This window comes from Eubalaena glacialis, chromosome 11 (assembly GCF_028564815.1).
Source record: "Eubalaena glacialis isolate mEubGla1 chromosome 11, mEubGla1.1.hap2.+ XY, whole genome shotgun sequence".
Lineage (NCBI taxonomy): Eukaryota > Metazoa > Chordata > Mammalia > Artiodactyla > Balaenidae > Eubalaena > Eubalaena glacialis.
Window position 1 is genome coordinate 104,870,168 of NC_083726.1, and position 132,696 is coordinate 105,002,863.

The 132,696-nt window shown below is 39.3% G+C and overlaps 6 protein-coding genes and 1 non-coding gene across 7 annotated transcripts; 5 read left to right on the forward strand and 2 right to left on the reverse strand.

The window, feature by feature from the left end:
• Positions 1 to 449: 449 nt before the first annotated feature.
• ARHGDIB (Rho GDP dissociation inhibitor beta) lies at positions 450 to 19,098 on the forward strand. The gene is made up of 6 exons (XM_061204704.1): positions 450 to 557; positions 10,205 to 10,388; positions 11,083 to 11,166; positions 13,069 to 13,145; positions 16,322 to 16,385; positions 18,414 to 19,098. Exons 2-6 carry the CDS (start codon positions 10,211 to 10,213, stop codon positions 18,611 to 18,613), a joined length of 603 nt encoding a protein of 200 aa, XP_061060687.1. The 5' UTR covers positions 450 to 557; positions 10,205 to 10,210; the 3' UTR covers positions 18,614 to 19,098.
• Positions 19,099 to 19,958: 860 nt separating this feature from the next.
• Positions 19,959 to 45,966, forward strand: ERP27 (endoplasmic reticulum protein 27). Its single transcript, XM_061205673.1, has 8 exons — positions 19,959 to 20,231; positions 20,607 to 20,704; positions 22,418 to 22,555; positions 34,344 to 34,460; positions 38,029 to 38,154; positions 39,287 to 39,484; positions 40,288 to 40,365; positions 45,934 to 45,966. Exons 1-7 carry the CDS (start codon positions 20,138 to 20,140, stop codon positions 40,333 to 40,335), a joined length of 819 nt encoding a protein of 272 aa, XP_061061656.1. The 5' UTR covers positions 19,959 to 20,137; the 3' UTR covers positions 40,336 to 40,365; positions 45,934 to 45,966.
• TRNAA-AGC (transfer RNA alanine (anticodon AGC)) lies at positions 43,069 to 43,143 on the reverse strand. The gene has a single exon. It is a non-coding gene; the product is annotated as a tRNA-Ala (tRNA).
• A 20,277-nt stretch (positions 45,967 to 66,243) lies between the features above and the next one.
• Positions 66,244 to 66,651, forward strand: LOC133101258 (mitochondrial intermembrane space import and assembly protein 40-like). Its single transcript, XM_061205916.1, has one exon. It carries the CDS (start codon positions 66,244 to 66,246, stop codon positions 66,649 to 66,651), a length of 408 nt encoding a protein of 135 aa, XP_061061899.1.
• An 11,118-nt stretch (positions 66,652 to 77,769) lies between these two features.
• Positions 77,770 to 80,978, forward strand: MGP (matrix Gla protein). The gene is made up of 4 exons (XM_061205265.1): positions 77,770 to 77,893; positions 79,344 to 79,376; positions 80,117 to 80,192; positions 80,602 to 80,978. The coding sequence occupies exons 1-4, from the start codon at positions 77,833 to 77,835 to the stop codon at positions 80,741 to 80,743; spliced, it is 312 nt and encodes a 103-aa protein (XP_061061248.1). The 5' UTR covers positions 77,770 to 77,832; the 3' UTR covers positions 80,744 to 80,978.
• Positions 80,979 to 113,773: 32,795 nt separating this feature from the next.
• On the forward strand, positions 113,774 to 124,333 carry ART4 (ADP-ribosyltransferase 4 (inactive) (Dombrock blood group)). The gene is made up of 3 exons (XM_061205412.1): positions 113,774 to 113,944; positions 116,355 to 117,063; positions 124,242 to 124,333. The coding sequence occupies exons 1-3, from the start codon at positions 113,774 to 113,776 to the stop codon at positions 124,331 to 124,333; spliced, it is 972 nt and encodes a 323-aa protein (XP_061061395.1).
• Positions 124,334 to 127,697: 3,364 nt separating this feature from the next.
• C11H12orf60 (chromosome 11 C12orf60 homolog) lies at positions 127,698 to 128,742 on the reverse strand. Its single transcript, XM_061206679.1, is given in 2 exon segments — positions 127,698 to 127,796; positions 128,104 to 128,742. Coding segments are annotated over 2 exon segments (738 nt in total).
• Between the last annotated feature and the right edge of the window lie 3,954 nt (positions 128,743 to 132,696).

Genomic DNA, 132,696 nt, shown 5'->3' on the forward strand with positions numbered 1-132,696 from the left:
TTTGAGGACAAATTTTAAGATTTAGGGCTAAATACATGTAGTTAAAATTCATAATTTCTTAGCACCCTGCATTCACTGCCAGCTAACTTTCAAAATATCTGGCTGATAAGGAAGCTGGCAGAGACCCCAAAGGAACAGAAGTTAGTGATACAAAGTAAGGCCTATGCGAATTTTCTGCTACTGGTTTTAGATTACTTGCCTCAGAAGCGTATGCACTGAAATGACTTGATTTTTAGACATATCCACACAATTATTCATAGGACGCACAGTTATAAGTTCCAGACCCTTGTCTGCACACTCAGGTATATCCGTGTTCACATGGGTGGCCGTGCTCTCACATGTGCCATGAATTGTCAGGAATGCTGTTCAGAGTTGGCTGATCAAGAGATACACAGCGCAGAGGAACAGGATTTGAGACAGCCCAGGGTTTCCTCTTCAAGTAGGTTTAAAACTTTTTTTTTTTTTTCTCACAACTTCCTTCCTGTTCTAACTGCCAGTGCTCAGAAGTCAGCCTTGAGAGACAGAGGCACCCAGGACGGAGACGTGAACCCCTGAATGTAAGTTGAAATACCTTCAGGGTAGGGGAGGCTACAGGTGAGCACAGACAAATGGAGGAATCTCTACACCAGACTACAGTCGTCTACGGTTTATTTTTTTGAGAGGGGCTGTGCCTCTTTAAAACAAACTTTATGAAAAGAAAGTACTAAGGAGGCTACAGAGAAGGGGAAGTCAGAGCAGGGAGTGGCAGCAGTGACTCAGGGGAGGCACCTCGGTGAGGGAGGGTGAGTGCTGCAGCCCAGGAGATAAATTCTGGATGTCTTGGAAAAGGGCTCTGAGTGTAACCACTGGGTGTGCCTGGCCAGGTTCCTACAAGGTTGGAGCCGGCATCTGGCCAAACTCAGAAGCAAAAAGACTGTAGATCCAAACTGATACGGAACGCGTTGGTAGATGGTGGGTTGGTGCTGGGGTGGAGATGTGTGGTTTCCTGTTTATAGGCAGACTTTAAAGAGACTGGTTGAAAAGAAAAAAAAAATGGTTCAAAGCTGTCAAATATTAAGCTCTTTTCCACTGAAGAATTTTCTGAGGATATAAGAGAAATGCATAATGAAAGCCTCCCCTAGGGTACAGTGGGATTTAATTATCCAGGGGGGAGCATGTCTATTTACTCATCACTCTATAGTGATAGCATTTCTACCACTAGCAAAAGCCAATGAGATGGGCAAAAAGATAAGTGCTGTTGTTGCCAAAGACCAGCTCTTTACCTCTGAGAGAACTAAAAGCAAACACAGAAGACACCAAACAATTTATTAAGAGATACATTCTAGAAAAATCCAAGTGGGCTCAGAGAGGACCCCCAGTCAGTGGGCCTTCAAAATGTTAGGGTCTGAATTTGGCAGCCATGAGAAGTGCTTTAGGTGTGACCTGAAATACTTTCTTCCTTTTTAGAGGATGTCCTAGGCAGCATGTTTCAGAAAGTGGTCTGTAATTAAACTCTGGACCTAGGGTCACTTGTGGCATGGGTCTGATAAACTCTGAGCTGTTCTGCTCAGGGTGGAGGAAAGCAGATTGCTCCTACATGGAGGGCCCATACTCGCCCCTTCACGTAGAGACCAAGAACCACTGAATTCAGGGTTAGCATGTTGGAGCCTCAGTGCAGGAATGATCAAGCAAAGGAAATCAAGCGGTCTGTGCTGGCCCCAGAGAGTTCAGTCATAGGCAACCATCATTCACCTTCGCCATTGCTTTGTTTCATTACATTTATAAGGAAAGATCCCTCCCAAATCCAGATATGACACAGGCATAGTAAGATCATCTTATTATTTCCTGAGATGCGTGGACTTCTGAGAGAATAGTTCATTCCCCATCCATACCGCACAGATCCAGCACACGTGGAATAACCAGGTTATAGCCGAACAAAGGCTGGCATCTTCCAGGCATTGGAATTTGGTCCTTATTTGGGAGACCGTGAGTTTGTCCCTCAGGAAGTATCCTCTGAGCAATGTCAAGGTTCTGTTTTCAGTGGAAGCTCAGAACAGCAGAGTCAATCTGATGGAGAGATGAGGGCCCCGACCAATTCATGGGAGCACAATAAATTCCAGACTTCAGCTGGCAGGAAGAGAGATGCCTTGGGGGGAGTAAAAATTAAGCAGATAGAGAAAGAGAAACAACTTACGTGGAGGGCCTTCTACGTGTCAGGTCTGGTATGAGAAATTTATAAATCTGAACTCTGAGAGGACACAGTGAGGGCAGGGAGGCTCAGAAGTGTTCAGTGACTTGGCTAAGGTCACACACTGGTGCAAAAAAGAACCAGTAGCTACAATGCCTCAGAGGGACATTTTAGGAAATGCCCATGGAAGAAACATTCTTTAATCCCACATTCTGAGCATCCTTGTTCCTGGGTCAGTGTCACTGTCACCCAGGATCTTGCATTAGAGTCCGTACTGGCACCCCCAGAGATGGGTCTCATGTTACTCCTGAAGCTTCGACATTTATCCATTCAATGAAGAATCACTGAGTCCCTCCCTGCTGGTTTGCACACACTCTGGTTTCCACAGCCAGAGCTGGTAAAAATTCACTTGGGTTTTCTTAGAGGGGCTGATATTCACCATTTGTGCTTATAAAAATTGTCTCTACTTCTGTCTAACTTTTCATGCTTAATTTACAACCTCTGTGAATGGATCGAGTAATTGCAGTGTAGTCTTTTGCCCAATAATAGCTGCCTTAATGCAATTTTCTTTGAGGATTATTTAAAATGAATGTTTGTGGAAGTAGGGTGACTTCACACAGTAGAGGCTCAGGAAAGTTGAATGCATCCGCTGAGTTCTCTCTCCTTTTGCATATGAATGTGGGTGTCCACGGGGCATTGGTGCTAGGACCACCCGCCTTCTTCCTTGATACTAAAATCCATGGATGCTCTGAGTCCTGTGCCCTCAGTATCAGCAGAGGACCAACTGTACTATGAATGTCCAGGAAGGAAGGATGTATTATTTCTTGGGAAATAATTATTTCAAGGGAAATGCTAAAGAATTCTGCTTCTAGGAATCTGTACCCTCCTCTGATTGATCTTAATGTTTATTGTATGTAACAAGACACTGTCCTCTCAGGCATTGGGTTGGTTCCTCTTATCCAGCACTGCAGTATCAGATGTTCTTGGTGGGGCGGAGGTGGTAGAGAGCAGCTCTGAGAAGCCCTGGAAGCACCAATTCCTCTAGGTCACTAGGGAATAGTGACACACCAGAAAGGAATCCAGAACCAAGACAGCTTCTGGTGTCCCGAAGGATAAACTTGGATTCCCCAAATGAGCCAAATTACCACATAGGCAGCAAAGCAGACCCAAATTCTCCTCAACTAGCTCTGAGATGGTCCAGCTCTCCATGACCCGCTGTAAAGCTACAATCCCAGATATGGGGAAAGTGGGCATATCCTGGACATCGGGAAGTGAAGATGACAGGGATGAAAGGGAATGCTGATGCTTACATAGGTACTTCTCTGATGGAAATCCCCTACTTCTGTTACTTCCACATTTCTCTCTCTCTCTCCCTCAACTTTACTCTTTTATCTAATACTCCCGGCCTGTGCATCTAGAAGCATGATCTGGCAACTTTGGGGCATGAGTTAAGTCTCCACTGTACTTTGCTCCAGAGCCAGAGGGAATTCTCTCCATTAGCCGTGCCTGTGTCTCCTGTCATTTCCCATCATTCACAGAGTGACCCCTGGCTTCACTTATGAAAGAGAGCAATAAATAGAATCTAAAATTAAATTGCTTTTTAAATAAATATAATAGTGACAGTCCCATTTTACGGCTGACTCAGTTCATAAACAATCCTTGCAATTCCCAGAACTTCTTGTCTCTTTCGTACTCCTCAAAGAGACAAAATCTATTTTTAAGAAGGAAGGAGAGGACCTTGTCAACACTGCAGATCCAAAAGAAAGCATTGGTGTCTGGCAGTCAGTTACCTTGCTGAAGCTGAAACTGTAGCAAAACAGACAGCTTCACCAGGAAGGGAGGAGACAAAGGGAACAGAGTGTTACTGAGTATCTACTATTGACCAGGACAGTCCAAGAACTTTTCATGTTTTCTCCCACTCTTCAAACCTGTAAAGAAAGATTATTATTCCCACTTTACTGGTGGAAAAACTTGGGCGCAATGAGGTTAATAACTGGCCTAAGTCCCATAAAAAGTCAATCGTGGATACACATTTTGAATTTCTGGTCCATCGGTCTCGAAGCTCAAGTTCCAGGAGACATAACAGGGTCATTTTCTATGAATTAACCAGGTGATTTGTTGCATCTAAACTCAAGAGTTTTACGTTTTCTTGCCCTCCACTTATTTAGAACTGCATTAATGGACCAGAAGAGTGTGCTCCATCCTGGAGGCTGGTAAATTCTTAAGTGCATTTCACTTTCAGTGTCTTGGAAATTTCACTGAATTTGTAAGCAAAAACACCGATTTGTGCTATGTTATACCCATGCCATGAGTACCCACCCTAATTTAATTTGGCATTTTAATTGAGCCTGAGAGGATTAAGTTCCTGCCTCAGCCCATCTAAAGCTTGGCACTGTTTCACTGAATACTAAACATAGGTGTGTGAGGGTTTGCTGTGAAAATTCACACGTGTAGGCATCTGTGAAGCAGGAAATAGATAACTAGAGTGGTGAGCACATTAAAAAAAAAAAAAGCGTGTGTGCTTTGGGGCCTTATGAAATATAAAATTGATAATTCTCCATTTCACTTCTACTGTGTAAAGAACCAAAGTCAAAAACAACCTACAAAGAAACAAACAAACAAAACAACCCTGCTCTTTGTGGAACAGGGGGTGAGCTGCAGAGGGAGGGGAGCCGACCCCAACGAGAACGTTCTATGCTCATGGGCTGGGTTCTCCCCAACCTCACCTCCGCTTCCTCTTTCCCTTTCTTGTTTTACAGGCTTCTTTAACTTAAGGAGCATTAGGGTCATTGAATTATGAAGGGGTCTCAGAGATCTTTTAACGCAACGATTTCATTTTGCAGAGGCCAAAACTGGAGGAGAGGTTCAGTGACTTGCGCAAGGGGACACGGAGCCTAGTTGCACCGAAACCCTCTTTATGTGACACTTCCCTGACTTGCTAAAGTCACCCTGCAGAGTTTTGCAAAGCAGCACTTACCTCTGCCTGTGTACCCCCCGGGGAGATTCCCACAATGACCAACGAGCTCTCCAGAGCGCTCCAGTTTCATTATTACTTTTTTTTTTTTTAAACATCTTTATTGAAGTATAATTGCTTTACAATGGTGTGTTAGTTTCTGCTTTATAACAAAGTGAATCAGCTATACATATACATATGTTCCCATATCTCTTCCCTCTTGCATCTCCCTCCCTCCCACCCTCCCTATCCCACCCCTCTAGGTGGTCACAAAGCACCGAGCTGATCTCCCTGTGCTATGCGGCTGCTTCCCACTAGCTATCTATTTTACATTTGGTAGTGTATATATGTCCATGCCACTCTCTCACCCTGTCACATCTCACCCCTCCCCTTCCCCATATCCTCAAGTCCATTCTCTAGTAGGTCTGTGTCTTTATTCCCGTCTTGCCACTAGGTTCTTCATGACCATTTTTTTTCCCTTAGATTCCATATACATGTGTTAGCATACTGTATTTGTTTTTCTCTTTCTGACTTACATCACTTTGTATGACAGACTCTAACTCCATCCACCTCATTACAAATACCTCCATTTCATTTCTTTTTATGGCTGAGTAATATTCCATTGTATATATGTGCCACATCTTCTTTATCCATTCATCCAATGATGGACACCTAGGTTGCTTCCATGTCCTGGCTATTGTAAACAGAGCTGCAATGAACATTTTGGTACATGACTCTTTCTGAATTATGGTTTTCTCAGCGTATATGCCCAGTAGTGAGATTGCTGGGTTGTATGGTAGTTCTATTTTTAGTTTTTTAAGGAACCTCCATACTGTTCTCCATAGTGGCTGTATCAATTTACATTCCCACCAACAGTGCAAGAGGGTTCCTTTCTTAATAAAGACAGCTGGAGCGACAGAGCGTAGAGCCTCAGGTCAGACCACCCGGGCTCAGATATTCATTCTGCCGCTTACACAACAAGTCTTCTTGGGCAAGTTACTTACCTCACCTTTAGTTTCCTGATCTGTAGAAGGGAATGATGATAACGGCCGTCCTTAGAGTTGTGGTGAGGACTAAATGAGATAATCCTCAAGACAGCATTTAGCACTATGTGTGATAACTGTTAGAATTATTATCATCAATTACAAAACCAGCTGTTCTTTAGATGATGAGATTAGAAAAAAGTCTGGAATTTCCATAAAATTCCTATTCTCACTTCAGCAGCACCCATAAAATGGAAAAGAGAAAAATGAGGGAGTTCCCTGGTGGCCTAGTGGTTAGGATTCCGGGCTTTCACTGCCATGGTCCAGGTTCAACCCCTGGTCAGGGAACTGAGATCCTGCAAGCTGCACGGTGCGGCCAAAAAAAAAAAAACAGTAAAAATTATAAAAAAAAAAAATAAGGAAAATTGTATTTGTAGTTCAATATACACACACAGGTAGTCTGGGAAACCATTGTCAAGATATATAAACCAGTTGGGGCTTTGGGAGAATCTGAAGTTCCCCGGAAATGAACTGTGAAATTGAAAACGTAGGAACTTTGGGGAATTCACATAAATTTGAAATAGTAAAACAGAGGTAGGTAGTCTCTTATATACACCGGTGAAATAAGGTAACTGAATGGCAATTTAGCTGACACTTGACTACAGGTAAAGGCCTTAGAAAAGGAAAGCACCTAGAGATGGTCTGCCCTAACCCTTCACTTCCCAAGATGAGGAAAGGAAGATCACAGCAGTTGGAACATTTGCTCACAGGGTTACAGCTAGTTAGTGGCAAAGCCAGAATGAAAACTCATGCATGATGAGGCCTAGTTCAGTGAGGGAATAATTATCCAAAATCAAATAGATTGACCCAGAACTCTTCCCTAAAACTGCCCCCTGTGCACCGTCGCTCTTCTGCTGGGCTTGTGGTCAGATCCAGATGTTACCTGGTATCTTCTCCTGCTTCTGAGGGCCAACGTTTCAGGTTCACAGACAGGATCCTTGGCTTGAGGCTGAGCTGTGTCATTGGTCTGGCCAGGCTTCAGAGACAAGCAAGCTTCCCCTTTAACACTCAATGCTCTGCTTCATTGTTTCCAAAAGTTACAGTTTCAAGGTCATGTTCTTAATCATGGACTTCAGTAGAATCTACAAAGGACTTTAGGAGTCCATGAACCCCTGTACTGCATGCACAATTTCATGGACTTTTTCCTTTTTTCCTTTTATAAGGACCATGACCCTTACCCGATTTTTAAAGAGCTTTGTAATCTCCAAAAAGATTAAGAACCATCAGTCAAAAGAGCTGGGCTTTTTTGATATGGCTAGATTGCTCTTCCTCCAACATTTTCTCCACTTTGGAGAATAACTTAAATATCAGTATGTGCTAAAGTACAGTGTCTTATAAATACTAGATGCTCATCAAATATTTGTGACCTTAATTTTGCTTTTAAAAAGCCTTTCCCTGAGAAGTGGTTTCCAGTCCTTTATTTGCCATATTATGACATTTTCATCTTTTCTTCCAATCAGCTCTCCAGAGTGAACTGGTTTGGGGTCATCTGACTTCATATCTCTTTTTTTATGCTATATAATTAGACCAAATTATTTTCATGTAGTCCCGAATTTCCTCCTTTTGACTTCCACAATTTCATATAGTAATCCCACATTATCCTCTGATCTTCAATGTCTTTAAATAAATTTTTGGCTCATTTTTATAGAGCAACTATTGTATCTGCAATGAATCAAGGAAATTTAAAAGTGACACAAGCCTCAGATTCACTAATGAAAAGATCAAGCTCTAGATGACAGATATATTGACTTGTCAATGATTACACTGCGAGAAGTTAGCAAATGCTGTCCTAGACCAGATCTTTCTCTCTCTCTGTCTCTGTCTCTATCTCTCTCTCTCTCCTTTCAAAATTGAGATTGGAGGGTGCAGAATTACAATTCCCTAGGTTATTAAAGTCACTTTGATCTACTGTGATGTCATCATCTCATGGTCAAACTTCAAGCACATGACTTGTTAGAACCAAGCGATATATTCCAGAAAGTCCTGCCTATGGGGGCTGAGATGCTTTCATCTGTAGATAGCTTTCCTGAGGCTCTGTCTGCAGGTTTCTTATGTGACCTCTACCCTGGATATCTGGTCAGGCTCCAGAGGAGAACCTGTCTCATCTGATTAGTCTCCTCTGGGTTGCTCTTTATGTGTGGCTTAATGGTTGTCCTTAAACTACCCACAACCTACGACCTCCACCCACTGCATCCTTCATTGTTTTTCCAACCAGTTCATTCACTTTCCCTGAGTGTTGTTTGTAACATGAGTTGAGTTAGTCACTCTGTTTATTGTGATCTTCTCTAGAGGCTCAACTCTGAGTGGAGCTGGTTCTGTAGCTGAAGCAAGAGTTACCATAGGAACAGGCCTACATGCTTCCTTCCTACACAGGAAGTGGACCTGGGCATTGCAATACTGTTTTCAGAGTTGATCAGGAGTCACAGTGTTTGGCTTGTTATTTTGCTGGAAGAGGATTGATGAGCCAGGAGATATGATTTCTTTTCCTTTCCTTTTTTTATTCTGTTAAAACTGCTTTTGTTTGGCTTCACTTCCAAATTATTTTTCTTCCTGTTGCCAGTAATAGTGACATTGAGACTCGAAACCATAACTGATTTTGGCCAGACACAGCTTCACTCTCAGGGGACTTTATAGAGATTTGAAGAGTCACTCAGGATGAGATGTGATATGTATTTTCTTAGTGTTCTGCCACTTCCAAGCACTAAAGCCTTTACCCAAGACAGGGAAGAGAGTTACCCTCAGAGCAGAACAAAAGGAAATCAGGACATTATCTCCTTCTCCAAATATCTCCCTTGTTTCCCCAAATAGCTCCATTGCTGCCAGCCATGGGGCCTGAAATTCTTCCAGTAGAGATTTCTTCCTCTTTATTAAGACATGGCATCTCACCCAGCTATGTGAACTTGGGCAATTCTCTTAACCTCTGGGTTTCAAGGTTCTCAATGATTAAATTAGTGTTTGGAATATATTACCTCTAAGGTTCATTTCAGCTCTGAAAATCTCTGACTATACATGCCCTAAGAGGAATAATTTTTAAATTTATTATTCATTCATCAGCACTTAAGTGTGAATAATTTTACTAGATCTTCCCTCAATGTTTTAACACAAAACAAGTAAATATAAATGATGATGGAAGAAGACAGACCCCAGAGTATGCCCAGGTGAGGTCTTAGAGCATAAGGTCAGGGGAAATCTCGAGAGGGTAGAGAGGTACTAAAAGGGAAGTGGAAATGGATAGAAGGTACTAAAGACACAGTTACAATTTGTCTGGAGGAATTTAGAGTCCTTTGTTATTTTGTGTCCTTTCAAAAGAACAGAAGATCTTTATATAGAGAACCTATTAAGTCAATGAATGAACGCTTATAAAATGGCTGAACTATTCCAGTGTCTTGGGAGATTCAAGAGAAACACAACACTTAGTACCTGCCCTCAAGGAATTATTAGCAGTGTTGGGTGAAAAGCAATCAGACACTCAGGCAGGTATCACAGGGACCTACAACTTCTCATGAGTTACCTTTGAGCTCTTGCAGGAGTTCAGGGAAAGATTCAATGAATGGGAAAGAGCTAACTTTTTTTAGCATGTACTTGAAACCATCATAACTGGGATTGTACACTGAGCACTTTGACACTGGCAAGGCTGGCTGGATTTGGAGGACTGTGATAATTTCTATAAGTATATGAACTAGGGCCACTCATTATTGCCCGGGACAGCTTGTGCTATGTTGTTTCACTTGTTTTACAGAATTCCCAAAGAGTTACTTATTTTCTGTCAGTTTCATTCAGTGAACGGGAGGGACTCATCACAGTGTGGTAACATTCAGGCATGTCAAAGGAAAGCCTGGAATGCATTATATTCGTATTTTGTGAAATAGAATGAAGCTGAATTAGTGGAAAATCTGGAAAATCACTGACAATTACACAAGTTCATTCGGGCAAAAATAATGCTAAGAACAGCCCCACAAACACCGTTCATATCCACTGACTTTTGGCTAATAGACCGTCATCTCTCTCTCTCTTTCTTTCTCTCCCTCCCTCTCTCTGTAGATCAAAATGACTGAAAAGGCCCCAGAACCACACCTGGAGGAGGAGGAGGAGGAGCTGGATGGCAAGCTCAATTACAAGCCTCCACCACAGAAGTCCCTGAAGGAACTGCAGGAGATGGACAAAGATGATGAAAGTCTAACTAAGTACAAGAAAACGCTCCTGGGGGACGGTCCTGTGGTAGCAGGTGTGTGTGTGCAGAGATGGGGGGCAGGTGGAGGGACACTGACAAGGCAGACATTTCAGCTACTCAGGAGCAGTTGCAAAGGAAAGTGTACCAAGTGCTTCCAGGGTTAAGTGAGTGAGGTGCAATCTCTATGTGCCGAATCAAGTTATGGACCAGATACTTAAGTTTTCTTTGGAGATAAGGTGCAAGTTGACATTGAAATAGATAAAAATAACACATATGGAGGGTTTAGAAGGAATTTCAGACTACCGTTCAGAATTGTATTTTCTCCACGATTGCTCACATTCTGTCTTTTTCTTCTCTTTCTCCTTCTCACTCCTTACCTAAATAACCATCTGTTCCACATACACATACGCAATGGCGGACTAAGACATGGCCCAAAGATATGGATGGGCCGTGACTAACCAGCAGAGTACCCATAGCCACTCAGGAAATGTCTGCTATTGATGATTGAGATGGACCTACAAGTACCTGAAGCAGAAATAGCATCACTAGAATTTATAAGGCCACTAAGACCAAGCATGGTGAATCTGCCACTTCCATTTCTATTTCTCCTCCAGATGGAGATATCCCTTTTCTTTTTTATCTTCTCTCTCTCCTACTTGAAATGCACACACACACAGACACACACACACACACACACAGTACATAAATACCTCTTCTCTGTGCTTACATTCCCTTTTGAATCCTGCAGACCCAACAGCCCCCAATGTCACTGTCACCCGTCTTACCCTGGTTTGTGAAAGTGCCCCAGGACCAATCACCATGGACCTCACTGGTAAGTGGACACATCTTTTCTGTTCAGTGGGGCCTAATGGCATCACTGGGTAAACTGGTTTTTGTCCTCTGCCCCAGCAAAAAAAAAGAAAAATCCTAGTAAAGTGAATTCTAGTAAGGTATGCTGAGACCAGTTCACAAATCATAGTTTTCACAGTATTTACTGTGCTTAATGAAAAGCCCAATCTCTGTCTCTAATTGAAAAGGGGTCAGGTGTAAGTACTGGATATATCTACCTATATCATATTTATTTCAGATTTTTATCTCCACATGCTAGCAGGAGAATTACTATTTGTGTAAAAAGACTGCTGATGGAAATGTTAAGAAGCAAGCTGTATGCTTCTGAAATGGTAATATTTATACAATCTAAACATCAGAGAAAATATTGACCTTACATCAGCTACAGAACTTACCTGAAGACAGGAAGCAATCTAAGACCTCCTGAATAATGCTAGGAATTCCACTGTTAAATACACATTATTTAACTTAAAGCTCTGATTCTTTTAAAGAAGCAACTTCCCCCACTAAAGGTGTACAAATTAACATGTTATTTTCTTTCACTTTATTGTGACAAGGGTCAAGTCCTTTCCTGAGACTTAGGTCTGGAGGAAATGAGGAGAGATGGGGAAGGTGGGTGATTTGGGGGAAATTGGCAACTGGGAGGAATGAGGAAAGGGCCACTGAGCTAGGGGTTGGGGGCATGAAAGGCAGGTCTTTAGTAAAAAACAAAAAATCATTACCAGATTCAAAAAATGGACTCATGAGGCAGAATAAAGCATGAGTCTAGAACAGTAGGCTTAGCAGCAAGGTGGTTCCCCTCACACAGGATACATCCACTCTTTACCTTATATGGGCTTTTTGTCAGAGAGAGGAAATTGGAGGCTAAGACACACTTCCTATTCAACCGAAATCATTAGAGCACACATTCAACTACCTCCATGTTCTAGCATCTCTCCAAGAGAGAAACTGTCTCTCTCTCTCTCTTCGGACCTCAGACCTCTTCCTGTGCGAAATTGCGTAAAGTTACCAGGTACAACCGTCATTTTGCAAGATAAGGTCTGAATTAGCGCTAAGGAAACCTGCTCTGTTCAGAAAGGCTTGATGATATTGCAGGGAAAACTTGGTCTCTGTCCTCTTTTCCCAGCAGCAAGAAAACCAGATTCAGTTTTCTGTCACAAAAAAGCTATGGAGGTGAATCCCAGATGTATACATAGGATGCTGGTACCAACTCTGTACATGAAGCAGCTGCACAGAACTGTGCAAAACATACAAACACACACACACACACACAGTCACCCCGAATGTCAAATTATACAGGATCACATTGGGAGAGGAGCAGAGAAAGATCACCTCTCTAACCAGGGTACAGGAATTAGGGGCAGATCTCAGTTTTATGGAGCCTGAAGCTTTTATAACTTAAGTGATGTTTCCTTTTCCTTAAGAAAAATAATATGAAATTGCAAATGCAAAAGCAAAATTAAGTACAAAAGTGAATTTTGTAATGAGTACAAAATGAGTACATTTTTTAAAGCTAGAAAACACCACAAATGCTAACAAATCTCCAAAAACAAATAGCTGGCACTCATATAATATTTTTCTCCTATTTCTTTATTTGAGGGGTGGGGGCAGAGTCTTTAACCATAATGTCTTGCATATTCTTAAGGTTGCAGTCAAACCTGGGGAAAAGCTCTATCACATTTCTTTCACATCTGGCTGCAAGATTTCAGGCATTTCAAATGTGTGTTTGTGCAGCAACTAATCTCAGACATTCTTTGACTTGAGGACCATGTGGATCATGTTGCTCTGAGGAGCCCAGCAAATGGCTCTGGAGCTTCAACTTCATTCATCTCCTTGTGAATGTCCTTCCGAGGAGAATTAACTGTTTCAAAATCCACTTCTACAGGGGATCTGGAAGCCCTCAAAAAAGAAACCTTTGTGCTAAAGGAAGGTGTTGAATATAGAGTCAAAATTAACTTCAAAGTAAGTATCTGGTTTTGTATGTTTTAATAAAGTTTAAATCCTTCCTATAATCAGAGGAAGAAAAAATCAAATTTCATGCGTTATCACGTTTGCATACTTTTTGTTTATTTCTCTTTTTTCCCTAGACTGTCCTCTCCCCAATCCTGGGCTCTACCTGTTAAAGGTGCACCTTTGCTTCATGCCTTTTTCCAGTCAGGACCCTTCCCTTGGACTCTCCCTTGATCACTGAAGCCAATGGGATCCCTCTCCTGGGACCTTCTAATACTCCCATCCACAAGACACACATTACTCTGTTTTATACCATTTGTATCATTTCTCCCCTATGCAGCCTAAACACCTTGAGAGAGGGAGAGACTATCTATCCCTTCTTTGCAATATTTCAAGTAAAACTTTGTAAATGGTAGATATTTCATGACTATTTATTGAGAAATAGATAAATGAATGAATCAATTAATAGGAAAAGAAAACAGAACAGCTAGAGCCTCAGCTCTAATTGCTCAAGGATATATAAATCCAGGGGATGTGGTCCTTGGTAAATAACTGGAAATTACAACTTAGTTGTAGAGCAGGTAAACAAGTAAGAGCAAAACTAAATAGGAGATAAACTGACATAGAATGAATAGGCCCATATCCCAGTGAGCAGCCAAAATCAAGGAGAAAAGTAACCTTGACTTTGAAAACAAATGAGTTAGAAATTCACTGTTTGCATTTAATTACTTATATGTGCCTTGGTTGCCCCTCACTCCCACTTGGTCACTTCCTCCAGGGCTTGGGCTCCACCAACAAAGACCCCATCTGCCCTCTCTATTTGCACACCAGCCCTTCTTTCTCCAAGGTTCAGGATATGATTCAGGGTCCATGGACAATCATTCCCCACCACATACAAATATGTCTCAAAATAATTTCCTTCTGAAAATATTTGTTGATGCCTACTCTATAATAGACACTCTATAATAGTCACTTACTTGTTTCCTGTATTTATTACTAAAGCACCTGAGAGTTTAGTAAGGCATTGTATCCAAATATGCTTCAAATGGGTTTCACATCAGTCTAATTTCGAATCATTAATGCTACTGCCTTAATTTTCAATTTAATAAGCAGTTGGGATTGACACATATACACTAATATGTATAAGACAGATAACTAATAGGAACCTGCTGTATAAAAATAAATAAATAAAATTCAAAAAGAAAATGTTGATGTGAATAAGATGAGAAGGAAAGGTCTGGTGCATGGGCTTCTGCCATGGGTGGGAAGGCTGGGGTTGGGTCCTCGGCAGTCAGGGTTACCCATGAAGGCGATGAAGGAGGTGGGCACAGAAAGCAGTTTTCAAGTCCCATCTACTTCAGAGATTTGGCCTTGTCTCTAACAGGGAAAGATCACTCTCTATGTGTAACCCACATAAAGTCGAACTGCCCTGTGGCCTGTCCCAGCGTGGATCGAGGAAGAAACATCAGTTCAAAACCGAAAATATGTAATTGGAAAGTGATTTAAATCTTTACTGATGTCTCTTGAAAAATGTCCAAGAAAGTTTGCATTCATAACACCAGCAACACATCCTAGAATCCTCTTTCACTATCTCTCTTAGTTGCTCTCAAAGTTCTTCTCTTTCTTCCTCAAAACTTAAAAACACTCTCCAAAAACTGGGATGGTTCTTTTAGTTTCTCCCCCTTTTCCTTCTGCCTCCCAAGGAGATGTGGTATATGTGATTTCCATGGCTCTCACTTTTATTCATGCCTCCAGTAAACTGTCTTTTCCTGGGGTGGAAAAGACAATTGGGAGGGATGTGCAGGCAGAGGAAGAGAATAGCTAGGAATATTTATACTTTTCTTTTGTCTGTCTCAACCGTATTTATATTAAATGAACACTCTATGCAGCATTAGAAAAACAGGAGTCTCTTTATTTTGAAGCCCTTATTTACTACTCTGCCACCATTCCCGTGTTTTGGTCTTTTAACCACCAGACCACATCTTCTACTAGGCCCAGAAGACCAGCTTAGAGACTTCTAGAAAGATGCATTCATTTTTCCTATTTCTATGAGTCACATGTGGAAGTCAGAGGAATTAGAAAGTTTGGGTTTCATTTCATCACAGTTTCTTCAATGAAGCTGTTTTCATTCTGTCTGCTTTTCGTAGGTTTATGCTACAGATTTTACCGAGTGACAGTTTCAAACCTCAGCTGGCAGTATTCACTGCTATGCTACCTCATTGTCAACAAAACAAAATGTAGCACTGACAGATTGCTTTAACTATTCTGTCCAAAACAAAAAGGGAGTCCTACCTATTGTTGAGGAGAAACTATTTTTAAGATGCTTTAATTCTTACATCGGTGGACAATTAACCAAGCCATCCAGCTAATGCTGCCATGCCCACTTTAATTTGTTTGTATAAACATGACCACTGTATAAAATTAACAGAGAGACCAGTTCAGTCCTAGGTAGAATGAATTATGGAAAAACAAAGTGCTTGGGCTGTCTATATTTTCATTCTGCTTTAGTAAATTTTCTTTGAAAGGCTTGGGAAAGTGGCAAGATCTCAGACAACGTCTGAAAATGACAGCCATCCAAAACACTTGCCAGATGCAAATGGATTTCACCTGTTATTTACATATAAGGGGGATGTTTTCCTGTGACCCATCTCCTCATCTCTAGACTCCAATCACAGTTACATTACAGGCAAAATCATCTTCTAGACCTGATTTTCCATTACGACTTTTCTCTTTGTTTTTCATATGCTAGGTGGATCATTTCTGAAGTTAGGATTTTTCAGATATTTACACAGTAGTTCCCATTAGTACCTTTGTAACCTAAAACAAGGGTGGTCTTCTGGCCAGTAATATCAGGGAGGGGGAGATCAAGACCATTCTCTGGACCGTTGAGGAAGGAGAAATGTAATGAAGAATATTGAGACCATGTTGTAATTAACTATCCCCTCCCCAACACCAAAAATCACAGTATTAGACAGTTACAACCAGATTGGTAACGTTGACTCTTGTGACCTCCTCTCTCCAATGTCTGCCTCATCACCATGCTAAAAGACAGTAGTAACTTATTCTGAACCAAATCTTCAGTCCTTTCGTCCTCAGAGAAGCCTCAGCTAGGTAGGATCAGCATAAAAGATGAGGAAAAATGAAAGACCCTCTCTAATCTGAATCGCTTGGATCCTTCCCATCTACAGGTGAACAAGGATATTGTGTCAGGACTGAAATATGTTCAACACACCTACCGGACTGGGGTGAAAGGTAAAGTATCCACACTTTCCATTGTCCCAAACTCTGCTTCTCACTGACACTTAAACTTCAGGTTATTAGCAATTTTCAGTCCTAGACTCATTTAAGAATCTGATGACAGCTGTGGACACTCACCCTATGAGAGGCACACATATACTTCTGACCTACATATTAATGGCAAGTTCTATATTCAGGAAACTTAGTTAAGACTGGGTCAGCCACTAACCTTCAGCATTCAGCTTCTGGAATTCAACTTAATTACTTATAAAGGGGAAGAGTAACCAAGATAAATTTGAATCAAGGTACATAAATGTACTCTTAAAATTAAAAAAAAAAAAAAAAAAGCAGTTCACAAGTATAAAACCTGGGTGTCAGAGAAATCCAAGATAGGAAAGACCTATCCAATGGGAGGTGGTAGCAGCATATGGGGGGCAGGTGGCGGGGCAGAGGGGTGGGAATAGTGCTCAATTTCATAAACAAAGAAATAGAAAAAAGTACTCTTTCTAGAACTGAGAAAAGCTTTGTAACTGGAACAAATAATATCACATTACTTAACGTGCAGTTTTCTTAACAAGTTGTACCTAAGGGTACATGCCGTGGGAACCTGTCTTCAGTTGTCTTCCATTAATATGGGCAGGGAGAAGTGAAAGGTGGAAGGCTGATGGAAGCACTTGTAAAGTTCCCTTTTACCTGAAGGTGTCAAACAGCATCCCCCAGAAGTGTGAAACAATAATGTGTAGGTCAGTTCCTCCAAATCAATCAATGAGGGCTAGGGAAGACATTGATCAATTTGCATGACATAGAGAACCACTCAGTGACTCAAATGCCACAGAAGATTGTTAACCTGAAAGATCTTGGTTGATCTTTCCAATACCTAGTCTCATGAAAAAATAGTTCAGTTTCCTATTTTCCTTTGGGCGTAAAGACTGTGGTGCTTCACTCGGGCAAGAGGTCGATGACGTGTCTGTAGCTATTCCTCCAAGCTTATTCAAAACAACAGCCAACTAAATGTCACCTGCCTGCCTACCTACCTTTACTTATACTTTCTAATCCGTACTATTCTTAATATATATCCCAGTTACCTATTAATAACTTTGGTTGGCTATTTTTACCATCTGTCCCAGTCTGGCACTATTTTTTTTTTTACCAAATTATTGGTTTTTCCTTTTCATTTAATTATTCCATCCATGAATTCTGTTCATTCTGATCCCCAGCTGTTACCTTATCTCCTCCAACTGTTCATAGAATGATAGTTTGTAGATAGAAGACCCTTGAAGTTCATTATATAGAAAAGAAAGAGAGGTTCCAAAGTGTTAGGTAGTTGCAGAGCTGAAGCCAGAACTCAGGTCTCGACTGGTTTGAGATATTTTTTATGGAGATATAATTGACATATAACATTGTATTATTTTGAGGCTTATAGCATAATGATCTGATATATGTATATATTGCAAAATGATTACCAAAAGTTTAGTTAATACCCATCACCACACAGAGTTACAATGCTTTTTTCTTGTGTAGAACTTTCAATATCAACTCTCTCAGCAACTTTCAAATATACACTAGAGTACTGGTAACTATGGTCACCATGCTGTACATTACATCCCCAGGGCTTACTTATCTTATAACTGGAAGTTTGTACCTTTTGACCACCTGGGATTTTTTTTATGGTATAATCTGCTACATCTCCATAAAAAGAGTCTTGATCCCCATGGATTTAGGGCACTGATTCCCCACCTTCCTGAATCTCAAAATCAGCTGTGATGTGTTTTAAAGACACTGATTCTTGGGACCCCCAGCAGATCACTAACCTTTGCGAGTGGGTCAAAGAATAGTGTATTATTAAAAAGAACTCCAATTTAAAAAAAAATGTTTTTAAGAGAAAAAAAAAAGTTGCCCCAGGTAAATCTGGTGTTTAGCCAGGATTGGAAACCATTGCTCTTGGCTTTGATCACAGTGAACTGTGCTCCAAATTCTCCAGTGTGCAGTGTTTGTTTTCCCTCCACCAGGCTTTCACCTTAATGAACTTTTCTTTCTTCCCAGTGGATAAAGCAACATTCATGGTTGGCAGCTACGGGCCTCGGCCAGAGGAGTATGAGTTTCTGACTCCAACTGAAGAGGCCCCCAAGGGCATGCTGGCTCGAGGCACTTACCACAACAAATCCTTCTTCACGGATGATGACAAGCACGACCACCTTACCTGGGAGTGGAGCCTGTCCATCAAGAAGGACTGGACAGAATGAGCGCCTCTGCCCGTCCCTTTCCCTACCTTTGCCGCCCAGAAGAGCCCCATCCCTCCTCCCTGATCACAGCTGAGCCCCTTCTCCAGCAACCTCCACCTTCTCTCATCGCTGCGTCCTCTCCCACACTGTCTCTCACAGTGGTTCCCCGAACAAGATGCTTAAAACCCAGGCTTTAATCCTGCCCCACCCTTCTGATCCCCTCTCATAGCCAGATCTCCCCAGTTCTCCATCCCAACAGACAATCATTTAATATTCCCTCTTTTATTCCCATTCGAGCAACTAGAGGCCAGGAAATGGGCAAACTAGCACTAACAGTCCTTTTGCCTTGGGTCCCTGTATCTCCTTCCCATCCCTGGATTCTCCTGTGGTTGCTGCTCGTTCACTGAAGGTCCCTAATCACATTCCCTGCCAACTGGGGTTCTTCTTTACTGGGAGACACTGTAAACAGCACAAGAGTACAAGAATAAAACAGTTGTATGATCAGATTGAGACCCTCATTTCTTTGCTTTCTTCCTTCAAACAAATATGGTAACCGGATGGTTCCCATTCATGAGTTTCCTCAGAGGAACTGGGGCATAGCACAGTACACGTGGTGTTACATCATTGGGAGCAGTTTCGTTCCCCTGTTCCAGTGCAATGGGCAATGAGCTTTCAGGATAGGAATCGTAGGAAATCTCAATTTATTTTATTTTATAGTATGATCATATAGAAGTTTCTACTAAGCTTGAGACTTATATATCCCTCTGCCTGTGAGAATCTCTCGAATTTCCACAGGCACCTGGGCCACATCAGGCACTGTTTCTCTCCTGCTTAAGATCTTTCAGTGGCTTCCCATCACCTACGAAATAAGACAAGCTCCTACACTTAGAATATAAAGCCCCCTGCGATCTGGTCCCAGCGTGCCTTTCTGCCTGGATTTATCATTCCCTTTTCTGGTAATACTAAATTACTAATAATTATCTCTCACACCACGTTTACATCTCTGTGCTTTGGCTCTTTACATGAAACTCCCTTTCCACCTTCGTTGCTTCGTAAAATTTTATTTACCCAGGACTCTGTTTAGGCATCCCCAGCAGGAAGAAAGCCTTCACTGGACCCCACCAGTGTTTAAAATGTCCTTAGTTCATCCTCTCCTAGCACCCTATGAGTTTCCCAATTTTATAATCACTTTCCATTTTATATTTAAACGATCTGTTCATTTGCCCATTTTTCACATAAACAATCTAGGCCGGGAGAGGTGATCAGGTGACAGGTATCATTGTATCTCTAGTGCATAGCTCAATACCCGGCATAGAATATTTTATTTAAATGAACTGACCTGACTTTCTTCTAGCTGGTTTTGTTCTGAGGCCCTGTCACTGAACTCCATCTCTTATCTCAGAAGTTGAAGGTCCCCCATCCCAGAGCCAGCTGCAAAGTTCCCAGAGCTTGAATAACACCACAGTCAACTGAAGAGTGGGCTGCCCTGAATCAGCAGCTTCAGACACCACGGCCGGGGCTTGGAGCAGGACCAGGAGCAGGAAAATGGGAGCCATGCCGTCCAGATGCCTGTATCTGTTATGTCTCTTCACATGCAAACTATCCCCGGAAGTTGCTGCAGAAGTTCAGGAATCCTCAGGTAAAAGAAAAGAGCACCATGGGGTGAAAGTGTTGTTGGAAGAAGGGAAAGAAACACGATAAGGCTCTGGGTATTTGTCTTCCAAACCTAGGAAACTTCCCAGGAGATGCTGAACAAAGATCTGCCTCGCCTAGTCTGGCATTCTCCTTCAGAAATAGGCTATCTTGTGTGGACACCCCCTCCCCATGTTAGTAAAAAATAAATAAATAAAGCCTTGGAATGATAACTGCACTCCTAAATCTCATTGGCCTTAGTATGAAGAGAAAAAGTAGAGATGCCCCTATGATTTAGAGCTGCTTCTTCTCCACTCAGGACGCCCAAACCTTCTGTCTCTCTCTCACTCTCCCCCCACCACCCTCCTCTGTCTCTGTCTAGATGGTCCCGGCGCCCGGGAACCCGTGCGGCTCACAGATGTCCAAGCCGCCATGGAATTCGTCGCTGCTGCTGAGGTGGCTGTCATAGGCTTCTTCCAGGTTTGTCCAGATACCCCCAGCTGTCATCCCTCCAAAGAACCAGAAATATTCTACCTTAAGGGAGCCGCGTTAGTCACCTGCTGGCCAGATGACACTGCCTTAGCAGCCAAAGGGTACAGAGTCTGCTTTTAGCTTGTCCATCAAGATCTCTCAATTTCTAGACATTCCCAGTCTCTGAATTATGTCTTCCTCACACTTGCTTCAAGAGTTTTGAGACTGCCGACTGTGTCTCCCCATCTGTGGATGCTTTGAAGCTTCGGACAGTATCTGAATTTCTGAGGCAGGGGCCAGAGTAACCCAACTTCTATCATCCAGGCAACGCATTTGTCAATAGTTGCCTCCAGTCTAGAGCCTCTTACCAAATAAGTAGTCCCCCATGCTTCTCTCTCTTTGTTTGCTCTGAAATGTTGAATAAGGATGGCATTTTATATATTGAAGGTGTTAGCCTCCATCTTCCAGATTGGCTTCCTGGCTAAGAAAAGCAGCCATAAAGGAGAAGGCATCATTCCATCATTTTTCTCTTTCTCTGGAGGTAACATCTGGAGATTCTCACAGCTGATCAAGCGCCTGCTCTCTCCTGGCAGACCTTCTTGTCTTCTTTCCATTCATTAATTCCAACTCATCATCACCCTGTCTATTCTGTGTACACAGCTGGAAATAGCCTTGATGACATGTAAGTCGGGTAGGAAGACCAGGGAGCAAATTTTTCAGTGATGAGAGATCTGAACTGTAGACAAAAACAGCCACCCTCAGACAGGCAGGAGTGCCAAGTGGAGTTGGGTGCAATAACTTAAATGACCACCGGGTGTCGTTGTTTGATTCACGAGCAATTCCATTCTAAGGAGCAGAATAAAAAAAGAGGAAGCCTTGATGAACAATCGTTCATAACCTCGAATGAACTCCACACACCCTTTTGGATGAGCAAGGTGCCAACTCCCTCTGCTTGACCCCAGATGCAAGGCTAACCATGATCTTTTCTCTTAGCACATCTACTTCTCTAGCTAGAGAGATGTCAGGGACAAATACATTCACTCTATAGTTTATTGCCTGGAGCTGCTGAGGACAAAGGTCCCATGACAGCAGGGAAACAATGCCAGCTTGCTATAGAAGGACTGGAATCATCACTCAGAATAGGCTTCCCTGCTCTGTCCTGCAGGCCTGGGTTCTAGAATTGGACCAACGCATGAACAGTATCTTCATGGCTTACACACAGTGGAAAGAGGATTGTTCCTCTACATCCTACACAAGCCTTTGTTAATAAACCTAAGCTTCCACTTTAATTTCTCTTATTTTTATTATTTTCTTTTTTGGCCCTTTTGACAGCACCTATTTCTGATTTTTGCATTTCTTTTTTCTTCCACAAATTATTCCCCAAACATTTGCCCCCTCTGGTATATCAATGATAGTGCAGCCCAACTCTGCAGGTCTCTATGATTTTGAGACCCCTCTCAGCTACTAATAAACTGCAAGTTCTATGGTAAAGCCAGACAGGAGTCCCAGGCTTAGCCACAATGTTATAGTTACCTATTAACCCACCCAGCCTGGAAAATTCAACAATGTGGCTGCAAATCCAGCCTGCATTTTTAGAGGTCAATGTTGTCTCACTGGACACTATGATTTCTGATATGAGTGAACACATTTCTACTCCCTAGTCTGTTTCTCTGTCTCTCTCCTCCAAAAACAACCTGTGGGGTTTTTTCTTCTCGTTTTTAGGATTTAGAAGTACCAGCAGTGTCCCTATTCCACAGTGTGGTGAAAAATTTCCAAGATGTGTCATTTGGAATCAGCACTGCCTCCGAGGTTCTGGCCCACTACAGTGTTACTGGGAACACCATTTCCCTCTTTCGTCTGGTAAGTCAGGTGGGCAGCTCCAGCCTTCTACCAGTTTTTCCTTGGGTTGTGGATGTACAGACTTCTGAGACCAGGAAGGAGTCTAGGTCTTGAACACTAATGGTGCTGCCTGAGTCAGGGACCATGATGACAAGGACGATGGCTCAACTCAAGCTTCCTAAACAGGTGGTGTCACGAAATGGGAAGAAGCCTGGACTGAGGGTCAGGACATAAGATTTGGAGCACTGCTTTGTCACCGACCAGCCATGTGACTTGGGCAGGTCACTGAACATTTTTTGGCTTCAGTTCTTTCATCTATAAAATAAAAGGGTTTGACCATATCATCAGTAAGGTCATTGTGAGCTCTAAAATTTTATATTTTCATACCTTTGAGAGTTCGCTTACATTCATCAAACATGTGGTAACAACTACTCTGTGTGCTATGCAAGATAATGATAATAAAAACACATTGAGTATATTCTCCCCTCTCATAGATCTTACAAATATAGTAGAGATTGTAAACATAATATGCACGTATCTATAATACAAAGAGCATCACCATGGATAAAATATTACAAGGGTTCAAATGATAAAGGCAGGGTAGGAATTCTGACCAAAATAAATTATGAAGGAGACAACTGAACTGGGATTAAAGAACAGATAAAATTTGGACAAAATAGAGGAGAATTCATGGCCAACATGGGGGAAAAAAAAATAAACTTGGGAAACAGTGATCAGGCCAACTTGACTGGATCTCAGGGAACATGTTTTGGGCAAATGAATAAGAGACAGAGAAGCTTGATTGGAACCATATTGTGAGGAAATCTGAATAGCAGCAAATGGGTTTGCACTTAAGTTGCTTGGCACTAGGCAGCCCCTCAAGCCTTTAGATCAGGGGAATAATATGAACAGAAATGTGTTTGCAAAATTATTTTGGCAGCAATGAGTCAGATGGATTGTTAGGCAAAAAGACAAGAGTAGAGAGAACTTTTATTAGGCTGACAAAATAGATCATGTACTAAGGATCTGTAGCAAAGAGGTAGCAGTAGAAAGTGAAGAAAAGGCAGGTCCTGCAAGGATTAGATATCAAAATTATGGAAAGGAGGCGAGGTTTAAAGCCAGGGTACCTAGGAATAGTGAGGGCATAACAGAAATAGGGATTTCTGATGCTTTATTTTGTTGTTGAGTTTACATTGTTGGTGGAACACCAAGGTGAAAATCACCAGAGTCCACTGGAAATGAGAAACTGAGCAAAAGTTAAAGTTTCAAGATTTCTGGACTGAAGGTCCATTCTGCTCTCACCTCCATCCTATCTATCTCATATTCCTCATCCAACTGTCTTTTAAATGTATTTTCTACTTAGTGTCTCCAACTTTCTTTAAGCCCTTAAACTACCTAGTTTATGTACCACTCCATTAAAACTGCTTTCATCCAGTTCAGGGTAGCTTCCATATTTCCAAATCCAATGAATACTGTTTAAGTCTTATTTTACTGAACATTTCTGCCATATTTGACATTGTTGGCCTCTCTTTTCTCTTTAATATTCTCTCTTTCCTTGACCTAGGAGCCTCCTTCTCCTGGTCCACCTCTTCTTTTCGTCTCCCTGGGATATTCTCTTCCTCCACCCATACTACTGCCTGACCCAATGCTCTTCCCAATCTAGGTTATATAATCCATGCTCCATGGAGGCAAAGGCTGTCTTGTTCATTACTTCAACCACCAAGCATTTAAAAGTGCCTGTCATGTAGCAGGTACTCATAAATGTTTGGCGAATAGATGAATATGTGAATGAATAATTTTTTTTTTTTACTTTTTGAAAAAGTATTTACTTGGAGTAGTTTTAGGTTCAGAGCAAAATTAAGAGAAAGATATAGAGATTCCTATTATCTCCTGCCCCATACATACATGACCTCCCCCATTATCAACATCCCCCTCCAGAGTGGTACCTTTGTCACAATTGATGAAACTACCCTGAAACATCATAATCACCCAAATGCCATAGTTTACTTCATGGTTCACTCTTGGTGTTCTGTAGTCTATGGTTTTGGACAAATATATAATGACATGAATTTATCATTACTGTATCCCAGTATTTTCACTGCCTTAAATTCCTCTGTACTCTGCCTGTGAACGAATCAATTACTGAATGAATGTGTAATCCTTCAGTGATATAATTCTTTCTCATGTTTGACGATTATGCATTTGTTGAGGATTTGGAATGTTTTACCACTAGCCTGGACCTCCCCTGTGATTCAAATGCTTGTTGGATATAACTGTTTGAATATCCTCATAGGCACTGCAGTCTTCACTTTATCAAAACTGAATTTGTCATCTGCACCTGCTGAATCATTCTTCCCACTAAAACACTGTCTTACTGAATGGCTGTGTTCATTCAGTATCTAATCTTTGCCAATCATACCTCCTACCCTACTGAGCCTATGCTCTCCTCCACTCTTTCCATTTCACTCCTTGCTTAGATTCTTAGCATCTTTGGCATAAATATTTTCAATACCTTCTTAATAGATCTCCCCTTACTACTTCTTAAAGTTTCCAGGTTGGTATCACAATGATGGATATAAAATGGAAATTTGACGATGACACGTCTTTCTTAAAAACTCTTCAATATACCCCATATCTTAGGAGAGCAAATTCAAGATATTTAAACATGTAGTTTTTATGTGGCACTACCTACTTCTCCATTCCCTTTTCTAGCACATTCCCACCCTGGGCTCTACCCTCTCAATACCCAACTATTCACAGTGTAGTTCTACCACGTCACACAGGCTATTTCTCTGCTCAGAATGCCAGCTCCCAGCAGGGCCCCTGTCACAACCTCACCCTCATATTCCAGTGAATCCGTTCAAGCAGCTTATCCTTCAGAAAGCCTCCCTGGAATCTCCAAATTGGCCTAACTATTCCTCTAAACGTCCATGTCTCTGTTTTCATTTACCACTTTTTATAAGGCATGTCATGTATTTCTGTGTCTGTCTCACCTTTTACCCCACTAGACCATGAGCTATTCAAGGGCAGGAACCATGACTTATTCATCTTTGTATTCCAAGGTCTACAGTATGTCTCTGGTACCTAGAAGACACTCAGAAAGTGTTTCAGGAACTTACTCACTCCCAAAAAATATGTCTGAAGGTGACTGAGTCCCTTCAGCAATTCTTCCCCCACCTGGACAGCAGTTGCAGCTTTGCACTGTAAAATAGGATGAAATCAAACTCTTCTGTGAAGAGCTTTGGTGAGAAAGATACAGACTATATATAAAATAGATAACCAACAAGGGCTTACTGTATAACACAGGGAACTATATACAATATCCTGTAATAAACCATAATGGAAAAGAATATGAAAATATACATATATAAAACTGAATCAATTTGCTATACACCAGAAACTAACACAACATTGTAAATCAACTATACTTCAGTAAAAAAATTTTTTAAAAAAAGATATGGAAGGTTACACTAATGCAATTCATTGTACTGTTGAACTATTTGTAGCAACCTATCAGTACAAAAATTCTAATTAGCTACAGATCCACAAGTACTTCTTTCCCAGTTTGTTGTTTATAGATCTTATGAAAGCCTGATTTAAAGTCCTAGTACCACCAAGATACGCATGTGGGGAAGAAAAACAAGTGCTGTTGCTTCCAATGTCTCTGCAGGCTTTACAACCTCTAATGGCTGCACTACTTTTGTTTACAATTTATTCTTTACAAAGCCCTGTTGATGACTTCCCAGAGCTGCTTGCTCTCCTTTAGAATCTGTTTGTTGTTTCCCACTAGTGACAGACCTACTCCGAATGAACTCTTGGAACCTCTGGGGACAAGATTATTTATGTCCCATACCAAAAACAAGCACCCCGGTTTCTGCCCTACTCCATTGGCAGGTCTGGGACAGGTTCAGCTTCTGTGGTGACAGCTTTTAGATAAACATTTTTTTTCTCAGTTTACACTTTCAAAAACTCAGTCCAAATTTTACTAGGATTATTGTTCAGGAGTTTGGAATAACTTTTTTTTTTAAAGAACATCAACCAAGACTATTCTTTTTTGGGGGGGGGGGTTTAAAATTGTGGTGTATTTCAAATTTTTGCATTGAAAAAACTTTTTTTTTTTAACATCTTTATTGGAGTATAATTGCTTTACAATGGTGTGTTAGTTTCTGCTTTTAACACGTTCAAAAAACATCACACAATGCGATCGTGCCCTTCAGAAGATGATCCTAGTGTTTAGAAACAACGGTCAATTCCTGAGTCCTGCAGGGGTGGTCTGGGAGCTAATGGATGTCCTTACATGATGGACATGGTCTTTATTGATTCCTGCCAGTTGGTCTCTGTGGACTCTATGTAGGCCCATGAGGCATGTATGTAGACGCCATGTAGGCGTCTGCAGTTAAGACTCTTCTTTTTGACATTGGGAAACATGAGCCAGTTGCAATCTTCTGGTACCTACTTTCATCTAAGGTCTAGAAATTCATCTGTTTGTTTTTCTGCCTAATTTACAATAGGCGCTCTGCCAGGTGTTCCCCAAGGTTCTACCATTGAATTCTCACAAGGCTCTGATGAAATTATTATTATCATCCTTGCATGATCAATAAGGAAACTAAAGTTGCATGAGATTGATTCCAGTATCTAGACTCGCACAACTAAAGAGTCACAGACACCTGATTCATCCCCAGCATGGCCGACTCCAAAGCTACCATTTCTACCATATTATAGTGACTTTCTACAGTACTTAACCCTGAAGAAAACCAATGTTTTTACTCCTAGATTCTATTTACTCTAATGCCCCTCATTCTAGAGACTTAAAAAAAAGAAGAAAAGAAAAGAAACACACTTTCTCCTAAACCATTTCTCTATCTCCATGGCACTATTTAATCAAACTCCAGGATTATTTCTCAAGAGCTAATCTAGGCATGGCATATTTTGACAAAGAAATTGCAGAATTTGTCCCTACAGTAAATTTCCATTGTAAGAACGTGTTTAGAAATAAGCTGAAATAATAAGTGGGAATATGAGTTGGCAGCTATGTTGGAGAGATGAGAGACTGGCAAATGCTATATTTGTGGAACGCATCACCTGCAAAAACAGTGCAGGCCAACTATATACATGCGATTGGGAAAAACGTAAAATGGAGCAATAGTAAGTTGTGTATGACAACCTGTCTGTGTGAGGACAGAGCTTGTCTTTTGTGAGAGTGATAGCAACCCTCACCACTCTCAATAGGACTCTTAATGTTGCCCCAACAGAGATGTAATCCCATGTTGAAAAAACCATGAGCCTGTCCTAAACTGGAATTTCAGATATTGTTTGAATGTTTACCTCATTTTGAGTATTCTCAATCACTTCTATTTTAAGAAATATAGGGACTTCCCTGGTGGTCCAGTGGTTAAGACTCTGTGTTTCCAGTGCAGGGGTTGCAGGTTCAATCCCTGGTTGGGGAACTAAGATCCCACATGCCAAAAAAGAGATATAATTAGCCTAACTTTGACCCAATGGGATAGTGATGGAAACACAGTAGAGGCATCCTTTCATGCCTTTCACAATTATTCCGTGGAAACCTATTATAAGAAATGTACCTTTCCAAGCAGAGAATCAGAAGAAACCAGTGCATAAAAATAAACTGATAAGAAAGGCAAGAAGTAAGATAAGTCAAATTTTTAAATATTTTTTCTAAAGTATATATTTACCAAGTATATGGTAAGCTAAGCAGCTTATAAAAACAAACCAAGAGAAGCAGCCAAATAGCACAGGGAGATCAGCTCAGTGCTTTGTGACCACCTAGAGGGGTGGGAGGGAGGGAGACGCAAGAGGAAGGAGATATGGGGATATATGTATATGTATAGCTGATTCACTTTGTTGTAGAGCAGAAACTAACACACCTTTGTAAAGCAATTATACTCCAACAAAGATGTTAAAAAAAAACACACAAAAAAAACAAACCCAGAGACATGAGGGCATTTGTTAAACAAATGATTTCTCCGTGATAGCCCAGATATTTAATATTGTAACTGGTGTAAACTAAGACAACTTTAATATGTTTTATGAACTGCTGGGTTGTTAATTAGAGAAATTGAGCAGAATTCAAAAGAATATTGCTGGAATACTAATAAACAGAAAAGGAGTGATGAAATACATTGGTAGGACACAGTGTCTGAAACATAATCCACATCTGATTCTCTCGGGGAACCTCAAAATTATATTGTAAGGTGACAACCCTTCTGGTTTACTGTTTCTGGTTTACTGTTTACTGTTTTTATTCTGGTGCCTCTTTTCTTGGGGAGAAAAATAATATGATTTTTCAAGGAAAATTCTTTCCAAAAACTGGCAAAATATATAAAAAATTTTCCCCCACTCTTGGTTCCAGGGTTGGGTTTTCTTTCCAGTGCATTAGGCAAATAAATTCCCTTTACAGAGGAAGAATTCCTTTCAAATGTTGTTTCCAGGAACCCTACACATGAACGTTCCAGAGTTTTTGGTTTAAGAAATAGAGAAATAATCGGGTATGTTTCGTTCAAAGAAGCCCAACCAACTGGAAAGCCTTCAGGAGGGTGGTTTTTATTGAAGCTCTTTGCTTCTCAGAGAATGTTATCACCGCTTAACCGCGGTGCTTCCAGTATACAGCATTCCTTAAGTCCTGAAACACCTGGAGGAGCTGGCGTTTCCTGTTCGTCTTGTTCTGGGAAATGTGAGGGTTTGCCTGGAAAAGGGAGCAGAAGGGTAGGAACTCCTGGCTCAGACCACAGCTCTGTCCCCTGAACTTAGACACCAGGCCTGCAAGTTTCCAGAAAAATAATCAGGAAGTATTTAAACGTATTAAAGATTAAAAGGACACTGGCTGTGATTACAATGATGATTTTGATGGTTGCACAATTAGCAAAGCCTTAAGAAGGAGACATGCCAGGTGGCAAAGCAGGCCTTAAGCAGCTTTTAAGATCCTTTGTGTTCACTTTCTTCTCTACCGACTAGAGGAGAGGGATGGGAGAAGGGTGGGCAAGGACTCCACCTAGGAAGACATTTTTCTCCTGCTTTTATATTTCTGCCCCAAGCTTTCTACTCAAACTGTGTGAATTTAAAAACAATTAAATATGCAAAAGTAGTTCACCTTTTAAAATATCCTGTGGTTTCGATGAATTTTTTTCAAAATTCTTTTTTTGAAAGACAAACATTTGCTGTACCTCGGCATTTATGTATTTCATAAGTTTGGGTTGTGAAAAACAATCATGAAATAAAGTGATTAAATTGACATCTGAGTGAGGTCAGCACTTCTGGGCCTCAGTACCTAACATACAGGGGGCACTCAACAAATAATTGAACACAAATGGATTATAAGAGAAATACCCAGATATGACTAAATAGACTCAGAATTAATACAATTAACCATAAAGAGTGCATTGGGTTTCTTGGAGGTTCATATTGCTTTTAACTAACCCAGTGAGAGACCACCTTGAAGAAAAAAAGAGAAAAATAGAAGATGGTTCTGATCCAGGGCAAGATCTGATGGGGTAGGACTGATATAAGATAGCAGATAAAGGGAAAGGGTTAAGGAGGTGTTCAAGTGTTGGTGGCCCAAGGATCTCAAAAATGACCCAAATTATTTCAGGAAGCAGAATTGTGCAGGATTTGGCCCTGACAGTTTTACCTGTAGGCATAGTTGCTATGGGTGATGGAAGTTTTATCTTCTGTCTTTATGGGCATGAGGAGATGGGGGAGGGGAATGGGAAACTTCTGGGAACAATGTTTGGCAGTATGACATCCTATCTTTCAACATACCTGAGTATCATGGAAAGGCAGCTCTAAAATGCAAATCTGGGATAACAGACCAGGTAACTAGACAATCCCTTCCACTAAAGATAATTTTTTTGAAAAAGCTGAGCAAAAAAAATATTTTAAAGAAAGACCTTGGAGAACTAGCAAGAGAAGGGGGTATGTCTAGGCTAAGATCTAAAATAAAATGGAAACCCAAAAAGATGAACCCTGTATTTGGACTGCTTTTCATCTGGGGGGCTTAGCCAGTTCTAGAAGGAGCAGCAGAGACGCTGAGAGGTTTATTAGCATTTTTGCAACATTCAAGGAGCCAGAAAATTAAATGTTGGAGTTCAGGGACCACAAGAGGAAGTAGGAGGTAAAACTAGTAAGACATCCTTTGTTCTACTTTGGACCCTAAAGAGAAATACCCTAAAATCAAAGATGAACCATAAGTAGATCAGCCCTCCCAAGAGCTGCAGCACAGATTCGAGTCACCTCAGCCTCTGATCATATATGAATATATAAATACACACACACACACATACACATATATATATACACACACACTACATACACCTGCACACATATATAATTATATATATGTATCATCTATATAATTTACCCATAGCCATGCCATAGTATAATAACAGAAAGTCAAAGAAAAAGAGAAAAATCTTAAATCAGACAAAAAAGATTACCTTCAAAGTAAGCTTAAAGGGTAATACTAAGATTCTCAGATGACTTCTCAATAGAAAGAGTGGAATGCAGAATACCAATAATTATATCTTTCAAAAACTGAAAGAAAATAACTCTCAACAAAGAATGCTACCCCCAGCAAAAATAACCTTCAAAAATAAAGGTGAAAGAAGCATATTTTAAACAATCAAACTGAAAGAATATGTCACCCAACAGATCTGACTCATTCTAAAGGAAATACTAACTGTGTTCTCTGGGCAGAGGGAAAAAATTCCCAGATAGAAGCTCAAAAATGCAGGAAGAAATGAAGAGAAACTAAGATGTAAATATATGCATAAATGTATATTGATTATATAACAATAATAATAATGTCTTGTGAGATTTAGAATTAACACACAGAACAATAATCGCCTGTAAGTCTTTTTTTTTTTTTGCCTGTAAGTCTTGAGTGTGGGCCACGGACTGATTTGCAAGGAAGTAAAGTGTATTAGAATGTTCTAATGTCTGCATTATCCAAGAAGAAAGTAGAATTGCCAGCTAATATTAGATTCTGGTAAGTAAAGTATGCACGTTGTAACGCATGCTGGTGATCCTTAGGAGAATAATTATAGCGTGTGTAACTTCTGAGTCAAAAAAGAGAAAGAAGGCATAATAAAAAGTGCTCAATGGATTCAAAGTAGGCCAAAAATGAAGGAAAATGAGATTTGGAACAGGCAGAACCAATGGAAAAATGCATATTTAATTAAATATATTAGTAATTACATTATATAAAAATAATCCAATTAAAAGGCAAAGGTTATCAGACTGGATTTAAAAATAAAACTATGTGCTTTCTACAAGAGATACAATGTTTTAAAAAATAGGGACATATGTAAAGTATAAAGATAGATTGAAAGTAAAAGGATGGAGATATGCCATGTAAACACTTCTAAAAGAATGCTGGTATAAGTATATTAGTATGAACAAAGTAGTCTTTTATGCAACAAGCATCCCTAGGGGTAAAGAAGGACACTTCATAAAGACAACAATTTTAATTTGCCCAGGAGATTTACCAATTCTAAATCTGCATACATGACTTGAGAATATATAAGAAGAAACTGACAGAATTGTAAGAAAAAATGGTTAAATCCACAATCATACTGGGAGATTTTGACACTCCTCTCTTGAGAGAATAAGTTAAAAAAAAATATATATATATATATATATAAAATTTGAATTATAAATTAACTAAGTGTCTTGATGAACATATGCAGAATACTGTATTCAAAAACTATAGTATATGCATAATTTTAAGGACACATATCACATATACAGAAGTTGACAAATAATAAAAATAAAATGTAGAAATTAAACTGGAAATCAAAAACAAGCATATAACCCCAAAATCTTACATTTTGAAATTAAAAAATACGCTTCTAAATAACCAATAGGTTAGAGAAGAAATAAGAACAGAAATTAGAAAACATTTTGAATTGAATGATAATAAAACATATATATAAAATTTATGAATTTAGAAGGCATCCATAGCCTTATAAAGGGAAATATGGAGATTTTAATGTGTATTTTAGAGAAGAGTAATGCTAAAAATCAGAATCTAAGCATCATTTTAAGAAGGAAGAATAAATGAGTCCCAGGTAGATTTTAGATCCATTGTGAATGACAAAATAATAATGTTTCTAGGAGATAAAATAAGAGAATATCTTCAAAACTTTGGTGTAGTCAAAGCACTTTAAACAAAACAAAACAAAAGCACACACGAGTTATAGGAAAAGGTTGATAACTTGACTACATTGAAATTGCCTTCTGTTCATATGCAGTCACCATTAAAAGGAAGCCCCCAGTGAGAAAAGATATATAATATACAACCACAAAGGGTTCATATCCAGAATATATAAAACATCTTCAAATCAGCAAAGAAAGGATCAACTCAATAGAAAAATAAGCAAGTGACTTGAACAGACACTTCAAAGAAGAGGATATACAACTGGTTAATCAGAGAAATACAAGTGAAACCACAGTGAGATACTACCAGATATTCAACAAAATGAATAAAATTGGAAAGGTGGATAATACCACGTGTTGGCAAGGATGTGGAACAATGGGACATTTCCAACAGTACAGATGCAAATGTACATTATTGTCCATTTTAGAAAATAGCTTGGCATTGTCTCCCAAACACACATCAAAATACATGTCAAAAATACACATATCCTACAATCAAATCCTAATCCTAGATACATGCCCAACAGATATAGAGACATGAGTACCAAGAGAGATGAACAGGAGTGTTCATTGCAGCATTATTTTAATAACCAGAAGCTGAAAACAGTCTAAATTTTCATCAGTAGTAAAATGAATAAATGCTTTGCATATTTATACAATCGGATGTTATAGAGCAAGGAAAATGAACAAACTATAGCTAAATGCAATAACATGGATGGCTCTTATAAACAAAATTTTAAGCAAAAGAATTGAGACACACATACAAAAAATAGTTTGTTTCCACTTACATAATGTTTTTAAAAAGATGAAACTAGACTATAACATTAAGAGATGAATTTTTAAGCAGTAAAGCTATAAAGGAAAGGATGAAGATGGTCATCATAAGTCAGGATAATGGTCACTTTGGCAGAAAACTAATGGATTATTGATTAGAAGGGATCACAGAGGGCTTCAGGCATTCTGGCAATGTTCTACTTCTTTCCCTGAGTGGTGGTTCCACAGTTGTTTGCTCTGTGATCATTTACTGAGGTTTATATTTTCTGTTTTGTGCTTTTCTCTATATGTGTGTTTTATTTCACATTAGAAGGGTACATAAATAAAACATAAATCTGATCCTGTATGTGTCTCCCCTTGCCCTCAGGTTAGAGTTTAATCTACTTACCTTGACTTCAAGGCTCTTTAGGAATTTGCCCTGCCTACCCCACTGTCTATGTCTCTCTTCTACCCGCACTTAACATCTACTGCTAGAGTTAAGCTAAACAAACTGCAGCTTCTAGAATGGGCATCTCACATCTTTTTGCCTTTGGCAAATACTGTTCTTTATTTAAAATCCCATCCCCATCCTCATTCATCTGAACAAGTCTTAGCCATTCTTCAGGAGCTTCATCTTCCTGGGAGTTTTTCTGCTCTTCCTTAGGTGACAAATGGGTCTGTGATGACACTAGCCACATTCTGTGTGATGTTTCTGTTTACTTCTCTGTGTCCCACAGGACAGTGTGTTCCTAGAGGACAGGGAACATTTCCTATTTACCTTTCTGTCTTTAGAGCTTTAGTTAGTGCCTGACATGTGGTAAATAGTCTAGAAACATTTATTGATGCATGAAGACAGTGACAATGTTATCCTTTTTGTGTGACCCAGGTGGATAACAAACAACTGGATTTAAAGAGTGAAGACATTGAAAGCATGGATGCTACCAAGTTAAGCCATTTCATTCAGAGCAACAACCTCCACTTGGTGACAGAGTATAACCCTATGGTAAATAGCCCCTGTCTGCAGACCCTTAAGTCCGTATGTCAGGGAGGGTACTTGCCTTCATAGCAGAAATCCTTTCCTCCAGGAGTTCTGATCTTTTGACCAATAATAATATTAACCACCATTAATTGAACACCTAGTTGTTTATGTTGCCATCCCTCTACAACCCTTAAGTTGATAGACTTGTCCCTACCCAACAAAGAAAGAAACAGAAAAGTTAAATGACGTCACATGACTAGTAAGAAAGAGAGAGTGCAGTGCTGAGGTGACTAATTCAAAACTTCTGAGTTTGGTTGCCTGAGAGAGTTCAGTGAAGGCAACAAGACTGTGAGCTTGCCACAATTGCAAAAATGCTGAAGGTCCATTTTGTTTTCCTAAAGCATTGGTGACCAATATTTTTGTAAAATACAATAAATGTAAATTAATAGACAAATGAAATGTTTAAAAACAAAGCCCACCGATCACATATTTGGATGTCGCAATAATGCAAAATTTCTTTAAAGTTTTTATACACCTATTCCCATTTTCTGTGCCTATCTCCTTGTCGACTAGTAACTAACATTTCCTGGTCTGGCCTAGATCGTCAAGGGGTCTCAGGTTTCTTTCTGGGTTTGTCTTCCTTGGGTGTTGCATGCTGCCTGAAACCTGGGTGAAGGTGCTGGTCCAGCTGTCCTGCTGGCCTTCTAACACCCTACAGCTTATAGCATTACCTTACATGTCCTGCCTTTTGCCTTCCTGAACGTAAATCATAGACTGATGGAGTGTTGACTTCCAGTGATCTACATCAGCTCAGAAATGCTATGCATTCTCTAGTAACAGTACTTTATATGCATGTCATGCTTTTTAGAACTTACAAAGCCCTTTCACACCATTTTCTCATTTAATACTCACAGAGATTCTTTGAGGTAGAAGAGAGGAAATTATTATGTCCATTTTATAGAGAACTCTCAAGTTCCAAACAACATTCAAGATTACACAGTAAGTGGAAAAGGCATCTTTTAAGTCAGAAAATTTAACTGATGATGCATTAGCTCATATTGTCTATTTCTATTCTACTGGAGAGGAAACGGGAGTTCAGAAAAGTGAAGTAACTTCCTCAAGGCCATATGACTAGGAATTTGAGCTTCAGTGACAGCCCTATCCACTTGTCCCTGATTTTTTTATGACTGGTCTGTCTGACTGAGTCCTGTGGTTTTTCCATTGCCCCACACAGCCTTCAACAGAAAATACCCCTTTTCCTGTTGACTAATTTCCTGTCCGCCTCTCACACCATGTTTTTCTCCGTGGAATGGTGACTCCATTTCCACTTTTGCTAAGATTCCAAACACACGCACCGCAGGGGTGTTGGCAGCAATAAATTGAAAAGGAATTTTTCTCCTTGACCATCATCGTTCTGGTCATTGTGTCTATAAAGCTGCCAGGAGTGCATGTGGGACCAGAAAAGATGATCTTCCGGTACCTGAGCTTATGGTCCAGGGTCCTGGAGTTCTGCAGGCGAACGAGGGCAGAGGCAAGGACTAGCCTTCCTGAGTTCTGATGCCTGGTCCATCTCTCATCTTATAGAACAATGACATTTGTTAAGTTCCATATTAGTAGTGACAGCAAATCACATCAAGAAGAAATTAGGAAAGAATTTCTTTAGAGAAGCAAGTTCAACTTTTATTGTGACTTTTTCATTTCCGAAAAGTAGTGTTTTTCTCAACTGGTGACATGCCCACACTACTATAGTTGTTTCTCATCTGTTGCTGGAACAGAGGTTTGTACCAGTAGCAACTGGGCAGAAAGTCACAGCCATGTACTTGGCCTCCTGTGCAGTTTTAAGGCACACACTCAATACTTGGCTTCAAGGTGAAAATCCAGCTGTTTAATCTATTAAGATTAAACTAATCACTTCTGCTGTGTTCAATCCCTTCTGCTAAGACAACTATATCATTTGACTCCTCAGCTTTGATTTTTTGACTCTTCTCAAGATTTATTCTCCATCTCTGCTCTAGGAGAGTAGATGCATGGTCTAAATTTAAGTAGCAGGATCTAGTAGAACAAGAGACAATTATTTAGCATCCAATCTCCCAAACTTAAAATGTAAGACCTGGTTTGAAACTCCAGGGAGAAAGTTTTGGGAAAGAACTCATTGGACTCTCCTTACCTACATGTTGGCCAGTAGAGCTGAAAAAAATCTCTACAGAGTAGTGTGTAGCTTCTGGCAGGATCCTAGTTGCTCCCCTTCCCACCACCCTGGGACTCTGCCCAAAGATTCCTTAACACACCATACACTCTCTTCTTGTGCACATGCTAGTTTTACAGCAGTGCTTTCTGTATTTAGAAGGGAGGGGTGAAAAGGAATGGGATTTTGTTTAAAATAGCGACAGTTGCAGCACCATTTCAGGAAAGGGAAATGAAGGGAACCTGTGCCATAGTTTTACACTCTATCTTCTCTCCTCCCTCCGGTTCACAGCTGTCCCCTCCCCTCCATCACCAACAACTTCCTGGGGAATGACCATCTCTAATCAGCAAAATAGGGCCAATGCTTCTGGTCTCCTGAAGAGCTTACCTTGTGGCTGACCTGAGGTGGTCTGATTCAACCATGCTGAGGGCTGAATTGGTTTTGTTGAGGATTTGCCATCAGCTGTGTATGAGGCAGTACATCTTGATGGTTAAGATCATGGACTCTGGAGCCACACTGCTTGCTGCGAATCGCAGCTCAACACTCTCATGACTTTAGGAGATCTTGGGCCTCAATTTCTTCTTTTATAAAACTGGGACTTTGAGGATTAAATTAGTTATTACACATAAAGACCGGAAAACAGTGCCCAGCACATCGTAAGCACTCAAAAGTATACACTACTAACATGCAAAGTCCACATTTTAAGTGCATCTGGCTGCTCTTGCAACATGAAAAGGGGTTTAAAAGTGACTAAAATGTTCCACGGTGTATTTGTTACCTATTGATGCATAACAGCTTACTCCAAAATCTAACAACTTAGAACAGAAAAAAAATGGATTGTCTCGCACAGTTTCTGTGGGTCAACCGTTTGGGAGTTGCTAGGGCTAGGTGCTGCAAATCTGGGGGCTCATGTGAAGTGGCAGCCATTGGTCAGGAAGGCAGTCATGGGAAGGTTTGACTAGGGTTGAAGAGTTTGCTTCCAAGATGGCTCAATCACAGACAAGTCAGTGCTGGCTGTTAGCAGGAGGCCTTAGTTCCTTGTCATGTGAATCTCCTCATAAGACTGCTTGAGTGACCAGTATAAGAGAGTAAGTGATACGAGTGAGAACAAGGCAGAAGCCACTATGTCTTCTATGACCTAACCTTGGAGGTCACACTCCAGCATTACTGCAATATCCCTTTGGTTACTCAGCTCAGCCCTATTCAGTGTGGGGAGGAGGAAACTACACAGTTGCATGAAAACCAGAGGGTGAGACTGACTCAGAACCATCTTGGAGGAGTTGCCACTGGTGTGATGGATGGACAGCTCTCATTTATGTTCCAGTGTACCTATTCACCGGTTGTCACTAATGTTTTTTTTCCCTCCTTTTCACTTTCATTCTACTTCAATACATTTCAATTTCCCAGGCTGTAATTGGCCTATTTAATAGTATGATTCCAATTCATCTTCTACTGATGATGAACAAGGCCTCCCCAGAGTATGAAGAAAGCTTGCACAGATACAAGGAAGCAGCTAAGCTCTTCCAGGGGAAGGTAAGTCTGGACTGGGAAATACCCTTTTGAATATTCAGCAGCAAGACACTAGAAAAAGGGAGATGGGACCAGGGAGGTGAGATAAATGAGGAAAATACATAAGGTTAAGAGATAACAAAGTGAGAACTGGGGCATAATAAATCCCATTACTCTGATTTAAAATTTAAGATGTATTTTATACTATTAAAGATGTATTTAATCATATCTTCCATTAGCAGTAAGTCTATTTCTTTTTTTTATGCCTTGATGGGTGCAGAGAAAATAGAGACCCAAAGAAACTGAAAATAAAAATCACCTGTTAGTCACGATTTATTTACTCCTTGCTATAAACTCTGAAGTTTTAGACCTCAGGGCTTATTTCTCATCTAAAACACCTGTCAGGTATCTAGTGCCCACTGGATGTCCAATAAATATTTATTTCTTTCCCTTCCCTACTTTGTGCAGTTCTGCTTATGTTACTGAAATAGTAAAACTTCAACCACTTCAAGCCTACTGCATTGAATTAGACACCTCGATGACAAGGGCTGTCTGGTAATAAAACAAGCTGACTTTCTGGTGGTTGTTTCCCTAGCACTGGAAGTTTTCAGTGTTACTAAATGTAGATAACTCTCTAGACTATTATCAAGAAGATTTCCACTTTGGGCAGAAGGTTTGATTTAATAATATAAAATAGTTAACAGTTTTCAAGCACTTACTATATGCTAAAAACTGTACTAGAAATATTAAATCCATTCTCTCATTCAATATCCCCCAACAAAAGCCCATTTTTCCAATGAGAACACCTAATCTCAGGGAAGCTGAGTAATGTACCCAAAGTCACACAGCTAGAAAATACTACAGGTAACATTTAAAAAGAATTCTCCACATTTAGCCAATAGGCCATACTTTCTCCCTTAGCTAACCACTAAAGTCTCTTCCAGTTCTATGGTCTTAAAATGAAATAAACCCGATCAAAGGGATAAAAAACCAAAACAATGCAAAATAAGAAGAAATTCATTTTAACTCAATGAAGATTTAAATTGTGTGGCACAGACTCTAAATTCCATCAGTGTAAACTCCAACAATCACAAGGTGTCTCTTCCTCCCCAGGACCTCAGAGAGATCTTTCTTTTTCAAACTTCTCCTACTGCAGATTCTTTTTATTCTGGTGGACACTGGTGTGAAGCAAAATGGGAAGGTGATATCATTTTTCAAACTGAAGAAGTCTCAGCTGCCTGCATTGGCAATTTACCAGACTCTGGATGATGTGTGGGATACACTGCCCATAACGGAAGTCTCAGTAGAGCACGTGCAAAACTTTTGTGATGGATTCCTGAAAGGGAAGAGGTTGGTAAGTGTGAGACTACAGGTAAAGCAAGTTGAGGTTTGTTTCCCCTCTTGGTCCCTTTAATTTCCTGTTGAGTAAAAATTCTTTGACCTCCACTGGATTTGATTAAGAGTAAAGGGATAGGAAATGTGCATATAAATACATGCACTCACCCTCTTCTTTTGCATAATTGATAGAGTATTATACACTATTGTATATTATTGTACAGCTTGACTCTTTTACTTAATATGAAGTATCATTTCATTGTGTGAAAAGCTTTCTTATAGTTTATTAACCAACTACACAGAATTTTAATGTATTGATGGACCATGATTTATTTAACTATTCTCTTATTGATAGACATTTAGATTGTTTCCAGTTTTTTGCTGTTTCTCATCCCCCAATAATATAAACAAAAGTCTGTTTTACCAAACTTTGTCCACACAATGTGTTCTCAAGCTTCTTGATCTTTATCAATATTAAAGGCGAAAAAATGGTATCAGTGTAAAAAAAGAAAAGAGTAAAGGGATAGGAGGATATGGTGGTCAGAGTTGGGATGCTTTTTAAGATATAGTCATGGGAACAGAACTCCAAAAACATTTTTGGAAATGTCTTGCATATTCAAAGGAGCTGAATTTTGGATTTTACCATTCTGTGTACAGCATCAGTGGGAAACAAGTAAATTCCATATGAGGAGTTCATGAGATAAAAATTGAAGATGGATTTAGGACTTTCAGGAGGAATTAAATAGCTCAATTTGCTAATCTCAGAGTTCAAAAACAAGAGTGGACTCCAAATCTGAATATCAGTCTCATGGTGTTTTTCAGAGAGAAAATCATGAATCAGAAGAAAAGACGTCAAAGATGGAACTCTGATTTCTCCCTGCTTCTTCTGCGTAGAACCAGGTAGCTACTTTATGCCGAATAAAAAGGGGTGACCCAAACCTCAGAGACAGTAAACAGGATCACCAGGCTTTACACATACACACACGCACACACACACACACACACAGCCCCAGTTTGTTCCTTAAAATCTCATTGACTCTACTTTCCCTTTCTTTTAAATTTCCTCTACTCTCTCACTACCCTTCCAATTTTCTCTTCTGCATTCATACTGAGTAGGCCCATGCACTGTCATACATACCACTGGATGGAGGCTTTATGAGAAATACTGCACTACTGCTGTGAAGGGGCAACATTCCTAGAGGGAGATTGTTCTGGTGTGTCATTTGATATTGAATTCGTATACTGCACGCGACTTACACACAACCTCTTGTAGGGTTGCCTAAGGGTTGAAACTCTGCTTTCCTCATAAGCCCATGTCCCTCTCTGACTCAGGGCCAAGGACAAAAAGATGGTTTTAAATGCCTTTCTGAAATTGTCTCTTTGCCAGAAGTCAAATGATATTTCCAAGTCTCTGAACTCAGCAGAAACAGACCGTGTAAAAACCCTATGCTTGTTTCGAGTTCCTAACTCCCCATATAAATCAACAGCTGCATGATAAATAAAAGGCCATCATGTTATAGGAAAAGACTGGCATCTCTTTGCAGACCAAACCTCTTATAAATACCCCGCCACCCAACTCAGCAGAATGGACCTCCCCCTTTGGTATCTACTGTTAGAGTCAGGCCATGAGCCACTATTGTGTTATCGTTCACTGTGGGTGGGGTGGGAGCTGGTAGAGACCATCTTGCATGAGGATTGGTATAAATGTGGCAGAGGAGCTATGGGAATCAAATTAGGTAAAAGGTTGGAGAAGGGGTAGAGGGGAACTTGGCCCCAGGGGCGAGCTGGGGCTGGCTAAACGTGGATTACTGCAGGTGAAGTGTGCAATCCAGCCCTTGTGGGTTGGAGGGAGAGTTTGGCTGAGTGTCTCTGGCCCACAGGCTGTTACTGTCAACACACAGATGAGACATTGTTCCCAGGAGGCCCTTGGCTCCAAAGCAAAGTACCTAAGTGCTGAAGAGCTGAAAAACTACAGTGTATACCTAAGGACTGGTCCAAGAGACTGAAACAGAGACTGAAAGACTTAGTTGTTCCTTCCTGGGGGGAAAACTCCATGGCCCCTTAGCTGGGAGTCAGCTGTTGGCATGGACTCTGTGAAAGCAACTGTGTATGGCACACCCCTCGGCAACACGAGACCAGTAGATCCTGAGAAGCCCATCCCATCCATCCACAGGTCTACTGAAAACCACCCAAACAGTTTCCTGCTTAAGGCTGAAAAATATTCCTGGGATAGGCACATCCCAGAAGCCTCCCTTTGACACTGCAAACCAGAACTCTTGACATTTACAGTCAGGAAATTCTTCCTGATATCCAGCTGAGGTCCAGTAGCCACACAGCTCGTTTCTTCTTACCTGTACTGAGTGGAAATTCTTAACAGCTGCCAATCACCATCACTAAATAGTACCTTTAACTCCTTGCTGGTTGGTCTTAAGCCCTCTTATCTAATCTTCTTTCCTCCATACTCATAATCCAAACTTTTCACCTTTTTAAAAAATTTCCAAGTCATTTGATTGACTTTATTATTTTCTCTCTTCCCTCTTTTTCAAAGTTCCCTCTTTCTTTGCTTAAAATAGTGGGATTCCAGACTATCGTAGGAATTTGGTAAACGCTAAAACATAAATTCCCATGAGCTATATTTTATTCAATATTGAGTTAATGTTTCAATTATTTTACTTGAAGTCTTCCCCCTAATAACTATGGTCACCACTGACCATAGGTCTTACATTTTTACAGTGTATTTTTCTGCTTGATTACCTTCAAATAGCGATTTTATTATACATAGTACTTTGTATGTGCCTTTTTATCTTTATGGTATTTAATTTAATTATTCCTTCTCAGTTTATGTTTCTCCAGAACTGAAGGATATTTTTGTCTGTCTTCTTCACGGTCAATCTTGTTCTTTGTACAGGAGTTATGACCAAAGAATGGAACTTCTTTCAAAAGAAGAGATTTATAAAGGTTCTCATTCATTCACTAAAGATCAGACTTAGTATTATAAACTTCTGTCATCTCTAGATCTTCTCTGTCTTTGAGTAATATCTTCCTAAGACTCTAGATTCATTTTCCCAAGGCTATATTATTGTTGAAATATCTAGATATATCACAGTTATTTTTCATTGTGGAGTCATTTATTGGTCCTAGCTGGCAAGACTGCTGTACTTTTTTCCTTAGAGGATGAAGGAAGTGGTGATGTTATACAATAGAACTTTGTAAAATCTATTGGAAGGTTTGGAAGACTACAACAGAAGGCAGGAGTGGGAGGAGGGCATGAGTCAGAGGAATGCCAGGAAAGTTTGTATTTGAGTCTCACGTCTTCTGTGCCTGTGGCTTTGTGACCTTGGAAAAACCACTTTCTATCTTAGAACTTCAGTTCACTGAAGATAATACAATAATAATTCATAGGATTTTTTGAGATCCCAGAGTGATAATGCATATTAAGTAAGTTTGTCATTACTTTTATTTTTTGGTTTAATGCTACCCTGTCTTCTCTGGGTAATGGTCATTTCTCCAATTGTCAGAACTTATGGCAAAGGAAAGGCTTCCTTCAGGAGAAGTAGTTGAAATAACTTTTAAAGTTTTGTGTTTTTGTTAATCAATCAAACATGGAGGGGCTGGGAGTTGAACCCATGGCCTCATGTATGCTAAGCACGTGCTCTACCACTGAGCTACACCCCCTCCTTCCTTGAAATAATTTTTTAAATGTAGGCTTTATTATTATCCATGTATGGTGAAGCCAACAGATCAGGAGATGATTGCCATTGAAAAGATAGTTTGTTACTCACAGTGCCCAAGAGGAGGGCACATGCCGTGTCACAAAGGGCCACGTGGGGAAACACCAGCGTTGGTCAGGAGACAGAAGAAACAAGGGGGAAATATGGGCAAGAGCCTTCACTGTGGCTTTTGTGGGAAGGAACAGTCAAGGCAGGGTAAGCAGGATGGGCTGGTTTGAATAATTTCAGCAGACTCTGGGCCATAGAAGCTGTCCCTAGTTGCCTTGAACATGGCCCTGGTGTTATTAGGGCACATGGATTTTGTCCTAGAGTGTAAGAGCCTTGTGAGAGTTCAGTAAAGGAGGTGGTATGGGTACAGAGTATGAACTTGTTAGTTTGCATATGAAAGAAACTCTAGCAGACGAATTGTTTACTACCTCTAGGATTGGCTACCTCTGGGAGGAGCAATCTCTCCGGGGTCAGCAAGGCCCCAGATGTCAAAGCATCAGAAATATATGGTTAATACAATCCTCTCACACTCACCTGTCATGAGATTTCTCTCCCAACTCACCTAGTTCGGTCATGCTACAAAGGAAGGCATACTGTCTTTATCAGGCCCTTATTAATACACGTATACGTTGGGTGTGTAGGGATAAGATGGGTACCAAGTGGTGCATTATTAGAGAACAGTTCATTTATTCATATATTCATTCATTCATTTAAATACTTACTAATCAACTACAAGTATGTGAGGCAAAATTGCCTCCTAAGAGAGAAAAGTTGGCCTTGGGTGATGAGCTATAGAACAGGGAAGTTTCAGTTGTAGTGACAACAGGCAGCATGGAAGCCATCAGACTGATTCAGAGAACTTTAGGACAGAGAAAGCTGGATAAAGGAGAAGGGGGTGCTGTGGAGAGGGATGGATGGGAGGCTGGCAGTGGGTTGAGGAGCCCCGGAGTTAGGGAAGAGAAACAACAAAGGGACAGAGTCTACCACAAAAAGGGAGAGGCTCATCATGGACAAACTTTACTTCACAATTGAGTTTGAAACCAGTCCTATTTATTTCACCTTTCTGGAAGGATCTGGTTTCCTAAGCAAGGAAAATAGAACAGGAAGTGAGATATATCCGACGCATGCTCCTAATTACAGCACTTTTACATACAGAGACCTAAGAATAGAAAAAGAAGAATGTTTAAAACTTCTTTTGAGTTTTGAAACTTTGAAGAAATGGTACTCAAGAAATCAAAGAAACAAATGTATTTTAAAATCATACCTTTGTAAACAAGCATGAGATTCACCCTCATTCAAATCATTTCCAAGATAGGCCAGGGTGTCATTCTTTTTCTTTCCATTCTGCAACCAGAGGTCATTGTTTCTGTGAGTTTCACAGTGAAATATCTGAGTGACTCTAGGAGCAGAAGGTAAGGGAGAGTGAAGGATGAGGGGGTTAAGCAACATGTATAGGTTCTGAAAAATTGTGTGGAATTCAGACTTTAATATGTCGTTGTCCAAACAGTTGCACTAAGTCTTAATAGCAGGATTCAATTTCTACATTAGACCTACTAGTCTTAATACAGTAACATGGTTTTAGCCTGAGCTTGAGGAAGAAAAAATAGATGAGATTTGCCATAATTCCAGCTGTAGTGAAGTAAGAATTTAAAAATTAACAAATAAGTAGTGTTGGACTTACCTGGTGGCACAGTGGTTAAGAATCCACCTGCCAATGCAGGGGACATGGTTCAAGCCATGGTCCAGGAAGATCCCACATCCTGGGGAGCAACTAAGCCTGTGCACCACAACTTATGAGCCTGCATTCTAGAGCCCGTGAGCCACAACTACGGAGCCCGCATGCCACAACTACTGAAGCCCATGCACATCGAGCCCGTGCTCCACAGCAAGAGAAGCCACCTCAGTGTGAAGCCTGCGTACCACAATGAAGAGTAGCCCCTGCTCTCCACAACTAGAGAAAGCCCATGCACAATAACGAAGACCCAACACAGCCAAAAATAAATTAATTAATTAATTAATTAATTTAAAATGTAGTGTTACAGGTCATGTTTCCCAGAAAGAAGACTCTGATACTGAATTTCCTTGCAGAAAGTTTATTGGGGGGTGTTCTTAGGACCTGTGAGGAAATGAAGAAAGTAGGATTGGGCAGAAGGAAAAGCTGGGATGTGATATAGTCACACAATATCCAGATCATCCCATGGGGTTTTTTGGTGCTGAAATGTCCTTGCAGAACTATTCCAAATTGGAGAATGGGGGTGGGGCCTTTATACCCTGATGTTGATCATTTGATGCAAGCCACACACAGGAAAGGGTGTGGGCAAGGTGACTCTCCGTAGCAGAGGACAATCTCTGGGTTTGAAGTTAGTGAGTGGGAATTCTGCTAAGAGCTGTCATCTGTCAACACACCCAGCAGCTGGGGTGCTATAGTCTGAGTGTTTGTGTGACCCCAGGATTCATATATTAAATTTCAACACCCAATGTGATGGTATTAGGAGATGGGCTCTTTGGGAGGTGATTAGGTCAGGAGAGTGGAACCCTTGTGAATGAGATTAGTGCCTTTATAAGGGATCCCAGAGAGTTTCCTTCCCCTTCCACTATGTGAGGATACAATTAGAAGTTTGCCACCCAGAAGAGGACCCTCACTCAACCATACTGGCACCCTGGTCTCAGACTTCCAGCCTCCAGAACCATGAGATATAAATTTCTGTTGTTTATAAGCCACTCAGTCTGTGATATTTTGTTATTGCAGCCTGAATGGACTCAGACATGCGGGAAGAGTGCTTCTGATCTAAAGAAGTTGGGGGCGATCTGCTCACCACAGTATCTTCTTTCAGGCTACCATAATCATTGTACCAATGCTCTGCAAAAGAATGAGGAAAGAATAAACTTATTTTACCAAAAAAAATATATAGCTACTTCACTGAATTGGGATTGGGGGTGAATGTTTGCTTATGTTATCTTCACAAAAAGGGTTAGAGCAGGCTTCCAGGGGCAGTACAAGAGTGCTCGTTCTCTCAGTCACTCACCCATTCATCCTTTCATCAAGCATTTATTGTGTCTCCCATGCAGTGAAGATGTTTCAGGAACCAGAGTAGACCCCATAATGTTGACTTCACCCCTTCCCATCCCCAGCCATCTGGTTTCCCAGTAGAGGACAAATATGAAGTTAACTGGGAATTTGGTCTGTTGGTTCTCAAACTTGAGAGCTCCCCAGGTGAAATCTAAAATTGGCCCCTGCACACTAAGAGCAAGGAGAGACAGAAGAAAGAGAGCACTCCAGATCAGTAGGTGGCGGTTTTAATCAGCAAGGGGACTTCATCCAAGGCTTGTTTAGGGTGGCCGAGAGACAAGTAGATCTCTGCACCTGCCCACCAGAATCTTACAAGTTTATATAGAGATCTTAACAGGGTTCAGTCATGTATACTGTCCAGATGGCCTCAACAACACATTACTCTCTCAAGGCCGTGTCCTTGAAATGGCTCCAGCTATGAGAACAGTGGGCAGAACGTACATTCCAAGGACAGGCAAGGGTGTGAGGAGCCTCCAGTTGCCCAGGTCCAGCTCACAGGTCAATGTCCTCTCAATGACTTCTTGCAACATGGTCTGAATTTCTAATGTACTCAGTAAGTGTTCAAATATTTTAATGATGATGATGATGTATACTCAACAAAGGGAAAGCGAAGACTTGAATAGTAATTTGTGAGTGAGCAAAAACTAACATTAGATTTAATTCTCAATTCTGACCATAATGCTTATTTATACCAACTAAATTTCATAAACACTATCATATCACTTATTAAATATCTTTTCCCTTATGTTCAGAGTCAATGGTGCCTTACCTTCCTGTCTCCACTTCCTGCTCCTCATTCCCTCTGGTATGTTCACTTTCTTGCTAATAATTACCAACCCTGAGGTCCATCCTTTATGACTTTCCTACCAATTCATGGTCTCTGTCTCTACTTCTCCCTCCATCTTTACCTCTTCCTAGGATGTGGCTCCAGGTGATGACATGGGGGAGATGTTGAGGCAGGTTGAGTTAGTATGAGGGGATAGCACAAAGGGGCATAGTCAGGGAACGAAGTATCCAGAAGGAAGCAGATATATACTGAACAGTATATTGAAAGTTCTGGCCCTGTCCTGAACTCTCCACTTTTATCACCATGATCATGAGACTCTTACTGGCCCCAAAGGGCGCTCCACTGCACTTAGGCAAACATGCCACAGAATGAAAATGGGAAATAATTACTTGGATTGACTCATTCTGCCCACTCCACCTGTTCTTTTCCCTTCACACCACTAGTAATATGCCAGGGCTAGAAAGGGGAAGAGGCTAAGTCAGTCAATAAGTGGAAATGTTAGGTGTTTGTGGGCAGGCAGGTGGTTTGTGGTAAGGTATTTCCATGATTGTGAAATGCAAGAATGGTATTCGCCAATGATGGGATGTTGATTTGTAAGGCAAGGGCTAAAGGGTCAGAGAACTATTGCTGTGTTGGGGCCAGCTAGTATTTGGAAAAGGATGGCAGTCAGTGAGGTTAAGGCTGGATATAATTATGGAAGCTAGACCACGTGTTAAAATGGCAATTTACCAAGGGTGACAGTTTTAGAATTGTCATCAACTTATGACCCTCTATTTCTCCTTCCACCGTCTCATTTTCCAATTTGCTAAATTACAAAATATTCAGGTTCATCAGCGTTTCCTCAGGAGAAAGTCACCATTTTCTAATTGTGTGATTCTAGTTACATTTTAGTATCTTAGCGCAAGCCATTTCCAAAAAGTCACAAACACAATTTTCACATAGTTTTCAAGACATCCGGTTTTAAACACAACTTTCTCAAGTTCCAAGAAGAGATAAAATTTTAAGAATAAACTTAAAAGGACTTGGTTGCTAGATAAGTAAGAAATGAATGAGGAAAGCTGTGATAACCATCAAGCAAGATCTTAAAAGGGATGCATTTAGAACAGACCATATAATAGTTACAGCTCTTAGTCACCAAAAATGGAATAGAGCCCAAACCACAGCAAAGGCTGTTTCATTTGTGAAGCCAATATTAATTTCTCATGCACCTCCACAAGTTCTTCACCATGTTTCTGTTTATCCTTAAATAAACAGATACTCAAAAATCCAACAAGATAAAAGGTTTTATTTTTTTTCTTCCTATGGAGACATCGAGCCTTTAAGATCTGAGCGAAGTGGTCACAGTTGTATGAAAGGGAAGAAACTCCAAGGGAATAGGAATCTCGTTAAGGAAAAAGTCACCTCTCCAAGCAGCTGTGCCTTCCACCAGAGCTACTCCTCTGCTCAGCTCTTAAAAGACTGTCATGGGTTTTGTTTTTAAGACATCTAGCCTTTTATCATCTGTCACAGTAAAATGATTTTCCACTAGAAGGGTTGGGCATGGATTGTCCACAAAGAAGCATGTGAAAGGATCTGTCTCTTTAGTCTAGACATGGAAAGTTAAACTTTACAATAACAAAGTCCAAAAAGGAAGTGACTCTTAGGAATCCAAATGCTCTTCAAAATTAGCCCAACATATTGGACAAATTAACCAGAAGCATCTTTTGTGAAAATGAGCATAGGAGCATACGTACCTTCCAGTCTTCCTTTATCAGACAACTTTTCTAATTCATATTAACGGGAGGGAATGGTGGGAGAGAGGCCTGCTGTTAAGAAAACTGAAGTGAGAGAGGCGACATTTGGGTTTGAATCTGGACTTGCCCATTAAATTCAGCATGTCGTCTTGAGAACATCTCTTGGTCTCATTTTCCCTGCATGTAAAATGGAGTTCATCGTAACTTTCTATCTCCTCACAAGTATACAGTCGGGATAAAATGAGATGAAGAATGGAAAGCATTCTGAGATATGAAAATACACATTGACTTTGGCCTGGACTCAGAAACTCCAGTGAACTAGCCCTGCACAAACACGCACACACCCTTGTCCAGATGCACCATAAAAGGCAGGCTTGAATGGCTGAGAAGTAGAGGGGAGAAAACAGGAGAATCCTTAAACGCAGAGTCTATCAATTAATAAAGAGTTGACTCAGAATGTGTGCTCACCTGTGTGCAAATTGAATTGTTCCCACATTGGGTTTTCAACCCAGAAGAGCCAAAACGGAAAATCCCCCTTTGTAGGTACCGTCTCATAACTGAGTGATGTATTGTTTGATCCCGTGCTCAGAAGGGGAAGACACCTTACTTCTCTGAGTCCCAGTTTCCGCCACGCAAAATAAGGTGGTGGGAAAAGTGATTGTAAGGGTTCCTTGAACTAACATTTTCAGTTTTGAAAATTGAAGGAAAAGGAGGGCAGAACCGACAGACTAGCTCCTGTCCTGGGCGCCAGGCCAGACATATTGCCTCCCTATCGTCCCCTCAGAATGAAAATAACTTTGGTTCAGTTCATTCCAGCACAGCCTTAATCTGCCACTGGTTTGTAAATCAATCATTAGACTCGACTCAAAAGCAGCTGATTCTATTTCTGTCTGACTCTCAATGCCAAAACTCAATGCCTAGTTTGTTTGGTTTTAATAAATTTATTCCGTGTTGCAAACATTGCGCAAAATGGAAAAAAGTCTAGAGTGGTCTGAGTTCAAGAAGTGAGGGCAGGGTTTCTTTATGAAAAATAAACATCCTCCTCCTTGTTTCCTTTTCACTCTTTTCTCACAAATCTGCTCGCTCAAAGCCCTTGGAATCCAAGGCTCCAACATGTGCCTATTGCCTCAGATCCATGGAGAGCGCCTCTGTGAATAATAAAGCCAAGAATATACGAAGTTCCTAAGGGCAGCTGACAGTCACACAAGCTGCACATGACAAAAAAACGAACTACCTGAACCCTAGTAGGATCCTTTATCTTCCTTTTATAAAAGTTGGCACATTAATCCCAGTGAATGAGACACGTTTTGTCTGAATCTTGCCTTCCAAGTTTTTTGGCACTCACTGCCTTTCTAGTGTTAACTAAGGATGTAACCTTTATCACCTCCTGTCCCACCACGGTATTCAGACCTATAACTAAATCCAGGATTGAGTCTGTTTTCAGCTCTCTCTCTTCCACCTTTAAGGGTTTTCATTTCCTTTTGGGTCTGCTCCTTTTTTTTCTTCTCAGGAGATTTTGTGAAGTGCTATTAAAATATAGGGGTTTCTGATTAGTGAAGCACACAAGTGACCCACAGAAGGAACCACACTAATATTAATTCTAGTTCAACAAACACTTGGAAGGGCCTGGTAGAAGGGAGTATAACATGGGGTTAAGCACACAGACTCTGGAGTCAGACAGCCTGATTCTACTACTTATTAACTGTGTAATAGACGCGTGAACGTTCTCAAGGTTACTGATTTCTCTGTGCCCCAGTTTCTGCAATGTAAAATGGGAATAATAACAGAACTAACTTCCTAGCTGAAGATCAAATGAAATAGCACAAGTTAAGGACTTGACACAGAGCAAGCACTGATTATCACACTTGAGAAATATTCCAAAGTAAGCAGATGTCACGCACTTTACAAACTTTCTTTGTTTTTCCTTTCTTTCCCTGGTTTGTGCTAGGTACTAGCTGTTCATTTTACCTAGAATGCCCACCGCACCTTCCCTGTTGGCGGCCCCTCATCAAGTCATCAAGGGCCCCAGTCAAATGGGTCTCTCTGGGCTCCCCTAACACACGGTACAGGCCCTGAATAATACAGCATTGATCACATCCTACTGCCATAATTTATTATATATTTTTTATATATATATTATATATTTTTATATATTTCTTACATATATTTTATATATATAATATATATAAAATATATAAATATATAAAATATATAATATATAATATAATATATTTATATATATAATATATATAATAAAATATATATAAAATATATAATATATAAAATATATAATATATAATATAATATATTTATATATATAATATATATATATAAATATATATATTTTATATATAAATATATAAAATATATATATATAAATATATATATTTATATATATAAATATATATATATAATAAAATATAAATATATATATTATTTATATAAATAATAAAAAATATATAAAATATATATTTTTTATATATATTTTATATATATATTTTATATAAAAATATATATATAATAAAATATATATATAATATATAATATAGAAAATATATAATATATAATATAATATATTTATATATAATATATATATAATATCTCATATATATAACATCTCATTTTATATATATATAATATAATATAATATATTTATATATATAAATATATAAAATATATATATATTTATATATATATATTTTATATATTTCTTATATATATATTTCTTATATATATTATATATATACATCTTTACAAAGCATATAGCATACACTGAGAACTCAGTACATAGATTTGATCTCTGGGATACATCCCCAAACCTGTTTTCAATAGTTTCTTTCCACCACCATGTCTATGCTGATCTGATAATGTACGAGCACATGACCATGACCCTCAGAAGACTCAGAGCTGTCTGGGGCATACAGATTAGCTTGGTTGTTTCCAAGAATAAATTTGCTGGAATCTATTGGTTTTCTCCTCTAAGAAACTGTATGTATGTTCCCCCACCCTCCATAGGAAGGCCACACAAACTAGCAGCCCCAGCTGAACAAATTAACTTTTTGGAATTTAGCTAGTTACCTAAAGAGCCTTTGGAAATTTTTCAGATTAGACCAGGCATTTACTGATAGAAAAATACATCAGGGAGGTGGGAAGTAGGATTGAAAACTTACTTTTAAAAATAAATGAGTGTTTATGAACAAGTAAAAGGACAAAGAATAGTGAAGGTATAAAAGAAGGAAGAAGAAAACCAAAAAAAAAAAAAGAAAGAAAGAAACTGAAGCTTTTTTCATTTGAAATGAGGAGGCACAAAATGTGGGTCTCTCTCTCTCTCTTTCTCTCTCTCTTTCTTTGGCTCCTGTGTAGGCTGTCTCTGGAGATGGTCACAGAAGGTCTAGGAGATGAGGGACATAAACTATGTAATCAAGAATTCAGATTAGTCAAGTCGACAAATATTCCAAGACAGCCTGGAGTAGAGGAGAGAACTCAAACCTGAGCTCTGATCTCAACCTCAACATTTACTGGTTCAACTTTTGAGCAAATTAGCCTTTCTAAACCCAAAATGGAGGTAATATGCATATCTGGAAGGGTTTTATGAAAATTAGAAATAAAAAAGGTGAAATATCTGGAATATATTTGGGACTTCATAAATAATAGATATTATTTTTATTAAAAAGTGTATGAAGCAATGTAAGTAAAACATGATTCCTAACCCGCAATAAGTATATGATGCATTAAATTTAATGTACTAAAACATCTTCAGTAATTATTTCCTAAAAATAGAAATTTTTCAGTAGCAAAAGAAGAGAAAAACTCACTGAAAGTTCTGGGGAAAAGTGGGCAAAATTCTTTAAGACACATAAAAGGCGGCAACATCTACCTCCTAAAACAAACATACTACTATGACTTGGCATTTTTATTAGGAAATAGATTTTTGTCCACTAGTTCTCAGGCCAATTAAATATTGTATCAACGGTTACACAAGATATAGGACCTGAGCTGGTCCACAGAAAATAGCAAGGATTTAGGTAGGCAAAGGGAGAGGGAAGCATTCCAAAAGAAAGGAGGGGTGTGATGCAAAAGTACCCAGGTGTCTGAGATGATCCTGAGCTTTTAAATGCCCCCATCCTCCCAGCCCCAATAAAAGAAACTCCTACACCCTTGCTTATTCACAAATACATTCTGGACCTTTTTCCATATTCTTGTCTCCTTGCACTAGGTTAGGAGACCTATTACTGATCTCTTAACTTCTGGCCACATTTCCTGTCTACACATCCCCAAACTCTACCCTAGGACCCAAGGTATAATATATTGTCCCTCTGGTTTTACTCCTTGACTTCCCTTCCTTGATAATAATTTGAACTTGGTGTCTTTTTCTGGTCCTTCCAGATGACTGTTCAGCCTGATCCCATGGGGCTATTAGAGCTAAGGTTCTTGCCAAGTCCTTGGTCCCTAGAGAGGTGATGGAAAAAGACACGAAAAATACAAGATCTTTGTAAATTAATTTGACTGAGGCAGTATTTGGGAAGGTGAGTGTTTAAAAACTTTGACAAAATTACCGAGTTCTTTCCACATTGCCTGTCTTATAAAACACTTTGTGTTAGCCAAATTATATTAGCTGTGAAGTCCCATGGCCTACCAAAGGCTAAGTGACAGACTGAAACTTTGGGTCTGAGGTTATGTTGTCACTGAACTATGGTAGCCAAAGTCATCCCCTCCAGATTGGGAAGGGCTTTCTCTTGTCTTCTTAAAGGAGAGTGTAGAAGTATTTATGGCCATAGTCATGGTTCTTACAACTAACTCAATTATAAGCCATCATTATAAAAGTGATTTAACAATACTTTCCGTGTGACTTGGTCAAACAACAAATGTGTATTGATCACCTACTCTGAGCAAATCATCCCAGTGGGCTTATTTGGTTTAAATTCGCTATATATAACTCAATTTTGTTGAGATTGTGCAATATATTGTTTGGTTTTATTATTATTACTATCATTATTTGGCTTATTATTGTTCCTGGTAAAGGAGTTGAAAAATAGTAAGCAAAAGGAAATGACAGTCACTTACCCCTAAGGACTCATCCCCTTCATCCATCCCTGAGTACCAAGCTGTTCCTCTTGTGGAGGAAGACAGGTGGGAACCTGTTTAGGAAAAGGTGTATTTTCATTTATTTTGAAAAATAAATGTAACCATTTTATTTGCATGGGCTGATGACCTTCAGATTTGTATTTCCAGTTCAAATCAGACACTGGACACCAACCACTTTCTCTATATTTCTACCTAGATATCACGAAAGCACCTCAACTCACTATATCCATTTTGATTTCTCCCACAAACTATGAACTGCTCTAAATTAGCACCGATAGTGCAAAGCAGAAGCAAAGAAGCCACCTTTGACACCACACCTTTACCTCTGCATTCATTGTTTCAACATCACCTTCTAAACAACTTTCATATCCCTCTTCCTTTCTTCCTTTTCAGCATCGTCTTGGTTTAAGCTCCCATCACTCTAGCACGTGGACTACTACAATGGCCCCCCAAATTGATCTCCCTGTGTTAACTCTTACCTCTTTCCAATCTGTTCTCTTCACTGCAGCCAAACTCATTTTTTTAAACACAATATAATTATATCACTCTTCTCCTTCTTAAACTTTTTCAATGGTTTTCAATTACCTTTAAGGTTCAAAGAAGTTAGATCTTTGGCATTTTCACATGGTCCTGCCTAATTCCCCAACCTGGTCTTATGTCTATTTTTTTTTTTCAGTTTTATTGAGGTACGATTGACAAATAAAAATTGTACATATTTAGGTTGTACAATATGATTTTTAAGGTATATAAGTGTGAAGTGATTACTATAGTCAAGTTAATTAACTCATCACCTCACATAGCTACCTTTTGTGTGGTGTGTGTGTGTGTGTGTGTGTGTGTGTGTGTATAATGAGAACACTTAAGATCTTGTGCCTTTGAAAACACAAAGCCTAATTCCACCTTACAACTTATATAGCTATTGTTCCTTAAGCCTGTGAGACTCTTTCTCTTCCTGTTCTTACTACCCCCTTTATACATTTAACTCTTATTTATACCTCAAATTGCAGATCAAATATTCTTCTTCAAGAAATTTTTTCCTAACCCTCTAAACTAAGTCTGGATCCTCTGTCATGTACTTTCTCAGCTCACTGTACTTTTCCTTCATAATATTTATCAAAGTTTATAATCATGAACTTTCATGATTATCTCATTCCACAAAACTGCCTTCTACAAAGGTAGAGATCTCTCCATCTTGCTCATTAACAAAGCACAGCACATTGATGAACATGTTTCAGGGGCAGATGGGGGTGGGTTAATCCAAAGGAACATCCAAGTATGAGTAAGTGAACTACAGAGAATGTAGAAGAGGTGCTGACCCACTAAGCCATGCCTGAAATCTTTCCATTTACTCATAGCATTTACCACTATCCCATACAAAATTATTTACTTATGTGTATTATGTTATTGTTTATCTCCTCTGCTAGAATTAATCTCCACGGGAGCAGGGGTTTTGCCTGCTTTGCTCAGTGCTGTATTCTCAGTGCCTAGACCAGTAGTACCTACACACAATAGCACCTTGATAAATAGATGGTTTGAAAAGTAAATAAAAGTTACTATCATATTAAAACGAAAAAAATAATTTTAATGTACCATAAAGGACAACGTTTATCCCTGACCCTTTGAAATGTATCACTTGATCTATTCTCAGACTGCAAAGTTGGGTGCACATGTGCTGAAATATTAAGTGCCCTCATGTTCAAGATGGTTATATTTTTCTGTTCTATCCGTGTTTTTTCTAGGATAAAACATACTCCATTGTCCTTTATGGCATTTTTCCTTGGCTTCTATTTTGTCAGACATTAAGATTGATACTCCTACTTTCCTTTGGCTTATATTTGCTTGAAATAATTTTTCCATTCTTTTTTTTTAAGCTTTTCTATATCTTTTGTCTTAAATGTGTCTCTGAGAGAACACATATTATTAGACTTCTTTTTAAAAATCTATTTTAATAGTCTGTATGTTAATTGATGAGTTTGGCCCATTTACATTAACTAGAATTACCACCTTATTAAGCTATTTTCTACAGCACAATGCTTTTTACATAACTAAGACTTTCTCACAGTATTTATAATTATTTGTTTATATATCATCCTCTCTATAGACTATAATTTTCTTGAGGACAGATATGAATTCCAATTAATACAGCATCTGCACAGAAAGGCAAATATCATATGATATCGCTTATATGTGGAATCTAAAAAAAGGGCACAAATGAACTTATTTACAAAACAGAAGCAGAGTCACGGATGTAGAAAACAAGCTTATGGTTATGAGGGGATAAGTGGGGGAGGGATAAACTGGGAGATTGGGACTGACATATACACACTACTATGTATAAAATAGGTAACTAATAAGAACCTGCTGTATAACACAGGAAACTCTACTCAATACTCTGTAATGGCCTATATGGGAAAAGAATCTAAACAAACAAAAAAAGAGTGGATATATGTATACGTACAACTGATTCACTTTGCTGTACACCTGAAACTAACACAATATTGTAAATCAAATATACTCCAATAAAAATTAAAAAAAAAAAAGTCAACAAGAGAAAATCAAAAAAACAGTATCTGGAATAAAGTAAGTAGTAGTTTAAAAGTCTTGTAGAAATCAATTTTCACTGCAAAGTAAAGGACCTGTTACAGGGGAGGATTACTGGACTGAATGTCAATATTATGACATAGTATGAGTGTGTTTCGTGTTGGGTAATTGCCATCATTGTTGCTTTGGTTGTGGTCATCCATTTACAATGCTTGGTGTCAGCTTATTTATCTCTTGTAAAAATAAATTACAGTGTGTGTGTGTGAAAAAAAAAAGTCTTGTAGAAAAATTAGCAAATGAATGAATTATCATTATTGTGCTTAGAAACTGCCTTGTCAGTAATATGTTAACTTGTTTTTATAAATTCTATCTAGCAAATAATTATTAAGTGCTTACTATTTGCCAAGCAATGCATCATGTGTTATATTAGAATACAGATATTATGTATGTTAGAATACATAATCTTCACTCTTTAGATACTTATAATAAAATATAAATGATATATAATCCAATACAAATTATATGTACACTCACATATAAACATGCACACAGAGAACTGTTTGAAGTCAGGTAAAACCCAAGGCATCCAAGCCATGATATCTTTTTGGACAAGTCAGTTGACAGTTCCAAGCGTCCCCATAAGAACTTTATAAACTATATTCTCTTTATCAAGATAATATTTTAGACTATATTTTGTATTTACATGCATTTATTATGGCTTTTTATTATAGACTTGCTCAGTTGTTTGCATACTCTTTATCCTGATCCTCTTTGAAGAGTACTAAGAATTGCTTCTTTTTTTTTTTTTTAAACTGTCTAGTTAGTTAGTTAGTTAGTTAGTTTTGGCTGTGTTGGGTCTTCGTTTCTGTGCGAGGGCTTTCTCTAGTTGTGGCAAGCGGGGGCCTCTCTTCATCGCGGTGCGCGGGCCTCTCACTATCGCGGCCTCTCTTGTTGCGGAGCACAGGCTCCAGACGCGCAGGCTCAGTAGTTGTGGCTCACGGGCCTAGTTGCTCCGCGGCATGTGGGATCTTCCCAGACCAGGGCTCGAACCCGCGTCCCCTGCATTGGCAGGCAGATTCTCAACCACTGCGCCACCAGGGAAGCCCCAGAATTGCTTCTTTTGTATGCATATATTCTATTTTTTTAAATCAATTTTTGTGCATGTCACTGGTGGGAATTTTTTCTTTAAAGTATCATTTAAGTCCTAGATTAGATAGTTTAAATAATAAGTTACATGCCAGGGCCTGTATAAATTTATTTAGATATTCACTGAAATGTTCCAGTATCTTTTCCTTTCTTGAGCTATTTTTTTTTTTCAGAACATTCAAAATGCCTGAGGGTTCTTTAACTGCCCTCATTTGAATAATTAATTCTAATCTTACACCATATGGAAATCAACCCTACAAGCCAGGTTTGCCAAATCTCTTCATGGCAGTCATGTGGTTGCTTTCTTTTTGTGCAACAGAAAGACACGCTGGCACGAGGAGCAGTGAGTCCGTATTTTTACTTCTCCTTGAGCATACACAGGAAAAATCTCAGCCAGAGGAACTGTGCCTGGCCCTCGAAGGGGTGAGTTTAGGTACAAAGCACAATATGAAGACCAAATGTAAGGCTGAGAAGTCCAAGTTAAAGTTGCCAACTGACCTCCAATTGTTCCAGGAACATTTTTACTTTTGCACCATTGTCCATTTGATTTATTCCTGGCACCACAATATTAAGTATTTAAGCCCTGCTCTTCTCAAGAGTCCACGGTATAGAGAACAGCCAATATCTGTATTCGAGTTCTTTCTCGTTCCCAAGAATCTTTGGCTTCAAAATGTGTATCCCCACAAATCCTCCAGCTCTGGCTGCTGACCTTGTGAGAAAGTTCATATGTCATCTGAAGATGGAAAGAAAGTACTGAAATTCATTCCAAGAAATACAGCACAACTTCTGGGAAAAGCGAAAATGGCACAAAATTTTCTTCCTTTCAGCTATTCAGCAAATGTTCAGTGAGCATAAAAAAAATTGCACGTAGAGAGAGAGGAGATAGCCTTAGTCTCTCTTTTTTGTGAATGAACTTTTTGTATATTACTTCTAGATAAGACATTCACATTTTTCCTTTTCTAACAAAAATTGTGCTTTGTTTTAAGATAGTTGGCATAGATGAGAGGCTTGTTTTGGTGAAACAGAAAAAAAGCGAAGACAAGAAAGAAATGAAACTGTTTAATAAATATTATTCATTTTTTAACTTAATGAAAAAAGTAGTTAATTTAATTATTTAATTAATAATGGCCTTTTGGCCATCTTCCTATATTCTTGTTTTCTGTCCATTGAAATTCTTTTTTTTTTTAATACATTGATTGATTGATTGATAAATTTATTTATTTATTTTTGGCTGCGTTGAGTCTTTGTTGCTGCACATGGGCTTTCTCTAGTTGCAGCGAGCGGGGGCTACTCTTCGTTGTGGTGTGTGGGCTTCTCATTGCGGTGGCTTCTCTTGTTGCAGAGCACAGGCTCTAAGCATATGAGCTTCAGTAGTTGTGGCCCACGGGCTCAGTAGTTGTGGCTCACGGGCTCTAGGGCACAGGCTCAGTAGTTGTGGTGCACAGGCTTAGTTGCTCTGCAGCATGTGGCATCTTCCCAGACCAGGCTCAAACCCGTGTCCCCTGCATTGGCAGGCTTATTCTCAACCACTGAGCCACCAGGGAAGCCCCACTGAAATTCTTATATCTGTAATCTGCAAACGTTTGGTGCTGTACATGGAGTCAGTTTATTTCTATGACCTCAACTTGTATATACAGGTTCACTCCAGCAGATCCATGTGTAAAAATCTACATGGAAAGAAAAACCCGCAAGGGGAAAATTTACATCCCACACACAGTAAGGGAACATTTCTTGTTTTACTGTTCCAGAGGAATTCTTGCTTTCAAGTGATTTTCTTTGAAGAGAAAGGACAGTTTTTCCTGTACTTACACTATAATTTGATTTTACAATGTTATCATCTGAAAATTTTTCGGGAACATTGCTATTTCACAAAGTGGATAACCAGCTAATTTAATAGTTGGATTACCATATAAGCCAAAGGTAGAAAAAATATGAGTGAAATAGTATTTTTCCCTTCTTTGAGCATACTTATAATTATTTTGTGTTTCAGATTATAGCAATTTCCTATCTTTGCAAGGAATTAAATTTATACTTCAACTAAACAGCAGAGATACATTTAGTGTGTGTTATGATAGACTGCGGGAGTGGATTGTTCAGGGTAACTTCACTGAGCTCTCACAGTTTTCAAGCACTGCACAAGGTTTGCAGGTAAGACAATGTATATGGGACTAGGGCTACAAAGATGAATAGAATACAAGCCCTGACTTCCCTTTGAGGAGCTTAAAATTCATTGTAGGACCCTGTCATGTAAACAGACAATTTCAGTATTTTGCAGTGAAACTGGGTGTGATTTATGAAAGAGTGTCCTAGGGTTACTATGAGGACACACCAGAGGCATTTAACTCAATATGTGAATTCAGCAAGAGAGTCTTTTCCTTCTTTCAGAAGAAAGAATCCAGTCTTTCCAGAGATGACAGTTTCCTAGATAGTCAGTTGGACCCTGGTGGATAAATGTGCCTGGGGTGGGAAGGGGAAGAGACCTGTGATTGTACCATCTATAGTTGGGGAAAGGGTGTGTGGCACATACGGAGAACAGAAATGCCTGTAATTCAGAGAGGAAGAAGGTGTGCGCTACTAAAGAAATAAAACAGAATGCTAAGGGAGTGTTTAAGGAAGGAGAGATAACCAAGTTGGGAAGCTTACTTATGTAATACATAGTGAAGCAGGTGGTATTTGAGATAAGCCTTAAAAGATGCCCAAGGTTGCAATAGACAGAGACAAGAATGCAGAAAAAGAGATTATGCAATTAAATGAGCAAAGGTGTGATGACAAACACTGAAGGACATCTTAGAACAAGTTGCTCAGTTTGGCCAGAGGACTGGTTACATTCAGAGGAAAAGTGAAAGAAAAGAATGGGACAGACAGCTGGGAATATAAGGAAGGGAACTAACATTTAATGAGCAACTACTATATTACAGACACTTACTGGGTAGTTTACAAGGATTATCTCATTAAATCTTTACAACACTTTATGTAACAATTGTCATCCTTCACATGCTACAGTGAGGAAATGACTTATCCAGGGTCACGTCGCTAATTAGCAAGAATAATAAGAAGGACTACTTTCATGGAACATTTACCATATGCCAACGCTGTGCCTGCTAGATGCTCACATGCATTATCTTATTTAATCCTCACTACAACTTTATAAACTACTTTCCATCAGCACCCCCATTTTTTTCAGATAAAGAAAATGAGAATCAGAGAAATGGCAGAGATCACTAAGTGACAGAGCAGAATTCAAATTCAGTCCTGCTGACTCCAAAACGCATGCTCTTTTCCACTATCTACTATGTCACCAGAGAATTGGGGATATAAGAGGGATAGGATACTGACTCAATTCAAGCACTGGGCAGCTATTGTATGTTAGAAAGATGAATAAGATCCAGTGGCTAAGGTCATGGAAGCAACCTAAATGCCCATTGACAGACGAATGGATAAAGAAGATGCGGTACATATATACAATGGAATATTACTCAGCCACGAAAAGGAACGAAATTGGGTCATTTGTAGAGACATGGATGGACCTAGAGACTGTCATACAGAGTGAAGTCAGTCAGAAAGAGAAAAACAAATATCATATATTAACACATATATGTGAAATCTAGAAAAATGGTATACATGAACTGGTTTGCAAGGCAGAAATAGAGACACAGATGTAGAGAACAAATGTATGGACACCAAGGGGGGAAAGTTGGGGGGGATGGGATGAATTGGGAGACTGGGATTGACATGTATACACTAATATGTATAAAATAGATAACTAATAAGAACCTGCTGTATAAAAAATAAATTTAAAAAAATGAAAAGATCCAGCAGCTAACCTCAGAAACCTCACAGTCTGGTGGGAGAGCAAGGCAAACAAGTGTTCACGCCAGACTCTCCTCCTTACTCATCCCGGACCCCACCCCATATCCATTTCTCCTGCCCTTCTGTTGCTCTCTCAAAACAAAACAAAACCAAAAATTACATCCTGTTCCCTTTAGTTTCTCTTCCCTTCCTTTTGATCCCATTCTTACTTGCACTCATTTATCTCCTACCAAAAACCAGAGAAAGCACTCCAATGAAAAATCCCTTCATCCCCTCAACAAAATAAAAATCTCTTTTAAAATTTCATAGTGGCAGGAAAGAAATAATGTAGGATTACAAGAAAGACAGGAAACAGGGAGAATGCTAAATTGGAAGAATCAGGGTCAGGGATGATGTCGCCAAGATTCAGACAAGCACTGGTTACAGGACTGTTTAAGTGAACAGCAGTGGGCAGGCTAAATTACATTTCCACAGGTCATCCCAACCCACATGTCACTGCAGTATTTTCCATCACAATTCTATCAGGGAGGAGTCAGATGTGGAAACAATCTCTTATTTCACAGCCTGTTCACTTCTTGCCTTGATCAGCAGATATGTTCTGCACTACACTCTCCCTACTACTAACCTGGAAATTTTTCCTTTCTGTCCTCTTCCAACTTTTTATGAATTTCATCCTATTTCCAGGGTTTGCAGTGACTAGATGATGAAACAAAGGAGAGGAATTGTAGAGTTTCAGATCTCTGCCGCGAGATTTTTCTCCACTGACCAAACCCCGGCTAAAAAGATTGCTTTTTTTTGTCCCAAGGATTTCAAAGCATATCAATGTCCAACTTGAATGAATGAAGTTATTTGACAGCAGAGAGGGCCAACTGGGAGGTGGTGATTTGAGTGAAATTTTTGCAAGGCATCTTGCTAGTGGTTTTCAAGCCCAGGGGTGGACACCCAAACACCAGTCAGCCCTGGAAGAACCACTTTCAAAATAGCATTAAGAACACAGTGTTCCTTCAAACCCTGGATTATATAATTATTTCTCTATCTTGTTTATCTATTTCAAGGATGAAATAATCTAGAAGCACATAATTATAGCAGTCTATTTCAGCACATGTTTAGAAAGAGAATTAAACGATTTTTTCAAAAGTCACATAGGCATTGCGCGGCAGTGTCAGGACTAAGTTGAGGTCTTTCAGCTTTCAATTTAGTTCCCATTGGACGAGACCTTGCTGATTCAATCACTCCCACTTTTTGTCTACTCTCCTCTGCTTTGGTCATTCTTAACAATCTATTCCTTGACTATTGGGGGAAAACCAAAATAACACTAAACCAATGGAGTTAAACCTATCTTTTTGGAAATAACATTGTGTGTGTGTGTGTGTGTGTGTGTGTGTGTGTGTACTCCATGACATTACACGCCAGTGATTAATGGAGGTGCTCTACATGTGTTGTGCTATTTAATCCATCCAACAGTCCTGTGAGTCAAGTTTTATAATCCCTAACTGTGTCACTGAGAAATGTGAGGCTCAGGAAATTAAGTAACTGGTTGAATGTCACACAATAACATTCCATTGCATATATATATACCACATTCTCTTTATCCAGTCATCTTCTGATAGACATTTAGGTTGTTTCCAAAAGTCACATCCCTCAGCTGGAAGAGTTACTTACCTTCCATGGGACCTTTCTTCAGAATCCAGTCTAGCTTATAGGATGATTGTTTGTCTGAGGAACTATCAAAAGTATGGAGGGAAAACCAGGATGGAATAAAGACAAGGATTGTCACTCCTTCCAATTTTTTGTTTGTTTGTTTTGTTTGAGAAAACAATAAAAGAACAGGTGAGAAAGATACAGGCTGGAGTACAGAAGGAGTTTGGTAGATTTGAGTTATTCAATAGTTATTCAGCTATTGAGCAGACTTTCTTCTGTTCAATCTATTGCCTAAAGTTAAAATCACTTTAAGAATAATTTAAATTTCCACTTAAATGGAATATCTTTGGATCAGACAGAGGTCCATCCAGATATCTACCTCTGACTGAGGGAGGTCAAAGAGAAACATGTTTCATTTCTCATGTCAACTTTAAAAGTGGTAACTATTTTTAACTTCTGTTACTAACTAATGATATCATTATTGTGTTTACTTCCATTTTTCTCGAATCATTTGCTGTTGTTTAAAGCTATTGTTCTATCTTCCCTAAAACTACTCTCTGTAACTGAAAGCTGTGCTCTCAAGGTCTTGCGTACTGTGATTTGGTGAACAAAGCTATCATCCTGTCCTTTCCCTTCACATCTTTACAAATGCTTAACATGCTCCTGCTCTGCTTCCGTCTTACTCAGAGACAGCACTCCATCCTTCTCAAATTCTATTTTATCAGTCCTACCTTCAAGCCTCCTGTTTCTGCCAGCCACCAATATCTCCTTCAGTTCCTACAAGTTACTTGGCTCCATTTCTTGCAGTTGTAAATTTCCTGAATGTAGGAAGGAATATTTTTATGTTGGTGAGTTGGGATAATGAAAGGTGAATACAAGGATGTGGCAGAGTGTGGGAAGGCAGTAGAATAGATCTAAAAGGGCCCCTTGCCTTCCAGGTGAGGCCGTGGTACCATGGGAGAAATTCCCCAGACTTTAACTACACACCTCTCTCAGAGGAAGCATCCAGAGTCTGATGGGAAAAAGGCCAGCCTTTCCCAACTTCATCTCTCGCCAAGATAGGAGACGCAGAACCTGTTCTCTATTTTGCTTTGAGTTGAAGGAGCGTCTTGTAAATTGAACCCAGATTTCCAGTTTTGCTTGGGGTCTAAGTAACTGTAGAAGTTGGCTTTGTAGACACGGTGGAGCCTGTATTCTTATACCAAACCAGATGACAGTCCGCAAACATGAGTGTTCATAGACTGGGATGAGACTTGGTGATTTCCTGAAGTGAGATGAAAGGTTTTAGGAAGCAACATATTTGAGTTGGAGCTTGTTTGGACAGACAATTTAGTGTGGCAGAGTGCTGGATAAAGAAATGAGGGACTTTTAGGTTCCAATACCTAATGCATCCCTGTCTCTGATTTTATAAGTCATTTAACTATCTGGGATTAAGTGGCGATATGCAAATCCTTAATTTGTATTGTCATATTTTAAAGGACATTGAATAAATTATTATGTTAAGTATGTATATCTTTGTATAATTTTATCTTTAGCTCTGAAACTGGGAACTCAAGGATCCCTGTAGACACAATCACACAATTATTTAAGTAAGTATCAGAACATTAGGGAATACTGTGTGATTGTATCAGTGGTTAAAATCATATTCTTCTAAATCACACAGCCCTGTGTTTGAATCCCGTCTTTGCCACTTAACTGCTGTGTGACCTTGGATTAAATATGTAACCTCTTTGAGCCTTAAGTTTCTCATATATAATATGTGAATAATTATACTCAGTATGTAGGATTATTATGGGAAGTAAAGAACACAGTGAATAAAAAGTGATTATCACAGTACTTAGTATGTAGAAAAGACGATGTATGATATATCAATATTACTTGGATAGTTGTATAATTTTATTTGATATCTGCTATCATATTTTTAAAAATGAAGCTTTTAATAGAAAAGAAAAGGGTAGAGGAAATCATCTATACAGGAAGAATAGAAAAATTACAGCTGTTCTGAACCAGGAGTTCAGCTAACCTCCAGACTTCTTCGCCTTTCCCCAGAAGTTCGTGCCCAGGCTTCCCTAGATGCTCTCCCAAACTTTAGTTCAACAAAGATTGATTTTCATTTAGTTCAGCTAAGACAAATTAAGAAAAAGACAGGGATTTGTTGCATGGGAAGCTATGTGGATTAATAAATCTGAGATGTAGAATCCATGCAAGGGACTTCCCTTAGAAGAACAGAACTAAGAGGTCGGCACTGTCTCATGAAATTGGCTAGATGTTTCTCAATTCATTGCCTTTTTTTTTTTAATAAGCAGATATTCATTTTTAATTATTATCTATTTATTTATTTATGACTATGTTGGGTCTTCGTTTCTGTGCGAGGGCTTTCTCTAGTTGCGGCAAGCAGGGGCCACTCTTCATCGCCGTGCGCGGGCCTCTCACTATGGCAGCCTCTCTTGTTGCGGAGCACAGGCTCCAGACGCGCAGGCTCAGTAGCTGTGGCTCACGGGCTTAGTTGCTCCGCGGCGTGTGGGATCTTCCCAGACCAGGGCTCGAACCCGTGTCCCCTGCATTGGCAGGCAGATTCTCAACCACTGCACCACCAGGGAAGCCCAATTCATTGCCTTTTGATGTCCTAGAAAGTGATTTCTGTTTTTTATCCTCAGAAATGCTGCTTCCTAACTCTTCTTTGCCTTTTTCCCTTTACTGGCAAGAGAAAGGGTTTTAGAGCTGCCAGTAAAAGAATAATATGAACTCATAAAACCAACATTTTGTAAATAAAGCTGAATCTCATGGAACTGAAAGAAGAAACTCTAATGGGAGCCAAGAAAATTTCTCAAAAAGACAGCATGCCTAGCAGCCTGAAAAAGACCTGAGAAAGGATAATAAAGGGCAGAGAGCAGAAGATGTGGAATTGGTGGGGATATATATTAGCTTCATTATTACTGTACCATTATTTTAGTCACAGAAATACTATAGAAAAGGGATAACTCTTTCGGTGTATGTTCCAGGACACACCGTTCTGAGAAGCTTTTCCCCACAGTAATTCCTGGCAGCTCTGCCAACCTTCCCCCTCCCCCATTCTCTCCCTGAAGTCTGAGTTTCTCATCAGTGTTTTTTGCAATGTTCTGCAAACAAAAGTACTCCTGAGTGCCCGTAAAAATGTCGCTCCAAAGCCACCCGCCCCGCAGCGGAGAGGTCACGGCGCGAGGCCGCTGCCACAATCGCCGCGAGGTCGGAGCGCCGGGCTGCACCATGGCCTACAGCCAGCAGGAAGGGAAGGATCGAAGCATATTTGTAACCAAAGACCATGAAACTCCAAGGAACGCGGAGCTGGTGGCCGACGACCCCAATGATCCGTCCGAGGAGCACGGACTGATCCTGCCCAACGGAGACAACATCAGCTGGAACTGCCCGTGCCTTGGGGGCATGGCCAGCGGCCCGCGCGGGGAACAGTTCAAGGCGGCCTTTTCCTGCTTCCACTGCAGCACAGAGGATGTCAAGGGGTCGGACTGTGTAGACCAGCTCCGCACCATGCAGGAGCGCATGCAGAAGTACCCGGACCTCTATCCCCAGGAGGAGGAGGAGAAGCCAGCGGATCGATTAGAGGAAACAGCTGCCTCTGAGGCCACCGTAACCAGAGAAAAGGAGGGGTCCAGCTAATGAGGGCCCGGGGCGCTGGGCTCCGGCCTCCTTCAGAGCGTGTGAGCCTCTCCAAGAAAGTGTCTCTCCCTCTGTTCTGTGTACTGTAATGTACACAATAACTTATTGTGCTGATCAGGGGTCTTGGCCCCTTGACATATACACTGAAAAATGGGTTGTATGAATGTGTGTCTCACATGAAGCTATCAGCGAATGTAGCTGCCACTTTTGAATTCTCTTCTCAGATTGTCCTGAATTTTGCCGCTTTGAAATAATGTGCTGAATAATCTCAGCAACCAATAATCATTATCTGGGAGTGTCTCTTGTGAGTGAGCTGACTTATTCTGATTCACTGTATCCCTTTTAGTAGATTTCATACCCAGTTGGAAAGTGAAATAGAAACAAAACATCTTCCTTTAAAAATACTGGAGTCGGGCCATTCCTTGTAGAAGAGGCAGGATGATCAGACCTTGAGTATTTGAGGAAGCACTATGCTTCATTTCTGATATATTTTGGTTTCCAGTTTGCATTGAGCTCCAGGTTTTCTACGTTTGGAAAACAGAGCTTTGGACCCTCTGAGTGACTCCTTTGTAAGTGAAGAGAAAGGCTGGTTTTTTCTGTTCTTGTTATTCCGAAAGCCCAGGTTTGGGGTCTGTGTTCACACTGGCTCCGTCTCAGCCTGTTCGGATGCAATGTTCTTGAGAGGTGGGGACCTAATCATTACCAAAGTAGCACCCGAGAGAGGAAACGGTGTCAATTAAAAGGAAAACGTGATTTTTACCTGAAAAAAAAAAATGTCAGTCCAATGAGAAAACACATCACTTGGTCTTCTCTAGGGCCAGCTGGCTGCCTAAACAAATGTCTATAGAGGAAGGGCCACTGATTAAATTTGTGATCTAAGAACACACTTTATTCATGAGAGTAGGATCCATATCTGCATTTTTCTCCACTATATTTCCAGCTTAGTGTTGGCACATAGTAAATGCTCAATAAATCTGTAAGACGGATTCATGGATGGATGGATGGATGGATGATGGATGACTAAAAACATGAGGCTACTTCTGGCTCTGAAGGTGTGGCCATGCTTGTCTTTTCCTCCTGAGACAGGTGGAATAGGAGATCTTGTATTTCTCTATAGCTTCTGTTGCCTGCGTTATACCATACTGCCCATCTCGCATGAGGAAATTCCTGTACAAGCTAAAAAAAACCTGGTAATCATATCACTGTCTCTCTCGTATCTTTGTTGTCACTTCTGGGAGTGTCTTCAAATATTCTCTTCATGATAGAATACTTTTCTTGGACTTCCCTGCTGGCACAGTGGTTAAGAATCCACCTGGCAATGCAGGGGACACAGGTTCGAGCCCTGGTCCAGGCAGATCCCACATGCCGCGGAGCAACTAAGACTGTGAGCCACAACTACTGAGCCTGCGCTCTATAGCCCGAGAGCCACAACTACTGAGCCTGCATGCCACAACTGCTGAAGCCCGAGCGCCTAGAGCCCGTGCTGCACAACAAGAGAAGCCACCCAATAAGAAGCCCATGCACCACACGAAGAGCAGCGTCCTCTCGCCACAACTAGAGAAAGCCCACACACAACAATGAAGAGCCAACACAGCCAAAAATAAATAAATTAATTAATTAATTTTTAAAAAAGAATACTTTTCTTGAGTAGTAAGGGGGAAATATCTATATAAATGTTTTTCATAATTACCTAAAATCCAAATGTAAGTTAAAGCTTCATGTGGTCTAGTCTCTACAAGATATACAAATTTTAAAAATACAAACTAGCAGGCAACATTAATTAAAAATGATTTCAAAATATTTTGGCTATTCTCAAACAATCTTTTACTATCTAAAACAATATAATTCATAACTAAAGCCATTCTGACTTGTCTTTTCCCATGTCTTACTCTCAATGTCTCACATCCCAAAGCTGCCTGAAAGCTTTTCTGTCCACAGCTCAAATCTCTACCTAAAACTCCCCCATCCAACAAACCAAGTCTACAAAGCACTTCCCATTTCTCTCCCTCCACTTTTTATCTACCACCATTTTTTCTCTCTCTCTTCTCTCTGATGAGTTGATCTTGGCCTTTTTTGATACAAAAGCCCCATCGAGGGATTCCCTGGTGGCACAGGGGTTAGGAATCCACCTGCCAATGCAGGGGACATGGGACCATGAGCCCTGGTCCAGGAAGATCCAACATGTCACAGAGCAACTAAGCCCACATGCCACAACTACTGAGCCTGAGCTCTACAGCCCACGTGCCACAACTACTGAGCCTGCATGCTGCAACTACTGAAGCCCATGTGCCTAGAGCCCATGCTCCACAACAAGAGAAGACACCGCAATGAGAAGCCCGCTTACCACAAGGAAGAGTAGTCCCTCCTCAAAGCAAATAAAGAAAGCCCACGTGCAGCAATGAAGACCCATTGCAGCCAAAAAAAAAAAAAGGACCCATCGGGTTAGTTCAACTCCTCTTCATAAGAATACATGGCTGAAGAGAGCCCGAGGGAAGTCCAGATCATATACAGTTTGACAGAACATGCCGTGTGGCTGACAGGGTCTTGGTGCTCCGGCCGGGTGTCAGGCCTGAGCCTCGTAGGTGGGAGAGCCGAGTTGAGGACATTGGTCCACCAGAGACCTCCCAGACCCTTGTAATATCAAACAACAAAAGCTCTCCCAGAGATCTCCATCTCAATGCTAAGACCCAGCTCCATTCAATGACCAGCAAGTTCCAGTGCTTGACACCCCATGCCAAGCAACTAGCAAGACAGGAACACAACCCCAGCCATTAGCAGAGAGACTGCCTAAAATCATAATAAGTTCACAGACACCCCAAAACACAGCACCGGATGCGGTCCTGCCCACCAGAAAGACAAGATCCAGCCTCATCCACCAGAACACAAGCACCAGTCTCCTCCACCAGGAAGCCTACACAACCCACTGAACCAACCTTACCCACCGGGGGCAGACACCAAAAACAACAGGAAGTATGAACCTGCAGCCTGCGAAAAGGAGACCACAAATGCAGTAAGTTAAGCAAAATGAGAAGACTGAGAATTACACAGCAGATGAAGGAGGAAAGTAAAAACCCACCAGACCAAACAAATGAAGAGGAAATAGGCAGTCTACCTGAAAAAGTATTCAAAGAAATGATAGTAAAGATGATCCAAAATCTTGGAAATAGAATGGAGAAAATAAAAGAAATGTTTAACAAGGACCTAGAAGAACTAAAGAGCAAACAAACAATGATGAAAAACACAAAAAATGAAATTAAAAATTCTCTAGAAGGAATCAATAGCAGAATTACTGAGGCAGAAGAACGGATAAGTGAGCTGGAAGATAAAATAGTGGATATAACTACCACAGAGCAGAATAAAGAAAAAAGAATGAAAAGAATTGAGGACAGTCTCAGAGACCTCTGGGACAACATTAAACACACTAACATTTGAATTATAGGGGTCCCAGAAGAAGAAGAGAAAAAGAAAGGGACTGAGAACATATTTGAGGAGATTATACTTGAAAACTTCCCTAATATGGGAAAGGAAATAGTCAATCAACTCCAGGAAACACAGAGAGTCCAATACAGGATAAATCCAAGGAGAAACATGCCAAGACACATATTAATCAAACTATCAAAAATTAAATACAAAGAAAAATATTAAATCAGCAAGGGAAAAGCAACAAATAATATACATGGGAATCGTCATAAGCTTAACAGCTGATTTCTCAGCAGAAACTCTGCAAGCCAGAAGGGTGCGGCAGGATATACTTAAAGTGATGAAAGGGAAAAACCTACAACCAAGATTACTCTACCCAGCAAGGATCTCATTCAGATTCAACAGAGAAATTAAAACCTTTACAGACAAGCAAAAACTAAGAGAATTCAGCACCACCAAACCAACTTTACAACAAATGTTAAAGGAATTTCTCTAGGCAGGAAACACAAGAGAAAGAAAAGACCTACAATAGCAAAGTCAAAACAATTAAGAAAATAGTAATAGGAACATACATATCAATAATTACATTAAATGTAAATAGATTAAATGCTCCAACCAAAAGACATAGACTGGCTGAATGGATACAAAAACGAGACCCATATATATGCTGTCTACAAGAGACCCACTTCAGACCTAGAGACACATACAGACTGAAAGTGAGGGGATGGAAAAAGATATTCCATGCAAATGGAAATCAAAAGAAAGCTGGAGTAGCAATTCTCATATCAGACAAAACAGACTTTAAAATAAAGACTATTACAGGAGACAAAGAAGGACACTACATAATGATCAAGGGATCAATCGAAGAAGAAGATATAACAATCGTAAATATTTATGCACCCAACATGAGGCACCTCAATACATAAGGCAAATGCTGAGAGCCATAAAAGGGGAAATCGACAGTAACACAAACATAATAGGGGACTTTAACACCCCACTTTCACCAATGGACAGATCATCCAAAATGAAAATAAATAAGGAAACACAAGCTTTAAATGATACATTAAACAAGATAGACTTTTACTGATATTTATAGGACATTCTATCCAAAAACAACAGATTACAGTTTCTTCTCAAGTGCTCGTGGAATATTCTCCAGGATAGATCATATCTTGGGTCACAAATCAAGCCTTGGTAAATTTAAGAAAATTGAAATCATATCAAGTATCTTTTCCAACCACAATGCTATGAGACTAGATATCAATGACAAGAAAAAATCTGTAAAAAATACAAACATATGGAGGCTAAACAATACACTACTAAATAACCAATAGATCACTGAAGAAATCAAAGAGGAAATCAAAAAATACTTAGAAACAAATCACAATGAAAACACGATGACCCAAAACCTATGGGATGCAGCAAAAGCAGTTCTAAGAGGGAAGTTTATAGCAATACAATCTTACCTCAAAAAACAAGAAACATCTCAAATAAACAACCTAACCATACATCTAAAGCAATTAGAGAAAGAAGAACAAAAAGAAACCAAAGTTAGCAGAAGGAAAGAAATCATAAAAATCAGATCAGAAATAAATGAAAAAGAAATGAAGGATGGAAGCAACCTAAGTGTCCATCATCGGATGAATGGATAAAGAAGATGTGGCACGTATATACAATGGAATATTACTCAGCCATAAAAAGAAACGAAATGGAGGTATTTGTAATGAGGTGGATGGAGTTAGAGTCTGTCATACAGAGTGAAGTAAGTCAGAAAGAGAAAAACAAATACAGTATGCTAACACATATATATGGAATCTAAGGAAAAAAAAAAAAAGGTCATGAAAAACCTAGTGGCAAGACGGGAATAAAGACACAGACCTACTAGAGAATGGACTTGAGGATCTGGGGAGGGGGAAGGGTAAGATGTGACAAAGAGAGAGAGTGGCATGGACATATATACACTACCAAACATAAAATAGATACCTAGTGGGAAGCAACCGCATAGCACAGGGAGATCAGCTCGGTGCTTTGTGACCACCTAGAGGTGTGGGGTGGGGAGGGCGGGAGGGAGGGGGATGCAAGAGGGAAGAGATATGGGAACATATGTATATGTAAAACTGATTCACTTTGTTATAAAGCAGAAACTAACACACCATTGTAAAGCAATTATACTCCAATAAAGATGTTTAAAAAAAAAAGAAATGAAGGAAACTATAGCAAAGATCAATAAAACTAAAAGCTGCTTCTTTGAGAAGATAAACAAAATTGATAAACCATTAGCCAGACTCATCAAGAGAAAAAGGGAGAAGACTCAAATTAATAGAATTAGAAATGAAAAAGGAGAAGTAACAACTGACACTGCAGAAATACAAAGGATCATAAGAGATTGCTACAAGCAACTATACACCAATAAAATGGACAACCTGGAAGAAATGCATAAATTCTTAGAAAAGCACAACCTTCCGAGACTGAACCAGGAAGAAATAGAAAATATAAACAGACCAATCACAAGCACTGAAATTGAAACAGTGATTAAAAATCTGTCAACAAACAAAAGCCCAGGACCAGGTGGATTCACAGGCAAATTCTATCAAACATTTAGAGAAGAGCTAACACCTATCCTTATCAAACTCTTCCAAAATACAGCAGGGGAGGAACACTCCCAAACTCATTCTACGAGGCCACCATCACCCTGATACCAAAACCAGATAAAGATGTTACAAAAAAAAGAAAAACACAGGGCAATATCACTGATGAACATAGATGCAAAAATCCTCCACATAATACTAGCAAACAGAATCCAACAGCACATTAAACAGATCATACACCATGATCAAGTGGGGTTTATCCCAGGAATGCAAGCATTCTTCAATATACACAAATCAATCAATGTGATAAACCATATTAAAAAATTGAAGGATAAAAACCATATGGTCATCTCAACAGATGCAGAAAATCTTTCAACAAAATTCAACACCCATTTATGATAAAAACCCTCCAGAAAATGGGCATAGAGGGAACTTATCTCAACATAAAAAAAGCCATATATGACAAACCAGCAGCCAACATCATTCTCAATGGTGAAAAACTGAAACCGTTTCCACTAAGAGCAGGAAAAAGACAAGGTTGCCCGCTCTCACCACTATTATTCAACGTAGTTTTGGAAGTTTTAGCCACAGCAATCAGAAAAGAAAAAGAAATAAAAGGAATCCAAATCAGAAAAGAAGTAAAACTGTCACTGTTTGCAGGTGACATGATACTATACATAGAGAATCCTAAAGATGCTACCAGAAAACTACTAGAGCTAATCAATGAATTTGGTAAAGTAGCAGGATACAAAATTAATGCACAGAAATCTCTTGCATTCCTATACACTAATGATGAAAAATCTGAAAGAAATTAAGGAAGCACTCCCATTTACCATTGCAACAAAAAGAATAAAATACCTAGGAATAAACCTACCTAAGGAGACAAAAGACCTGTACGCAGAAAACTATAAGACACTGATGAAAGAAATTAAAGATGAGACAAACAGATGGAGAGATATACCATGTTCTTGGACTGGAAGAATCAACATTGTGAAAATGACTATACTACCCAAAGCAATCTACAGATTCAGTGCAATCCCAGCAAATTACCAATGGCATTTTTCACAGAACTAGAGCAAAAAAATTCACAATTTGTATGAAAACGCAAAGGACCCCGAATAGCCAAAGCAATCTTGAGAAAGAAAAACGGAGCTGGAGGAATCAGGCTCCCTGACTTCAGACTATACTACAGAGCTACAGTAATCAAGACAGTATAGTACTGGCACAAAAAACAGAAATATAGATCAATGGAACAAGATAGAAAGCCCAGAGATAAACCCATGCACATGTGGTCACCTTATCTTTGACAAAAGAGGCAAGAATATACAATGGAGAAAAGACAGCCTCTTCAATAAGTGGTACTGGGAAAACTGGACAGCTACATGTAAAAGAATGAAATTAGAACACTCCCTAACACCATACACAAAAATAAACTCAAAATGGATTAAAGACCTAAATGTAAGGCCAGACACTTAGAGCAAAACATAGGCAGAATAGTCTATGACATAAATCACAGCAGATCCTTTTTGACCCACCTCCTAGAGAAATGGAAATAAAAACAAAAATAAGCAAATGGGACCTAATGAAACTTAAAAGCTTTTGCACAGCAAAGGAAACCATGAACAAGATGAAAAGACAACCCTCAGAATGGGAGAAAATATTTGCAAACGAAGCAACTGACAGAGGATTAATCTCCAAAATATACAAGCAGCTCTTGCAGCTCAATATCAAAAAAACAAACAACCCAATCCAAAAATGGGCAGAAGACCTAAAGAGACATTTCTCTAAAGAAGATATACAGATTGCCAACAAACACATTGCCAACATCACATGATTAGTGATGCTCAACATCACTAATCATTAGAGAAATTCAAATCAAAACTACAATGAAGTATCACCTCACACCAGTCAGAATGGCCATCATCAAAAAATCTACAAACAATAAATGCTGGAGAGGGTGTGGAGAAAAGGGAACCCTCTTGTTGGTGGGAATGTAAATTGATACAGCCACTATGGAGAACAGTATGGAGGTTCCTTAAAATCTAAAAATAGACCTGCCATACAACCCAGCAATCCCACTACTGGGCATATACCCCGAGAAAACCATAATTCAAAAAGAGTCGTCTACCACAGTGTTCATTGCAGCTCTATTTACAATAGCCAGGACATGGAAGCAACCTAAGTGTCCACTGACAGATGAATGGATAAAGAAGATGTGGCACATATATACAGTGGAATATTATTCAGCCATAAGAAGAACCGAAACTGAGTTATTTGTAGTGAGGTGGATGGACCTAGAGACTGTCATACAGAGTGAAGTACGTCAGAAAGAGAAAAACAAATACCATATGATAACACATATATATGGAATCTAAAAAAAAAAAAAAAAAAAAAAAGGTTATGAAGAACCTAGGGGCAGGACAGGAATAAAGACTCAGACGTAGAGAATGGACTTGAGGATACGGGGAGGGGGAAAGGTAAGCCGGGACAAAGTGAGAGAGTGGCATTGACATATATACACTACCAAATATAAAATAGATAGCTAGTGGGAAGCAGCCGCATAGCAGGGAGATCAGCTCGGTGCTTTGTGTCCAAATAGAGGGGTGGGATAGGGAGGGTGGGAGGGAGACGCAAGAGGGAGGAGATATGGGGATATATGTGTACGTATAGCTGATTTCACTTTGTTATACAGCAGAAACTAACACACAATTGTAAAGCAATTACACTCCAATAAAGATGTTAAAAAAAAAAAAAGAATACATGGCTGGAGTTGACACATACAAAATTGTCTTTGAGACTCGGAGTGATACGGGAGGAGAGAAAAGGAAGAGCTCTGAATTCTCACAGATGTTAATCATTTTTACAAATCATATATAAATGGGATTGAGCATGGGAGAACCCAGGCATAGATGGAAACATTGGAAAGGAAAGATAAGAGACTCGTGAGAGATAGTTTCCAAAAGAAAGTGTTAGCCTTACAAAAAGCAAGATGATAAAGAGAGATGCGTAAACGCTTAGGAAAACCAGTGGAAGCAATATTTAAGATAACTTGCGGAAAAGGTGAAGCTTAAATTGGAAAGAGAAATGTAAGATTTTCAAGTTTGGACTTAGCGAATGTAAAAATAAACAATTGTGAGGTCAGAAGGCTGACAGAGCACAGATGCCATCTGCATTTGGGAGTAGAGGGGACTGCTAGAACCGACTGGAGAAAGACAGAGCTAGTGTACATCACGAAGCGTGTGTTTGTAGCTGGAGAAGAGAGAATCCTCTTTAATTCTGGAGATGGGATGGGGGTGAGAGGTGAGTAGCCTGCTCTTTTTAGGGTGAAACATTGGAATTAAACTTGTTTCAAATCATAATGATTGGGGGTTAGTGATTAAGTTGAGTACATATAAAAAGCTATATGAACAAGCCATGGCTAGCTTGTTCCCCCAAAACCATGCCATGTAGTAAACTGGCTTTTGCAAATATAATGATCTGGATGATTTATCTTGGAAAAAGGGCACGGAAGCCAACACTGAGAGCAAATTTGTGATATAAAGAGGAAAACAACCCCCAATCTTGTGAGTAGAAATTGTGATAGTTGAATTTATCAAAGATGATCATACATTGTCTTCTTTCTGAGGTCTTTTTTAAGATTTTATCCCAAAGAATATATCTCAATATGAAAAAATCTGGAGGGAAAACCTGAATTTTATTGGTCCCTTAGAACTCAGTAATCCTTCAGACTACAACTGAGTTTTTCCTTTCACAGGAAAGCCTTTATTATTGATAAAACTCTTCACAGGTTGGGGTTTGGGAGGGTAAGTCCATCCCAATAAGACAAAAAGAATGAGGCATGAGCCTCCACCTAGTTGTTCATCACCGCTCTTAGCAATAAATCTTTTTTTATTGAAAAGTACACCCACCCACCCTCATCCCAGCCCTTTTGCTGATCCAGCCCAAGTTAGAGGTCCTGCAACTTTACCTCTTCTACAATCTGCTGCTCTGTGATGCAAGTCTATTTGTCTGCCAGGAAGACTCTTTGGTACCCAGGCGACAGAGACACATCTGATAGAAAAGGTTTTCTGATTGTCCAAGAGGCTAAAAAATAAAAGACCTCTGTCTACAAGACAACCAGAGACACCAAATTGCAATCTTCCTCCTAAAAGAAAAGAAACAGTGCCACTGGTTCTGATGGTACAGTGGAGGTGTGTGTTTGTGAAAATCTGTGTTGGAGGATACAGGACAGCTAAAGAGCAAAGCGAATAGTAAGTCGTTCTTACTTACCTCCTTAGGGACTGTCTTGGTTGTCTCTAGGTCACCCGCATCACCTAGCAGGGTACCTTGCATCTCATCGGCCACTCACTAAAAGCATATTGAATTAGTTCATTATCAAGACAGTGCCTTCAGAAAATGCAAGATGGGTACCTTCATATCCTTGCTGCACTTTAGATGAGTGATATCCAGCCTGAGAGAGCATCAGGGCACAGGTGTGAGCTCAACTCACAAAACTGGATGGGCAACTTGCTACGGAGCCAATTGAGGAAACAGAACTCAGGGGGTCCCTGGCCATCTCTGCCCTGAGCACCTGGAAAAATGCATCAGGCTATATCATCAGGCGAACACCCAATTGGTTAGGATTAATAGTTCAGCCCTACTGGAAAAATAATTCTAAATTAGTGCCAGTATAGAAAGTGAAGTCCTTTCTCCCCCAGAACCTCTCATCCATCCATCAGGGGAGCAAACAGAACACTGTGGCTCTGTTTATGGACCAGACCTGAAAGACCCAAAGTCAGAGCCAAGAGGGCAGACCAGAGAAGGAATTAGAAAGGCAAACATGTGCTTGTGGCAACTCCCTTCTCCGTGGACCTGTGCCAGCTCTGACCCAGACATAGGGTGGCCACAACTTGTGTACCAGGGCAGCAGCTGCTGTAGCACAGTCGGGTCCAGAAGTGAGGGAAAACTGTTCACCCGGAGTAGATAATATCTGTAAGGAATGAATATTTGGGAAAAGTCCCAGTGCTGGTTGACTGCCAACAAGTCCCCACCTTCTCCGGCCCCCTCCCGCTGGCTCCTCCCCTTTCAGCTGCTTTGATTCTTATAAAAACTCCACAGCCTTTCACCAGCAGCCTATAGGAGCCTCTCTCTCCACCGCTGCTGCACAAGACAGTGAGAGCGACCCGGAGACACCATGAAGAGCCTTCTCCTTCTCTCCATCCTGGCTGCCTTGGCTGTGGCAGCTCTGTGTTATGGTGAGAACTTTCTCCTGCCGTTTCTTTGTTTTTTTCTTTTCTGCCTCTGACTTCAGTTTACATGGATTTTTCCTCTCCCTCCTCCTCTTCTTCCCCCTTTCTCTATTATAATCTTAGAAGACCATGAATTTAACATTTCCCAAGCCCTTTGAACACTGATCTGTTCCATCAAGTCTTTTTTATATCCTCAATATCCAGACTATTGTAAGTAACTTAGCAGGCAAGTTTTTTCTATGGTAAGTCACTCTACACTTGGAAATTCTGCTGTTTCAGAAAGAAGATATCAACTTCCCAGCCCCTAAGCTCTCATTTTTTAAGGATGTTTGTTTAGACTTTGATAACAGTTGGTTAAGGGTATTGGTTGAATCACTCACCTTTAAGAGATTCAGTTTTCACATGAAGTTTTATGTATAGCTCTCTCTAAGAGCAAGACAGTCTCCCGAACTTCCGATATTTCTTCAGTGAATGAATTGAAAAATTAAGTTTTACATTTAAAGAACCTCAGAGGAAAATTGATTTCTTAGTTTCTATTGTTAAAAGACAAATTTTGCTTGGTTTCTATGTGTTGTTAAATATATCTGTGTCTGTTCAAAGCTAATGAAAGGAAATTTGAAGCAAAATTATTTTTAGATCATTCAGTCTTATGCTTCAATTATCTGGATATTCCAGGTATTCTTGAGCTAAATTATATTAATAACCATCTGTACTTTGCTTCTTACTCTTGAAATTATTCACCAGTTTTCTGTATCAGAAGATTTGGTTTCTTCACCTTCTTTTTAACTTTTCAAGCATATTCACTTGCTTACAAACATGAGTTTCTTATTGCCAAATTTACCTGCTGTGCCCAGGAGAGTGGTAGAAAGAAGAGAACTGTTGCTTTGGCATCATCTAAGTTCTTTCTCTGAACTGGCATTGTGCCCAGTGTGAGATGTCAGCTGAAACCAGTGGTTTCTGTGGCTGTCAATTTAACACAGGTTCTTAAGAGGCTTTCAGAACCTCTTAGAAACTTGTCTTGGGAAAGCCAAGCTGAGCCATCTGTCCAGCCTGCCTGGAGAAACTTTCCTGTTTTCTAGGCCCTTTGTCCCTTCCTTGGCCCTGCTCTCAGACAGGTCCCAAATTAATCAAGGAAGGCTCTCTGGAACCTTGTGTGCAGCGCTTAAATTGTCTTATTTCTCAAGGCTAAAGACTTCATAGCCCTTGGGAAATTTTAGGCAATACCACGGCCACTAGCTCCTTCAACACCGGAAAAACTAAAGAGTAGAGTTCTCCCAACAAGGACAGAGCTAGAGAAACAACTCATAAATCCTAAATGCCTGAAATTTGTAATGACCACACTGCTAAATATATTTCTCCCATCTTTTTGGCTCTTCCCTCCCCTTCCTTCCCTATATTTAGACTGTTGCGGTGCGTGAAAGGTAACAATAAAATGGGTCTTTTTTTTAAATTCCAGAATCTTATGAAAGCATGGAATCCTATGAAATCAGTAAGTGAATATTTGACTTCCTTATTGAAATCTCATGTATTGAAGAATCTCTCCCAATTCTTAAATAGACAAAAAGGTAATATATTTAACAGGGAGGGAAAAGAGGGTCTCTTTTGGAAAACTAAAGTAAATTTAAAAATTCAACTATAAAAAAATCACCAGATGAGCAATTTTTTAAGTTTGAAATAGTGTAAGATGGCAAGTATACTTTCAACACACTTAGAAGCCATAAAATCTCATTTGGAAATTTTAAGTCGGTACCACATCAACCACACAGATGGAAAACAAGGAGTAATGACAAATGACAAAGTACAGAATTGGAGGCCGAGTCCGCTGGGAGACCACAGGCATCAGCAGTTGGATGTTATCAAATATCAACTTATAAAGACTGAGTATAGGAATAAATAGCATATCACTCTCATCTTTAATTTGTTCATTATTTTTATGATGTTTAAACTGTTCATTTACTGGAAATCTAAAATTATGCTTAACAAGGCCTCAGGACAGAGAGAATTTCTCCTCACAGGAATAAAAAACACACTGAGTAGGAATACCAAAATCAGGTATTTGATCAGGCAGTTTATGAAATCTGCTTTATCTACCCGTTTAATTTTCACAGATCTCTAGTTACAAGAAATGCATGAATGAATGAGCTTTCAAATATGTTTGTGTCAGAGAATATTCATGGAAATATTTTCAACGATTGTTTCCCTAAAACTGCACTTATTTTCTGTTTTAAGATCCCTTCATTAACAGGAGAAATGCTAATATCTTTATATCCCCGCAACAGAGATGGAGGGTGAAAGCCCAGGAGAGGTAGGTGACAAAACTTGATGGGGGAGGTCATCTTTCCCAGATCTGAATGGAGTGAGAAATGGGTTTTTCTCCATCATATATATTATTTCTAATTATATTCCCAAATCAAAGAATTTAAAAACAATGTACAGAAAACAACTGAATTTCTAGAAGACTATTTTGTGAAAGGCCCAGAAAGGAGAGGGAGGGAGGAGGAAAAGGAGGACAGAAAGAAAATTTCTATTTTCATTAAAAAAGAAAATCCCTGTTCCACCTTTCCTCCCTGTTCTACAAGTATCTCTTCATATTGGGTGATGAATGAGATCTCTCTACGATATTTTCTTATTCTTTTTTTTTTTCTTTTCCTTTTTCTCATTTCTCCACTTTCTTTATGCCTCTCAATTTGGGCCTCTTTTTTTTCACTTTCTAGAATCCGAGAACACAGCAAACCTGCATATGAGATCAACAGGGAAGCTTGTGATGACTTCAAACTTTGCGAACGCTATGCCATGCTTTATGGATACAATGCTGCCTACAATCATTATTTCCGGCAGCGCCCAGGGGCCAAATGAGATTGGGAAAAGTTTCTTTCCAGAGCCTGGTGCCTGGTTTTGTATTCCCTTGCAGTAGCATCACTGAACTATATAGACACATATGAATTGCTTAATTGTTCCTTAAATGTTCTTGTCTGGCTGCACTCCTCTTTCCTGCCCCCAGTTGAAAAGTAATGAAAGTGCAGTGGAGTGAAGGTCAAAGGGAAGTTAAGATGTGTGATTATTCCATAATAAACTTCTGGTAGGATACTTACATTTTGTGAGTCTGATTTCTTCTGGGAAAATGCTGAAATAGTTCAATCAAGGCCCACCTAGCCCAGAACAGTAGATTCTGCTAATCGTGTTCTAGTGTTGATTAGAAGCATAAGTGCATAGGAAGAACAAATCTTAGAAGGCACTCACTCTCCCATAACTTGTCTAGGCTCTCTCTACCTTGGGATCAGTGAATCACTGCTTCCTATTATATGTTTTCCAGGATTTTCAAACATCATAGATGATCAGTCATATGATTTTCCTGCTCCCAAACTTTTTTCCTTGGCCACCGTGCAGCATGTGGGATCTTAGCTCCTCCACCAGGGATTGAACCCGTGCCCCTTGCGTTGGAAGTGCAGAGTCTTAACCACTGGACTGCCAGGGAAGTCCTCTGCTCCCAAACTTTACATGACTCCTAAATTCCTTCCATGTGGATTCCAGACTCTGTACCTTGGCTCATCACCCTCACCTGAATGTTATCATTTCCTAAGATGCTACAGTCTTGACTCTTACTTGAGCCAAGAAAATATGTGTGCTTTCAAAATGACCAGACATTTTTACAAGATTCGATCATGGAATTTTGGAGCCATACAAAATGCTAGCGTTCCCTTAAGCCTGGTTTGCCAATGAGGAGGCTCCAGAGTCTCCTGCCTGGTAGTTCGGGACAGAGCCCAGGATTTCTCAATCCCAATTCAGAGCTTGTTCGCCTCTGTCATGAGGACTGGTGCATGTCCATCCCTACATCCGTTCCTTCTGGTAGGCCCACTGCCTTCATCTCTTTAGTGTAGCATCTTTCTATGCCTCCAAAACCCAGCTTAAGATTCAAGTACTTTATGAAATCAGTGATGGTTAAGTCCACCCAGCTCCCATCACACTACTCAAGCCAGTATCCAGCGCTTCAAGAATGTATTTAAAGCCACTTTGCTATACAGCAGAGACTGGCACAACATTGTAAATCAACTATACTTCAACAACAACAAAAAAAATTAAAGAAAGAATTTATGTAAGGATTCAAGTACAATGATATTATTCAATTCATGTTTTGATTAAATTTCTTTTTCTGTATATTTGTTTGTCTAACATTATGGAAAATCCTTTGAGCGCAGGCACTGTAACTGCAATTTCTTTTCTCTCTATAGCCTTGGTGCTATGTCTGTTCACAAAGGGTATTCAATGAAAGCTAAAAAACCAGACTGACTAGTCATGCCTGGGAGTGATCAGCCAATTCTGAAACTGTTAGATTCATCACAATAACGTGTGTCATGTAATTTAACCCATCATCGTATTAATATAATTATGGGTGTTCTACAATTTTCTAAGCTCTATTGCATGCAGAAACTCATTAGATTTTAGAAAAATGCAGAAGATGAGTAATATGTATTAGATGGTAAAACTGAAACTCAGAGGTGTAACTTTCTGAAGACACTGTAGTAAATGCAGTGGCATGCCACTCAAACTGAGGCATTATTCACATGGTCACCAGATATACTGGCAGCAGTTAGGAAGGCCATAACATTCTCTCTGGGTTTCATTTTCTGTCCCATGGCCTGAAAACTCTCTAAGAGGTTGGGACAATTGTAGGTCTTACCTTATTTGTTTCCCATCTCTTTTGCATCAAGGTCAAGTAATACAAAAGGAAGAAAAAAAAAATAGAGGAAAAGGGGAGCAAAACAACAAAAGGGACAAATTGAAAACAAATGGCAAGATGATAGACTTAAACCTATCTCAATAATCTCATATGTAAAGAGTCTAAACAATGTGATTATTATTTTACTTCTACCTATGTTACAGATCCTACAATACTTTTCTATTACTTTTGTTTTAAACAGTCAATTATTTTCTAAAAGGTTTAGATAATACAAAAATATCTCATACGTTTACCCATGTAATTTCCATTTCCAGGGACCTCATTCTTTTGTGCATCCATATTTCCATCTGGTGTCATTTTCTTCCTGTCTGAAGGACTTCCTTTAACATTTCTCATAGTGCAGTTCTGCTGGATTCTTTAAGTTTTAAAATTTTGCCTTCATATTTGAAAGATATTTTCACTGTATATTGAAACCTATGCTGCCAGTTTTTTCTTCTAACTCCTTTAAGATATTGTTCCACTGTCCTCTAGCTTACAATGTTTCTGTTATAAAATCTGTTGCCATTCCTATCTTTATATGTCTGTATGCACTTTGTCTTCTATCTCTGGCTGCTTCTAAGGTTTTTCTCTTTATCATTGGTTTTGACTAAATTGGTTATGATGCATCTTGGTGTGGCTTTCCTTATTTTTCTTGTTCCTGGCGTTTATTGAGCTTCTTGAAATGAATTAAGTTTAGAAAATGTTCAGTCATTATTTCTTCAAATATTTTCCCTCCCTCACTCCTCTTCTCCTTTGGAGACTGCAATGACATGCAAATTAGGTCACTTGAAGTTGTTCCATAGCTTCCTGATGTTATTTTCATTTTTATAAGTTGTTTTTTCTCTGTGTGTTTCATTTTTTTTTAATATTTATTTATTTATTTTTGGCTACATTGGGTCTTTGTTGCTGTGCGTGGACTTTCTCTAGTTGCAGTGAGAGGGGGCTACTCTTTGTTGTGGTGCACGGCCTTCTCATTGTGGTGGCTGATCCTGTTGCAGAGCATAGGCTCTAGGCGCGTGGGCTTCAGTAGTTGTGGCACGCGGGCTCAGTAGTTGTGGCTTGCGGGCCCTAGAGCGCAGGCTCAGTAGTTGTGGCGCACGGGCTTAGTTGCTCCACGGCATGTGGGATCTTCCTGGGCCAGGGATCGAACCCGTGTTGCCTGCATTGGCAGGTGGATTCTTAACCACTGTGCCACCAGGGAAGTCCTGTGTGTTTCATTTTTGACAGTTTCTTTTAATGTATTTACAAGTTTACTAACTTTATCTTCAGCAATATCTAATTTACTGTTAATCCCATTCAGTGTATTCTTCATCTCAGTCATTACAGTTTTCGTCTCCAGAAGTTTGATATGGGTGTTTTCGTATTCTCCATGTCTCAACATTTTTAACATCTTGGATACTGTTATGATAACTATTTTAATGTCCTTATCTGTTAATTTCAATAACTGAGTCACTTCCAGGTTGATTTTGATTAATTATTCTACTTATTATGGATCATAATTTCCTACTTCTTTGAACTCCTGTTAATCTTTTATTTGACGCCATACATTGCAAACTGTACCTTTTTGTGTTCTAGATATCCCTGTATTTCTGTAAGTATTCTTGAACTTTGTTCTAGGATGCAGTTAAATCACTTGGGAAAAGCTTGATCATTTAAGTTTTGTTTTCAAAATGAGACCAATGCTGCATTTAGTCTAGGGACAATTATTTCCCCCACACTGAGGCAAGACCTTCTGAATACTGCACCCAATATCCCATGATTGGGTGGTAGGAATAGGCAATAATCCCAGCCCTGAGTTAGTGCCAACCACTGTTCCCTCTGTTCCGCTTGGATGGTCATTTCCCCACATGTATGTGCCAATCAGTTTTCTGCTGCCTACATGAGAGGTTCTCTCCACAGATCCAGAGATACTCTCTCCTTTCCAGTATTTTGTCATGTGAACTAGAACCACCATATTCTCCCAGGACTTACAACTCCATTTCACCTCATAATGTCCACTAGATTGCATCTTGGTCCCACCTCCCTGAACCATGGCCTAGAAATTCTCTTAAGATAATAAGCTGTGGCAATCACAGGACTCATTCTGTTTGTTTCCCATCTCCTACGGATCACTCTCTTTCATTGCTTGATGTCCAAGGCCTTGAAAACCATTGCTTTATATATTTTGTCTGCTTCTTTATTTGTTTCCAGAAAGAAGGTAAACCCCATCCCTGAGACTTATTATTGGCCTAAAGTCCATTATCAGGCACAACTACTCCAAACGGTCATCCCAGCCTCAGAGTCCCCCATAGACTTGGCTGAAGCATTTATTGCACTTGCATAACAGTTCAAATGCACCTGTACCTTGGCTCATCACCCTCCTACTTCCCTCTCCCCTCTCCTGTTATACTCAAGAGTACTCTCCAATAAACCATCTGTATACAGACTTCCAAGTCTTAAAGTTTGTTTCCCAGGAACCAGACCTATGACAGATATTCAGATAGTAAATTGGGAAACCAGGGTCCTTCAGCTCCAGACCTCTTGTTTTATTTATTATACAACACTAGATCCATAGTTTTTGAGCTGGCAAGGAGTTCAGCAATAACTTAATTCAACTCCCTTCTTTTACACTGAGTAATTTGAGAGCTTAGAGACTAAATGACTATTTCAAGGGCAGGTAATTCTATTCTCTTGAGAAATTCACTTGTCCTGACCTCATAAAATCTAATTCCTTAAGCCAATTTTTTAAAGGGTTATTTATAAATGATCCATATATGTGTAACAATCTCCCACTTCCCCATCTGATGAAGCTATTTTTAGTGTAGTTTCCACCTCAGTCAGAATTTTATCTACCTTCTCAGTTCTATTTCTTTTTTGAAATATTTTGGTTTGTCTAGAGCTAAGACACATGAAGTGATAGGTCACAGGTCTTATTTTTTTTCCCCATTAATGATCTTGGTAAGGCCTTTCATGGAGTAGTACATCCTGGGAACCAAAGAGTGTTTAAACACAGCCAGGATGCTCTGCTCCCTTCCCATAAAAGCAATTTAGGATTTTGGCATAGCATTTGAGAATAAGGACTTTGGAAGCAGGCCTCCCAGCTCTACCAGTTTGAACTGTGAAATTCTTGGTTAAGTTAATTAGCCTTGCTGGGCCTCAGTTTCCTTATCTGTAAAAAAGATAATTCTAGTTCCCACTTTAGAGTTGTAAACATTAAATAAATGATTATATATAAAGTGCACAAAACACTGTCTAGCATATGGTAAGTGCTTAATAAGTGTTAGCTATTTCTACTGTTATTTTCTATTGTACTATTACTATTATTGTAATGCACTATACTCTGGATATTAAGAAATAACAAGACAGTCCTTCTTGAAGGCAGCCAGCAGGACTTATAACCAAAAACTACTGATAGCACTGGCCAGTTTGTACCCACTCCATTCTTCCTCTCTTCTACCTATGCTGACAGAGCATGCAGTTTCAGAAGATTAGGCCAGGGAAGTTCATTCTGATTTAAGGAAAATCATGATCTTAGCTTTCATGCTCAACTGGGTTTGGAATTCTTACACCAATACTTTTATGTAATAATAAAATATCCACATTAGAATGCAGTTAAAGTTATATGCTTATATAGCAGTAGTTGTAGTACGTTCAAGCACTATTTTCATCTATACATCTACCTTTTTAATAATAGAAATCTGCAAGTAATCTGATGTTCTACACCCAAGTTCTTGAGTGCCTTGATTATCCATCATCAGTAGACTTTCCTTCCGTTTCTCAATCCTACTGCTTCTGGCCTAGTTCCTTGTCATAATGCAGAACTCTAAAGAGAGTAAATTCTGTCCTAAACTCATTTTGATTTGGAACCCTGAAACTTTGCCTAGATTGCCTCTGGTTTTTTATTTGTGAATTAGGGTTCTATTTCATCCTAGATGGTCCTTCTCTGGAACCCAGACATTGTTACCTCTCTATCACCAGATAAACCTGCTTCCATGACCCCTCCCCCAGTAAGAATCCCTGGCAATTGAAGTTAATTCAGACCAGAACATATTAATCTACTCTGCTTTCCCTAAAAGAATGGGGCACCTTTATGCAGGATGTGTTATACACCCTAAACTACCAAGCATTATATAGTGGTATGTTTCCAATAGGAAGAATACATGGGTCTGAGAACTAAGGTATGAAAGCAGGAGTGGCTCTGTGTATCATATTTTGTAACTCACATGAGGAATTTATATTTTCTATCCTTAAAATTCTAATATCTGTGGGCCTGGAAATCCTGGTTCATACAGAGAGAACAATTTCACCAGGGACATTGGAAGAGTCCCATTTTTAAGTTCTAGCTGCTCCCTGGTCACTTCAGGCTTTTCATGATAAAAGACCAGTTAGCAAGTAAAGGAGTCATCTTTCCTAAAGGGGATGGTTGAGCATATTCATCAGGAGAAGATAGGGCTTCTGAATCTAAGAAGGGAAAAACACATTTGCTATCCAGGTAAGCCATTGTAATATATCTTGATATTTCTCTGCCCATTCGTAACAGTAAATGGACAAGTACATCAGCCATGGTCTGAGCAGGGCATGGTGATCAGCTCACACTCTCAGGAATGAGGGTCTATTTCACTTACCAACTTAGACACCTAGACCACCAGATGTGCTAACTAAGAGTGAGGGAATCTAGAATGGGCAGTTAAAGAGGAATACAATGAGTATTAGTAGTGGCCTTGTGACCAGCTGCAGGAGCAGGGGCTGTAGCCTTCACTACACTAACCTTCACAAGTATACTAACTTGCTCCAGGAGCGAATTATACTTCAAACATGTGAATATACCAGAGGAGAAATTACAAAGCTGGGAAAGAGGAGATAGTTGTTACACTAAAACTGGGAAAGACATTTCTATAAAACAGCCATAGTATCCAGGAAAGTGTGACTAGAATCTATCTATTGTAAATTTTTCCTGGAAAAGGGACCAACCAAAATCCTGGAGAAGCTGTTCCTAGAACACATTGCATGAAGCAAGTGGATGTAACAGTGCAAGTGTGGACTTTAACTGATGCTGCAGTGCTTTCCCGAGATCCCTTCTTCAGGGCTGAGGCACTCATTCCCTCATATGCTGGCAGCTGATGGCTTGCAGGTAGCTGAGTCTCTCTCCTAAAATTGCCCTGAGCTGAAAAGAGCAGCTTGCCCCTTTCTAGAAACAGCCCACATCCCAAAACTGGTCAAGGCAAGGGCATAAAGGCCTTAGCCCCTTTCCCCTGACACTGACATTTTTCAGTCTTGTGACTGCTTCTTTCTTATCTTCCCTTCTCCTGCTACCTCACTGTTAAACAGTCAGAATGTGTCATGGCTCAATTGCTCAGTCTATGAATATGTACACACACACACACACACACACACACACACACACATATATATAAAGCAGAGGGAGGATATGGAAACCTCTTGGCGGGCTTTAAATTCATCCTAGGATTGAAATTGGCCCCAATTTTTCTGATTTTAAAATGTAGCTCCCCACTGCCCACCAGACTCCTTTATGTGACTGCATTATGAGATTTATCTGTTAATTTCTTTAGAGAATTGAACTGGGTGACCTGTGGGGGGTTTTTCCATCTCTCATTTCTGTGAATTCAAACATGGAAAGCTAACCAACAAACAAGAAAGCCAGAAACATAAGTCATCTGGGGTTGTTAAAACATGAGGTTAAGCTTTGAAAATACTGTTAAAGAAATGTGCCTTTTTCTCAGTTCATACAGGAGATTTTTATGGTGTTTACCTAGAAACACTCTGATTCCTTTACTTTGGAGAAAGCAATATACAAAATTTGTCTCTACCTATTTCACCTAGTGATAATAACCACACTTTTGACAACAAACCGGTAATAAAGTAGGAAAATAATCTGCATATATTTGGATGCATGTGTTTAAACATCCCAAGAGAGAATTTTCCTTCTTATAAGGAGTCTTGGAAAGGTTTCTAAAGGGTAATAATTTTGTATTACAAAAGTACTCAAAGAAAATCTCAAGTGCTGTGACTTACTCATATGAGTGAATTAGTCCTCAAACATGAGAGCATACCAAAGAAGACATTTTAGAGCTGAGAAGGAGGAGATAAATTTTTCACTAAACTGATAAGGACACTTCTGTAAAATAGCCACAGTATCCAGGAAAAGGTGGCTAGAACTACAAAGTTTAGTTGAAGCATATGGACAAATAGCACCCATCTCTTTGAAAATCTAAAATGGAATTAAGAGTTGGAAGAAAAATGAAGCAAATTTAGACCAGTTTCCCAAACGTGTGTTCTAAAGAACAATGTTCCCGTCAGCATCCTGCCAAAAGTTGTTTTATGCTCAGATAAGTTCTATAGACTTTATATATCTCATTTTGAGGATATATATATATCTGGAGAGTGAAAGAGAGAGATATGATTTAATATATGAAGCCCTCATATATGATGCGTGGTCCATCAATAAAGGAATCTGAGTCTATTTAACACAAGGGTTCACAAGATAATTTGACAACAGAATATTCTTTTCAGAAGGCATTGATCAACATCTTGCACAACCTATTTTAGAATTTAGTCAAGCCCAACCTCTCATTCTTTCCTTCTGTAGCATGGCTAGTATGAATTTAACATTTAACAAACAGTTATCATGTACCTGCTCTATGCCATACAATATGGCCATACAGTAACAGATGATCATGCAGTTTGCACTTAAAACTCTAGTGTTACAAAATTCTCTAGGTCACATGATGCGCTAGTTCATTTTTAGATAACTAAATGTTAGGATAGAGACTTTTCTTATATTGAATCAGTTTAAACATTTTGGCCTTAATTCTTCTCTCTATTTCACTTACCAAGCAAAATGTTACCAATGACCCAATGCTACACATTCCATTTGCCATAATTCTAAGACAGCAAAGCTATACAATTTCTTTTATATTACCTTATTATTGTGGTAAGCAATTTAATATCAGATCCACCATCACAACTATTTTAAGTGTTCAATACATTATTATTGTTGACTAAGGTACAATGTTGTACAGCAGATCTTTAGAGCTTATTTATCTTGCTTAACTGAAACTTTATGTCCCTTGATGTGTAACTCTTCATCCCGCCACCCAACTCCTGACAATCACCATCCACTCTTCAATTCTACAAATTTGACCACCTGAGATACTGCATGTAAGTGGAATAATGCAGTATTTTTCTTTCTGTGACTGGCTTATTTCACCAGGCATAATGTTAATAGATTCATTCATGTTGCTGCACATTGTAGAATTCCTTCTTTTTTAAGGTTGAATACTATTCCATTGTGTACCACGTTTTCTTTATCTATTCATCTGTCAGTGGACATTTTGCTTGTTTCCACATCTTCGCTATTGTGAGTAGCACTGCAATGAACATGAGAGTACAATTATCTCTTCAATATCCTGATTTCATTCTTTTGGATCTAGACGTGGGATTGCTAGATCATATCATAGTTCTGTATTTAATTTTTTGAGGAGCTGCCATACTGTTTTTTATAACGGCTGCACTATTTTGCATTCCACCAACAGTGTGCAAGAATTTCAATTTCTGCACAACTTCACCAACACCTATTTCTTGTCTTTCTGATAATTACCATCCTGACAGTTATGAGGTGATATCTCTGTGTGCTTTTGATTTGTATTTCCCTGATGATTAGTGTCAGTATCTTTTCCTTTATCTGTTGGCCATTTATATATCTTATTTGGAGAAATATCTATTCAAGACCTTTGCCCATTTTTAAAAATCAGGTATTTATTTATTTATTTATTTGCTACTGAGTTCTAGGTATTCCTTATATATTTTGGAGACTGACCTCTTATCAGAAATATGATTTGTGAACACTTTCTCCCATTCCCTAGGTAGCCTTTTCACTCATTGATTTTTCCTTTATTGTACAGAAACTTTTTAGTTTGATGTAGTCACAATTGCCTATATTTGTTTTGGGTACCTCTGTTTTAGTGTCATATCCATGAAATCATTACCAAGAGCAATGTCATAAAGACTTTTCTCTATGTTTTCTTCTAGGAGTTTTATAATTTTAAGTCATAAATTTAAATCTTTAACCCATTTTGAGTTGATTTTTGTGTATAGTGTAATATAAGGGTCCAATTTCATTCTTTTGTGTGTGGATATCTAGTTTCCCAAACATCATTTTTTGAAGAGACAATCCTTTTCCCATTGTGCATTCCCATTGAGATTTTGATAAGGATTGCATTGATCTGTAGATTGCTTTGGGTACTATGGACTTTTTAATAATATGAATCTTTCATCATGAACATGAGATGACTTTCCATTTGTGTCTTCTTAATTTCTCTCATCAATGTTTTATAGTTTTCAGTGTATGAGTCTTTTACTTCAGGTTTATTCCTAAATATTTTATTCTTTTTGGCACTATTGTAAGTAGAAACGCTTTCCTATTTTCCTTTTCAGATAGTTTGTTCACAGTGTGTAGAAACTGATTTTTATATGTTGACTTTGTATCCTGCAAACTTACTGAAATTGTTTATTAGCAGTAACAGGTTTTTTAAGGAGTCTTTAAGGTTTCCTAATATAAGACCATGTTCTCTACAAACTAGAAGAATTTTACTTCTTCCTTCCTGATTTGTATGCCTTTTATTTCTTTGTTCAACATAATTGCTCTGGTTAGGACTTCCAGTATTATGTTGAATAGAAGCGGTGAGAGTGGGCATTCTTGCCTTGTTTCTGATCTCAGAGGAAAATATTTCAGGTTTTCACCATTGAGCATAATATTAGTTTTGGGACTGTCATATATGGTCTTTATTATGTTGAGGTATATTCCTTCTATTCCTAGTTTGTTCAAAGTTTTTATCACGAAAAGGTGCTGAATTTTGCAAAATGCTTTTTCTACATCTATTGAGATGATTATGTGATTTTTTGAAGTATAGTTGATTTACAATATTATGTTAGTTTCAGGTGCACAGCATAGTGATTCAATATTTTTATAAATTATACTCCATTAAAAATTATTACAAAATAATGGCTATAATTCCAACTGCTGTACAATATATCCTTGTTGTTTACCTATTTTATGCATAGTAGTTCGGATCTCTTAATCCCATACCCTTTCTTGGCCCCCTTTCCCTCTTCCCATTGGTAACCACTAGCTTGTTTTCTATATCTGTGAGTCTGTTTCTGTTTTGCTGTATACATTTGTTTTTTTTTTAGGTTCCACATATAAGTGATATCATACACTATTTGTCATTCTCTGTCTGACTTATTTCACTTAGCATAATATTTCTCTACATCCATCCACGTTTTTGCAAATGGCAGAATTTTATTCTTTTTTTTGACTGAGTAATATTCCATTAAAAAAAAATATATATATATATATATATTCTCTCCATTCATCTGTTGATGGACACTTGGGTTGCTTCCATGTCTTGGCTATTGTAAATAATGCTTCTATGAACATTGGGGTGTATGTATCTTTTTGAATTAGTATTTTTGTTTTCTTTGGATATACACCCAGGAGTGGAATTGCTGGATCATATGGTATTTCTATTTTTAGTTTTTTAAGGAATCGCCATACTATTTTCCATAGTGGCTCCACCAATTTACATTCCCATCAACAGTGTACAAGTGTTCCTTTACTGTGTAGATTATCCTAGGTTACAGTTTTTTTCCCTTTCAGCACTTTGAATATATCATGCCACTCTCTTCTGGCCTGCAAAATTTCTGCAGAGAAATCAGCTGATAGCCTTATGAGGATTCCCTTGTATATGAGTCTTTGTTTTCCTCTTTTTGCCTTTATAATTCTCTCTTTATATTTAACTTTTGTCATTTTAATTATGATATGTCTTGCTGTGGGTCTGTTTCGGTTCATCATGTTTGGGCCCCTCTGTGCTTCCTATATTTGGATACCTGTTTCCTTCCTCAGGTTTGGGAAGTTTTCAGCCATAACTTCCTCAAATACATTTTTTATTAATTAATTAATTTATTTATTTTTGGCTGTGTTGGGTCTTTGTTTCTGTGCCAGGGCTTTCTCTAGTTGCGGCGAGTGGAGGCCACTCTTCATCGCGGTGCACGGGCCTCTCACTGTCGCGGCCTCTCTTGTTGCGGAGCACAAGCTCCAGACGCGCAGGCTCAGTAGTTGTGGCTCACGGGCCCAGTTGCTCCGCGGCATGTGGGATCTTCCCAGACCAGGGCTCGAACCCGTGTCCCCTGCATCGGCAGGCAGATTCTCAACCACTGCGCCACCAGGGAAGCCCTCAAATACATTTTTGATCCCCTTCTCTCTCTCTCCTCCTTCTGAGACCCCTATATTGTGAATGTTGGTGTGCTTAATGTTACCTCAGAGACCTCTTAAAATGTTTTCATTTTTTTTAACTTGTTTTTCTTTTTGCTGTTCTGATTGGGTGATTTCCATTTTTCTATCTTCCAGATCACATATGCATTCTTCTGTACCACTTAGTCCGCTATTCATTTTTTCTAGTGTGTTTTTTATTTCATGTATTGAACTCTTTGTTTCCGATTGGGTCTTTTTTATATTTTCTAGTTCCTTGTTAAAATGTTCATTGAGTTCATCACTTCTTTTCCCTAATTTAGTTAACACTCCTATTACCAACGCTTTGAATTCTTTATCTGGTAAACTGTTTGTTTCTGTTTCGTTATTCATTTTTTCAGGTGTTTTCTCTTGATCTTTCAATTGAGAGCAATTCCTCTGCCTTTCCATTGTGCTTAACTGTCTTTGCCTCTATAAATTTAGGTGAAACAGTCACCTATTGAGGTCTTGAAGGGGTCTTTTTGTGTGGGAGTACCCATATAGAGACAACATGTGCCTTTGGTGGGAGAGCAGATATGTGCCAGTTCCCTGAGTAGCCCCAGAGAAGTTGGGGTGCTGGGTGCATGTATCAACTCTTGTCCTCCCCTGGGGGAAGCTGAGAGCTGGGATTTTTTTTCACCTGCTCATTCTGTGCTAAACCAGGGAGAAGAGCTATGGCATCTACCTGCCCAAACCCCATCTCCATTCTCTCCCAGACAACTAGACTGTGCCAAACCCATCAGGCCTCCAAGACTGACAAGACTGGTACAAGTTAGTTCTTTGGGAAGCCCTGGAAAAGTTGGAATACTGGACACATGCATCAACTTTTTCCCTCCTCAGGGTATAGCTGAGAGCTCGGATTTTTCATCCTATTCACTCCCTGTTGAGCAGGGAGAAGGATCTATTGCATTCACTAGCTCAAGCTGCCATCTTTATTCTCCCCTATGTAGCTAGATTGTTCCAGACCTGTCAGAGTTCCAAGACAAGCAAGGCAGAAGAAGCCGTTCTTCTAGGTTGTCCCCCTCAGTAAAGCTGGGATGCTGAATGTACAGGACAATGCCGTCCCTCTCCTGGGAGGAGCTTGGAGCTAAAATGTCTCTTCCAGATTATATGGCTGTGCTGGGGGCAGGGACCCCAGTGGGAGGGTGTCCCAAGCCTCTCTATTGGCTTCAGTGAGTCTGGTTTTGTGTTTGCCCAGGGGGTAGGAGCCTTCCAAGTAGAAGAATTTAGAAATTCTGAATTTCTGAATTTCTCACAGAGAGAAATTGTCTGTGAATTGTTGCTGAATTGGTGTGTTTGTGGGGAGAAGGAGGGTCCATGGCCTCCTACTTCACCATCTTGTTTATGTCACCCCCATCAATGAATCTTTTCCTGAATATATTCTAGTTTACCAGTATCTGTCCTAAAGGACCCAATGTGAAGCACAATACTTGTTTGATGGTCTCAGAGTGCCACTAATTGTGACTGCTCACGACCCAAACCTTGTTACATCTACAGGGAGTCTAATCCTGCCTTTGTTTCTCTCATGGTTGCTTCTCATGACCTGTTAAAACCTTCAGGTGTTTTTTGACATGAACTGCTAGCAAGTCACATCTTCCCTCATCCTGTCCTTGCGAGCACGTTTTATAATCCAAATGCAAAGTATATTTTATCCTTTTTAAAATGTCATCTTGTTGGATTCAATAGCGGAGATAATTTTGTCATTTATTTTGTTAGCTCTTTCTTCGAGATTTGACATGTCTGAATATTTAATGAGTATGTCTTCATCTATGCCTTTGAATAAAATGTGTTCACCAATGGGAATTAGCAACAGATTGGTCAGGAGGAAAGAGCCAAAGGGGGCAGGGTGAGGGAAGGTCTGGGAAGGCAACACAACGAAAGAGTGCTGGGCATTAAAATTCACTTCAAAGTTAATTGTATCACCCATTGTAGCACATGTATCCCCATTAGTTTAGCCTGCAATATTGGAGACCCCAATGCAGATTTAGGGAGCCAGTAAGTTAATTATATGTGCTCACTTGGTCCAGTCTGCTTTATTCCCTTATCATTCAAAATGCCTAACCGAGTCATCAGCTGCTACATAATGATTAGCTAATATATAACCCAGTATAAACCCAGCTAACTGGGCCAAAAGGACAGAAGACAAAGAAATTTCGTTAAAAGTTTACAATGAGTCAGATGAAGTCTCCTGGATGAAGGGCAATTTAGAGGATTTCCCAGGCTAGGCCTTACTCACTCCTCCCACCCCAGAGTTTTAAGTCCATATTAGGTATTTACTAACATGCGCTTTGCATTGGATGACCTGAGACCAGGTCAGTCTGAGATAGAACTGTGACAAAGAAGGAAAATGTTGTCTCAAGCATCCATACTTTTCCTTTCCAGTTTTTCTTTTTCTGTCTACTCCCTCCCACTACTGGCCAAAACAAGTTTACCTTTGTCTTTCCAAAGAGATGTCTGCATTTTAAAAATAGAATTTGGAGAGGACTATGTTGAGTCACAAAAAAATTAGTCTCAAATAGTGTCCTTAAAGGCAGCAAGACAAGCTCCCGAACAAGGTGCTTTGCGTTATTACCCCCAGAGTACCTCTTAAATCATATTATCGAGTAATAACCTAGCCTATTGACAAGTAAAAGCCCTTCTCTTCCAGCTGAACAGCTAAGCAGGTTTCTCAAGCTATAAACTAAGAGCAAAGGAAAAAGAGGGCCAAACCAACTTGGTCCCTGAGGGATTCTCTATATAAAGGGGAACCTGAAGACTATCTGGACGCCTAGGAATTACTAGTTTCTGGAGCCCCTGCCTTTTCCCAGTATCTATAAAGTAGTCAGGATTGGTTTGAAGGAGAAGCATGCAAGTCCTAACCTCTAGAACGTCAGCTATGAATGCAGACTTATAATAGAAACTGTATTTGCACACATGTGCCTCTGTGTGTGTGTGTGTGTGTGTGTGTGTGTGTGTGTGTGTGTGTAATGAAAGAAAAAGGAGAAGCAATCTCAGTGCAAACCCAGTTGAAGGTCTTCTCCATACAGGCTCTGCCCTTACTTCTGCCCTAGGAGCCCTGGATGTATGGTACTAATTTCCCATTTTTATAAATGGATTTATTTTAAATGCTTTCACATACATACATTATCTCTACTGGTACTAACAGCATCTGTGGGTTGTGGGCAAAACAGGAATTATAATCCATAATCAAGAGGTGTTAAAACTAAAAATTTGATAGGTTAAAGTCATCTTTGGGATAAAAGCAAAACCAGCACTGGAACACAATTTTCAATACCTGGATGCCCCCTTATTCATTACAGGCAAGAAACTTTGGGAGTCTTTTTGCAAAGGCAAAACTAGGGTTGGACAATGTTTGCAAACTGACTAAACTTTCAACTGCATAAAGAGAAGGCCCAGCCCTAATGCTAGAAAAAGTGTTGAGAAGGAAAAGCTCCTTTGCAGTCATCTTTCAGTTTCTGATAAGACTTCCTTGATAATCACAGTCACATGTTTGAAATCAGTCTAAAAAGCATTTTCCAGGATCATCAGTCTCCTGTCATAGAACAAACTAGGTCCCTTGGACAAAATCAAATAATTCAATTTCAGCTTTGCAAGAGGAGAAAATGAACCTGTGCTTCAAAAGTATGTTCAGTGTTGGGTTTTTTTTTCCTTTGCACTCAGTGACCTGGAAGACGTAAAGAAGGCTTCAAGCCAAACCAAAATATTTCCATGGTTTTCCACAAGCTGAACTGGGGTTCTAAATGCTGCCATTTGAAAGCTTCAAAGTCACAATTCAGGTTTGTGCACGCCTGGTATACACATACCTTAGAATTTTGAGCAATGACATGATTTATCACCTTCATATTAAAGACAAACAGATATTTCTTGCAGAGGCTAAATAAGATCTTGATGGACAAACTAGGTATTTAGATACTCAAGCTCTAGAATTAGCCCTACATATAATACAGTTTTTCCAGTAAGCATATTTATAAGCCTCTAGGTTTCCAAGAACTTTCGTACCTCTCTGTACCTCTCTAAGCTTAATTGGGATTTATTTTCAGTATACCTCTTCACTTCCTCTTCCATCCCAGTCACTAGAGCCAAAGAATGCCTAAATTAGAAGAGTAGACCCCCTCCTTTGTTTGACCTTTCCTCCCACCATGATCTCAAGGGACCCACCACTCCCCTTTAGAAAACTCAGATATATATGTCCCTTAAATCCAAATGGCTGTCTTTATCCTGGCTCATTTTATAGCTCTATTTTACAGCCCAGAGATGAGCTCTGGAAATCAAGAGCACCGTGTCTAGAGGAGAATAAACAAACAAACAAAAAAGAGACTTTAAGCTATATGACCAACGTTTGAAGAAGTGACTGCTGTTTGGTTTGGAGCAGAGAAGGTATGTATTACATCTAGTACAAAGGTGAAGATACAGCATGTGGGAACAGAAAAGACTTATACGTTATCCTAAGGGTAGGACTATGAACAAAGGGTAAAAGAAGACAGGGAGAAAATTTTTTTTCAAAGAATGCAAAATCTAAGGGAAAAGTTCAAATTTGAAAACAGCTGTGGAGTAAGCTTCTCATCATGGGATATATTTAAACATGGGAATAACATCACTTGACAGGGACAAAGATAAGGAGACTCCTGAAGTGGATTGTCACTTAGACCAGATGAACCTTCAAACCTTAATATTTTATGATTTTTACCTGTTCTCAAAAAGGAGAGATATATGAAGTCAATACTTATCTCCATAAAACCAGCTGTTAGCCTTCATTTTGTTCAGAAAAGGGAGAAGATTATACAGTAGAAGATACAAAAAAACAGGCCGAAGGAAGTAAAGTGCTCTAGAACAGATATTGAACATGTGAAGTTAGTCAAATAAGGAAATGATTATAATTGAGCTATTAGGTTGGTGAATAATCAGAGGAATAAAATTAAGTAACTATTTGGCATTGTATCTTGATTTGTATCTTGACTCTTCGTTAATACGCACAGATAACATGTCTGTGAGGTAGGCATATTTGGAGCTTGTATTTTATTTTTCGGATGACTGATTTAATTCTTTAGGTCTCGTTATAACCTCACCATGGGTTGTGAATTAAATGTGGTCAAATGCAGGTGACAGTTAAGAGTTTGACAAGGAAGGAAAGAATTTCTATTATTCTCTAAGCATCTCGTGTCTCATAATCTTAAACATAATTAAACTAATAAAAACATGTATAGCACATTTTATTTTGCTGTGGTCCATGCCTTGTAGTAGAAATGAACCTGGGCTTAAAAACAGTAAACAGTAGATGTGGGTCTTATGCCTAGTCCTCACATATACTAGTTATGTGTAACTTAACAAGGTCACCTAGCCTATTTGACCCACACCTGGAAAAATTGGCTAATAATGTCTGTTCTACCTACTTTATGTCCTATTATTAGAATCAAATTGGATAATGAAAATTTTTAAACTGCTGAGTGCAAATTTAGTATATGAGTGGGAAAAACATGCATAAAAAGAATTCTTGACCCAGGTTAGATATTTTTATAGACACTATTGCATATTTCTCTATATAGAACTTGTAAAAATATATACTCGTCAACCACTTTTTAGCAGATCATAAATCAGTTCCCTTTTTTAAAAAATTTCTAACTCCAGTCTTTAAAATGGGAGTTTTCTCTATACTATACACAAAAATATGAAAATGTACTAATTCACATATCTCTGTGTTTTCTAATAATTTCAATACTTCTAACCTAAATCTGAGAATGAAAGACTCTTCAGCACACAAAGGACCAACTTAAGGTAAAATCCTAAAATAGTTTGGTTTTCGTTAGTGTCTCTCAATTCCCTTTTGTTTGCACTTCCCTACTCCACCCCCCCTTACTTCTAGGTAAAGGGTGACCCTGTGTCAGCCCCTTTAACCGCACCCCAATCAAAAATCTCCCATCAGGAAATAATCTGTGGTCAGTCTTCTGTACCTTGACACATGAAAGTCGATGTATCATTCTCTCCATAGATAATTGCTTTTTGAGATGTATCCCTATAGTCTGAAATCCTAGCTCTATTAATTTAGGAACTATCAGGCACACGTGAACTGGTAGAGAAGATCGTGGCTTAGTTGCCCAAATCTTCTTCCCCAGCTGGCTCTGAAACCTCACAATGCAAATCACTGAGAGAATTATAGTAAGCTGTCTCACTAGGCCAGTAAGTGAACAACGCCAGCCCTGAACTTTTGGTGTGGGTAGCTGTTTTCCCGGCCATTAGTCACATAATGTCAATGTTTATGTAACTACAGTCAAAATCCAGAGGCACCAGCTTGACCAAAACTTTCCTTCTCAATATTACAGTACAGTTCTGCTTTTGTACACAACTTACGTGAATGTCGAACTGTGTGGTTATATTAAGTTGGCCGGAAAATTATGTTTTCCTTGACAGTAATTAGGGTTTTACCCATAGATCTTCCCTCCTGAAACAACATTTAAAGGCATATTTTTAAAATTAAGGGGAAAAAACTATTAATTAGGCAATGAAGCTGTATGCCAGGTACAGAAAACCTATGTTATATCTCAGTTGAAATATTCTTATTGTTCCCTACATGGGAACAATGGTATGGTGTCTATCAATTAGCAGTTTTACAATTAAATATACTAAATATTTATACTATTTATTGAAACTACAAAGCATCTATGTGCAAAATGTACATATTTCTTCTATGAGAAGAAAAATAATAGTCCCTGAAACATTCATGGTTACTTAAGAAAAGAAAAGAGAACAATAATAAAATGTTGGGCAGTTGCAACTTAAAGGAATTATATAACTTAAAATTTAAAAGAACACTGAAGACCTCTCTTCTGATCCTTAAATTTCTTTTGCCTCCACCCATCTCCCCAAGGTCTTTGCTAAGCAGTCAACTGATTAAATACAGCTGAAAACATGGGTATATGAAAAGTGAGGTCCATTTGTCAGAAAATTATTGTGCAGATAGATGATTTTGACTGGCTAGATCTGATGATTCGTCTATAGTGTTAAGAACAATAAAGATATCAATTTGTATCTAGACAACCTCCCTCTAAACAATAATAATTGTAGTAATACAAGCTGTAGTAATAATTGCCATTCACTGAGCACTCCCTGTATAATAGACACTGTCCCAAACACTTTACAAACTTTGTTCATTCTGTCCTAATAGTGACCATTTCAGGTGGATAGTATTAACTCCATTTTCCAAAAGTGTAAGCTAAGACTCAGAGAGGATAAGTAATTTGCTCAGTGTCATCAGATCAGAAAAAGTAGAATCAGTGTTGAAGCCCACATGTGCCTGTCTCTTAAACACTGTGTCCTTTGATCAGATGGGACTTGAATGAGATGATGAACTTAAACACCAAGACTACAGGGCTGGCCAAGAGGTGTTAAAACTGTGTCCAGAATTCATCAAGACTAGGTCAGAGAATCCCAAACTCTGCCCATCAGGGTTTGTGAACTTGACAAACCCTGTGATGTTCAGAGAAGTAAGTTGAGTCAGAAAGGAGACTCTAGGTACCATATTTCTTATGGACAAGAATCAAACAGAAAAATCTGCTAGTTAGGGAAAAAAACAAGCTTGTATCACCACTTCAGGAAAATAAGATTCAGAATGCAAAGGGTCATAAACTCAAGTCAGGAGAGTAAGGACAAAACACCTCTCCACTGCCCTCACCCCAACAAAGGATCTGGAAGTAAGACATAACAGAAACTAAGAAGGCTAAAAGTTCCTTTGATTACTTCAAAGCTCAGATCCTTAGTAAACTTGAAATAATGATAATGCTATTACCAAAAAGGGCAACTGAGGGAATTAAGTGAGATTAAACATATACAGAAATTGGCACAATATCTGGTTTATAGAAAGTATTCAGTAAATGTAGGTGGTGGTTTTATTGTTTTAGAGGGCCATGTTCAGCTTTCTTATTTAGTGCATTTAGTGTAAATACTCATTGACTGAGAGTCAGAAGACCTGTTTTGAATCTTGTTTGCTTTGCTCTAGCTAAGCAATGTTGGGCAAGTTACATTACCTATCTGAGTCTCAACATGTTCATCTGTAAAAAAGGGACTAAAATACCTACTCACAAAATCATGGGGAGGATTAAGTAAGAATATATTAGAAAATGCTTAGCATGGTATTTGGCAAGCATAGTTTGCTTCATTCACACATACAAAAAAAAAATGTCTTCAACAAAAATAATTCATTGAGGGCCTATTCAGGTGACAGGCACTATTACAAGCCTAAGTGATAGAGCGGTGAACAAAAGATATGGTTTCTGCCCTCATGAAGCTTACACTCTGAAAATGCTACTTGAGTATTTGTTTGATCTGAACTGCATATTAAATTAGGGTGGTAATATGATTTTCTAAGGATGATAGACCCACAGGCCTTTACTTATTAGTAGAAACTAGTGGGTGGACCAGGCTAAAAATAGCACTAAAGAGGAGGAGAAAACAAAATTTTTTATTGCTGTTCAAGACAGAGAAGAGTCAGCACAGAGTCATCCAAGCCATTAAAAACACAAAGCACACAACTTTTTTTTTTTTTTAGAAAAAAAAGTCTTTAAGAACAACAATAGGGCTTCCCTGGTGGTGCAGTGGTTGAGAATCTGCCTGCCAATGCAGGGGACACGGGTTCGAGCCCTGGTCTGGGAAGATCCCACATGCCGCGGAGCAACTAGGCCCGTGAGCCACAACTACTGACCCTGCACGTCTGGAGCCCGTGCTCCGCAACAAGAGAGGCCGCGATAGTGAGAGGCCCGTGCACCGCGATGAAGAGTGCCCCCCGCTTGCCACAACTAGAGAAAGCCCTGGCACAGAAACAAAGACCCAACACAGCCATAAATAAATAAATAAATAAATAAATAAAAGTTCACGTTAAAATATTTCAAAGTAAATTTAAATTCTAAAAAAATTAAAAAATAAAAAAAAAGAACAACAATAACAACATACTGAGTAGAAATCTATTATTCAGAAAAGAAGACAAAGACAGCAAACCCTTAAAACACTGTCCATTTCCTCCAAAGCATATACATGTAAGTAAAGGTATACTTAGCTCCTAACACATTTAGCTGTTAAATATATGGGAAACTTGGGAATCACTTGGGCTCACTTGGAAATTTCAAAGGCTCATCTAAAACAAAAGTTCCTCTCTCTACTCAGCTTCATGGAACCTATAAAATAATTTGACAATAAAATGATGTCAAATTCTAGAACAAATTAAATATATTAAAATGAATGAACTGTCATTGTTATAGTGATGTGATCCATAGTAATAGCTACAAAATACATAAGAAAAAATAACAGGAATGGGAGGGCAATTATAGCAAAGCTTAAAAGGCTAGAAAAGTTTCAGGAGGACCCAAGAGAGAATTAAGCAAACCTGTGGCATAAGCTAAAAAATATGGAAACCATGAGACATCCAGTATGTCAAGTGATTTGGGAGACAAAGAGAAGAAAAGGCAGAAGTGATGACAAGCAAATCAAATCAATACATTTTTTAAAGTTATATAGAGAATATTTGATGAGTACCTGAACCAAGTGGTGAGGGAAATTAGAGAATTAAGCCAAACAAACAAGATGATTAGCATGAAGAAATCTGCTTTAATAAACTTCATAGACCAGGTTCTAACGAAGTAGGTTTCAAGAGGTTCAGAGAAAAACGGACCCAAATATAGAGAGAGACTTCTAAGATGGCAGCTGAATTAAGAGGGTTGAGATGTGTTATATTTAGATTTCAAGAAAGCATTTGACAAACGTTTAGCGTGTCTTTAACCTCTTCATCATAGTTACATTCTTGTCCTTACCTAATAGCTCCACCATCTGGATCATCTCTAAGTTTGTTTCTGGGGATTGCTTTATCTCTTGACAATGAATTGTTTTTCTTGGTTTTATGTGTGCGTGTCATAATTTTGGGTTGAATGCTAGACGCTAAGTGTAGAAAAAACAATGAAGACAGAGGTCAGTTGTATTTGTGCCCTGAACAGACACACATCCGTCAGGCTTTAATGTTGGGAATATGTCACCGTAGTCAGTAGTTGAGCTGCATTTGAGTTTTGTTTTGCTCCAGTTGCCTTCAGTGTACCATAGACCTCGCATCCTCCAGGGGTGAGCTGCTGTTAGGCTGTGCTTCCTCTGGGGTCTGAGGTGCCTGAGGGGTTTCCTCAGCATTTCTGTTCTGCTCTCAGTTTTGAGCAGGCCCCGTGAGCCTGCACTCCCGGGACCTGGGGCTTGTCTCTCTCCACAATCTTGCTCCGCCCCATGCAGTGATCAGCTGTGGTTTGCTACTTGCTGCTCAGCTCCTGGTGAGGTAGGGGAAGGGGTTCTCAATTCTGGTACAGCCTCACACTCAGGAGGACTCTTGCACCTGACCTCTGGGATGGGACTATCTCAGCACTCATACCCCCTCATCCCCCCACCAGGGCAGACCAGCTCTGCCTGGTATCTATGAGGGGTTTCTGGCATGGAGAGAGTTTCCAGCCCTTCCCAATGCTTGTAGATCTCTCTTTGTATCACCACAGGCTCCTGAGACAGACAGGTTTCCTTGCCTGTCCACTAGAGGCAGACGGCTTTGCTTCAAATAAGAGAAGTTTTGTACCTGTTTTCATCACCAAGGGGGGCAATTTCTCTGTTCTCTTGTCCTGCCTCCAATCTTTTTCATTAACACCCAGTGGAGGCTTAGAAAAGAGCTTGAGAACGGTGCCTCTTCTGTCCTGTGACCCTGGCTGTTTCATGTATTCCAGAAATTTTATGATTTTGTAGATGTCTGGGGTTTTTTTTCCTCATTTTTAGCGTGGTGATGACATTCTTTTAAGGTTTCTTTACCCTAAGTGGAATGATTCAGACAGGGCTACAAATGTCTGAAGAGTGTAGGTAAATAGGTAACATATATTATTAAGCTAGTCTAAGACTGAAAGGTACGAATTATGGCTAAATGAAGAATGCATGACCCGCCTGAATTATTTAAGTCAAAAACATCTTTTGAATTCAACTGACAAGTTGCGATCCCTGGTTAAGACATGGGCAGAATTAGGTGTGTTCAAACCTGGTTGAACAACTGGTTGATGCATCACTAAAAAGAACCTTAAAATGTATTATTTTTAACCTAAAAGGAAATTCCTATTGTTATGCCTAGGAATCTCTACTTAACCCTGTGCTATTTTTAATATTTTAATTAATGTTTTAATGAAGGTATGAAAAGAATGGTATTCCAGTTTTTGCATGAAACTAAACCAAGAGTTATTGCTGTAATACTTTGTATTAGAATCAGGATTTGTGAAGGCATTGACAAGTTAAAATAAAGGGGCTAAGGATGCATAAACGTAAGGTCCTAAAAGTGAGCTTGCACTCATAATGAATAGTGGCTTGTGGAAGACTGTCTGCTCCATAAGTGTTTTTTATCAGCTAGCATCATTAAATAAATAAATAAATAAATAAATAAATAAATAAAAGTGAGCTTGCTAAATCTACTTCAAATTTACAGTTGCATAGGATCAGTGACATCTGACTTAATAATAGAAGTTCATGTCCGAATGACTCTATGATTTCTAATAGGTACAAATTCAGCAAGTGAAAAAAATGACATAGTTACACAAAAAAGCTGCTTCACCTTAGGTTGCATCAGTGAAAGAAAGCATTCAGAACAAAAGAAGCCTTTAGCCCCATTGATTAGATACATGTGTGGTGTCCTATTGCCATATTTCCAGGAGTCATTGACTTACTGGAATTTAGGAAGAGGAAGACGGCCAGGATGATAGTCTGAGGAACAGTTGAGTCAGAATGTTAAGTCTGGAAAGGGAAACCTGAAAGAACAGACAGCATCTTCAAATACTAGAAAAGAACAGAGGCAGTGGAGGGTGTGTGTGTGGGATTTGGCCCCCAGAGATGAGAAGTTATTTAAAACAATAGTGAATGGATTGGGATTAGATGAAACTGATGTAATAATATGTGTTATTTGATATGTTATTACATTTGGGGTAAGGTAGACAAACATTTTCCCCTCTAGTCAAACAAAAAACTAATGATTGAGAAATGTGATGTATGTTTGTAGCCTTCATTGTTAATGTGAGAAGATTTGTCACACGTCTTAGAGCAGGGGGAGAGCAAATTTCTGTTAGCATAAGGACAAAGTTATGAATTTTATAGAATAAGATTAATATTATGATTATGATATTAACTTTTCAAGTAGAAGATTGGAGTTTTTCAAAGAAAATTCATCTTTAAATTGGTGAAATAGATTTGACTTTAAATATTCATAGAACCTAGGAGGAAAATGGCTGTAGCATGGATGATTTTTTATTCGCATCATCATCCACGACAAAATAGCTTACTCTTCCCGCCTCTCAAGGACCAGCAATGGACAGGAAACCCAGATTTCACCTCTCTGAGAAGGGATACCTGGGTGGAGGAGAAAGGCCATCGATTTTTAGTAGAGGACAAAAGCTTCAAATTTTTCCAGATGCAGTCAGGACTGAGAGTACTGGAAGTTAATTATATTTCTAGGGAGTGGTTTGTGATCCCAGAGTAATAGGAGACTGGATAAGAGCCTTTATCTTTGGTGGGGTTATAGGTTAAAAGAAAACTTCAGGAGGCAGACTTCTGAGCCATAGGAAGCATTTACTCGCTGTGACCATCAGGACAAGAGTAAAGTTCATCCTCCCTGAATTACACCCTTCTGCCTTGAGTAGTAGAGACATGTCATATAGGAAATAAAAGGAAAGGGCCAACCACACAGGAAACAGATGTAAACTTGGTAAAAGCCCTCTGATTCATTGCACCTTAATGAACAGGTGTAAAGAAAAAATTATTGAATATAAAACTGTTATACCAAAAAAGAAGTATCTTAATTTCTAAGGAGTCTGGGAGCTAACGTGATTGTGGAACTAAATTTACAACTACTAATCCGTGGAATGCAGAGAGTTGCTATCGTAGGTCAGAAACCTCAGTCTACTTAGCAAGTCTGATGTACATGAGAAACAAGCAGTACTTCAATCAAAACGCGTGCTAAAGTGGGGAATGTGCAGAAAATGAAGGAACACAGCTCAAGAGAAAACTTTATATCATGGAAAATACTTGCCCAAAATATCATGTTATCACACACATACATGTACACACACACACACACACACACACTTTTTAAACCCCTGTAGACAAAGAATGTCCTGCCATATCAGTAAACAAAGCATGTTGCCGCCATCAAGCCTGACACCCCAGACGGTGTACCCTGAGGGGATTCAGGATGGAGAAAACAGGATTCTGGCCCTAGATAGTTAAGGTGCATATCAAAGGAACAATTTCAGTAAACCCAGACTCTTGCACCTTCCCGCACATAGAAAAGCACTAAATTCATTAACTTGAGATATCTGGTTTTCTTTAATTAGCAGTACTCTTTTGATGATCCGACTCCCTGGTGTTTTTTTTTTTTTTGGCAAAGGCTCCTATATATCCTGGCTCTTCCCTTAACTCTTTGGAGTGGTCCCTCAGAACAATCTGGGGAGACTGTCTCCTGGGCTTATGTCCTCTGTAAGTCCGCCAATTAAAACATAATTCTCAACTCTTAGGTTGTGCATTTTTTTTTCAGTTAACACCCCCAAACAGAAATGTCTGAAACCTCCCTGGAATGCAAGTGCTTAGCTGCTCCTGTCCCAGTGCCTGCTCGTTCCTTGCTTCTCCTGATTCTGCCATCCTCAGTTTCCCACAGATGAACTCCCTCACTCCACCTCTGAAAAGCCCAGCACTGCTCTTTTCCCTACTGCCACACATGCTGCCTCCTGTGGACCCCTTGGAGGAACCCAGGGCCCAGGGTCCTGGTGTTGGTTGCAGGTCCTCTCTGTTGCTACTCTGTCCATCCAGGAACTGCTCTCAAGAGTTATCTGGGATCATGGACCCTCCCTAGAAATAGAACTAACTTTCAGTAACTTCAATCCCAACTAGGTCTTCAAAATTTTGTACCAAATAAATACACTACAAGAATATGTTGTACAACACAGTATTTTATAACTATAAGTAGAATATAACCTTTAAAAATTATGAATCTCTACGTTGTACACCCGAAACATATAACATTGTACATCAACTATATCTCAATTAAAAAAAGACACCCATTTCACCTTTATGGCTCTGGAGCTATTTCAGGAACTGGAAACAAAAGATGCTTCATAGTTTTTATCACTTAGGAAATTCCAAAGGTTTTAGGAGCTGTGTGCCAGTAACCATGGACCAGACCAAATATATATTTATTATAAATCACAGTATCACAGGAACGTACATGGCAGAAGTTACTCTGTCAAGAATGTTGAGAAGGAGATTCACACTGGGTGAAAGACGATTACAAAGTTCTTTCCCAACACTAAGGTCCTATGCTTTAAAAAAAAAAAAGTGTAAATGAGAAAGGTTAGATAACTTGTTTCATAATGAAGCAATTGAACAATTGTTATAAAATATATTGAAACAATGGATGCTAGTGTCTCCTGAGAACAGTACACCACTTCTGTGATTTCCCTGCCAAAACCGCATAACCTGAATCTAATCATCAGGAAATAACAGGCAAACCTCAATTGAGAGACATTCTACAAAATAACGAAATACAAAATAACCATTTCAAAAATGTCAAGGTCAAAAAGCAAAATAAATACTGAGTAGATGTTCCAGTTTATAGAGACCAAAAAAACTTGACAACTAAGTGCAAATTGTGATCCTGGAAAACAGCTGTAAAGACCATTATAGGAACAGTTGATGAAACTTGTATATGGACTATGGATTACAGAATAGTATTGTACAAATGTTAAATTTCTTGATATTGGTAACTGTACTGTGGTTGTTAAGTGAATGTCCTTGTCATTAGGAAATAAATTCTGAGGTATTTAAGGGTAAAGTGTGCAAAGGGGAGCAAAATAGTTCTCCCCAAAATGTGTCACTTTGGCATGTGGGTTATTTTGAACTGAAGGCAACCAAGACCGGGCAGTCTCAAGGAAACCTTTTACCTCTCTTCACTGCCTGAAAGAATTTAAATAGGGCCCTGACAGAAAGAGAGCTATCACCAGAGATAACTTTTTATCTCTTTGGCAGGGCAAACATCTAATTACCAAATATCTGCTCTTCTCATCTTCCTGTGATTTGCCCTCCTCCCCTTTGAAGCCCCAGGGCCATATCCCATTCCTTAGCCAGAATGGCATACAAGCCTCAATTACCTGACTGCCTTTGGATTTCATATTTTTTATGGGAATCCCACACATACAAAATTAAATTTGTTTTTCTCCTGTTATTTTGTCTTACATCAGTTTAATTTTCAGATGACCAGCCAAAGACCCTATAAGGGAGGAAGGGAAAAATTTCTGCCCCTACAGGTGTTAAATTAATTAAACAAGGAGGCCATGAGACTGACGTGGTGCTAATACCTTGGCAGCCTATGCAAACAAGCCAAAACCTAAGTCTGTACTGGCCTCAAGGTGGAGAAATCAAAACCCAAGGACTACTCATCACAAACAGCCAATGAGGCTTTTCCATATATGACAGATGCTAAGCTACAGCCAATCAATTTCCTTGCTTTGCTTTCATCTTTTCTCTATATGTCTCTCCCCAGCGCCTCTCAGTGGAGCATTCCTAACCACTTCTATTTGGCAACTGTCCAATTTGAGTGAGTTGATTTTTGCTCAAACTCCTAAAATTTTTTAATATGCCTCAGTTTATCAGTTAGCAAAGGGCATGATGTCTGCAAATTATTATCAAGTGGTTTAGAAAAAAAGAGAGAATGATAGAGCAAGTGGGGCAAAATATAATGTCAGCAATCGATGAATGTGGATAGTGTGAATGCAGTTCGTGTGCCTGACCCACAGTGAGGCCAGACAAACCAAAACATTAGAGTTTGGAGCAGAGAAAGGTTGATTGCAGGGCCTTGCAAGGAGAACGGCTCATGTCCTAAAAAACCCCAAACTCCTTGAAGAGTTTCAGCAAAGCCTTTTTAAAGGCCGGGTGAAGGAGGGGTGTTCCAGAGTATGTGATCAGCTCATGTACCGTTCTCTGATTGGTTGATGGTGAGTAACAGGGCAGTTAACCTTATCAATCCTTAGGTGCCAGTAGGTCTGGGGGCTACATTCTCATGATCATCAAGTAGCTAATTTCTTCTATTTGGTGGTGGTTTTTAGCATCTGAAAAACTCAGGAAATATGCATGAGATACTCTTATCTGGGTACTTTAAAGAGGAGCTACAGCAGAAAATATGGGGCAGGGGTCTGTACCAGGAAGGCCCCGTAGGGTCCTGCTCAGTTACAATAGGGCGTGGGAGTTCCTTGGATATACATATGTTCCTTGTACAGAAACTTGCAATGTTTCTCTAAGTTTAAAATTTTATCTAAATAAAAAATTATAAAAAATATGAAATAATTGAAGGAGTTTTGCTCACTTCGATAAGAGTTTGAGGGTAAAAGAACAGATAAGTTAAAATGTTAAAACCATCCTGACTACCTAATTTTGAGACCATTATCAAACTCCTTTCCTTTGGATAACAAGGACTTCTGGCAGTGCCTCCATTAAATTAACTCAGGTCCAAAGGCGTTCAGTAAGATCCAAACAAGGAATACCAAGAGCCATTTCCAAACCTTGAGGCCAGTGGCAAAAGATACATGCCCCACCCACCTCCCTTCAAAGGCTCTCTAGTGACTACTTCAACCCATGCTCCGAAAGTAGCTTTAGAAAACTGGTCTAGAATGTTCAGAATGTATTCTAGAAAATCAGCAAAATATTTTCTTAAACAGCTGTTTATAAAAAATTTAATAGAAATTAACTTTCACTTTGTTAAACACCCTATGAGTTGTTGGTCTTCAAATATCTGAGTAGCCAACATGCTTTGAGCACCTGCTAAGTGTCAGTGGCATCAGGAAACTGAGGAAACTGCAGAGCAGAAAGGTAAAATACATGCCTGGGTCAAATGTTAAGGAAGTGATAGAACACGGGATTGAGCGGAAGTATCTTTCTCAAGAACTCATGTTCTATTCATCAGTCAATCTGCTTCTGAGACAGTATAGTTCATGGATCTATTCCATGATATTTTACAGAGTATCTCAATTTCATTGCCAACACGACCCTGCAAGAGTGGTGTTGTCATCTTGGTTTTTATATATAAAGAAGTTGAGACGGAGAACTGACATTACTTATTCAGATTCACAAAAGCTGGGAAATCATGGAAGCAAAATACCAACACAGTTCTGTACAACTTCAAGACCCATATCCCTTTTACCCATCAAGACAGCAGATTGCATTTTGAAGAACTGGGCATCATTAAGAAAATGGTAACTGGGTGAACATCAAGCTCTAAATTAACTAATATTAAATTTTCTCATGGGAACTTTAATAAAATAACCCTCAAGGCAAAAGATGATTTTTTTCAATGACTCTAAACATTGTCAGAAAACTTTATTTTAATCAAAAATATACACACACTCGCACACCAGACCTGTGGCCTTTCCCTACCCAGATATTACTGTTGGTGTTCTCTTGCTTCCCTCCCTCTTTCCCTTCTTCTCAGTCTCTTTTCTCTGTTTCTGTCTCTCTGTCTCGCTCTTCCTCCCTCCCTCCTCCCTCCTCCTCCCCACCTTTAAATTCCAGCTGTACAAAAAGATTACAAAGGTTCCTGCTGCCCCCTAATGGTCTTATTTTGGAAACGGCAGTCACATTAGGAAAATCAACAAAACCTTCACAGACAAAAATAATAAAATGACAGTTAACAGGGAAGTTCCCTGGCCGTCCAGTGGTTAGGACTGGGCGCTGTCACTGCCGAGGGCCCGCGTTCAATCCCTGGTTGGGGAACTAAGATCCGGCAAGCCACGCGGCACAGCCAAAAAAAAAAAATGACACTTACAGTCCTTTAGAATTTTTGGAGACAGTGGGCCAGGGAGGTAAGAGGAAACCGCCTGCGATCACTGACAAGTTATTTGCCCTCACAGAGTTTCAGCAAATACACCCATAAAGTGGAGGTTAAAATATCTCTTCCTTATAGTTGTATTGTGGGTTGAGATAACATACCAAAAGGTCTTGAAGCACAGTACACTCTCCAGAAAAGGTAATTATTATCACATTATTTATTTTTGACAACTCTACAAGGTTAAGGAAACTGAAGCTCAGCACAGCTTGCAGGGTTTTTTTTTTAAGTTAACTCAGCTACCAACCTGTAGAACTAGACCCATAATCCAAGTTTTTGGACTCTAATTTTAGTTCTCTTCATGAAACCTCAGTATCCCAAATTAACAGTTGATAACAAGGAATCTTAAGAACTATTAAAATCTTAAAGGGATATTTTCATACACTACTCATGTTTTCAATGAAGTCCAAAACTATATACATTTCATTGATAAGTGATCACATCTCTAAATTGTGTCTTAAAATTGCAAGAAGAAAAGCACACAAAGATTTGTGTCCAAAACATGTTCATAAGTCATTGTTTATAATAGTACAAAGTTGAAAACAGGCTAAATGTAATACATTTATTCAATAAACTTTGGTACAAATAAGAATGTTTTGGTACAAATAATAATGTTTTTATTTATTAAAAAATTTCTCAGTGCCAGGTGCTGTTAAAGGGTTATAAATGTATCAAAGCATTCAGAGAGGTAAGTACTATTATTATCTCCCCTTAACAAATTGAGGAGGGATTTCCCTGGTGGTTCAGTGGTTAAGACTCCGGGCTTCCACTGCAGGAGGCCCAGGTTCGATCCCTGGTCCGGGAACTAAGATCCTGCATGCTGCACGGTGAGACCAAAAAAACAAAACAAAACAAAAAACCATATGAGGAAACTGAGGAACAGAGAAGCTAAGTACTTACGTGAGGTCAAACATCAAGTAGGAGAGCCAGGAATTGAACTGACATGTCTTTCTCAAGAGTCCGTGTCCTATTCACCAATCTTTTTTTATGACAGTATAGTCCATGGATCCACCCCATATTTCACTGCATGGTAGCACTGATGGTAGAATATTGTACAGCCATAAAAAAACATGTTTTCAGTAAGTATTAAGTTACATGTGGGCATGCTTACATTAAAACATTAAGGGATTGGGCTTCCCTGGTGGTGCAGTGGTTGGGAATCTGCCTGCCAATGCAGGGGACACGGGTTCGAGCCCTGGTCTGGGAAGATCCCACGTGCCGCGGAGCGGCTGGTCCCGTGAGCCACAATTACTGAGCCTGCGCGTCTGGAGCCTGTGCTCCGCAACAAGAGAGGCCGCGATAGTGAGAGGCCCGCGCACCGCGATGAGGAGTGGCCCCCGCTTGCCACAACTGGAGAGGGCCCTCGCACGGAAGCGGAGACCCAGCACAGCCATAAATAAATAAATAAATAAAAATAAATAAACCCAAAGTTAAAAAAAAAAAAAAACATTAAGGGAAATCAATTATACTTCAATTTTTTAAAAAAGGAAACATAAGATGTAGAAGAAAAAAATAAGGGAAAAAACAGCATGCAAAATTGCACACATTATTTCAGTCCTAGAATGTGTGTGTGTGTGTGTGTATGTGTGTGTGTAAAACCAAAATCTAAATCTAAATAGTACCTTTTTCCAGATGATGGGTTATGGGTAATTTTGTTTCCTCCTTTATACTTTTCTAGATATTCTGAACTTTTGTTATGAGACATAACTCCTGTGATTATCAGAAAATTTAGTTTAAAAATATTTACTGTTGCTGAAAAAAATACCAGAATTTCCAAGAACAAGATTTCATTTCCCTTCACAGTTAAATAATGAATCGGAAAGTGTAAGTGGGAAAGATTTGCAAGAAAAACAATTACCCCAAGCACTGGGAACAGAGGAAGGATGTTCAGACTAGAAAGGGAAGTGTCTAAGAGATAGCGTTTCATAGGACATTTATGCTGAATGAACACAGCACGCTGGAACCTGTTCTTGATCGATGTCACCTACTTTTGAGTGCTGTCGGCTGCTCAGAGGCTGTCTTCTGACAGTGGTCATTTGGATTCGCTACAGACTGAAACAGTGTGGGTTGAGAATCTGATGCCTTTAGAAGAGAAAACATAGAAGATCTGTGATCTGAACAGGTATAATTTCTAGAATGGACGATTTCAAACGTGCAGTGGAAAAGCAGCAAAGAGAGCTTTCTTTTTGGCAGTAACCCTACTGTTTTGCTTCGTGGCAGTCCCTTCTGGGCAGGGCCTATCAGCAGTACCAGATGAGCCCAACATAGGCCCACCTTAAGGTGGCATCTTCCCAGGGACCTGCACGAGCCAATCATATCACTCAAAGGCTGCAGCTCAGGATAAAACCACTTGGCCCCAAACACCATACAGTGCATGCCTTTGCCTGCCGCCTTTTTTTCCTTTTATTTATTTATTTATTCATTTTTGGCTGCGTTGGGTCTTTGTTGCTGCATGTGGGTTTTCTCCAGCTGCAGAGAGCGGGGGCTACTCTTTGTTGCGGTGCGCATGGGCTCTAGGTGTAGGGCTTCAGTAGTTGTGGCACATGGGCTTTGTTGCTCCGCGGCATGTGGGATCTTCCCTGACCAGGTCTCGAACCCGTGTCCCCTGCATTGGCAGGTGGATTCTTAATCACTGTGCCACCAAGGAAGCCCCTTCCTGCCTTCTTAAAAAAGTTAAGGCTAAGCTGGTGATCCTGACTCTTAACAAGACTTTGGAATTTCCCGGCATAGAGACTAGATCAGGATTTTTTTTAAGTTGGAAACTAATTCGAGTTCACTACAGAATCCCTTATTTGGTGCACAAGTCTGGCTATTCAACAGAGATTTCAGCTTTGCAAGTCAGTTGGAGTTGATTTCTTCCCTTGGAAACTGCTAGTTGGTGGTGGTCAACAGAAGTCTCAACATAGACATAGGCGAGGAAGGTTCTTGCTGAGACTCACCCCAAGAAAACCCCAAAGGAGCACCCTGAGAACTGATTTCAGGATGAAGCTGCAAGGGCGAAGAAGTGCTTTTAACAACAACAAATGCTGCCCTTTGACCAACAGATGCAGAAGGATTCTTCTCCCAAATACTGCAGCCCCCGAGGTGAGAATCTGGCTCCTAAGAGGGCAACTTCCTCTCCTGCTGCTGTGCTCAAGTCTGCAGAGACCCACGGTGAGTTACCACGGAGGAGGTGATCTCTTTATGATCAGGGCTCCAATGGAGCATTCTCCTGGTGCAACCTTTAGATGACCTTTAGTCCCTTGGGATATAATTTCACTTAGACATTTTAACTAACAAGTAATGCTGGCAAAGAGGGTTGAAAACGATTATTAAAAATTGTGGAGTTCTTTACAGTTTACAGATTTGGCATCACAGAAGCTAGAGGCATAGCATTTTTTTCTTGATTCTCCATAAAATTTAAGTAAAACATTGCTTCTGTAGGACAAACAAAGCAAAATCAACCAAGTCTATTTGGCTTTATCCTGTATCATATGGATCAACTCAAAAGAGGCATTATAAAGTTCTATATAATGAAAAATAACCTAATGTTAAGAGAAAACAGTTTCAGTGAGCCCAGACTCTTGCATCTTCCCATAAATAGAAAAGCACTAAATTCCTTAATTTTAATGTCTGGTTTTCTTTAATTAACAGTAATCTTTTCATGTTCCGAGTACCTGCCCTTTGTTACAAAACTCCTATATATCCTAGCTCCCCCCTCACCTCCTCAGAGCAGTTCTCTCGGGGTTACTTGAGATGCCATCTCCCGGGCTTGAAGTCCTAAAAATTCCCACCGAATAAAACATAATTCTCAACTTTAAAAAAAAAAAAAAAAGAAAGAAAACAGAATACCCATTTGATATCTAGTAATAGATTAAAGTTTTGGAGTTTACAAGGTTTGATAGAAGATATTTTTTATTTTGTTTTGGCTTAAATAGATTCTGTAGAACTATTTGCAAATCTGCTATAAAGAATTATCGGTTAAAATCATTTAAGCAGTCTTAAAATTTTGTTCCAGTTTACACACAACTAGATGACTTCTCACCATAAATAACATAGTAAAAATACCAAATGGTATGCTTTTGAGTTCCAGCTACAACACTGTTGACATTCACTGGATGGAATTTTATCTCTTAATATGTTCCTTAGTAAGTACTGTTCATTAGGAAAGCATCATTTCTTTGCCAAGAAGGAAACACCTTGAAATTTACATAACTGAAAAATATGGCTCTCAATTATGGACGGATGATACATAATGAACTTGTCTTCAAATCTCTAACTTTAATTTAATATGCACTGGGTATCAATAAGTAATATTCCATTGGCTACCCATGAGAAAATGTCTTTTTCCCACTCCTGGTTTCTAAGAAGAAGGACTTTACCAGGAACCCCACTGACCTCTGTCCAACCCTTTCCTCACATCGCTTCCCTGGAGGTGGACAGACGTTACTTGACTGGTAACGTCAGGAAGAATAACTGGATATGCTGTGTTTGCTCTTCTTCTTCCTGAGAATTAACCCAATGGCAACAGGCATGAGTTCTGTGTTCCTCCCATGACAAGAATCTCACCTAGACAGGCTGCAATCCAATACTGCCTGCAGCTAAGTGGGCAAGTCAGCACATTCTGGGGTTTACCCTTAACAAGCCCACCAGCCATCAGACCTAAAGATGGGTGCTCCAACGTGTTCTCATTCACTAGTAAAAATTATATTTTAGCCTTCATATTTCAAGTCCTGAGCAGAGGAGAGGGTTGTCATTTACTGGGGGGCCCCTTGGAGAACCCAACATTACTCATCACTTAAGTCTTTTCTTAAATCAAAGCCAAAGACTTAATATAGGTTTTAGGTATTCTTAAAGAGATATTCCTTATAACACCCGTGTGAGAATGTGAAGGGGTTAGGAGAGGAAACATAGTATAATTAAACTTTGATTATTAATTTTTTTCTTCAAAATACTCAATATGCAAAAAGACTGTTTTCACTGATACAAAAAGGGTCACTTCCTCCGTGGGGAGATGAGGATTTTTTGTGCTTTCAGTAATATTTGTCAAACCAAATTCAACATCTAGCATGGGTCACAGATACAGGAAGGACTGGATCAGTGTAATGGTTATGAGTGAAACTTACTTCAGCAAATACTGATTTTGAGCAGACAACTTGGTCTTATACAGTGTAGCAAATCTGCTACCACACCGTAAAAATTTAAAAAACAGAAACTTCAATTAAATAGAGTCAGGAGACCAGAAAGGGGAGCTCTCATGCCCTGAGACATAGCAGAGTCCAACAGGAAGAAGAAAAACACCTCTTCTTTCCTGGCAAGGACTGGGCGAATGTAAAGCCATGAACTCTTTGTTTACTATACCCTCCCATCTTCCTTTTCTTCTCTATGAAAGCATTCTTCTTCCTTGCCCTGTAGGGACTTGTACATGGCACACTGCAGTCACAGAACCTGAATTGCAACTCTCTGCTGATCCTGAATAGACATATCTTTGCTGCAGAAATACCTGGCACTCTATTCACTTCAGGTCAACAAGATTCATCATCGGATTTGAAAAATTAAAATCAAGATTTTGCTTTCCTTATAGGTCGCAGTTAAAATTGACTTTGACTTGGCACCAAGTTCCTTTGATGATCAGTACCAAGGCTGCAGCCAACAAGTCATGGAGGACCTGATTCAAGGGGATTATTTTACAAAAGAACTAGAATCTGGTAGGAATTACCACAGGGTCTGGCAACGTGCACACTTAACCTGGTTGAGACAAGGAAAAGCTCTCCCTGAGAACATGACTATTACACATGCTGTGGCCATCTTGGTTTATTCATCAAACGACAGTGTTCGTTCAGACTTCTCCAGAGCCATGGCCAGTGCTGCTGGGTCTCCCCAGCAATATAAACGTTCATTCCATTTCAAATATCTACACTACTACCTGACCACGGCAATCCAGCTGCTGAGGAAAGAGATTGTCACAAGGAATGACCCTCTGTGTTATGAGGTGCACCATGAGGTGAAGGGCGTTTACTTGGAAGCCCCCATGGGTGCCACCATTCGCTTTGGCCAATTCCTCTCCACCTCTCTCCTGAGAGAAGAGGCACAGAAGTTTGGGGACCAAACTCTATTTACCATATTGACCTGCCTGGGGGCACCTGTACAAGACTTCTCTCTCAAGAAGGAGGTCCTGGTCCCTCCCTATGAGCTGTTTGAAGTTGTAAATACGAGCTACCACCCAAGAGGAAATTGGTTGCAATTGCGGTCAACTGGGACCCAGAGCACGTATAGCTGTCAGCTGCTAAAAGGTATTGTTATTGATCCAAATTGAATCCACTCTTACCAGGATTGCAGGCCACCATTTATTTTTTAATCTTTTCAAAGAAATATTTATTTATTAATTTTAATTTTTTCTTTTTCTTTTTTAAATTTTTATTGGAATATAGTTGATTTACAATGTTGTGTTAGTTTCAGGTGTACAGCAAAGTGAATCAGTTATACATATACATATATCCACTCTTTTTTAGATTCTTTTCCCATATAGGTCATTATAGAGTATTGAGTAGAGTTCCTTGTGCTATACAGTAGGTCCTTATTAGTTAGCTATTTTATATATAGTAGGGTGTATACATCAACCCCAATCTCCCAATTTATCCCTCCCCCCATTTTCCCTCCTGGTAACCATAAATTTGTTTTCTACATTACTATTCTTTTATAAAAGTTGTTTTTCTGAGTGAGCTTGGGGGAAAAAGGCCAAAAACATGGATATTGGCCTTCAGTAATGGTGGAATTGGCAGATTAGAGAAAACTCACCTTGTTTCTTGGTTTCTCCTCTCTTCTTTCTCCTCAACTACCTGTAGGAAAATGTGCTTTGCAATGGCACGGATATACAGGGCATTCTAGACAGAGAGAGTAAATATCTCTACTGGAAAAGGTAGTGCATAAAATATAGCATCTTACCTTCTCCCTCAAGCTCATTTTTTGTCATGGTCATTTCATGAACAAGAAGTGCTAAAAATAAAGCAGGAAGTGTGATTTATTCATCCACTCCTATCTATTAATCGTCTTCTCTGTTCCAGGAACTGGGATAGGAGGACCCAGGCGATACAAAATGAATAAAGCAAAATTACTATCCTAGGAGGATTTTTAGTCTAATGAGAAGTGGAAATATGAACAAATGTCTACACACAAGAGCACTAAGTATACACCGGATGTTTAAGCAATGGTTATGGCTGCTCAGTGAAGGAAGCTGCTCATTATCTCTGGGGCAAGTGAGAAGGCTTCACAATAGGAGACCACTTGGGACTTGAAGTAGGAATGGGGGTTTTCAGTGAAAAAAGAGAGAAAACGTCATTTCAAGCAGAAAAAGCATATATTGAATCACAGAGATTTCAAACAGCCTGGTATCTTCAGGGAAATTTTGAAATTCTGGATGGCTGGAAGGTAGGGTGTGTAGGACAGAGGAAGAGGCCAAGAGTAGAAAGGAAGTAGGAGACTGATAGGGGCTGGAGAGTTCTGATAGGGCCAGATTTTTTAAAAAAAAAACTCTTGTATTCCATGCCAAGGACTTTCAAACTTCATGCTGTAAGTAGTGAGAAACCATTAGAAGTCTGTAAGGAATGGAGTATCAATCAGATCAGTATTGTAGCAAGATCCTTGGTGATATTGTGAAAAATGAACCAAAGCAGGAGAAATGAGAGTTATCACAATAAAAATATGTTAGTCTCTTTTTAGAAAAACATGTGACTGATTCCATTTTATCCTTGTATGTTGCCAGCCACAGTCGTTTGACAGAGCAAATGCTGTGCAAATTCGGTAGCAAATGCTGTACCCTGTTTGATTCAGAAAGAGGAAGATTGTCCTTATCCACATGTGCATTCGTTTACACTCAAAGTCAACTGCAGCCCAGCTACAGGGTCTACCTTTGAAATATTCCCAAATCTTCCTCTACCCCATCATCACTGCTGCTGTTAATAATTCAGCCTGTCAGCATTTCTCAACACGTCAGGGCTGCAGTGTTGCAAATGTCCTCAAACTGGCATCCACACTGAGGTCAAGGTCCTGCTCACTCTGGCCTATCTGTAAGGCCAGAGACAGTCATTTCCATTAACTGATAAGTACCACTCTGCTTATTGCAACATCCTGGAGCAGTATTAGATTGATGCAAACATGAACAATGGGAGAAGGGAGGCGGCATGTTTTTCTTATCTGAGAGTCCTTCACTGGGAGGGAGTAAGGTCAGTGGTCTCCCCAGCCCTGTTTTTCTAGATGGATGCTGTTGCCCACTTGACTTCTGACCAATCAGCTGGACTAACCATTCACCTCAGCCTGGGGAATTCACAGAATCTAATTTCTCATGAAACCGGAATCCTCTCAGGAAACTGTTTCTTCTCCTTTCGATTTTTTCACCAGCAGAAGCCACAAACTATTCTATGTCCCCAAAAGTCCCTGTGAGCCAGTGACTTATGTTTCCTCCTCCGGTTCCCTTTTAATCTGACAGACGCAATATGTGAAAAGCAACATGAAGGCATTTAAAATGGGTCAGCCAGGGACACTGCAGTTCTCCCAATGAAGAGACGGTAGATCAAAGAGCAGAGCTGCCCCAGTCCTTCAATGTATTTCAAAATTGCTTCCATTAAGTTGTAACTGAAGTTTTCAAGTTCAAAGAGTTCCTAGGAATCTGTGGCCTTCAAAGAGTCAAGAGGTCAAATTGGTAGCATAACACATTGATGGGAGTGAGTTGGCAAAAGAAAAATTGTTTAAGACATTCTAAACTAATAGCTTTTTCTTCTAATTCTTCTCTCACCCCTCCCATGACCTATACTTGTTACCATAGAAACATGTTTTCAGGCCCATTGGAAGACTCAAAATATGTTATGTTAGTTATTTGTCCTTAAATGTTGCTTCTTTCAGCAAAATACTCTGTGCCAAAAATCTGTAGACACTCAAATACATGCTCTGTTCTGTATCATTGGATTCACAAAGAAGAGGGGTTTATTTGCGAAAATGTTTCACATAATTAAAATTCTTAAGCATGCTTCTAGAAAAAATGTAGTCAATTGTTTGCAGTCAGTGTGGTTTTACATGCTAATCTTGCCAGTTACTAGCAGTGAGAATACAGGCAAATGGCTGAGTCTCTCTGTGCCTCAGTTTCTTTATATGTAAAATAGGAACAATTTTTAAAAATAAAACTTACCTTGTAAGATTCTGGTGAAGAGAAAACGAATGAACGCATGCAAAAGCTCTTAGAACCGTATGTGACACATGTAAGTAAGTAATCAAAACTCTTTAGCTACTATTACTATTACCATAATAAGTCTTTATTTTATTAACCTACTGTTTCCTATTTTCTTTTACTCTGGGCTTCAGTTATCCCAAAGTAACTTTCCCAATTTGTGGCATCACACTTACCTTGAAGTAGCATGTCTGTCTCAGACGAATGGATGAAAGAATGAGTAATTGGATGAATCTGGAGACCACAGGGCATGATGGGTAGAGCAGAGATGGTGGAACCAGTGAGAGCTGGGCATATGTTAGTAGCTCTGTGGCCTTGTGCAAATGACAACTCTGAGCCTGTTTCTTCATTTATAATATGGGGGCAATACTTGCCTGGAGGGAATGTTGTGATAGCACTTGTTACCCACCCTCTCAAACACAATTGAAAAATTCTGGGAAAGTACTTTGCACATGGAGCTGGGATAATAGTTTAATAGCACAAATGTCTACTTCAGTAATATTGACAGTTAGAATAGAAAGAAAGGAAGAGACAGAAGAAATACATTTTTTTTTTGGCCATGCCATGCGGCTTGCGGGATCTTAGTTCCCCCACCAGGAATCGGACCCGGGACCCCTTCAGTGGAAGCACGGAGTCTTAACCACTGGACTGCCAGGGAAGTCCCATAGACAACATTCTAAAAGAATAACACTCATCACTCTAAATTTTGACAGAAAGAGGTTATAGATAACATTTACCACCAAATAAGATTAACTAGATATACTGCGTGTCACTTTTACCTTTTTTTTTTTTTTGCTTTTTTCAAGAGATTGAATATGTATTTCTGAACAATCTAACTCACAGATTCAGACTTCATGAGATAAAAGGCATAATAATTATGCATTTCTCCCCAGACTGTATACCTAAGGCAGAGGTGACCAAATTCAGGTTATAATACACCAATAAAATGGTATTTGTATAGAAATTTAGTTTACAAAAGGCTTTCACACACATTATCTGTTTAATTCTTACAACCACCTGTACTTTGGGCTATTGACCCCCCTATAATGATGTGAGCACTGAGGATTAGAAAGGTTAAATGGTTTTTGTAAGATTATTCAAGCAGGCTATATATAACAAAAGTGAGACCATTTCCCATTTTTTCTGACAAAAAGTCCAGGACAATTTTCTCTGTAGGTCACTTTCAGGAGATTTATTTTGCCATTCAAAAATGTTATTGAGAACCTACAATTGGTTTCAATCTTCTGTGACTCTGACTATTGACATTATAAACACACTTCACATTCATATAAATATACAAATACGTTCACACAAATGTATATATAACAAGATAATAGTTGATCTTTTCACATTCATTTAACTAGTGTTTTTTATCTTAACCTATTTTATTACATTATTAAAGATTGATGGCCATGACCTACTGAACTGATGTCACAAACCATTAATGGGATCACAACCTCCAATTTGAAAAGTACTGTCCTAGGGACAGAGGGAATAAAAAGCATTGAATAGTCTAGAAGAAAAGTAAAGACAAATACAAAAGTAAAGTTAATGTGAGTTGTTCTGAAATGAGAAATTTTGTAGATTGTAATTCATTTCATTCACAGATTTTTTTCATTTATTCTCCTAAATATATTGTCTGCCTGTGTGAAAATAATAATAATAATAATAATGTGAGGTAGAAATGATAATGACCGTATGAGAGGTAGAGAAAAAGTATCAAGAAGAGTTAGGAAAGAAAAGTTACTTTAACCTGAGAAAATAAAATTGAAATAAGCTATTTTTAATATCCTAGTTATTATGAAGGGAGCTTAAGAGGTGGTTTTGAAGGATGAGTATGATTACCACATAGTAATGTCTCTATATTTGTCTCTTACTTGAACATTAGCATAATCACAGTGAAGCAAAGTGAAGAGTAGTGGTGGTGATCCTAGTATTTCCAAAAACCTGGAGGTGCTCTCATTTTACAGATGAGAAAACTGAGGCCCAATGAAAGTAACAAAAATGATCACAGTCAAGCATCTAGGGGTAGAGCTTCAATACCAAAGCCAATCACACCCTCAAATCATGATCTTTCTCTGTTTCCTTGTCAATCAGTTGCTGACAACTCTTCAGTAGAATCTTATCCCATGAAAAAGTGAGAAAGGGTGGGGTTAGAGGTCCATGTGATCTCTAGCCTCAATGAAGAGAAAACAAAACAGAAAATGCTTAAGAATCATTCTAAGGAGTGACCTGCTAAAGTGGTATTGATCGTTCCTAGGTCCCTGTGAGAATTCAGATAATACAATTTTAACACAAACTTTGACAAAAGCTTAGAAATAAGTATGCATTATTAATTTTTCTTATCTAAGAAAAGTGGGGTTTTGAAAATTACTGTTGGTAATTTTCCAAATAGAAATTCCAGGAAACTCAAGGGATCTTATATATTATGTGGAAGTAATGGAAAAGTATTTCCCCATCATCTGATCATCCTATCAAACAATATGGTCATCAAACAATTGAGGCAATCACAGAGTTGAATGATTTTCTACCTCAAGTGTCTTTTCTATGCTAAATAATCAGCAAAGGCTGGTTGAAAAGGAGATTCCACTCTTTAGAGCATTTTTTAAATTTTATTTATTTATTTTATTTTTGCCTGCTTTGGGTCTCCGTTGATGCACATGGGCCCTCTCTAGTTGTGGCGAGCGGGGGCTACTCCTCACCGCGGTGCACGGGCTTCTCACTGCAGTGGCTTCTCTTGTGGCGGAGAACAGGCTCTAGGCACATGGGCTCAGTAGTTGTGGCTCACAGGCTCTAGAGTGCAGGCTCAGCAGCCGTGGCACACGGGCTTAGCTGCTCCGCGGCACGTGGGATCCTCCTGGACCAGGGCTCGAACCCGTGTCCCCTGCATTGGCAGGCAGACTCCTAACCACTGCACCACCAGGGAAGCCCTAGAGCGTTTTTTAAAGGTTTACATCTTCCATCTTATTCTATATCTTTATCCCATTGTACTCCCAATTAGTAGTTATACCTGACAATAATTTTTTATATTTCAGTGTTTCTTCCATCAGCCACACCTTAGTGGCTGCTAACCTTTCCCATGAAGAGTGTGTACGTGTAAGCAGTATACACACACACACACACACACCCCCAAACAGGACTGTGTGAATTGTTTTTGCTCACCTTGTAATAAAAAAAATTTGATGAATGGACATGCAATATATGGAGAGATAATACAGTGGTTAAAAATACAAAGTTGAGCCAGACTGCCTAAGTTTGATGGCTGCCTACACTACTTACCAGATGCATGATGTTTGACAAGTTTCTTCAGATCTCTGTGTCACAGTTTTATCAACTAAAAAATGAGGATAATGAGGATAAATGCCTCATAGATTTTGTGTGGATTAAATGAGTTAATTTATAGCAAGTGCTTAAAATGATCCCAGCACAGAATAAGCCTTTAATCAATGTTCACTTTCATAATGGTGATAAAGATGGTGATAATTAAGATGGGGATGATGGTAATGGTAATAATTCTGCTGCTGATGATGATAAAGATGGGAAATCCGGAGATCTCTACCCCCAACTTGCTGGGTACCCTGAAGTACACCTCTTAACCTCTTGGTACCTGTTTTATCATCTGCAAAATAAGCAAGCTGTCAGTTAGAGAACTCTAAGAGAGAATATTTTTTTTAAAGTGGCTAGCTTCACACTGTTTACAATAGCCAGGTCATGAAAGCAACCTAAATGCCCATCGACAGACGAATGGATAAAGACGTGGTATATATATACAATGGAATATTACTCAGCCATAAAAAGGAATGAAATTGGGTCATTTGTAGAGATGTGAATGGACCTAGAGACTGTCATACAAAGTGAAGTAAGTCAGAAAGAGAAAAACAAATATCATATATTAAAGCATATATGTGGAATCTAGAAAAATGGTACAGATGAACCGGTTTGCAAGGCAGAAATACAGACACAGATGTAGAGAACTAACGTATGGACACCAAGGGGGGAAAGTGGCAGGGCAGGTGGGATGAACTGGGAGACTGGGACTGACATGTATACACTAATATGTATAAAATAGATAACTAATAAGAGCCTGCTGTATAAAAAATTAACTTTTTAAAAAGTGCTAGCTTCAAATATTTTTGTTAGGAATTTTCTAAGTTTAAAAAGTGAACCAAAGGAGAAATGAGGTGGTTTTAAAAAAAAATCTCTGCTACCTAAAACATCTCTAACTCTTTTTATGTTTTTTTGTTTTCACAGCTTCCAGCAAAAAGTGCATCCCTACTCCCGTAGTTATTGCTTCTCTCTCATTTTTGACCTGTGTCATCATCTCTTCCAAAAGTAGAGCATAAAGGAAGGTTGTGGTTTTTGCCTTCCCTGTATCCTTTTGCTTTATCCCAGTCAGGGCACCCTGAATACCCGTAGAGAATCATTCTGCCCAGCTATCAACTGATTCAGAGCTGGCTCAGTCCACTGCCTATGGGTAGACCTGTAGGTATATTTCTTCTTCATGGATACAGAGATTCATGTTAGGTAGAAAATGACTCAGTCTGAGCCTGTGAGACATAATCAGGGTACTTTATTGGAATTGGGGCTGGGAGTGGGGTGGGGGCCATTTTTTTTTTTTTTTGAGTGGAGATTAGTGAAAGCAGAATATGAGCCTAGAATCGCTAGCAGCTATCTTGCCACTGAGAAGAGAGACCCTATCTTCCTAAGAATGGAGCTAACACAATGAAAGAAGAGCTGAGAAATGAAAAGAAAGTGAATCTTGGTGAGAGTCTATGTGCCCCTAAATCCAACTGTGCCTGAAACTGGATACCATGGGCTTTTTCATTACATAAATCAATATATTATATTTTTGCTTCAATAATTTGAATTAAATTTTCTATCTTAAACAATTGAAGGAGTGTTATGATGAATACAATGATTTTCCCTTATTTTTTATTTAATGATCCTAAATATTAGGAACAAATCAGACTCTTGAGTTAGAAAGCAAAGGACAAATTCATCAAATGAGAAAGCGTTGAGCCCCAGAGGCATACTTAAGGTGTGAAATTTCTTTAGAGATTTTTTTTCCCTGATGTCAAGCAATTTTATTATTTTTAAATTTTTTTTAGAGATTTTTATCATCATTCAAGACCAAACCAATGTAGTCTCAGATGGGAGGAAACGTGGAAACCCAAGAAACAAAAGGGAAAGTTAATGAAAGATGTTAGTGGAATCTCATTGACTGCCAGTAATGGGGTGTTGCACACAGGTTTCTTCTAAAATATTACAGAAGTTAAAATTTAAACTCATATGTTAATTCACAGAGGACTTTATGGCAAATTAGATTTTAAGCCTTCATCACAAATTTAAGCACATTTGTTAGGAAAACAAGTGTATGTATGTGGAGATAAAGGAGAAAAAAAAATCTAATTACCAAGGAAATATCAAAGATATATTAAGCCCCCATTATGTGCAAACAGTTAAAAAGAAGTATAAATCATCGAACTTCACAGCTGGGAATGTTCTCTGACTCTTCTTTCAGGTAGTAGACAAGATAAGTGGGGTGATGGGAGATTGCTAGGTCTCTAAAGACCCTACTAATTGGGCTAAATGGGGTGAAGGTGAGAGCTAGTTCCATACCTTTGAATTCTGAAAGTCCAGGCTACTTAGCTCCTCTGAGATTTAGATAAGAAGCAAGCATTTTTTTAAAGAGAAAATAGGATTTAAAATTTTAAACAAGAAAATGTTTAAATGAGGAAAAATCTTAGGTATTCTCAGAAAGGAAAATTCCAATAGAGAACTAGAGTTAACTGCTTTTAAAGTAGTAAATTCCATACTTCTTAAAAAGAAAAAAAAACAAACTAGAGTTATTAATTGCCTTTCTTGTTTGTAACAAAGTTCCTATTAGGTATCATGTGAAATATGGCAATCTTTTTTTTTTAACTGGAGTATAATCACTTTACAATGTTGTGTTAGTTTCTGCTGTACAATGAAGTGAATCAGCTATATGTATACATATATCCCCTCCCTCTTGGACCTCCCTCCCCGCCCCATCCCACCCATCTAGATCATCACAGAGCACCGAGCTGAGCTCCCTGTGCTATACAGCAGGTTCCCACTAGCTACCTATTTTACACATGGTAGTGTATATATGTCAATCCTAATCTCCCAGTTCATCCCACCCTTCCCTTCCCTCCTATGTCCACCCATCTGTTCTCTACGTCTGTGTCTCTATTCCTGCCCTGCAAATAGGTTCATGTGTACCATTTTCTAGATTCCACATATATGCGTTAATGATACGATACTTGTTTTTCTCTGACTTACTTCACTCTGTATGACAGACTCTAGGTCCATCACATCTCTACAAATGACCCAATTTTGTTCCTTTTGATGGCTGAGTAATATTCCATTGTATATATGTACCACATCTTCTTTATCCAGTCATCTGTTGATGGACACTTAGGTTGTTTCCACATCCTGGCTATTGTAAATAGTGCTGCAATGAACATTGGGGTACATGTGTCTTTTTGAATTATGGTGTTCTCAGGGAACATGCCCAGTAGTGGGATTGCTGGGTCAGATGGTAGTTCTATTTTTAGTTTTTTAAGGAACCTCCATACTGTTCTGCACAGTGGCTGTATCAATTTACATTCCCATCAACAGTGTAAGAGGGTTCCCTTTTCTCCACACCCTCTCCAGCATTTATTGTTTGTAGGTTTTTTATGATGGCCATTCTAACCAGTGTGAGGTGATACCTCATTGTAGTTTTGATTTGCATTTCTCTAATAATTAGTGATGTTGAGCAACTTTTCATGTGCCTCTTGGCCATCTGTATGTCTTCTTTGGAGAAATGTCTATTTAGGTCTTCTGCCCATTTTTTGATTGGGTTGTTTGTTTTTGAAATATGGCAATCTTGAGAGCATACACTCATTTGCAATTCATGAGAGCTCAAGACTTTTTGGTAGGCAAATGGATTTGTCTAACTTTTTTCCCCAATACAAGCACATCTCAGAAATCCTACTTCTATTACAGTCAAGTAACAAGCACTAGGTCTTTTTTTGTGTAAAATGTTAGAGCATTTCCATTTTTCAACCTCTATTATCTCCTAATCATAAGACTTCAGTAGGAGACAAAGAATAACTCATCTGCTCTGGTCCTATTCACATAGGCAAGAAAATGCTATTACTCCTCATTCATTATTCTTATTTACTTCTGGATAAATCATATCAAAAGTATTTAGTGATGGTTTATGATAGGCAAGCCACTGAAGTGTACAGAAATTGGTATATGAGCGACAAAAATGCAAAAGTTTTGTTTCCTAGGCCTGAACCAGATTATTTAGTGATAGTGTACACATTTACCTGGAATTCGCACTGTAGGAACTAGAAATAGAATTACTAAGAGTGGGAATTAGTTGAGGGTTATTTCAATTATGCTTTAAGATGATATACAATGTTTAGAAACATCCTCAAATATAATACCATACTTGATTTTTTTGAACAATATATTCTTTTCAGTAACTGCCATTTCAAGCAGGGTTTCTTTGACTATTTATTTTTATTTGAATAAAGCAAAACTTGAGGTAAATGCTTTGCCAGGTGACTACTCTTCAAACTCATGTCCCAACAGACCACATGTCTGGCATCCAAGGTCTTAGAAAGTCCTATAAAAACTCGCAGGATTTGAACTGGTTTTCTGACAGAAATGAGCACTACTGTTGCACTCCTACTAGTCCTTGGCTTTCTTAAACACAGAAAACTTGGTTTCCATAGCTTTTATGGCTTTTTGGAGGATCTCTAAGATTGGTCCCATGGTTTTGGAGGGTCTCTAAGATTGCTCCCATGGTTTTGGAGGATCTCTAAGATTGGTCCCATGGTTTTGGAGGGTCTCTAAGATTGCTCCCATGGTTTTGGAGGATCTCTAAGATTGGTCCCATGGTTTTGGAGGATCTCTAAGATTGGTCCCATGGTTTTGGAGGATCTCTAAGGTTGGTCCCATGGTTTTGGAGGATCTCTAAGATTGGTCCCATGGTTTTGGAGGATCTCTAAGTTTGGTCCCATAGTTTTGGACGGTCTCTAAGATTGGTCCCATGGTTTTGGAGGGTCTCTAAGATGATTGGTCCCATGGTTTTGACAATTCGCTCCATCTGCTCTGCAGCTGACTCGATGGTATCCTTGGCATTCTCAGTGTTTAGTGCATCCTGCAACTTTTTCAAGGTGTCTATTGTAGTGGCTTTGGATGGACCAGGACTTGGGCTTTTCTCAGATGTGGTATCATCTGATTGCTCTTTGGTGTCTTTTCTATAGAAGTCACTTAACTGAAGATTCATGATGGGATATTTCATCAAGAGTGAAAGAGAAGATTCCAAACTCTCAAGGATGTTACCATTATTCAGCACAGAGGCAATGACCGGTGTATGGACGTTTTTGAACATTTCTTTGGCTGACTGTTGCAACTCCTTTACACTGCTACTCTTCTCAAGCATAGAGCACATAGCTGTTGCAATCTTGGAACATAAAGGTTCACTTTGCATTTTGTCCTGCTGTGCCGCCACTGCAGATTGCATCTCCTTAAAAGTTTTGAGCATCTATTCAAAGACATCCTTAACATTACCATCTTCTTTCACAGCCGTCAAGAAGATCTGAGTGTTCATACTGCTGTTAAACAATTCGGTGAGTGCATTTGTGAAGGAAGCAAGATCTTGCATGTGAAAGAAGAAGGTTTTGGCAGCTTGAGCGAGCTTCTCTTTATCCTTTTCTGACCCTGAAGACATTTCTTCAGCAGAAATGTTTCAGCACTGTAAAACAAGTAGTAATCCAAATGAAAACTAAAAGTATATTTGTCAACCATAAAGAGACTGAAAGTATAATCTGAACATGAGAAAAACTCTTATCAAAGGTTGGAAAGCTATACAAGCTTTAAAACAGAAATGATCTTGTGCTTTAATAAAAAATAATAAAAATAATTAAAACAGAGTAGAATTGGGGGGTTTCGTTAAATTTAAACTACATATCAAATATTGCATGCTAGATCCTGAATTGGATATGCTGACATATGGAGTGACAGTATTCGCAGGTATTACCCTCAATACCCATCCAATCTAGTGAAAAAGATTGGATAAAACATTAAAAATTACATACAGGGGCTCTGGTTTCAGTTAAGATAGAGCAAGCACACTCCATCCAATCTTTCCTACTGATGACAACTAAAAATCATGGACAGAATATATAAACTATCAAGTAACTCTGAAAGGTGGATAACAGCAGACTGAGGGGGTAGAGAATGCAATATTCCAAAGAAGATCAAGGCCATCTAATACAAACTCCCAATGTCTGTCCTGTCCTTTCTGTACTTTCATTACAACTCGTCTTCTTCTGCAGTAGAGAAAAATGTTAATGTCTCTAACCAATGTTCACAATCCTCTTTTGGTATTTCCTCTAGAATTCTGCTCTATCAATCATCTCCCCTTTTCTCTTGTGCTGTGAACTGAAGTCCTCCCAAAATTCATGTGTTGACACCCTGATTTCCAGTATGACTGTAATTGGAGACAGGTCCTTTAGGAGGTAATTAAGGTTAATGAAGTAATAAGGGCAGGGCCCTGGTATGATAGGATTAGTGTCCTTGTAAGAGGAGACACCAGAGAGCTCCCTTCCTCACTCTCTCCACCTTGTGAGGATGCAGCAAGAAGGTGACTGCCTGCAAATCAGGAAGAGAGCCCTCACCAAAAACTGAATGGGCTGGTACTTTGATCTTATATTTCCCAGACTCCAGAGCTGTGAGAAAATAAAACTTCTGTTGTCCAAGCCCCCAGTCTATGGTATTTTATTATGGCAGCCCAAGCTGACTAATACATCTTGCATCCTCCATCACTCCCTCTTTATTTTTCCTTCTCCTTTAACTACATACATACTCAGTTCCCTACTCAGTTGGTTAGGATTCCAGGCTTTCACTGCTGTGGCCTGTGTTCAATCCCTGGTCAGGGAATTGAGATCCTGCAAGCCACATGGTGCAGCAAAAAAACAAAAACAAAAACAAAAAAAAACTGCCCTATTCAGTTTTAAAAAAAAAGTTTGACTCTGATTTCTCTTCAAGTAATGATTCCATCTCACTCCTTCCTTTAATTCTCAAATTTCTCAAGAGAGAGATTCTTTGTAATTTATTCTATTCCTCACTGTTTTCCTGTAGGGCACCAATAACTTCTAACTATCAAATCTCTTGGCCTATTTCCAGGCCTTAACCATCTTGAGTTCTCTGCATTATTAAAATTGCTGAATACCTCTTCCTACTTCAAGATTTTTTCCTCTTGAGGGCTCCATGATGCTGTATAACTCTGGTCCTTCTATATCCTCTCTAAGCATTTATTTATTTTATAGGTTTCTCTTCCTTATACCACCAATGCCTCTCCAGTCTCCTAAGCGCCACAAGGCTGTGTTTTTGGCCCCCATTATATTGTACACTTTCTCCCTTCAAGATCTCATAACTACAAATGCCATCTGTACGCAGATGACTCCTAAACCTCATGGCGTAGGCTCAGCAATTCTCCCGATCTCCAGATCTACATTTCCACCTACCTACTGGTCATCTCCACATGGTGACTGCACCAGTATATGCCATACAATTATCCAAAACTGCTCTCATCTCCTCAGAAAACACTTTCTCCTCTTAATCCTTGCCTCATCATTGAGGCTCAAATCCCTTTTCCTTTTCTCTTCCCCATATTAAATCAGTCCCTAAAATTTGTCAACTCCCTTTGAACTTATTTCAATCCATCCCCTCCCTTCCATTCCCATAACTACTACTCCAGTTAACTCTCATCTAGACAACTTTAATGGTCTCACATTTGATCTCAATATTTTTGTCAAGGGGTCACAAACTGGCAATCCACAGGCAAAATCTAACCAGCAGATACGCTTTGTTTGACCTACCACAGTGTATTTTCAAAATTTTTATCAGTTGCAAATTTAAAAATTGAAACATAGAAATCTGGATTTCTACTGATTATTGAAAAAATGAAATTAACTGGTAGCATTAAGTCCTTTTTCTGAGTTGGAGAAATTTCCTAGAGCTGAGGTTGTCCCCTTTAGACTAGACATTCACCCTCTATACCCTATTGTCTTACACTAAGTGTTTCAATTACTTACATATCTTGTCCAGTTACTTTAGGCATTGGAGTTGGTAACCCATGTTTTATTGTCCATAACCACTAATCCAGTTTGTATAAACTGACTTTCCTGAAATCCAAACCTCCTAATATTATCCCATAACCAAAAACCTTCAATGGTTCAGTATTGCCTAGAGAATAAAATACAATTTCCTAGCATGGCATCTAAGGCCATCAACAAACTGCTCTCAATTTTCCACTACTTGCCTTCCCTTCACTGCTCCCACATATACTCTGTACCACCAGCATAGTGGATTAATTTTGTTCCCTGAAAATGCTCCACAGTTTTTTGTTCACAGTTTTCCCTTCACCTGCATCATCTCCTTCATACCCAACCTCCTTACACATCTATTGAAATCCTACTTATCCATCCATACATACATCGGCTACACTGGCCACAGATAGTTTTTTCCCTTTTTTCCCATGTTCCTACATGGTGGGGCCCTAGGCTATGTCAAATGCAAAATGACCCAGAGGGACAAAAGTAAAATAATACCCCACTTGGTCCTTCTTTACAACTATAGGGCAGCACCTTTAGATTTTACAATACAAGTCTCCTAGCTGGCATCTTGGTTCCAAATCCTCTACCCACACAATAACAACAGGAATTTTTGTTGTTAACATAAGAATAGCTATCATTTAGTAAGTTTTTGCCATAAAACAGGCACTGTGCCAAGTGTTTTACATTTATTATCTCATAGTCCTTTTATGCCAATCCATAAATTACAAACTAGTACTCACATGACATTTATGAAAAAAAGTAGAGAGATTAAATTACTTTCCCAGGGTTACATGGCTCATAAGTGGTACTCTGGGTACACAAAATAGGGACTGTACAATTCTAAAGCCCCTGGTCTTTCCAGTAAGTTATACTGAGGCTGAGTGATTTTCTTGCTTCTGATGTGTCTTTGCTGTAGAGGAATCAGTGGGGATTAGGACAGAATCTAGAGAAAGAAGCATGGGAGACTCTGATCTAAGCATTAAGGGAAAGGAGTCAAGTTGATCTTTAAGGTTTTTATATTGTCAAGACTATTAACCAAGATAACAAGAGAGATAGTGATAAAGAGCAGAACTTCCAGCCAGGAAAGAAGAGCACACACACAAAAAACACATTTGGCTGAAAATATCTGTATCTATATCTCTTGAGAACTTAGATCAATCAGCAACAGGTACAAAATGCAACAGAAGCTAAAGGAAGTTTAATATCTGGAAAAGTTGACATGATGGGAACCCAAAATCTGAGAGCTCCAATCAAAGAGGCATCTTGGGGCTTCCCTGGTGGCGCAGTGGTTGAGAATCTGCCTGTCAGTGCAGGAGACACGGGTTCGAGCCCTGGTCTGGGAAGATCCCACATGCCGCGGAGCAACTAGGCCCGTGAGCCACAATTACTGAGCCTGCGCGTCTGGAGCCTGTGCTCCGCAACAAGAGAGGCCGCGATAGTGAGAGGCCCGCGCACCGCGATGAAGAGTGGCCCCCGCTTGCCGCAACTGGAGAAAGCCCTCGCACAGAAACGAAGACCCAACACAGCCATAAATAAATAAATAAATAAAATTTAAAGGGGAAAAA

Excerpts from the sequence above, each read along its gene's own strand:
- ARHGDIB (XM_061204704.1), top strand. The coding sequence starts at position 10,211 with ATGACTGAAAAGGCCCCAGAACCACACCTGGAGGAGGAGGAGGAGGAG. Across the intron at positions 11,167-13,068 it reads AATCACCATGGACCTCACTG|GGGATCTGGAAGCCCTCAAA; the intron begins GTAAGTGGACAC and ends CCACTTCTACAG. Across the intron at positions 16,386-18,413 it reads CTACCGGACTGGGGTGAAAG|TGGATAAAGCAACATTCATG; the intron begins GTAAAGTATCCA and ends CTTTCTTCCCAG.
- ERP27 (XM_061205673.1), top strand. The coding sequence starts at position 20,138 with ATGGGAGCCATGCCGTCCAGATGCCTGTATCTGTTATGTCTCTTCACA. Across the intron at positions 34,461-38,028 it reads TGACAGAGTATAACCCTATG|GCTGTAATTGGCCTATTTAA; the intron begins GTAAATAGCCCC and ends TCAATTTCCCAG. Across the intron at positions 39,485-40,287 it reads TCCTGAAAGGGAAGAGGTTG|AGAGAAAATCATGAATCAGA; the intron begins GTAAGTGTGAGA and ends GGTGTTTTTCAG.
- LOC133101258 (XM_061205916.1), top strand. The coding sequence starts at position 66,244 with ATGGCCTACAGCCAGCAGGAAGGGAAGGATCGAAGCATATTTGTAACC.
- MGP (XM_061205265.1), top strand. The coding sequence starts at position 77,833 with ATGAAGAGCCTTCTCCTTCTCTCCATCCTGGCTGCCTTGGCTGTGGCA. Across the intron at positions 79,377-80,116 it reads CATGGAATCCTATGAAATCA|ATCCCTTCATTAACAGGAGA; the intron begins GTAAGTGAATAT and ends TTCTGTTTTAAG. Across the intron at positions 80,193-80,601 it reads AGGGTGAAAGCCCAGGAGAG|AATCCGAGAACACAGCAAAC; the intron begins GTAGGTGACAAA and ends TTCACTTTCTAG.
- ART4 (XM_061205412.1), top strand. The coding sequence starts at position 113,774 with ATGAAGCTGCAAGGGCGAAGAAGTGCTTTTAACAACAACAAATGCTGC. Across the intron at positions 113,945-116,354 it reads CAAGTCTGCAGAGACCCACG|GTCGCAGTTAAAATTGACTT; the intron begins GTGAGTTACCAC and ends CTTTCCTTATAG. Across the intron at positions 117,064-124,241 it reads TAGCTGTCAGCTGCTAAAAG|CTTCCAGCAAAAAGTGCATC; the intron begins GTATTGTTATTG and ends TTGTTTTCACAG.